This window comes from Accipiter gentilis, chromosome 20, assembly GCF_929443795.1.
Source record: "Accipiter gentilis chromosome 20, bAccGen1.1, whole genome shotgun sequence".
Classification (NCBI taxonomy): Eukaryota; Metazoa; Chordata; class Aves; order Accipitriformes; family Accipitridae; genus Astur; species Astur gentilis.
The window spans coordinates 16,417,860-16,562,038 of record NC_064899.1 but is presented as its reverse complement, the minus strand read 5'-3'; the positions used below and the strand labels follow the sequence as shown (position 1 = coordinate 16,562,038).

The 144,179-nt window shown below is 44.2% G+C and overlaps 2 protein-coding genes across 2 annotated transcripts; one reads left to right on the top strand and one right to left on the bottom strand.

Annotated features, from left to right (window-relative positions):
* Window positions 1–24,513: 24,513 nt before the first annotated feature.
* On the top strand, window positions 24,514–50,662 carry TXNDC5 (thioredoxin domain containing 5). The gene is made up of 10 exons (XM_049824096.1): window positions 24,514–24,791; window positions 29,729–29,878; window positions 32,641–32,746; window positions 34,028–34,124; window positions 36,477–36,592; window positions 38,855–38,941; window positions 41,922–42,062; window positions 44,941–45,023; window positions 48,288–48,417; window positions 49,011–50,662. The coding sequence occupies exons 1-10, from the start codon at window positions 24,580–24,582 to the stop codon at window positions 49,131–49,133; spliced, it is 1,245 nt and encodes a 414-aa protein (XP_049680053.1). The 5' UTR covers window positions 24,514–24,579; the 3' UTR covers window positions 49,134–50,662.
* A 13-nt stretch (window positions 50,663–50,675) lies between these two features.
* BMP6 (bone morphogenetic protein 6) lies at window positions 50,676–142,512 on the bottom strand. The gene is made up of 7 exons (XM_049824095.1): window positions 142,038–142,512; window positions 77,115–77,307; window positions 63,966–64,114; window positions 62,520–62,717; window positions 54,561–54,637; window positions 52,157–52,267; window positions 50,676–52,067 (listed from the first exon to the last, which is right to left on the bottom strand). The coding sequence occupies exons 1-7, from the start codon at window positions 142,462–142,464 to the stop codon at window positions 51,918–51,920; spliced, it is 1,305 nt and encodes a 434-aa protein (XP_049680052.1). The 5' UTR covers window positions 142,465–142,512; the 3' UTR covers window positions 50,676–51,917.
* Window positions 142,513–144,179: the final 1,667 nt, after the last annotated feature.

Below are 144,179 nucleotides of genomic sequence, written 5' to 3'. Positions count from 1 at the left end.
AGAGCTCACTTTAGGTATTTAAGAATCAAGCGGATGGAAAATACTTCTGAAAAAGTGTGTGTTTGGGTTCAAAGTGAGGAATTTTAGCAAGGTAGCACAGGGAACCTTGCACTATTAAATTTGCAAAGTCGTAGCAAGAAAACAGCAAATCGATGCACATCAAAAATCAAATCATTTTAAACCAGAAGCTCTTAATTGAACCTGCTCTCATGCTTGCTTCTGGATGAAGTTTGAAGAAAACACTCATAAATGGGAAATAAATAAATTCTATGTAATTGATGAAGAAAAGAGATAGTTCTGATTTAACGAGAAGATACGCGTGTCATGTAGGTTTTCTAAGAGGTGTTTTTCTTCTGTTAACTTCTTTGAGAGAACTTGACCGAGTGATCCTACCAGCTTCAGGGGTGACTGTGTAAGCACGTGCTGCACGCCAGCCGCAGTTGCAGAGCCTAGCTCCGTACTTAGCATCTTGAAGCAGATTCAGCATTTACAAGGGATCACTGGGCCAGAAAGACATAGACTCAGCAGAGAGCTTTGCATGTGTCCACAGTGTGTTCTGTTCATGCCAGGGAAAACAGGACAAAATCCTGCTCCTGTTGAAACCTTTAGCAAAATTCCAATTAACTTCACTGCAGCTAGAATATAGCTAGTGGTTTTGGAATTGGGCATGTCTCTTCAAGGACGAAAGCAAGTAGTCCCTTTTGTTAATAACAACACTGAACTATGGTAAAGAAATATGATTAATGTAATCACTGTTCTCGTACCACTTTCATGCCCATACTATTTAGATGTTTTTCAAATTGAATCTATTGTTGCGGGTTTGTAATTTATCTACTTCTTTCCGTTCTATGAAATAATGAAAACTGTAATCCTGTTTGCTGTACCAAGCCTTAATTAGTTCATCACAATTCAACACTAGCTTTTGCTAGGCATCTCATCAGTAATAAGGTCAAACACCTTGTGCATGACCAAGAGCATGTGTCATGGCTCTTGACATGCTTTGTGAACAGCAGACTGGTTGGTACTACCTGTAAAATGTAGATAGTAAGACTACCAAAATGTCACAGGGACTTTTATATGAAAAAATAATGAAGTTTAAATTTAGTTTATGATTAAATAGATCTTTCTCTTCCTACCTGCCAGCCCTGGAGGCATAAACAGAGATATATGAAGGTGAATTTCTTATTTTCATTGTTCTTTCTGTACTCTTGCTCATGGTAAAGAGGTGATGTGCTAATAGTTTCCACAGTTGTTTTGGTGGAGCCCAACAGGCTTCACCACCCATCCTTTTCAAATGGCCTCATAGTTGCGACTGATGATAGGATTCAAGCTTGCCGTAGGACTTGATGCTCTGCTTTTCACTGGTACTGTCCCTTCAGCTTCCTTTCAGCTCATTGCTTGAGCTGGTAATGTAATCTTAAGGGAATAAAAGGTAGTAAACTATTCCTATTACTAAAACACCTTCAGTGGCCATTAAGCTGGTAACAGATGTTTAACTGAGGGGTCAGATAATTTACAATGTGGAACATAATTTCAGTTACCACCTTTCACAATTACAAGTATGTAGCTTATGTACATAATACGCCAAGTGTTCGTGGCCCCATGCAATTAGATATGCATGAAGGATTATTAGCTAAAACCTGGGCTGAGAATCAGACCTTCACTTTGCTACAGAATCATAAAGAAGAAAGAGGAAAAAAGTAGACTCGTAGAGTTGAGAAAAGCAAATTAAGAGTAATTATTATGTCTTGGCATTCTATAATATCTATATTGATATTTTGCTAAGCCCTTTGATCAGAAGAAATTGGAGTGGTAAACGGCTGAGGATTAGAAGACTCAAGTGTCAGTTTGCTTGCTTGAAAACAAAGTATGTTGTAGGATGTATGGAAACAGCATGTATGGAAACATTAGGCAATATATTTTAAAAAAACAAACATGGAATTTATTAGAGTGGACTTTATTATCTGTTATTTTAATGTCTGTAGAAAACAGGATTGTCACCTTTTCTTACAGTGCAAATAATTGTCATGAAGGCTCAGATTTTATTTTCTGTAAAATTGAAAGGGAAAGAAAAGGTCTCAAATCACGCTTCTTTCCAACAGATAACTATACTGTGCATTCAGGGGTAATAGGGTTTTTGGGGGCATTTTTGGTTGTTTTTTTCCTGAATATCTTACTGAGTATCTGTGTTTTGTGATTAGTATAATATCTTGCCCCAAGGATCTGTATAACTTCTGTGTAAGTAAGGAAAAGGATAAAACCAAAGTTGTAGGGATAGTGGTACTACATAGATAGATAAGGCATTTGCAGTTAGATTCTCTTCCTGTACTTCTTGCTATTAAATGCTATAAACAGAGAAGTGATAAAAGCTAATACATATTCAGAAATAAAATTTGTTTTGCCTACCAAATGCATATTCATTTAATTTTTAGATCAGTGGTTGAGCCAGCATTTAAAATAATAATTTAAAAAAATTGAAATAAAAATTGACTTTCTGGGGGCTGTTGTGTTGTCAACTGGTGGCCGGATGCTAGGGCAGACTTTCCCCAATTAGCAGGTTGCATGCCCCATCTGGTTGGCCAACTTCACTGTTTATGCGTCCTACACATTACCGCAGTCGAGACTCAAAACAGTAAACGCCTCAGAACACCAAAAGTGCCAGAAGCCACCTTATTTTTGTTGTTATTTTCTGTAATTATACCTGGGAGGACTGGAGAGTTCTAGCACTTTTTTTTCTCACACTTTTTTTTTTTTCTTTTTTATGACTTAGTTTTTGCATTTCATAAACCCTTGGCAATGGGTACAACAGCTGCCTTTGCACTCGCAGGAGACGAGATCCTCTAGGACGCAGACGCTTCCAGCAATGATCAGTCCCCTCTTTCACCATGCAGCGTGTCAGTGGTATGACCGAGAAAGCGGGCATCAAGTGTATGGCCTCCTTGCGTGATGTGGGACTTGCCCTCAAGAGTTGTTTCCCAAGGGGCGCGCTTCCTCGTGAACAACGATGCCCTCTGAGCTGTAACATTCCTCTTTTACCCGCCTTGTCCCTGACTGTGCTTTTCCTCAACAAGCCTAAATCAGGGGTTGCACAGTTCCGATTGTTTTTCCCCCCTCTTTTTTTCTTTCTTTAACATGAAAAGGTCAGTTTGGTTTACTTTATGGTAGAAGGTCTAAGACTTTAGAATGGAAAAGGTGGATACAAGCTGTTTTTATAGAGTTTAAGTAAAGTTAAGCAGAGTTCCCCCAAGGTTTCTACTGGTGCTGGCACTGCCTGATGTTTGATTTGGAGGAAGGCACAAACAGTGGGGTGGTAAAGTCAACACACAACCAGAAAAAATTACTTAGTCACATTTAGAAAGGAAGAGAAGGAAATGTAGAAGGACCTAACAAAGAGCAGGCAATCTGACATGATGATGGAGCTGTGATTGCAGTGTAAGGTGATTTAAAGAATAATGTTGACTATTTATATATACACTAGATTTTAAATTTACTGAAACCAGCTGAGAAAAGATACACACGTTGCTTTGAAGAACTGAGTGAAAACATCTCTTCCATTGTGCAGTGTTGGCTGAAAAGCAAATAGATATATGGGAAATTAAGTAGTATTAAGAGAAGAAAACAATACTAAAAATAAAATAATGTAACACCATGACATATAGTATGTACTCATATAGAGTACTAAATACAGTCTGTTTCATCTCAGAAGGGATATGACTGAAAAAGAAAAGGACAGTGAAAATAAAATGAAGTTTGGAGCAGTGTGTATGTAGGGAAAAGCCTTTAGAGGTCTAACTTAGAGAGTAAAGTCTTTAATACAGTAAACAGTGCAGAGAAAGTAATATGACTGTTCACATTTGATTATTCAAGAGTAGAGGGAAAAATAGATTAAATCTATTTGACTTTTACAACTGATTAAAGAAATTGTTTTTTACATAAAACACAATTGATTTGTAGTCCACACTACAGGTTGCCATTGACCAACTGCTTTGTAGGTGAACTTTCTGGGAAAATTGCCCACGCTTCATTGAAGGACTCCACTTGGGAAACTTTTCATTGGCTTTTTTTAGGCAAATTTCATCATGACCTTTCCTAATTCTTGAGTACTATCCTTTGCACAACGCTTTCTAACACAGATGAGGACATCTCATCAGACAATTAGCTTTAGGTATGTGTTTTCCATGGGTTTTACATTTTTCGAACAATCCATTTCACACAGGTAGTAATTGCTATCTAATTCATAATTAGTTAGAGAACTCTGGGAATGCATTAACAACAACAAATTTACCAGAAGTATGCTGTTGTATTCTTTTTTCTTTGAGAATTCCCCCATCCTGTTCCAGCTTAATGTTTTTCTGGGTAGATCCAGATTCATGTGTATTTCACAAATTGCTTAATGAGGAGAATGCATATGGCTGGTCATCTTTGATTTATATCCAGAGTTAAACTTGTCAATGAATATTGGGCAGGAAGAACAACTAAGGCAGTACTGTTTGTTAGAAATACCTTGTGGGAGGTAGGGTGCCTTTGGATCCTGCACGGCTATGAAAGGTGGAACAGGGGGTAACTACATGGTATGGTGACATGCTGGGGAGAGAGAGCAAGCGAGCGTGCTTCTGTTAGGGAAGTACAAAGAATCCCATTTTTTCCTGTTAAGCAAATACATCCATGCCATTAGACAGACTTTCTGGGGCTTTGAAATAAATTTACCTTGCAAAGGTGCTGAAAGACAGGGTGGCTGCTGTCAGTGCCAGACTTGTAATACTTTGTTGCTCTTGCTTAATAAGAGTTCACTGTAAATAAGCTTTCTATCTAGCTGGCTTGGCTTTATATGAAACTTAATAGTCCAGCAGCCGATGTTTGCCTACAGCTGGTTTTGCTTCTGGTTTTTCTTCTAAAATGTAATATATCTATCTTGCTTTATTTTACCACCACTGGAGTAGCTGTGCACTTGTGTGGGGACTGACTGTTGAAGTGTCTCTTGGAGAGCAAGACTGGCTTCTGGTCATGAGAGAAGGGGATATGGCTGTGGACATCTCGCAGACGTTGTGAGTCTTTCCCAGTGTTGCCGCAGGAAAAGCGGTAGTGCTGTCCTTAGGGGTGGTATAAGGAGTGTCAAACGACCTGAGAAGAGCCAGGCTTTCTTTTTACCGCTATAATGGTATTGCTAGCTGAATACTACAGCCCAATCCAAATGAAATCTTCCCTGGCCAACAGTGAGCTATGGACAAGGCTGCTGTTGTAAGGTGAAACAAAAATCCTCTCCTTTTTAAAAAAAAAGAAAACAACCAACAAAACACAAAAACCTGCTAACCCCTCCACCAAAAAGCTGCAAACCCTGCCCTCCCCCACATCCCGTGTTCCTGAATCTGGTCACATACTTCTGCTTCAGCACAGAAGAGAATTTCATGAGAATTTAATACTTCAATCTTGAGCTTCCCACAGAGCAGCTGGCTTGCGCTCCTTCACAGAGACAGGGTAAGCAGTAGGTGATGGAAGGTTTTCCAGTTAGCACTGGCATACTTCACAAAGCAGAGAAGGTATAGAAACAGGGACACAGATATGTATTAATAACTAAAAATAACCCACCTTCACCAGTAACAACACAGAAAATACTTTCCATGCTATGTAAGTAATACATCAACATTTAAGCTGATTAAAATTTGATAAACTACTAACTTCCCCGTTTACTGATAGGAAGGCTGGGGCCCGAGATAAAGCAGTGTCATGCTGGGGAGGACAAACACCCTAGCATCCAATAAACTTTTTATGCATTTATTTTGTTAAGACTGATTCCCATTTCCTTTGTAACTTCTTTGTTTATTAATGAGTTGACTCATCCAGAGTCCAGCAGCTTGTTTCCACACCAGAGAGATGGATTTGCACCCCTGCCAAGTGGAGTCAGAGGCAGAGATAACAGCCAGCAACAACAATAGTCTTCCCCGGTCCATTTGCCAAGAACAATTGGCAGAAAGGAGTTGGGGAGTAACTTATCACCAGCACAGGGAGAGGCTGAAGCTCTGGAAGCACAGGGGTTGCTGCTTGCCTGCATCAGATAAACAGCAGGATGCGACCAAGAGCCAAGCTGGACATTGCAGGCTTTACCTAGCAGAGGAGGAGGCAGGCCCCCATCAGTTAACAGAACACCCTATGATAACCAGCCAGTTATTTTAGGTAGCCTACGGCACAGCAGACTAATGCAGCAGGCTTTTTTCAAGTGCCAAATCCATGCTGACAAAACCCTGAAGATAGTTTGGTCCTGCGGTAGGTATCATTCATGAAGACACGCATGTCCTTGAATTGGTTAAGCTCTTCTCGGATGAAGAGCTGTACTTTTAAAAGTGAGTCGTCAGATCCTGTATTATGGGTGATGTGAAATGAGCTTACAACAGGTTGCATTTGGTATTTCAACCTGCTTCTCTTGAGTCTTATTCTGCAAAATGGTGAGCACCTGTTTATATCAGCTCAGCTGTGTTTGATCCTGATGGCTCTTTTGCTTGAGGGTAAAAAAAACAGGAACACCTGAAGCAAATTCTCTTGCAAAAAGCAAATGCAAGTTTGACCTTGTGACTGCATCATGGTTCTCTCCGAGAGAAGGTCCCCAGGTAGCTAGTCAAATAAATTCAGACTTTACAAACGTGGTAACTCTGAGACAGTTACAGCTGTACAGCTGTTATTTGCATGGCTTCTTGGGCAAAGCAGACATCTTATTAAGTAGCATTTTGAATCTAATTGAAACACCCATGAAGATAAAGTTCTATGTGACACAAAACTCGTCATGATTAATGAAATATCACTCAATATGTTTAAGTTAACAAAAGAATACAGCAAGTTTAGGGGTTTAGAGTGGGAAGCAGCGTGAAATGGTATGTTGTGGATTGTCAACTACATCTGGCCTTCGTACCGCTAAACCCCCTTCAGATTAAGGAGAAATTGGAGCATGTTAATTTGTCCTGTGTTTCTTTATATGCCTTACCCAAATTTTCTCCTTGATCTGACTCAATGTCAGAAACCATCTTTCTAGTCTGGCTTGGTAGAGATTATTTTTTGTTATTCTTTCCTCTCCCCTGTCTATACAGCTAGATTGTATTGCGATCCTTCCACTTCTTTTTCTGCGGAACTGTCTTTTCTAAATCTCTCATCTGAGCTTTTATTGTACCATGTGTTGCTCTTCAGCTCTTGCAACATGTTCTTTGCAAGTGTCACAGAGACACATGCTTCCCCCCAAAACCAGGTGTTAAATTCAAACTCTGTTTTTCTTTGTTTGATCGTGCTACTTCTCACTTCAGATCTCAGAGCTGGCTTCCATGTAGCATCATACACTATTTAGGGCTCTAATTCCTTTAACACAAGGGCACAAAATTACTGTTGCTTTTTAAACTTTAAATTTCCTGGTATTTTGAATTCTAAAGTTACGCTTTACTAAACCATTAACTTTATTTTTGTTTCACAACAGAAAGGAGAGGGGTAAAAAACAACACAAAGATGGCTTGCAATAAAATTTTTCAGAACCACTAGACCAAGAGATGAGAAAGTTACTGATTTCCGAGGTATATCTGAGTTCAGGGTGGCAACGTAATGATTTCCTGTGAATCAACAATATTATTATAAAATTTGAACATCCAAAATGTACTTATACTGTAATCTTTGTCCATGAGCCCATCTCAACCTCCTGTCTTCTCACTCCCACTTTATCCCATCACATCTAAAGTTAGACTGTTAGCAGTAGAGGAAAAGACCACACCTTTCCCATATCTTCTTTTTTTTTTTTAAGAGCTTAGCCCATTTTTGCTTGCTCTATAAATAAATAATAGCCAGTGTGGTGCCAGGGAAGGAAAGGAAAAACTACATTAGATCACAAGGCAAAAGAAGAAATTGACAAACTTAAAAATAAATATTTTCCTTACAAAATGCAACCGCTCTTGCGAGAAATCAACGCGTTTGGTGTTCTGTGAATGAAATTCAGCTCTTTGCTGTAGCACCCCTGTTCCTGATTAAAGAGACTGCCGTGACGTGCAAGGACGTTTGGGGCACCTAAATGACGAGGCAGACTAGTGCTACGGGCTGTTCACTGGGCATCACTTTGCAAGGTGCCAGCAGGCAGTGGCTGCAGGTCCAAGGCTAGAGATGCTCCATGGGCTGCCAAAACTCCAGGTGGGGACCGGCAGTGACCCCCACCTGCAGCTACTTGTTGCTGTGGTGTCCTTCCCTCGTGTGGGGTATTTTCCATCAGGATTGATGCCCTGATGGGCTCTGCCAGGCGAGGGTATGCACAGCTGTTTCGGCACAAGAGGAAAGGGAGGAGCAGAGGAGAGAAGGAGCAGTGGGGCCAGGAGCTTCTTACACCAGCACGGCTTTCTAATGTCAGTGTGGTAAGTGGTGGCTGAGTGCGTGTTTGTCCCCAGTGTTGGCCCAGCGTCACCACGTCACCAATGTGGCTTTAAAAATCCATTAGTATTCGTTTCCCTTAAGGTATTGGGGTTTTCAGCCCATAATCTTACCTCGTGTGTTTCTAAGCGTTCAGCCATATAAGCATTAGCAGTGCTGAAACTTGTTTGGCATTTGATGTAAAACAACTACTTTTGTTTTAATGATGTGCTACTGAATCAATTTGCCTGTTGAGTTTTCACTGTGCCTCTTTCTTTCCCATCTAATATCTCCTTAAGCCTCCTTTTTGAGGCATCATACTCACCTTGCCTGAGATTCAGTTCTGCTTTTCATTCAGATTCTAGGTTTTTTACAAGGATTTGAGGAGGCTGGAACACGGTTCTCCATCCTGGATGGATATTACCTAATTCTTTAAAGTGTCGTAGATTCCTTGTTTTGTCAGCAACAAAATATAGGTAAGAAACATGAACTGCATTGGATTCCCAAGAGAAATGTTAAGGAGTGAGGAAGTTAAACACCTTCTCATAAGGTTAGAAGGAAGCGTTGTCATAAGTGTCCTTCTAAAAAGAGATCAAAATGTACGGCCACCTCAGGTGCAGCAGGACTCTGTGTAGGAGCGTGCTTGGAGCTCCGAAACCCTTTTGCTAGCTTTCTGACATATGGAAAAGCCAAGAAATGCCAGTTAGTGCTGAGTAACAGTAGGAAGGAGCCCACAAGAGAAGTTATGGTTCAGAATGGAGGAGATTTGGAAGTGCAGTGTCAAGACTGTCAGTTGTTTCCACTGCAGTCATGATTACCAGACATACTGGACTGTAGTTTATCATTCTCCATCTATATCCTCAGGATATGTTTGGCAGCTGATAGCACTTTTTATCCTCTCACAGATTACTGTGCTATATTCACACCACAGCTAACTTAAAAGAGCTTGACGGACTCTTCCTACCACTACTGGCACTGGCAGCATCCTGGTATTTCAGTTCGGGGTGGATACCATCAACAGATCTTCCACTTCCAGCTTCCACCCTCAGCTGCTTCTTTTAGAATTGCTTCTTCATGTACAGCAGTAACATTGGCTCAAAGAGGACTCTAAGCAGTCAGCTCATCTTTCTCCAAGCCCTTTCTCACCACAAATTAGTTAAGACCTCACCCGAAATGCGCACCTGGTAGCTATGCCAGGTAGTAGCCTTTCTTTTTTTACAGAGTAAAGGACTCTGGAAGTTGGGTAACACTTACAGCTGCCTTCCCACTTCCTTTCTACACAAGCAGATGCAGCTGTTGGTGGTTTTTTCTCCCCTGCCCGGTGGGTTAATCTGCTCACACGCAGCAAATGCACCTGGTAGGTGTTTCTGAGACAGGAGCAAACAGCCCTGAACATGCTCACTGCACTGGTTGAGAAAGAGCACCTGATGTTGCTTCAAAATAGCATTTGAAAGTGGCAAAGGCAAATAACCCTTCCTCCAACTACAGGTCGAGATCTCTAATTTAATCCAGCTCTGTAGGTTTTAGCAGAATCTGTCACCTAATGGATCCAAACAGATCAGAGACCTAGAGATCTATGAGATCTCTTAACTTTTCAACAAATACTGCTATTCTGAGCTGCCTGTGGACAATGCCTTCCTATTAATAATTGAATACACTTGTGAAAAAACAATTTTGTTTCTCGATGCAAACACTGAAGGTTTCCCAGAGTTTCAGACGTGGTGCATACACAGCACCAGGGCAGCCTCCAGCAAAGGAAAGCCATGTGTGGGATGGCAGCTTGATTTGGAGGGACGGTTCAGAAGGTGGTGGCTGGACCCTGCTGAAATATCAGCTTGAATTTGGCTTCATCTCACAGAGCTTTGCCTTTTGCTCAGGAAGGGCTCCTGTTTGTAAACTGTGCGTGGTCCAGCATTGGAAGGATACTGGTTTAGAGCATTAAAATATGTTTAGTTATTGCCATTGACTGTGCACACTTGGCTCAGCACAAGAATAACCTGTCTACATTGCTGTAATATTCCAAGAAATGTGCAATCAAGTGCCCCGATAAGATGGTGGGGAGGGCAGCGTTGTGGTTGCATTTCTGACGCTGGCCTTAAGCAGTTGCTGTGTTTCCCTAGTACGTGAGCACGCAAGGAGGAGAGATACAAACCTCAAACATCTCCCTCGCCTCTGAAGAGACGAGATCCTCAATGTCAGGACTGCATTTACAGGGTACTCTTGAAAACGCCCACTGTGGGTAGGTCAGGGCTGCGTGCTCCTCCCAGGCGGCCTCGTGGGGCAGAAGGGAATAAGGCTGTGAGAAGCAAGGGAGAAGATCCTACTTTGATTTTTCTGCAGGTGTTCTTCTGGGACACTGCTGCACAGTTCAGTGTCTGATAGAGCTTTTACTAGGTCGGCCTGGGACTCAACACACCAGCCTTAATCCTTCACCTCGCTTTCCCAGGGCATAAAGGGAAAGAATAATTCTTCCACCTCTTGAAGCAGCTTTCATTAATTAACATTTGAAAACATATTCAAGATTAAAAATAATCGCAAGAAAAATTTATAGTTAATATTTAGTTTTATCCTTTATGGAAATGAACTTTTGTGGCCAGCACTTTGCTCTCTTGAATATTAACACAATTGTGATATATCTGTCTATATTTATATATCTATATAAACAAATATTAAGAGATATATATCGATATACCTGAAGAAGTATTCTGCTGAAGTCCATTAAATGAGATATTCCAGGTGCCTGATAATTAAAAATATTCCATTAATTTAAATACATGCACTTGTCTGAAAAATTTTAATTTAACATATAACCTGCTGATTGAAGTTCCATGTGACCTTATCTACTCTTCACTGGTTTAAGGACTTTAGTGTCATTTGCAGATTTTGCGACCTTAGAATTCTTTTTTCCAGGCCCTTAACTTAAAAGTCCTGTCTGGAGGCTTTGCAATCTTAACTCATCCCAGCTATCCATGTTTTACCAGTAGTTTGTATGTAGTTTTTCTTTGCACTACAGTTTGTAATAGCATGTAAGGCTTTGGCTGTGGAGCACATCACGTCTGTGCCACGTGCCGAACGTATGGGGAAGCACAGGAGGACACCTCTGCCCGTTGACTGCTCCTCTCTGCAGACTGTTGTGGCTTTGAGGTTTTTTCCATCTCTTTGTTGGTTTCTGATTCAAGCTAACAACATTTTTTTTCTTCCTCTGTCAGTGGCTAGTGTCCTCCATAGTCCATTGGGAGCGCTTTCTGTCAAAGCCCTTTTCAAAGTCCAAATATATTTCATGGTATAACTCCTTCCTCCTTTTCCTCCATGTTTCTTTGACAAAGTTAGAAAATTGTTTCTCCATCTGACCTTTCTACCTACTATTTTAGTGATGGTCAGTGACTGGAAAAGCAATGTCTTAAGGTGCCTGGTGTATCAGAGAGGTGCCTTGCAAGAATGATTATAAACATGTAATATTGCACAGTATTACCGTGTAAAATTAGTAGTTTACACCCCAAGACCAGGTGCATTTGCTTCAGTGGGACTCCAGCCATGTCAGTATGAGGATTGTGGCATGTAAATCCCCACCCCCTTCTTTGCAGTGTCTCATTTTGGACAACTGCTGAAGATTTAAGCAGCTAGAGGCAGTGCGGTACCTCTAAAGATGGGAGTGACACAAAGCCGTGGATTTCAGTGTGACCTCCAGCTTTGCACAGGTTTGAATGCATCTCGAATTTATGACATGGGTTCCAGTCAGTAGTAATTATAATAACTGTAGTCCAACAGTAGTAATTGCTATATTAGAGTGCCCAAAATGGTAAGTCTTCTTTCACCGTCAGATGTTGAGCATGCGAAGGCTTGAAAGAGTGACTAATTGTAATAAAGCCAATTTCGTGTATTGACTTATGGAGCTCTATCAAGGAACTACACTTCCTTCTTCTGGTATCTGAACTTTATCAGCAGAGGTCCCAAGCCAGATGTCATTGTGACGACAGATGTAGCCTCACTGTAGTTTGAGTGAATGTGTTATAAGGAACAGGAAACAACAAACTTAAAGGAAGAATAAAGCAAAAGTTAATCATATGCTAGAAACCGTTCCTATATTTGCTAGCCAGAGTGCTCGGTAGAACATATTTACTATTTATAACATCTTTTTTCCAAAATAATTTGCAAGTATTCAAAAATTAATCCTCATATCGCTCATGTGGATTGACTATAAATCTCTTTTGAGTGAAGAAAAAGTACAGACTTGTCACTGTACAGTGACCCATCAGAAAGGTTTTGAGTTTATTGTGTCTCTCCAAACCTGGTAGCACTGGAGGCTTCAGTTGGGATACTTTGGCCGATGATGACGAAGGTATGCTCGTGCAGGCAGTGCCCGTCCACCGAGGGTGCGGGAGGCTCAAGTCAGCTGCCGATCGGCCATGTGCTGACAATAAAAGATCCACTTCAAAAGCAGGATCTTCCATTAAAAAACCCTTCCATTTCTAAACAAGCTCTATGTACACAGCCTTATCTGGAGAACCCTGTACTGCCTCCACTTTGAGATAACGAGAAAGAAACCGTAGCCAGGACCACATCTCAGCGGGTGAAACAAGCACCCTTGTCACAGGTGCTGCCCGCCCAAGGAGGATCCGCTGTGTCAAACAGGATCCACAGCCTGTACACCAGCGGGATGGATGGCTTGTGCATTCCCTGAGGTACAGCCGAAATGTCTTTCCATTCTTCTGGTACTTATACCAACCTGCTGATATTATGGTCAAAACGGTTATTTCAGGCAGCCTTCCTTCAGATCCATCTCATTCGCACGGGGAGGAAAAAGGTCGTTTCATTGATTGTTTTATGCCCTTTCATTTTAATGTGCTTAATTCAAAGTCTGAGATTCCTTTTTTGCTGAAAGCTTCTGCAGGTCCTAGAACCAGGTGTATATGTCCAAGCAAAGGAAGGCTGTCACATGGGTCTTTAAGCAGAAATATTCCTTGACACATAAGCCTGAATGGGGAATGTTTATCACTTCTTCCCGGTTGTTTTCCCCGCAATACATTGAAGCATCGGTACTCTCTAGGCAGGAGACCCACTTCTGTTCTTTGTTTGAGTTATTTCAAATTCACGCTAGAATTGGAATAAAATATATGCAGAATGGATTCTTTATATCTGAACTAAGTGTCACACTAACTAAATGTTGAGTGAACAAGTGCTGCATCTTAACCCTGGGTTTCCTCTCTCTCCTGCTCCTATCATCCAAAACATGCTTAGCCCTTGCCCATTATTGTCCTAATGTTTGTGGAGGGCAGTGTAAAACTCTGAGATACTTCTTCAAAGTTGAGTGAGTCTTCCCAAAGAATTTCATATTTCTTGAAGATAACATTGTAATTCAGACAGAAAGTCTGTCCACTTTGCAGGGCATCTTGCTGGTGTGAGAGAAAAGGTGCTTTTTTTTCTAGAGGGTGAGAAGCATTCCTGGTGTACACTGCCTCATGTGCCCTGTGCCAGTGGGAATGATTTTTAAATGCGTATGTTGTATTATTGATTTAGTGATATGACCTGCTTGGCATCACAGACTCCACGTAGTGCTTTGTACACATGAAAAGCAAGTAGTTATGTCTCAGTTTCTGTTGTTTGCAGAGGTTGAAAGTTCTTTAGTGTAAAAAAAAAAAAAAAAGTCAGACCCTGAGCCAGTTGCTGGTTTTGAGTACATGAACTCATCGATCAATATAAATAACACAAGTTCAGTAAACCGTATATGAGGATAAATAAATTTTTAATATTGTAAAACCAGAGTAAGATTCTCCCCCTTCCCCTTCTCAAGCAGGAGGATGAGTAGCAGAATATGTGGAATAAAAGGCAGTTTATTTACCTGGAAGTTTTGTAGAGAATGAAGCTTTAGAGAGGTGTTTGCTGGTGACTGACTGTCTTTAAGAGGAATGTTCTGACCCGCAACAGAGCATGAGGAACTGACAGTAGCCCCTGGTGAAGGGTTTTCAATTAAGACTGGGCTTGATAGAAACAGGAATTTTGGTGGGTTCTGCCACTGGCTAAATGTTCCCAGGCTACCCTGGGTACATTCCTTTTTCATGATCAAATGACATGTTCTTCGGCATGAGTTGGAGGAAGAAAATAGATTAAACTGTTGAAAGATTGGTGGTACAATGTTCTGAGCCACCAGTGACTGCCGCTGCTCCAACTTCTCTGCAAGCTACTGCTGTTTTCCTGCAGAATGCCACACTGGAGTCTATATGCCTCAGTGACAACTCCAGCATTATGCCCAGATAACTGACTGTCTACCCTTCATTTTCAGAATATTTTTCATCTCTCTTGAGGAAGAATTCATTGCAATAGATCCATCTGGGAAGAGGAAAAGAAGGTAACTGCAATTCTAGAGTAGCTGCCCCTGTGTGGATGGCTGCTTAAGAGTTTCTATAAAACGCAAGTTGTTCAAAATGTATTGAACCATAACTGCCTAAATATAAGATTTTTAGTTTTCTACATGCAGAGCTTTATAAATTGCATTTGAGCTCAAACTAAGGAAAATATTTGATTTACTACTTTCTAGTATTAAGCAGACACACGGTCTCTATATCTTAGCAAGATGGCAATCAAGGAAGCATTTGTTTTTTATCACAGAGACTGAGCCTTCACAGAAAAACTAGCATGTTTAGTTTTGTTAAACTGTTTGAGGTACCTGAGCTTTTCATTGAGAACATCAGCACGGAAAATTAATTTTTCCCTGGCTGACTGCCTAAAGCTACAGTCACTGATTTGGTCGTATTTATCCAAGGATTAGATCAGAAATATAGGTACCTAATACTTTTCTAGGACACTAAATGCACTAGAAACACACTCATGTTTCATGGGATAAGATTAAATTGTGTCTACAAAAGGAGCAACTTTTCTCACTGAGAATGATAATTCCAAAATCTCTGATAGCTGAAGTAGTTTAGAGCAAACTGAAAGGGCAAGGACACAGTTACTGCGCCTAAAACAGAAGTCTGTGCTTGGGAACCATTTGCACACATAAGGAGAACGACAGAAAAGCTGATGAAACCACACTGTCTACCAGCATCCAAAAACTCCAAAGGTCCTACCACAGCCCCTCTTCCTGTCTTGTGAAGGGGTAGTGGTAATAAATTTGTTGAACACAGTGCTTAACATGCATGATGTTTTGATGTGTTTCTCCATCAAGCAGGAGTTAAACAGATCACTCAGGGTGAGCTAGAAAAAGCTAATTAGGCTAAATCGTTGTCTAGCCAAATTAGTTATATTTAATCACTGTTATCTGCAGTCCTTTCATTTTTTGTCTCTCTTCAGAAGTATAGTTATACCCATTTCCAAAGAGTTCCTAGACAACTCCCTGTGTTCAGGGGAATGATGGCATGATTCTCTGCTAGCTTTGGCCTCCTTGATGACTTCATCTTGTCTGAAGATTTCTTTTCTTGGGTTTTGTGACATTATTATTTCCCGTTTCCTCTCTCTTTTCCTGCCTTCTTTGCCCACGAGTCCTCTCCCTTCCATCTCCTTGGTTTCTAGGGAAATGTCCCACCATATTCTGTCTTTGGCCTTCTCGCCATATAGCCAAATGCTTCCTGAGCACTTTGTGAAGCTCTTGCCTCCTGAACACCATTCTTTACTCTGTAGGTTATGGCGTGATCCCTTGTTTTAAAGTGCATGACTTTATTTGACTTTGATAAAATGTCCGGCTTCCCAAGGAATTAGCATCCTCTAAAATATTTGCCACTCTGATGACCTTTGCCTTATTCATCAGTATAGCTATCAACAAAAAGGTCTAAGTATTGACAGCTGCTTCTGAGAGCTCCTCTCGCTGCAGACCGGTTGCTCCCCAGCGAGTAACATTTTGCAGTGCGGAGCATGGTGTGCCCTGCCGTCCCCGATTCATGCAGCAGACTCAGGTGGGGTCTCCCAGCCCAGGTAATTTACAGCTGCTCTCATGCTCTTAAGTTATGTGGGTGAACACTTGGCCTCGAGTCGGCTGACAGATTAAGAACTAGAGACCCGGCCAGGCACCATCTCTCCTGCAATATATCCTAGGTCTCGCAGCAGGCACACACAGGTTGCTGGAGTCAGATCCCTTCTTTTAGATTGCTTCTCCCTTTGTCTGTATGGAGAGACACCCTGGCTCCCCCAAACCATGTGCCTGTCTTCATGCCTTTCTACTTTGGATATTCTCTTCCTCTCACAAATTCTTGTGTTCTACTGCAGACCATGCCTGGTTACCTTTCTTCTTGTCTTACCCTGCTGCTCGCGCCTTATCTATTTTACAAATTATTTTCCTTAAGATTCTCCAAACTTTCTTCCTACCAGTGCTGTGCTGTTCCTCTGGTGGTGTGCAGTAAAGTCCTGTCTGTAGACCTATTCCTTTTGTGAACCTACGGAAACCACGACCAGTAGGGTATTTTTCTGTGTGTCTTGGATGGGCTTGTCATGTACGTGAAATAGAAAGGGGGTTGAAAGTTAGCCTGATTTAGAAAGAAATGCAATGAGTATTTAACATGGTTTTTTTATATTTCTTTCATTTATCACATGATATCTAGAGAATTAATTTTATAAACCATAGAATGGTGTAATACAGCAATTTCTCAATTAATATGGTTCTGTAGCAAAAGAAGGAATATACTGAGAAGTATGGGTATAAAAGTTTAAGACAAAGCAGTAAGATGAAGAGCTAAAAATAAAGAAGGAAACTCTTGGCTTGGTGAGAGCTAGAAAGAAAAGAGTCCTTGTATCAGAAGTGCAAAATTTTAGATTGTAGGGACAGAAGAGCCAAGTTTGAAGGGAGTGAAGTGCACATAAGGAAGGCATTTGTGTTTAAATACTAACCAGCTAACTCCCATCTAAAAGGTTGGCTATTTGCTTTATTCTTGAATCTCTGTACATTCCTCTTTGCTTCTGTGAAACCGTAAATACTGCGTTTGACATCAGCTGCTACAGGGAAAAGAAGTTCATTAGTGCTCCAAAACATCCAAATTAGATTATGTGACATACTGAAAGTATAAAACAAACATTAAGTAATGGCAACCCTGTCAGTTAGAATTACACTCCTCCACAGTTTTGGGTCTTCTTTTCTAAAGAGAGGTGGTGTTGCAGTTCAGAAGAGAAAAACGAAGGGAAAAAAAACTGCTCTTATTGGTCCCCTAAATTGCAGCTGGCTTTGAAAGAGCAACATCAGAATCCAACTTTTCTTTGGGTGGATATTGGAGCATGCTGGTTATGAGCCACCAGAAGGGTACAGGGCAGATCAGGGAGAAAGTGCTGATTAAAAAATAATTAAAAACAGTTTTCTTGCTATACAGCATGTGGAGTTGGCCAGAAACTATGAGTGAGTAACTCTGTCTACACAAGTGGTTTTTGGTTTCTTTTTTCCTAATCTTCATTCACCTTCTGGATATCTCAGGACATTTTAAAATTCTACTCATGCCTGCAGCCCCTGTTGCTTAAGCTTCAGGTTGGTTTTATGTAGGGTATGTGGAGAAATCACAGGGGCTCTGTAATGTGTCAGATATCACAATGGGCCACCATTTGTCCTGGCAGATAAAAGCAGCTGCAGGTTACTTAAGAGGGTGTGTGCAGTGTAATGGAAGAGAATTCAACCATGGAAAAAAATAGCCTCCAGTATTCCATCATTAAGAGGAACACATTAAAGCAGCTGCAGAATTAATAGACAGGAAATTCTTTCTTTATGATCCATGAAATCTTCAGTCTATATTATCCTATTCTTCCTAACAACTTCTAATTGCGTAACTGAATTTCCCTGTTTATTAATTTTGCAGCATAGTGACTTACAATTGAGAGTAAATTGCCTGAAAGCAAAATTCTGATTCATTTGACTGAACCGTAAGAATCGGAGGACCGTGGAGTAAATAGCGTTTCCAGCAATTATATATTCCTTTCCTGGAGCCAGTGGAGAAAGCAACTATTGAAACCGGGGCTTGTGGCCACGGTGGTCAGAGTCCCACAGAGATAGTGGTCGGCCAACACAATGAGCATACGTTTCCTCCAGAAAGAAGAGCGCTCACTTGCCATGAGATTGCTCTTTCCTTACTGCTGTGCCATTTTCTAGGCTGTCAAATTTGTAACATTTTGTGGGTGGCAAAATGATGTCATTTTATTCAACAGCTTGTAGTAATTTCCACTCCTAACCCTTCATGAGAGGTACAAATTACCAAAGAAAAAGGGCTATAAGCTTACAGATGGTAGTATCGCTTTTCTTTTCCATTGAGATCACAATATCCTTCTTTCTAGCTGAATGACAATTGTGCTGTCACTAAAATTACATAATACTATGTCCCCTGAGGGTTTATCGTTTGGGATTCAAAGGACAGCTGTCATAATACAACTTGCTCTATTCTGAGCTTTAAAAGTCTCTTAGGGGGTGTACATATGAGTTTGTCTGGGTTGTTTGGGGTTTTTTTGTGGATTATAGGTGGAGTTAACAGTGGAATGTAAATGAGAAAACTACATTTACATGGCAAGTTAAGCGATACACCTGAGATACAAATGACACACTAAAATAACTAGTGTTTGTTGCAAATCATGGGGACCAAAATCAGGGCTGACACAAACGGCAGTGCCACGCTGACTCAGTGGAGTTTGGTAGCCTATGGTAAAACCAGCTTTTCCCTTTATTTTGTATATTATCACACCATACAACGTGTAGCAAAACCTGGCCTGATTTTCCAGGTTTTGTCTGATGTCTCCAAGTCAGCTGTGCTCTAATAGCCTCCACACTGGCTGCGAGTGCCTGCCAGTTACTGTGAACAGGCACTAAATCAAAGAGTCTCAGTGCAGTCTTTGAATGTGATTGGAAGGGAAAAAACTCCTGTAGTTTTAGCAGATTTTCCCAAACAAGAGCAAAAAAAAGAGGAAAAAGGTTGGGAAATATATCTTGGTTTGGTTAAGTGTCAGTGGGCAGCTGAGCCCCACACAGCTTCTTGCCCACTTCTCTCCCAGTGGGATGGGGGAGAAAATCAGAAGGGTAAAAGTGAGAAAACTCGTGGGTTGAGATAAAGACAGTTTAATAGGTAAAGCAAAAGATGTGTGCACAAGCACAGCAAAATAAGGAATTCATTCACTGCTTGCCATCAGCAGGAAGATGTTCAGCCCTCTCCAGGAAAATTGGGGTCCACCTTGCATCATGGTGACTTGAGAAGACAAACGCCATAACTCTGAACATCCCTTCTTCTTCTTTCCCCCAGCTTTTCTTGATGAGCGCAACGTCATATGGTATGTCACATCCCTTTGGTCAGTTGGGGTCAGCTGTCCCGGCTGTGTCCCCTCCCAACCTCTTGTGCACCCCTCATCTGCTCGCTGGCAGGGCAGTGTGAGAAGCAGAAAAGGCCTTGACGCTGTGTGAGCGCTGCTCAGGCATAGCGAAAAGATCCCTGTGTTATCAACACTGGTTTGGTCACAAATCCAAAACATAGCACGTAGCAGCTATTATGAAGAAAATTAACTCCATCTCGGCCAAACCCAGTACAACAAGTCAATTATGTAGCCACGTTTCTATTTGAAGGAATGGAACAGAATAGAGCAGTTTTTATGAGGGCCAGAGCGACTCCTGAAATGTTATTTTTATTCTGTCTAAAAACGAGCACTGCAAAGAAGTGTGTACACGCCGTTTTCACAAGATGAAAAAGATTTAGTTAAAACATTTCTAAGTGACAGAAGGCAGCAAAGCTCAACACAGCCAATGCAGGTCTTAAAACAGTAAACTTGAAGGCTCAGCTTTTCCTGCTCAACCAACCATCTTAGCTGGGCTGGATGACGCGTCTGGTATTTCTTCCCTGAGGGTCTTGGGCAGCTTCTTGTTTTCCCTCGCTGCTTCCAGATATTGGCATCCTCTGCTGACCCAACTCCAGCTGCTGTTGTAAAATACGTATCAGAAACAGGAAGCTCTTAAGAAAGCAAGCTTGGCTTTAGCAAAGTCCTTGAAACAGGGGAAAATATAAGTGAGGAATGGGAACCCGAGAAAAACAGAGCAACACAGTTGCTTCTGAGGGGTCATTTTCCCCACCTGCAAATAGTCCTGTATTACTTGAGTAGTACAGAAGAGAAAAAAGCGTGGCACAGAGGTGTGTGTAGATCAGGCTTTGGTTTGCAGAGCACCTGTTTCTGGACTCTTTCAAGCAGGGCAGTCACTTGCTGTAGGTTGCTTTGGTTGCCAGTAAGCAAATCACATTTTAAAAACCCCAGTCAAACTGAATGCATACATAATGTCACCTTTTCACATCAGGGCCACAGAAGGGAAGTAGTTGTCTGTGACATGAATGGAAGGGGAAATATCTTCAAAATAGCCAAACTCTTAGGTAAGACGCGAATCCCATTTTAGGGACGCATTTAATGTTGGGGATAAGGCAACTAAGACGTACAGGCATTAAAACACATTTGCTGCTCAGCTGTGTGTGAAAGGATGAGAGGATGTTTGATTGTTTTTATTTGCCAGTCTGGTTTGTGCACAAGATTTGTGGGACGGTACTTGTGAATGAATGGGAGCTGTTGGCTTGTTTAGTCTAGCAGAACAAAAGTCGAGAAAGGATGCCACTGCTACCTCTAAATACTGTCAGAGAGAAAAAGACTATTTTATCTGAAGGACAATGCTGGCACAGGAAGGCCCTGGTATGAATGAGTTATAAATAAATATAGGCTGACTATGAAAAAAGTTCATGATCCTAGGCAAGGAGCTAACTTTCGGCCTGGCGTAGGCCAAAAAAACCTGTTGCTTGTTTTAAAATAGAGCTGAGGCAGTTTACAAATAGGATTGTATGATGTTATTATCTGGCAGAACAAGGACTAAACTCCGTGATCCCTGAGGTCCTTTCCAGTCCTAGGCTCCCTTGGTCCTACAAAATGTTTACATCAGGCCTATGCAATGCACAGCCTCCCTGACCACACACTGCCCACCAAGGACTTTCTTTCGCCAAGCACAACATGCGGATAAATAACTTGTTTATACTGTTTTACCTCTGTAGGCCAAAGCAGCTGCCAGGAATGAGCTGGGGCCTCTTTGCCAGTGGGAACTGATTGCCTGGGAGTTAAGAGGCGATGGGCTGGGTTTGGGGTATCAGGATTATTCCTCTGCAAAGATTGTGAGATTAATTGTGCTTCCAGAACTGAGGTCAAAAGCATGGAGGACCTTGGGAGATGGCGTACATGTACAGCGGCTGTAGGATTCACTGGGAGTCATAATCAGCAGTGACTGTTGACATCCAAGGGTGAGCCCTTCTTGCTGATAAACAATGCAGGTTAATTGCTGTGTATTGGCAATTTTCTCTTGATTAGGTGGCTAGTTTAGATCAGCTGTTGCAAACATCAGCCACCACCTGTAGCTTGATGGGCTTTGATGCTTTTTTCCCCCAGATGTATGTTGTCACCCAGAATGAGCTGCTGTGAGCTACCTACCACTGAGAAGCGATTGCAGTAAGCATAAGCAGTTGCTGATGGTGACTCTTTACCTTTGGGACTATTTGCCCCAGGTCCTGCCTGCTCAGCTGCTCCGTGGTGGTGCTTGGGTGCTTACCCTGGGACAGGCATCTGCGAAGTTCAGCTCCTGGGTGTCAGTTGCTTGTGGCTGGGAGAAAACCTCTGCTGGCGAGCGGGGACTGATCATCCTTGGGAAAACATCTGGGGCACGGGAGGCAGAGGCTGGATGGCTGGAGAAGCAGGAGGCCAGGTGATGTTGGCATGCTGCACTGGGGGATAGTGTGGGTGCAGAAGAAGGGTAAGAGGATTACAAGGTGGAAAACGATAGCGAGTAAGGGAATGGGGACATGGGGGACTGGCCGAAGTCTTCTGCCTATTGCCCCTTATCTGATGTGCTTTCACTCACGGGACATGAGTTCGGCTTGGGCCGTGTGAAACCTTTGGGTGGTCTTCCAAGTAAACTTAGAGAGGCAGCAATTGCCACCAGGCTACCTGCAAAGCTCCTTTGACTGTTCTTCTCCCCATCCTTGCTGCGTTCTCAACGCAGCTAATAGAAATAGGAGGATGAGAGCTAAAAAGGAAGTTTTCAGCTCCAAAGGCAGAGGGAGCAGGAGTGAGGTGGTGGAGAGAGTAATTGAATTTTAATCAAGATCCAAATTGGTAAGCAAGAAACACTAATTTACATAAGCAATATTAATGTTATTAGCATTTTATGGAGAGGAAAGATGTATTCTCAGAGAAAGATTTATTCTTATTGGCAGTTCTGACCTAGCAGTACTTCTTGCTAATTGACAAGAGCTTAACTGTAATCTGTACCTGTTCATCTTGGGAATGTTGAACCATTATATTCATGTTTCTGCTGGAAGTGATGCTGTATTTCTGTCAAAGTGTTAGATGTACAGAGAAAAAGCAGACCAAAACCACACTTGTATAGAAAAGAAACCAGCTTGCTTAACGAGAGGAGGTACTTTCTGTGGTTAGACGACTCACCTGGTTGTATCGGGACGCTGCTCTTCAAAGTCAGAGAATTAGTCATTCTCACCCTCTCTGATACTGTCTTTTTTGTTTAAGGGGGTTTGTTGGTATTTTTTCATATGCTGAAGGGGGGAGATAATCTGCACCTGTCTCTCTTTTTTTTCCTTTTTGAATTCATGATTAGTCAATTACTTAATCTGAAGAGCACAGAAATAAATCTTCTTTAAAGAAAAGGCTACTGCTTTGTACTTAAGATTACTGATTTGTACTTAAATTCTGATTTTGGTGATTAGCTACTCCTCTAGACAATCCAGCTTTGTCTTTTTTTTTTTTTTTTTTCCCTAGTTTGGCAATGAATGTAGTATGAGTCTTTTGTAATTGTTTCACATGTACATAGTAAGGATTTTTGGAAGCCTAAGTTTGAGGCAGAGAGTAGCTTTCAAAAGTAATTTAAAATTTTTAAAGAACAGATATCTCTAATTTTTGTTTTTACTTTTTTTTTTTTAATAAATGATTCTTGTTGGCTCTAATGGCGGCCCTTGCAAAGACGCTGTACCATAAAAGCGAGCTGAGTGACCACAGCCAGGACTGGCTCTTAAGTGGAAACTGGCCCGGGCAGCGAGATGGGTGTTGCACGACACGTACGCGGGCGGTGTAGCAAGCTCCTTCCTGGCGTTAGTCCTACGGAAGAGCTAACGTTAGAGGGAAGCGTTCAGAGATGATGTGGGGAAGGAGGAGTCTGGAAGACACAGAATGAAGTGAACTCTACCTGTCTGGATGCATTAGTGCACTTGACTGCAAGCAGCGGCATGTCAGAGAGAGGAAGGGTGCCAGGCCGAGCCCATCTTGCTGGGCGTAAGCCCGATGTTACATGAGCACCGATCTCTGCAGAGGTGGATGTGTGAGTTACAAAGGCCAGCCTCGTGTGCGTGCCGACTTATTTAGTCGCCTGATGTTTTCACCAAAATGCACTTTCCTGTTAAACTAGGTGAGCCACTGATTTTTACCCACTTTGCTATCCCAAACCCAGGGACTTGCAGTTAAAACCTAAACTGAAATTAATTAAAATTGGAGCGATTATAGAAATACAAACCCCTCTCCAGTGCTATATCAGCTTGCAGCTATCGCGTCCTGGTTATCTTTCAGTATTATTTGCTACTACTACTATTAGTATTTACTGGTTATTGTTCTACTGCTGTGACTCGAGCATCCCCCAGTAGTGCCAGCGCCCGTCCCCTTCCCTCAGAAGCAGGTGAGAAGCGCAGGGCAGGAGAGCCGAGGGACGGAGACCTCCTCCCGGCTGGGCACGGGCGCTGGTGGGGAGGACCTGGGTGGGCAGCAGGGCTTTCTCCCTGAGGCACAGCACCGTTGTTAACCGGGCTGGTACCACCCTGCTTGCTTTTTTTTTTTTTTTTTTTTTCATAGAGGTACTTGAAGAAAAGCTTTATCACGGGGGGTGTGTGTGTATAGAAAAGTATAAAAATGATTACAATTTTGAATTTTAAATAGAAATTTATATATAATTAGTATATAATGTTAGATGTTGTGTACAAATGAGAGTATATATATAAAGTTAATTAAATTTTCTTTAAAAAAAAAATAATTATTTCCAGAAAGGCACGGTGTAGGGAGCGTGGGTGGTGGTGCGGGGGGGTTGTGCCCGTGTCTGTGTGTGTGTGCAGGGGTGCCCGAGGGCCCGCTGCCCGCCGGGGGGAGGCGGCCGGGGGCGGAGGGCGGGCGGGCGGGGCGGGGAGGGGCGGGAGGCGGCGGCAGCAGCAGCAGCAGCCGCCCGGGGCTTCGGCCGTTCGCTCTCTCGGCGCTGCCATGGCTGCGCTCCGCTCCGGCCCGGCCTGGTGGCGCCTCCTCTCCTTGGCCGCGCTCGGCCCCGTCCTCTGCGGCCGGCCGGGGCGGGCTGAGCCGGAGCCGGGCCCGGACGCGGCGGAGGCGGACCCGCACGGGCGGCACCTCTACAGCGCCGAGATGCTGCGGCACGGCGCCGCCGCCGCCCCCCACTTCGTCATGTTCTTCGCCCCGTGGTGGGTATCCGGAGCGGCGGAGCGCGGCCCGGCCCGGCGCGGGGGCCCTCCCGCCCGCCTTCTTCCACGTTGACGTGGCGGCGGGAGGCGGCCGGGCCGGGCCGGCCTGGGCGGCGGGGGAGGCCTTGGGGTCGCGCCGCCCTGAGCCCCAGCGGCGGGGGCCGGGCCGGCCGCCTTCCCCGGGGGCGGCGGCGGCGGGGGGACGGACGGACGACACGCGTTACACGGCATCTGGGGGTTGCGGAGCGCCGTGCCGGGGAAGCCGGAGCCACGCGTGTGCCTGGCCCGGGCCTCCGCGGCCGTGCCGGCCCTGTCGGGGGCTTCAGCCGCGCCGCCCCCTGCCCCGAGGGCCCGCGGCGGCCCCCGAAGCGGCCCCGTGGGCTCCCGGCGGTGCCCGCTCCCCGCCCCGCGTGGGGCCTGCGGGTGAAGTCGCCGCTCCGCCGGGCAGTGGGCAGGCAAAGCTGGGTCAGACCCGGTTCTGCTGGGCTGGAGCCGGCCCCCGGCCCTGGCGGCTCTCCCTGTCCCTCCCCGGACGCTGCTTCACCTCGTTCCTCAAAGAGACCCAGGAGCGCGTGGCCTCCGTGTGTGTGGCAGTGGGTGCGGTTTGGTGACCGTCACTTACCACGGGTCCCCCCCCCCCCCCCGGTCTCACAAATACTGTCCTTGCAGAAGTTACGTTCTCTCTGCAATCACGAAATCTAAAGGTAAATTGGCAGTGAAAGCGGTGTAACGACAGCACTGTGTCGCCGAGGCCGCAGGTAGCCGAGCTGGAGAGTTGTCAGATTTGCAAGAGACCTACTGGGCTTTTGTCCTGGACTGGTACGTTTGACACAAGAGTGGTTGAGAAGGATGGGAGAACAGGGCTTTGCTGGATGTTACAGCTGTCAGGAGGACAGTGCTGCTCATCTCCGGGCCTTTGTAGTGGTCGTTCATATTCTTCTCTTTCCTTCGTCTCTTCCCCTACCCTTCTTTATCTGACTGAATGATGTCCAGTAGAAGTTATTGGGAGTTTTGTTGTTAGGGTTGGTTGGGTGGCTTCATGTTTGTTTGGGTTTTTTCCTCCCGAGTTTTCTTAAATTTAGGTAAAACAAAGTTAAGGGAACAATATGCAGACATTATGTTTTGATCCTAGGTTATCCATTGGTACGTGATGCCATTTAGGCATATGTGAGTCATGACGCTCTTTGAAATCAACAGCAGAAAAGGATTTCCTTTCAAAACTGAGGAACTACAACTTTTTTTGTTATTAACATCAACTTGTTTATGCCATATGAAAATGTTAAGCAAAAGCTTGAAAGAGCAGATGCCTGCCTTTGTTCTCTGAAGATCACAAAAGCGGAGGACGCCTGACTTGCTGGTGAAGGACGTTTGCTTGAGAGAGCTGTAAGGCCTTAGAAATGCCCGTGCAGAGCAGGAGTGCTTCTGCTTCTGTACGTCCTCAGTGCGCAACAAAGAGAGCACTGGCCTTGCAAACTTGGACCACGCTCTGCCCTTGGGAGGGCTGAGAATCTTTGCCCAACTTGAGCACGAGGGAGCTGCACCGTTTCCCAGACTTGTTGCAGCTTCTCTGGACGTTCTCGCCCTTAGCAAGCCTCCTCCAGATCTCTGGGTCTTGGCTTCAGGGCCCTTGGTCTGGATTCCTGGCTACTGACAGGCCGCAACAGGGCCAGGCTTTGGGTCCAAGAGGAAGAGAAGGACAACGGGAATATCCAAGTGTTCGAGAGGGGTGCTTAGACATACCGGTGCTTTTATCGTCAGTGGGATCAGGCAGCAACGTGGCAGCCCTGGAATCTGTATTAGAGCCTCTTGCCCTATTCCTACGTGATGTTAATGTGCTAATATCCTAATGCCTCTCACAGAACAATGCGTTTTGGCACTGCTCCCTGAATTTACAAGGGAGAAGCCTAGCAAACAACCCCATGTTCAGCTAGGGTTGTCTTTCAGATTGCTATGGATGCTGCTAATGTTGTATTGTCAATGCTACCAGTAAGAGTTGGGCTAGACAGAGCTGCTGTAACTACTCTGGGTTCTTGAAACAAATGTTGCTGAGGGCCTCCCTCCCAAACAGCAGTGGTACACCAGGTCCACCTTTGTTTCAAATATTGCAGGCTATTCCAAAAAGAGAGCATTCCAAGTCATTTGCCACCAGATGTCTAAGGTTTTTGATCATCAGGCTGTCCCCCTTGGTAGCTACACTTGACCAGGAGCAGGTTACTCTCTTGGCGGCACTAGATAGTCTTAAGATGTTGGCCGTGCCAGCTGTGTGTCTACAGAGGAAAGAGGTTCCCCCTGGTTCCTTAATTGGAAGGAATCTCAAATGAGTAGTTTCATTGTGTTATTTTGACCATTACAGGACTTTTCAACATATGTGGTCTCTTGGTAAACCCCGGGAAGTCCACTGAGCTGAAGCAGACTTGATCACCAGAGTTCGCTGCTGTTGGATTGAACTCTGTTGACTGGATTTTACCTCAGCCAGATTCTTTTGTCTAGAGTGAGACTGGTCCTGTGCTGCTCGTACTGTTATACCTGTCTATCCCACAGTCTACCTATGTTTTTAATTGAGTAATGATTCGTGCTGTATCTTGCTGTGGTGCTGCCCTTGCTAGCTACAGAGCTCAAGCTCTACTGGTGGCCTCCAGAAATGTCCGCGTTCCTCAGTGACTGCACAGGGCTTATCAGTAACTGCAGTTTTGACATATATGGTTCTTATGTACCTTTACATCCCTTCTTGTCATGGCCCAGGAAGTCCACCATCCAGTTTTCCAGATGGGAAGCGCTGACACTATGGGAGGAGCACTGACCTGTCAGCTTGAGGTAGAGCAGCCTGGTAGACTATAGATACTGCCACAGCAAAATAATCTCCAGACACGAGTGCTTGTGGCACACGGTTGCTCAGAGTTAAAATGGGAAACCTATCTGGAAACTCTTACAAATAATGGCCTTTCACGCACAGCTCCTGATGTTAGTGGTGTATAAGAAGGAGGGTTTGGGTTTGTTTTTTTCAGAAAGGTGGATCTTTCCTATGGCCTTGTTAGTCTCTTTTGGATCTTTGTTTACATTTGTAAACAGAGATTATGAATGTTTGCACCACAGTAGCCCCTGTAGGGAAGGAAGAGCAGGACTCCTCACTGATGCCCAGGGCCCCACCATCCCCAGTGGTAGAACTGGCTGCTCCTCCAGCCCCACTGGTGTAATGTGGAGTGGTAGCAATGAACGACTGTGTAGGTACCGTGGGCTAAGGCAGCCATGTGATGTTGCATGGTCTTGTTCTCTTTATTTATGACTTCTCTGGTTTTATATATTCTGCAGCTACACCTTATGAATTTCAGAAAAAGTGTTTAGGGGGCTGTTTTGTCTTGTATCTCCTTCTATGTAACACTGATTATTTTTTTTAAAACCAGAACTAACTACTTGATTACCGATTCAGATATTGAGCATTTTTCCTGCTTTATTTTCAATTTTAGCTCATAATCTGAAGAAGGAAGGGAAAGGGTAACTTTGTATATAGCAGGGATCATGGTGTTAAATATGGACAAGGCAGCTCTGTTCTGCGCTTAAAAAACAGCAGGTCAATTACTTGAGCTTGCCTTACCTAGTTTTCCATGCTCTGTTCTTTAACACCAGTCAGTATTCATTTGGTGTTTAAAACCCCTGCAACTGCTAAGGGAAGGGACCAGGGAATCCAAAATCCTCCTCTTAATTCAAGCTCCATGAAAGAGTTGACTATGAAGGGACTTCAGTCTGAAGTTAAATATTTAAGAAATATTTGATTTTAGTAATAACACATTGTATCCCTTCACCATGACGATTCAGAATAAGATCATATGGGAGGTTGTATTCCCCCACATTATATGTGACCCACTGTGCCTAACAGGACCTTATTAAGGTCAGAAGACATTCTTTATCTTAAAGTAAATCTCAAGGTTATTGTATTTGCCTTAATGATACCAGGATACCCAGAAAGGTGTGCATCCATGCAGCTTTTCTACAAGTGGACTCAAAATCAGTTGTATAAGTGAAACTTTTAAATGGCAGCAACTTTCTGCAAAGTCCTAATGGTGTTTTAATTGTTACTTACAAAGTAGACTGTCTAGGTCATGCCTAGGGCAATAACAGCCTTCATGTTGTCAGGTTGAGAATATTTTCTGTTAATCCAATTATATATTTTTAGATGTCGTGGAGGGTTGGCAAAAGCAGCTATTAGAAATGAAAATCCATTCCTTAAAATTTTTCATCATAGTTACAGGAATATTGCTGTAATGACTTGAAAGACTAGGAAAACCGTGAGAAGAATATTAGCCATTTTCTGCTTCTGGGGAGCTGCTGTTATAGCAACTGTATGAGGCCAGTTTTCTGTGTATATGCAGATATAATTAGTTGATGGTGTGCTGCTGGGGCAAAGCGTGGTATGGGAGGATTTAGAGGAACCCTGTTCAGAAATCAGTCCTGATGTGTTTCATGACTTCTGAGTTACAATATCTGTGACACACACAAGCACAAGTGGCCTTAGAAAGAGGCTAGAAACTGTTATCTTCTTACTTCTGCTAAAATATATGGTATTTTGAAATGTTAGAGTGGAAAGCGAGCTAGGCAGCCTTGCAGGATTTTTCTAGAAAGCTGGAAGACTGAGAGTGCTTTTCTTACTATCCTCATGAAGTTCAGGGGGCGTTCAGTAGGCTTTGTAACGTAAAAGGATAGTAGCAAGAAGTGCTCATCTCTTGATGATTTTTACATGAGATATGTTTGCAGCATCCTACGGTTCTTAATAGTATTCACTGTTGCTTAGTGTAACAGTGCTCAGGTATGGAAGATTTCTGACTTAACTATTTTTAAATTTATCAAAATCTCTGACCACTCTGCATATGACTTTTCCATAGATTCATTCCCCTCTAAATGTGAGCAATTATTAAGCAAATATCTTGTGCCTTCTGTTGTAGGTGTGGACATTGTCAGCGTCTCCAGCCAACTTGGAATGATTTGGGAGATAAATACAACAACATGGAAAACCCACAGGTCTATGTCGTTAAAGTGGATTGTACTACAGATACTCCACTGTGCTCTGAATTTGGCGTCCGAGGATACCCTACGTAAGTATAAAAGGATGTCTGCTCCTATTTCTTTTTTAGTTTTCCGTGATCCTCTGCCAATTTGTTGAAGCTAACTTCTAAGCTATAATTTTTCATGGGTTTCTTTGTAGCCCTTTGGACCTCATATGTTCATTGTAAGCCTTTTTACCATGTTGCCAAGTGTCATGTGATACATACTACTCTTACTCTTTTACTGTTTTTAAAGAAACTGTTTTATGTCTTGGAAGATGGCTGTGTTTAAATGAAGTCCACAATTGTCCTTTACTTTTCTCTGAGAGTACCTCTTTCTCAAGCAACAGTACATTATACAGCTGTGATATGCATGATACAACTGGTCTCTGGTAACGGTATTTTTAAAAATAACTTGTCACAAGTTTGTCAGTACACTGCACCATTCATAATTAATGTATAGGTGATTTCTTAAATTTTTGAGTGAACTTGGTGCTCATAAAATGATAAATTAATAGTATCACTTAGCATAGCAATGCTGATGTTGTACAGACTTTTTCTAGGTAATTTTGCTTATATTGATCTAGGAGAAATGAATTTGTAGTTTAAGGTTGTTAAACTTAGCCTGTTATAAAGGATGTATGCCTTGCTACCTCAGCTTTAGTATGCAGACCATGATCTAGAGTATCTATGAGAGGTCAGCCTGGATCTGGCTTTTGGGTTAGAAAAAAAACACCAAAAAGGAGCAAAGGGATTTTTTTCCACTTGTGTCTTTTTTTTTAAAGCTTCTTGCAAAAATGGATGGGATCATTTCAACTGCTTTACTAATTACTCATCTTAGTGGGGATAAGTGGAGAATGTAATCATCTGTAGCCCTTCCACAGCATGTATTTTGTAGTTTCCTTCCTTTGCTCACTTTGCCTAGCGTTACTGCTGACCCCAGCAACAGCCTGAACTTGACATACGCTCCTGGCTGCACCCGCTTTGACGCAGATGAGTGTGACTGAGTAGAAGTTAAAAGTTATAAATAGCAAAGTCCTTGTTGAAATAGGAATTGTCCTTAAGGGCAGTTTGTGGCTTAGTTCAACTAGAAAGACCAAGAAACAATGAATATTACAATTCTATTTTAATATCTCCAAAAGTGAACATTGGTTGTCTTTGCATATTTGCTGTTCCTTGTAAAATAGAAAAGAGTGGCAGGGATTTTGAATAATTAAAAAATGAATGGATGTGTAATTGCTCCTTTTTCTTCCCCACTCCTCTTTAAGGTCATTGAATATCTAGGAATAGTTAGTGCTCCCTTTCATCCACTTGAAAAGTATAAATAAGGTGACAGTCATCTGCTAGTTATAGAAATATAGAGATAAAGGGGAATTCATGATATCAATTCTCTTCCTGTCTGAGTCAGTTTTTAACTAGCCTGTTTTTAAAAACCTCCAGCAAGGGAAATTTCACAGCTTCCTCAGGCAGAGAGGGATTGTTGCAAGTCCAGGATGTGCTGGTCCCTGCACTGCTTTTCCAAACACCTGTCAAAGGAAAGGCTGCATTCCCTTTCCATCCCCCTGAGGTTAATACTGGCTGAGCAGGTCCCTGTGCTTGTTAGTATAGTTGTCTTAGGATTATTTGGTGCTGCAAAATACTCTCTCAACTGAACTGGAGAAAACTTACCCTCATCTGAAGAAAATAAAGGTGTAGCTGGCTCTTTAAGCTATCTTCTTTTTTTTTTTCTAGTTACTCTTCAAAAGTATTGCCGTGAAGTGCATTTTAGATGTTGTTCTATTTCATTTTTGTTGTTTCCTTCTTATTATGAAGTTGCCTTCCCCCCCCCAAAAAAAAACCAAAAAGTTTTTACTATTATCATCACAAAGAACATTCAAGAATACCTTAAATAGCAAAGACAGTGGGAGCTTCTATCTCTTTTGAATGTATTTGCATTATGTGGTTTTTCAACGTTTTCATGTGTTCATTTTTTCAAACTGTGGAACAAGAAGAGAGAGAAAAACATTTCAAGAAAAAGAAAAAGCAGTACAGAGTGACAGCTCAGCAAGGGGAACTGAGGGCTAGGTGACAGTAGTAATTGAAACTATGATTTGCTTTAAAAAATAAGACTAGTTCAGAAGTTGATATTGCCCCTTTGCCAAATATGTTTCCAACTTTAACTTAAATATTTGAGAGTAGAAGCTTTAGGTAGCTTATGAAAAAGTTTTATAGCAATTACTAAATGTTATAATCATGAAGTCTTGAATCCCTATAAGCAGTCACTTATCTCCTTGTCCTATTGCCGTGTTTCAGCATGTTTTTAATCAGTTTAATACCACATGAAAAGTCCTACATTCCAAGAGCAGTAAGGGAACAAAATGTGAGAAAGAAATTCCTGGGAAAATAAGCATTGGATATTTTTCCTTTGGTTATGGAGAGGGGTGAACAAAACAAATTGATGCTTTTTGACAAACTGAAATAGGATTCATAGGCATAATGAATGATTAACTTGTGAACTGAACGCTGCAATGTTTTATTTGCTTTTGCTTATTGATCAAAGTAATATTAGGCTATGTTGATTTTTAACATGGTATTTCTTTTTGCTGTTTTTACAATCTCCTTTAAAAGCTTACATGGGAATGAAAAAGTGTCCTAAGTTCTAGCCATGACCCTTTAATTTGAGCGAGATGCCTGATGCTGATGTTGATAGTTGAGAGAGCTGTTACTGCAGCCCGAGCTGCATTGCTGTGGATTAGCAAAGCATGTTAGCTTTCTGAGAATGTTTCCTGTGTGAAAATTTTTGCCTCACTCTCTTCTACATTTTGATCCTTTAGCCTAAAGCTGCTTAAACCAGGACAAGAACCTCTGAAATACCAAGGCCCTAGGGACTTCCAAGCCCTGGAAAACTGGATGTTGGAGAAACTAAATGAGGAACCACCTGTAAGTGCAAAGGAAATACTCCCTTCTGCAGACTTGCTTATTTATCATTTCTGTAGGTTAGGCTTCATTTTCCAGGAGGAAATCTGCCCCTGAGAATAAAAGTCAGGAGTCAGGTAGCAGTGACAATATGGAACAGCTTCCATGTAAGTCAATAGTAATTAAAACTGTCATCCTGTGACCTGCCCTTTGTTTCCTCTATTTAAAAGGATAGTACATAATGCAGTTTTTAATGTTTAGCATTTTGACATTTTAAGATACAATTCTTAGTGTCAATTTGGTTGACAGCTTTAGGCCATAATGTTTCTACAATAAGAACAGCAAAATAGCTGTAATATGTTATAAATTGCATTTATGTTGGGCTTAATTACCTCTTAAAATGTGGATCCCAGCTTTAGCTCAGTTATTATCTGATAATGTTGCAGCCTAAAGGGAGGGTTTCAAATAATCGGTTAGGTAGGTTAAGCTAATACCATCACTAGGAAAACGCTTGAGTTTAGGGGTAGCACTTACGTATAGTAGCCAAGCCTTGCCTAAATTAAATTTGTGATTACTGTTTCTAATCATGATAAAGCTTTAGTGATTGCTGAACCACAGTTAGGATGTGATTATATTTAAACAAACATGGTATTTTTAATAATTAAACATTAAATGCTAAACTATTTTAAGAAATTTCCTTTGAGGTTCTTAAAAAATTCTTTCCAGCTCTGAGCCTAGGATCTAGAAAGTAGTCATTTGCTTTTGCTGAACTGCCAGTGGGTTTTCTGCAAGTTGTACCTATAAAGTGTTTGCTCTTTTCACCTTATTGCTGCCTTCATGGAGCCATTGGGTCCCTCTTTCCGGCATTAGGGGAGCAGAAAATAGCTTTTTCACTAGCTATTTTTAAATAGCCCAGAGACCACTGAAACTGGTGCAATGGCAGATGTGGCTGATGCGTGATGCTATGGAGGAACTGTTGTGTAATCTAAGTGTATTAATATATGGTGATGTGCCATAGCAGTTATGTTCTGTGACTATACTACAGCACGGTGAAAGACTCTATTATTCCAATGACTGTGATAGCTGTTTTCTGTGTGGTAGTCTTTTTCACATTTTGCTTTCAAGTAGTTTTTCGTTAGGAAACATTAGATACCCAAATCAAGCTAATTAAGGACATTGCTTTAGGAATTTAAAATTTCAGAGTACGGAGTTTACAACACTGCCACAGAATGGTGTGATGACAGGAATCCAATATTGTGTATTTACTGTGCAAGACAAATAAAAGTTAATTTTTCTCATGAATAGGATCCAGAATCTGATGTGGAACCACCAAAAACCCCTGAACCTAAGCAGGGAATGTATGAACTCTCAGCAGACAATTTCAAGATGCACATAGCAGAAGGTAACTGTTTTTTTCACAAGCAAGAGATACTTGCTTACAGAGACATCTGTAGTGGGAAGTCTGCAAAAGAAGTGTTAGATTTCAAGGTACCTCCTTCCCACTTTTATTTTGCAGTAACACCTAGTGAAAGAGGATGAAACTACAGACTGTGTAAAAATGCAGTAGTTTCTAATTACATATTGCATACCATGAGGAAGTTTAAGAACGGCACTCCACTTAGTAGGCAGTAACATTAAGGCCTGTAATCACATGGAAGAAGCTAGTGGGGCCTGCTCAACTAAACTCTCTCTTTCCTCGAGTTCCTTGTTCAATCATAGCCTTGCCACTTCGTGTTTTTGCAAGTCGCGTTTCCTTTTTCCCTAGGTGCTGGTTGTTCTTACTCCCAGACTGCTCTTCTGAATAAGTATAATCCACCTGCTTCCTCCTTACTGCCCCCGTCCCACTCCAGTCTGACCCCTTATTTGATATTGTTTAGCTTCCTTCCTCCAGAATTTAATGTGGGCAAAACAATTCACCTATTTGGCCATTTTAAAAAAATATTTTGTCTGGAAGCTTTAAAATTAATGCCAGGAGTGATACCTAACATGGGAAACTTCATACCCCACAGGGTGGGTTTTTTTTGAGAATGAGCAAAATCTTACAATAGAAGCTTGGCGTTGCCGTAACAACAAATGATCCTACCATCTCTGTCTGTTTTCCTAAAAACAAAGGCCAGATTAAATTAACTGTCTGTGCCCATGTGATACCACCAGTGAGGCAGATACTAGAGCTTCTTGAAGTAACCATTGACGAATTAGAAATATTTTCAGGTGGAAAAGCATTTTGTGCAGCTAACTTAAAACTTCCCAGCATGTGTGGCTTAACACAGAATTACATAAAAATTCTTCATGGATTCCTCTCTAAGCCATCAGGGAGATGCTAAGCATCAAACAACTCCACAGTCTGAGAAGGTAGTTAAGTTTAGTGTATGTGTAAATGTTTTAATATTTTTATTGTAATTTTTCATTATGTGCCCGTTGGCATTCATAGAGGAGACATTCTCCTGGTCATATCCAATGGTTGAGCAGGTTTATGATCATCTGTAAAGCTGTTGTCCTCTCTTGACTTCAGTTACAACAAGTTCAGTGCTTAAATTTAGAAGGAGGCTTAGCAGTTCCAGCTGGAAGGTTGACTTTTGTTCTTAAAACGTCTCCCTTTACCTTTTTGGTGCTCTAGGGCAAAAAGAATTTATTTATTTTTCTATCGGGGAGGAGAGTATATCAATATTTGGTATAGAATAGCTGATTTTGACTAGATGTTTTTATTCATTCATGAGAAATTTCAGTTTGCAGTTTACTTAACCAAAGCAAAGCATGTCAGTCAATTTGAAACTCTTCTACGTGCAGACCAGGCATGTTAGAGTATGCTACTACTGCTGTTTACATTTCCTAGTTATTTTGTGATGTCTTTCCTCTGACCTCCTTTTGTGAACAAGCCCTCAAACTAGAAATGAATTCTAGTAATATTAGCCCAAAAGCAGTCTTCAAAGGGTTATGAATAATTCTGTTAAAAAGAGCTTTTTTCCAGTTGCTGGCATTTCCTTCAAGTTAATTGGATTTTATTTTTTTACTTGTTTTAATTAAGTTCATTTTTATTTCATATTAACAGAGCCTTGCCTTGATGTGTGCAAAAGCATGCAGCATCTTGAATTAATAGTAATCTTAATTGAAGGAAATTGCATATTCTGGTACTCTGCAATTAAGATGATACTTTTAAACTAAACATTAGTAGGAGATAGTACAGAGACTCTCCTCTCTATAAAATACTGCAAAAATCTACTAAAGGCAGCTATTTCTGAATATTTCTGAATGAAAATACAAAGATCAGGGCAGGAAAAGGAGAATGGAAAGCTAAACAAAATTGTTTAGGTAGTGCATGGACTTAATGCAGTGGTGTTTTCTAAGAAATGTTTAAGTTGAAGTCTAATGCTTACTTTCATTTATGCTGTTATAAATGCACGTTCCTTGGTGGTTCTTTCTACTCTGTAATAGAGCAAGTGATTGACATGGTAGAATTAGACATTGTAGCAAATGGTGAGGTTAAAAATACCAGTTTTAATATCCCACTTGTTGGCTTGAGGTTGTGAAGCTGTTTGGATTTTCAGAGAAATTGGCAACACTGTGGGACTGCATGCAGTATTGAAAACCTAATTGTTGAAGTATTCTGTCCTGGGCTTTGATTCACAGTGTTTCCTATCTTTAACTCAGGAAATACCATGATAAATTTGCAGTCTGAGATTAGTACCTAGTCTTTAATTGCAGCCAAATTAATTCCAAATGAGTTAAACATTTTTTTTTCCTTTTGACTTAAAAGGTAATCACTTTATCAAATTCTTTGCCCCTTGGTGTGGTCATTGCAAGGCTTTGGCCCCAACCTGGGAACAGCTGGCTCAAGCCTTTGAGCATTCAGAAACTGTCAAGATTGGCAAGGTAGGTGAAATGCTCTTAGTCTGAAAATGTGTTTTGTGTGAATGGGTGTTTCAGCCAAGTATCATGCTTTTTGTGCTGTGATTTGCAAATAACAATTTTTTTGCTTGTCATCTCTTAAATCCTTTTATAGTCATAGTTTCTATTTTAATTTTGGGATTTTTTTTTTTTTCCCCTCACACATCCACAGTTGACAGGACTCCCTCATTTTAAGCAAGGACTTGTTAGAAACACAGGTAGCTTCCTGTGTTTCAGAGAGAGCTGGGAATAAGTCTAATACTTCAGATGCAGGGAATAATATTTTGAGATTTGTTTTTTACTATGCTTCCCCTTTGTCAGAAATTGATAGACTTTAGTATTTATTTTGAGTGGGAAAGTGACTTCTAATTTGCTCTTTGCAGCATTGGATTCCTTAGCAAGCTTTAGACCTACAGGGCTCCTTATGATGAATTATTTCTTGGTTCATTTGTTGTTGTTGTTGGGGGTTTTTTGTTGGGTTTTTTCCCCTCTTTACCCCCATAGAACTTTCTAAAGGTTTCAGGGGGTCTTCCACCTTAAAAACTGATATCTTGTCCTGCTTTACTATTTCCCTTAGGGTTGATAACCAGGTTCTGTGGTGTATTTACCATGGGAGCTTGTTACTTGTACGTGGAGTGACTTCTGTGCAGAGGTATGGAGGTGGTCTGGCAATTGCAGTTACTGGCTTTATTTGCTGACCCATACCTAAGTCCACAGGTGGCTCATGATGTGAATCCCTCTGTATTTGCCAACGGTGGAAAACTGACCAGGCTCAGCTTCCATGTCCTTGAGCTTTCAGAGTGGTTCCGCTGATCTGAAAGACTGCATAACAATTAGCAGTGTTGTCAGTCCTGCAGAGGGGCAAAACCCCAGCTATCTCCCCTGCCTCTGCCTTCATAGCACTTTCAGCTGTTACTAGGGGTGATGAGCTTAACTTCTTTTTTTTGTTTTTTTAATTACTTTTATTTTTAATGCTTTTTAAAATCTGCTTATTCAGGTATGCCATAGATGTACAGAGCAGGTCAGCATAGTTGAACTTTAGAGAAGACATATATATATATATATATATATAATTTTGAGAGCTGGTAGATATAAAAGTAGATTCCCTCTGAGAATAAAATATTGGAGGCTATTGCTTCTTCGATGCTGTCTATACCAAATGTTGCATCTGCTGTTTTACTTTTTGAGAACCTTGCTTGCTGTCTGATAAAATCTTTGGTTAGCTTAAGTGTCTTCTTGAAGTTACCATTCTCTGATACCCAGAGAAGAATAACGAAAAAATTTCCAAAATTTCTGTTTTATTCAGTTGTGTTCGCAGTTACTAATACTGATAGTTGCTATTTAATAAAGCCACTAAGATTTGTCTTGATGCCTAGGCAATTTTGTATAACTATATACCTTGTGAAACTATTTGAAACATGTCTCGCCTCAGATTGTAAGTCTAAGTAAACAGGAAACGCAACTGTTTCTAAGAAGGTTGAACCATGACCTTCATGTAATCTGGGGGAATAGCATCTTAACAGCAATGATACCTACTGGCAGGGTGCTGTTTAATCTTCAGAACTGATCTTCAGTGATCTGGAGCAAAGTGTTTCTAACGTAAAATTCAAAATCCAAGTGCTGTGTTGAGCAAATACTCCAATGCCTAAGTTATCTTTTTTCCTGCTTCAAAAAAAGATTATAAACTGATAACTTTAGATTGGTTTATGACATATTAGAATTGAATGGTGCTATGCACTGGGAACTTCCCTTGGAGTAAAGTTAACTTGCTAGCTGTTGACATGTCTTCTGAAGTCTTTAAAGAGTAGTCTTTTAAAAAAATGGATGAGCCAATATATCTTCACTTTAAAGTTCTCTCGTATTAGCATTTTGTGTCTTACTGTCCATGCAGTGATTTTATTCACTGAGAATACCAAGTACTTTTTAATTGGAATATTTAATTGTCTTCATTGTTCTTTGTAACTGTTACTACTTCCCTCTATCTCTACCTCCCTTCCCCCCCCCCCAAAAAAAAAAATAAATCAAAACACACACGTAGCCTCCCAATTATACAACCAAACCACTGTTTAGAAGGCAGACATAATTGCTCTCAAGATAGTAGTTGGTACCGAGTTTTACCAAGCCATGTATTGCTTGTTCCTGGATTTTCTGAGTTTTTAAACATAAGGGAGGCTATGATGCTTGTTGTATATTTATTTTATGCGCTGAATGGTTTGTTGTTTGGGTTTTTTTTTTTCCAAAATGTAGGTCGACTGTACCCAGCATTACGAAGTCTGCTCTGAAACCCAAGTTCGTGGCTATCCCACACTCCTCTGGTTTAGGAATGGTGAAAAGGTGAGTCTGCAAGCTCAGCAAAAGATCAGGCCATTTTTTTCTGAATAATATTTGGACTATGCTTACATCCTGGGAAAAAGAGATCAAGTGGGCATATACAAAAGTCTGCTTGTGAGAGAAAAGATGTTGGAGGTTCAGTCAGATACTAGAAGAGGTATACTTTGTCCACAGAGAAAAGTTAGAATTTTTTGCTGTTTGTGCTCTGCAAATAACTGGTATGATGTTCATAAATCTGTTAGCAGTATCTCCAATTATGCTACTGTGAGAGAATTCTGGCTTTAGTTTATCTTAATACTTTACCTCCTATGAAACACAAAAACATAGATGAAATAGTAATAATAAAGTATGTAATTTTCACAATGTGTATCACAAAGTTCCCATGTAAGTGGTGCCTATCTGCTGAGTGATGTCTGTGATGCACATTTTCCTTGTAAATCTGCACACTTCATATGACACTGTGAGAGAGAGTTCTGTGGGCCCAGCTGACATTTCTCCTCATAGCAATTCAAAGGATTACAATATTCTGAAGTTACGGGGAAGCAAAATATTTATAAATACCACCTACATGAACAGCAGCAAATAAACATAAATAGTAGTGTTACTTATCATATGTTTCACACTTTCAAGATAAATGTATTAAATGGATATTAAAAATAGGTCTGCAAGCAGAGAACCTAGGACTTCTCTTTCAGCTCTTACCCACTAAGTTTTGGGGGGTTTTGTTTTTTGTCCCATTCATCTTGCATTCCTTTTTGAACATCTACGGTATCAGAGATGAAAGTTTTGCTACTCAGTCCAGTTTAGCAGCTGTTGCTTGTGGCAGTTTGGTGCTGCTCTAAAGAGAAAGTGGCCATAAGTACATAGCAGTGCATGTGAAGTTTGGTATAAGCACCCCTATAAGATCAGACACTCCAGGGAATTTAAATGAAGCAGCATCTGCATTTTTGAATCCCAACCTGATTCACACAGGGAATACACGACATTGTTACTGCTCGAGCAGCAGTGCCTGGCACATGTCAGAAGCAGAACTGGAAGCTGAGGGAGTGCTCAAGTTAAACATGGTAGCATGTCCAAGGTTAGAGGTGTTTTCAGTTAAATAAACTTTTGCCTCTATATAGCGTGAGTCTGAAGAATGGGAAGTGTTCTGCTGTTTCTTCGGAATGGTTCCCTACCTGCTTTATTTTTATTTTTCAGATATCTACAGATGGCAAGATAACTTGCCACAACCATACCATCTTGATCTAGAAAAGTTAGCTGTGGTTTTTCTTGACAAACCAGATCAGTTGGGTTTTTTTGACCCTTTGTAATTATTGAAGTTTGAGGTGCTTGGAGTTATTTGAATCAAGAGTGTGGTGAAAGAAAAAGTCAGATCACTGCTGTTGCATTTAGTAAAGCTGAATCTCAGCCATTAGTCTGAACAATGTATTTCTGTTGACATCAAACTGGCTTTTCTCCATTGGCAGTGTGGTATTCCCTGGTGGCATACTGCCACCAGAATTGCATGTTACTTTGTGGGCTGGTACAATATATTTTACAAAAAAAAACACCACAATACAACCCCAACAACTTTCCAATAATCTGACCCAGAAATTCCTGAAAATCTCTTTGGTTGCTATTACATTGTTCAGTAAGGGGAGGGGAGGGAGAGGAGAACTGCTTCAGTCATCCAGCCTTGTTGTCCATAATGCCATCATCCCCTTTGTCATAACTGAAGTCTGGCATCACACCATCCCTCTTGGTTAGATGCAGCAGAAACCCTGGGAGGAATGAATGGGCACTGACCCTGCCCTGCTGAAATGGATACAAACAAGCAGGTACAGGCTTCTTGCATCATCTTAGATTAATTCCTTTGTGATTTAGACCCAGTGTGGGGAAAGTGGCTATAGTTACAAGGAACATTATCAATGACAAAAGAAGGGAAAATGTGTAGAAAGTGTTCCAGAGATATAGGAAATAGTTGAAGAGGTGTCTGTTCTTCCTTCCAACGTATGGAAGATTGTATGCTGTTTCTTGAAGAGTATTCCTCATCTGTGAGAGGAGATACATCTGGTAGCCCACACCTCATGGGACCGAAACTCAAGAATTCTATCCAAAATGGGTATGTAGTGTCTTGAAGAGATGATCTCTCTTTTGAACAGAGAAATTAGTACTAATTTTTGCAGAGAGCGCTGAGGGCAATCACGCAAGAGCCAGTTTGGAGGTGGCCAGCAGTGGATTTGAGACTAGAAACTGCTCAGAGGTGCTCTGATTTCTCATCCTCTAGAGTTGTGAAAGTACCCGAGATAGGGGGAAGCATCTAAGGCAAACTGGCTCTTGCAGATCTGGCTGGTTGATGGCTTTATGTGCAGGTTCAAAAATGTGACTTAACTTTGGTGAGAGTGGTGCCATTGGAAATACCTGCCCCACAGCAGGCAGCTGTTGTCTCTTGCTCCCAGGTGAACTTAGGTGCGTTGCCTTACTGTTTGGGTTTTCTGAGGATGTGTGACAAGTGTGTGGGCCAGAGGAGTGACTATGTAGTTACGTGACATGCAAGTCAAGCCTTTCAGCCCTGTCAAAGCACTGGAGAGAGCTCTCGTGGTAACAGAGACCACCACCAAAGAGCGATGGGTACTTTGTTGTTCCTTGCAGTAGCTTTAGGTTCAAAAAAATAAAACCTTGGAAAAGCTGACTAGAGTGAGAGATGAAGGTCAAAGTGGAAAAGTTTCTAAAGCTTACTTCTATGTTTCTAAAATACCTTTCATTTCAAGGAAATTTTAGATTGTTCCATTTTGGTACAGAACAATCTATGGCAAATCCTGAAGATGTGGAGTGAATGGAATGCCATGGAGAGGTTTAATGACTAGATAATATTTAGATAAATTAAATAAATAGATTTATTATGAATATGCTTACACTTGGCAATCTTATGCTTTTCTGGTAATTATTTATTTGCTAGATTAATTGCATATACACAGTTGCACAAACTATCTGATAATTGTAGGGTGACCAGTACAAAGGGAAGAGGGACTTTGATTCCTTAAAGGAATATGTGGATTCCCAACTACAGAGCTCTGGGAAAGAGCCACCATCAGATAAACCCACCGAAGCCCCACAGCCACCCACAGAACCCACCCGTGTTGAGGTAAGTGCTCCTGCATTCTGCAGTGATGCTGAAAGCATTAAAACTGTTTCAGCAGCCTGTCTGAGTCTTCCATGTGTTTCTCTCTGATAGCTTGACAATTTCTAGATGTAAACTGTACCAAATACTTTCCTGGTTATTTTTTTAGTAATTAATGAGTGGAATCAGACCATAAATCCTAGTGATACTTTTACTAACCTGATAAATTAGAGAAGGAAAAAAAAAAAAATTGGCTCCTTTTTTATGGTTTCAGTAAGTTGTTTAGCTAGAGTGGCATAAATGTGGTCTTTTTCGGTCTGCGGACCTGCTGGCACCTTGGTCTGTATGACAGCATATTTCACCACTATGGAGATGAATGTTTATTGCAAGATTCTCACTTGAACCCAGGAGGATGGCACACGCTGCTAAGCTCCTAAAAAAAGCCAGGGTCCTATACTGACATACTATCTGCAGAAACAACAAAGAAGCAAAGATTATGAAGACTGATCTAAATGTGGCAAGGTAACGTGTCCTGTGACAAGAAAACTCCTCGGGTTTGGAGGCTTATTCCAATCCTGGTTGTAGGAGCTGCATGGGTTATGAACATTGCCAAGGAACTGGCAGGAATAACTTTATCACCTTTGCATAGTTGTACTTCATGGCATTTAGTTTTCTGTCTTTTAAAATTATTTTGGCATTTCATCTGCCATTTTGCTTGTAGCTGAATGTAAAATTGGCGAGGTTGAGAAATTAGGGATGGTTTTCAAGCATACTTTTTCATGAAATGTGGAAAACAGACTTCTGCCTGGAAAATAAGGGATGGTGACTTATACTCCCTTGTGATGTAGAATGAACTTATGTGATCAAAAAGCATCAATATTATTAATATAAATACAGTTTATATGCAGCTTCTCACAGGAGAATATTACCTTTCCCAGTTGACTTTTCCAGCAGCATTACTTATCTTGCATAAACTGGCTTACCAAATGTTATAGACAACATAGATTTGCAATTGTCATACCCCTCAATTTATTTATTTTTTTTAAATTGACCTCGTATTTGGAAGATCCTAACAGGCTGTTGTTGGTACAATGCAGAAAGTAATTAGTTGTCTTTCTATTTTTATAGAAATAACAAAAACAACGCGTGATACAAATTCCCACTTAGGCCTTGCATGCACCAGTACACATACAAACAGGAAAGTATTGTGGGGGGAATTTTTTTGCCAATAGTAGACACAGTGTAGGACTCGACTTCTCTTTGCAACTTTACATCGCAGCTTTGGATGCTGCCATTTCTTGGTTGCTGATCTTCAGACACCTTGCTTCTGGTTTTGTTTTTATGAATTTTGAAGCAAGGAGCTAGCCCGTGTAGCCAGCAAACACCGACTGCATTTGCCATCAGCAGCCCACAGCTGGTACCGCAGGCAGCAAAAGCAGTGAGTTCCGACTCCAAATTTGTGTCCCAGTGTTGAGCCCCTACATGGATTCCCGCATGTCTTACATGGGCCAAGTACTTGCCAGCCCTTTCACAGAAGCTGTACTTTTATGTCTGTAAGACTTGTCTCCTGCCAGACATCGCTAAAATTACTCAATAAGGATCCAGATGGATTGAGATAGAGTCATCAGGAGATGCTTAGACTATGTGATTGCCTAAAATGTTTTTTCTGAAGAAACCAAGATATCTGATATTAAACTTATTTTTGTGGTTATATAGTTCACATTGTCATTCTGATAGTAATCTACAGATCTTTAAAATTTATTTTACTGTGTGGATTATGGGGAAGATGTTATTTACGGGGTTTTCAGATTTGATATCTTCGATTGTAAATGATGTTTGGGACATCTGGTTTAGGATACCCGTTTAGGAAATTCAGAATATGTATTTACTGCTCATTTTTTCTTCATTTAAGTATTTGTAATTATTTAATAATTAGAAAGTATAATTTCTAATTTCTAAATAATTCTTTAGCGGTAATAACTCTTCAACTTAATGAAATAACTTGATTTCATGAACTAACAATTATTTACAGAAACATTTAAAGGTACTGGATAATTTGTAATTTCAAGTTTCTTTTTGGCTTCTCTTCATAAAACTCTTACTGGGTTTAAAGTAGATTGGTAATACTGTCAGTTGCGCTCTTGTTTTTCTTTCATTTGAATTTGAAGCTTTTATGGGCATGAGAATTATTTATTTATTTTTAATCCCTCCCACCCTTAAGGGTCTCACACAAAAAATGAAGTTTGTTACGGTTCTGTAAGCAACGTGCTATACTCCCATTACTCCCATGCCATTGCTCCTGATGTTATCGGGAGTAAAAATTCTTCCTGGTGTCCATGCGAGTGTGGTGTGGTGATGTCCTCTCAACAGCCAAATACGTGTTTCTGGTAACAGTTTTTTCTGTGTGCACAATGCAGGGATATAGCAGAGGGAGCACAGCTGTCAAGACATCACTAGGATTCCTTGAATACCTCATTAAACTCTCGGATGGCCATTATGTGCTTTAAGCCAACTTCTCTCAGTTCCTTGCAACAACGTTCCTTGAAACATTTGCATGACAGTGTATTAAATGAAGGTGATTCCTTACGCCCCCCCCCCCCCCCCCCCAACTAAAAATTTGGATGCAGTTAAATCCCCTGAAAATAGAGATGTTTTGTTTCTTCACTTATGGATGAGATTCCGTGTGAAATACGCGCTCCTCTACATCTCTCTAAGGGGGGAAAGTAGCTGAGGGGTAAAAGTAGTGAGGTGTGCTGCTGCTACTCCTGTTTATATTATCAATAATATTATCTTCTCTAGTTTGAGTTTCCCTTTCAGGTAGGTAAAAGCTCATTTGGCTTATGTTATATATACAAAAAGTTTTGACTTTTTTTTTTTTTTCTTTTCTTTTTCCCCCGAACAGGCTGCAGTGCTCGCTCTCTCTGAAAAAGACTTTGATGCAACCATTGCTAGGGGGATCACCTTTATTAAATTCTACGCTCCATGGTAAGAAGTTCGCACCTGTTGTTCAGGATTATTGCTTGTCTAAGCCGTCAGTGCATTAGTTGCTGTAGGTCTTTGAGTTGTGTTAGTACTGTATTTGTTGTCTGGATCTAAAATATGAATTAACTGAAGACTGTATATGTCGGCAAGAGTTACAGCAAAAAAGCTCAATCTGTTTTAGCTTTCTTGGGGTGCCTCTCTGTGGAAAGTCTGACAGAGAAGCTTTACCGTGTCAGCCGCCACGTGATGCTGCAGAACAAGGAGAGTCAAGCTTTCTTTGCAGGCTTAGTGTGCTCCTATCCCTTGATTAGGGTAAGGTGAGGGGAGTGTATCACCAGTGTTGAGAAAGGAGAGTATGCTGGCCTTTGGGCCCTCTCTTGCCACAACCAACCTCACTTGGAAGCCTCATTTGAGCACCTGGGAATTGGTAGACTGTAGAGCTATGGGTAATTGGCTGTTACTCTTCAAATAACTGACAAAAAACTAATTTGCACAAGTGACAATTTTGACATGATCTTAAGAGTATGTTCCATGTAATATGTCCTTATGTTCACCCAAGGTAGAAATGTCCAATGCAGATGGTGTAGGTGTAGACACCCAATGGAAAGCATGGGGGGTGGCCAGGGAAGTAATGTCCTATCTGGCATCTGCCATTACTGGCATATCCAGCAGAACCTGGGACCCAAGCTGGGGTAAGACCTCAGTATTACAAACTCATAGAACAAGTATTTTCCCCCTTTTCTTACTGTTCGCTTTCTGAGACCAAAAGGAGGTTTTAAGTTTCTCTCTTTGGTTTATAGACTTCATCTTATTTGTGCCTGGATTGAATTTAATGAAACTTGCATGCCATCTTTCTCATCCAGTGCCCAGTCTCTTCGCCAATAGAAGGAAGCCTAGTGTAGGCGGAGAGATTAAAATTAAGCTGTATTTCACTGTGTGAAAGAGAACACATCTCTGATTTCATCACTAGCCATCCCATTAATGCAGTTTATAAAATATAAAAAGATCTTTTGTTTGGAGTGGTAAAAGGTCACCATTATAAAGCAACACAAGCAAAGGCAACCCATATTTAAATGTGCTCAGGAGCATCAAAGTATTGCAGCTTAACTTTGACAGTGGGCATGAATGTGTTTCTTACTGTAGGCAAGAAGTACCAGGGAAAGTTTCGTTTTACGTACTCTCAGTGATGCAGTATTTTCCAGTGTTGTCACCCTTTTTATTGCACTGTGGTTTGCTGCTTGAGAGACACTTCTACGCTCTCTTATGTCTGAAAGATCTGCTTTTGGATGTAGGCAAGTATCTGCCACCACTGTGTTAAGAAATACCCTGCCCATACACACACCCCTTCACGTTTACTGCTCTTTCTTTGCTCCCTTTATCCTCTTTGTACACTGTGAGGGACTGAGATTGAATCTGTGCCTGTGCTGCTACTGCACCACCAGAGCTGGCTGGTAAATTCAGTTTACACTTGTGCACAAAGCAGCTTCTAGTCTGATTTCTGAACCCAGGACTTGTTGGCATACATAGGAGTTCATTATCTAAGAAACTTCTGGAAAAAATTGAGATAAAGAAATGCTCCCTTTTTAATTAACTTTTCTTAGTAATACTGCACTTTAACCATCTCCTCATCTCTTGAGATTCTAATGGTGTGCTGCTGGATCTCACAGATATCAGTCTTGGGTGGCAGGCTAAGAAATTGTGATTCAGGATCCAGAGAGTCAAGTTCTTAAACCAGTGTGCGCTCCCTGGCTGCAATGTTCAGAAAGCCACCGTTTAGGAAAATACTTCCTATATTTATGTAGCGGGTATCCTAGTTTTATCTCTGAAAGTCAGGCTTATGTATACAGTTTTAGTGCTCTGCATATAAATGACCTTTTTCTCTTCCAAGTGGATTAATTTATGTAGGGCTCAGCAAACACTATTATGTTGCTTGCTAGTTCTGTCTTTCAGTTAGTTTTGGATAAATATTAATGTTAACTTGCATAGTAAGCATAAAATCATCCTCTTCTAGTAGTTTCTGTGCACGGTCAGAAATGCTTTTATACTGTCAATGTGTATTAACAAGGTGGTTTAAATATACACTGGCTTGCATTAAGAAAACTTTTGCTGAGACATCTTTCATTATTTTTGTAAATGCCCTGATCCAGCCTCGAGGCAATTACGGCGCTGTTTTAATAACCCAATTAAGGTGCAGCTGGGTTAGAATAGAATGAGCAATGCAGCTTGAAAGTCTAAAGTGCTTTGGGAATTCTTCTTGAAGGCAGTAAGAAGTTCAAGTTATGAACTTGGCTTAGCCACATTCAAAATAAAACCAAAATTAATACTTTACTGTAGTTCCTGCCATTTTACAGTATCATTTTCTCTCCTGATAGTAGTGTTTCATTGTGCGTACTCTGCGGACCACATGCTCATGTTACTGTAGAGACATAAGGGAATAAAATAGAAGTAGTCTTTTTGGTGTTTTTGATGATATAACTGGAAAGATTCTCTATTTAATGCAAATCGGAATAGGGCCTGATACAATTTTTTTTTCTTTTTTTTTTTTTCTCCCATCTGCTAAGTGAAGCTTATTGACTATCAAGCAATTCTATTATGGATCTACCTGAAAGTATAGTGGTAGTGGTCAAAAAACTTCTTCAAAGCACCTTCAGTGAAAAAGTGCATTAAACTACTGGAGTGTTTCATAAAAACAGAATCTGTGTTGACAAATGCCTCTATTAAAATGGAGTTTCCAGCATTGGGTGATGTACATTAGTCAAGGAGGCCATTAGGAACTGGAAGAAATTTAATAGGGGAATTAAAATCTCATTTAAATAATTAAACTCAGGCTATGTAGCTTTAGCATAATGGGCATATGCTACCTGAAAACTTAATTTGTACTACAGACATTCTGTGCCTTGCTTAAAACATGTTTGTTTCTAAGCAATCTTTTTTTTTTTTTTTTTTTTTTCCCATTTAAATGTTTTCTGTGCTCATCTTTATTTGGCTTCATATGCCTCTGTAGGGTAAAATGTTAATGCACCAACATCCACCATACCATTCCAGACAAGACTAATGAAGGCCAGAAACTACTTTAGTGCTTAACTTACATAAAATCACTTGTTTTCTTAGCTAATTTACTGACATAATAGTGCAAGGGAGTTGGAGGGCCAAATCATTAGGGGATAGGAAAGGCAGCTAGTTAAACTTACAGCTATTGCAGCAAGATAGTAGAGATAAACTGGAAGGTATATCTGCTAAACAAATCTCTCTCTTTTTTGTTTCGAGGTGTGGTCACTGTAAGAACTTGGCCCCAACTTGGGAGAACCTTGCCAAAGAGCAATTTCCAGGTTTGACTGATGTCAAAATAGCAGAAGTAGACTGCACTGTGGAACGTAACGTCTGCAACAGATTTTCTGTAAGTGTGAAAGATCTGAAATAAATGGGATAGTATTGTGTACCAAATGTTAAGAGGTTCTAGTGTGCAGCCAAGCCGGCTGCCACATTGTGGGTGCCTGGTGACAGTGCAGCTGTGTTCTTTGTTAGCCAAAAAAGAGGTAGTTCAGAACAGCTCCTGGTGACACCGTTTCTTTCTTGGACTGTTTGTTCAGACTCGGTCATTCTCATTATTGGATAAAGCTGAAGAATTCTCTAATATAAGAAGCCTCCCTCTGTGAAAGTACCAAAGCAGTCTTGTGCAAAGTTCTGTTCCCAGAAAAAAAAAAGTCTTTTGGTGCCAGTAGGCAGACAACCGAAGACAGAGCTGGAGCTGCCATTCCAAGAGCCTAGAGGAACATGTATTATCCCATTCACTTACAAATGTTCAGAAATTGCAGGTTGGCCATCTAGTGTGGTGTTTGGGTTTGTGTTTTGGTTTTTTTTAAATTAAAATGGCTTATTGTTTTAGAGGGGTGTGGTGGCTTTTCAGAGTCAGGTAGATAAAAGTGAAGGCTACTAGTGAGTCTGGACATTAGTAATGTGTTTCTTTGTGTGTGTGTGTGTCTTTTGAAGGTACGTGGTTATCCTACACTTCTGCTTTTCCGAGGTGGAAAGAAAATCAGCGAACACAATGGAACGAGAGACCTTGAATCACTGCATAGCTTTGTCTTGCGTCAGGCAAGGGATGAATTGTAATAAAAGTCTGGATGCTCCGTCCCTGGCTGTCTTTGTACAGTAGCTGGGGGATTTCAATTATTGCTAATTTTCAAATAGTGTATTTGGGGGTGGGAGTGGGGATTGGGGCATTTTGTTTGTTTGTTTGTTTGTTTTTAGGAAATGGAATGTACTAAACATTGGTATCTCCCCTCTGTGTGTGTGTTGAAGACATGCTACCCTGTGTGCAAAGGAAAACTTACAAGTAGTTACTGTGCAAATTGAGAATATTTTCAGCATTGGTAGCATTTCTGCATTCCCACAATGAAGTGTGAATGGTTTCCTTTGAGACTAAAATACATTAAGAAAACCAACTTAAGGGCACCAGTAGAGTATTTTTGTCTTCAGGTTAGATTTGGTTAAAAAGTAATCCTTACAAACTGGCCACCATTACTAGAAAGGTAAAAGCTACAGCTGTGTTGAGTCACTTTTGCCTCTACAACTGTACTTAAACCCTGTTTGTCTTAATATAGCTGCTGGTTAAGAAATGGAAAGTCATGGGAGGTTGAAAACACACACACCTTTGGAAGATACCAGGCCACCATGAGCTGGTTGTTTCCTGTTAATCCTCTCAGCATGGGAGGTCTAGCCATAATGAAGGTGATGGTACTGTAACATGTGCCTGAACGTTACCGATGCCATAGTGTGTGTCAGGTGGATTTTCATAGGCTGCTTCTGTCCAGCTCCAGAGGAGTAACTATGCTCTACTTATATAGAGCCAAAGTGAGTAGGCGTTATAACTAACTGCTCCGTTAATATTAAATGATCAGTTAGACTTCAGAGCTGATGACATGTGTTTCCTACTCTTGCCTAAATCCAGACCTTTGTGCTGACCTGCTCCTTATTCGGAGTACTTGGAGAACAAGTAGTACAATGTTTAATTTTTTTTTTTTGCCATTCAGCTGTTCTACAGTAGTGTAAAGTAGTTCCCCATTCTTCTTGAGCCTTAACCTTTTTCCAAGCTGTAAGCATTGGTAAGTTTGAATGCTAGGACCATGCACTCTGTGGTGCCTTGGATTATAATATGGATCTATTCTTTGGTGCATAAGATGTTCCATGTTAGACATAATTGAAAGCCAAAGAATTTACAATGCAGACTGTCACAATACAAAGACAACAGCAAACAAGGACTGAATTCTGCCATCTTGTGTGCACAGAAACTCATGGAATGAGGATGGCTACAAGCTAATTTGACTAATCTGTCAAGATGCTGATTTTTGTCCATCATATGGAGTAGGTTGGGGGTTTTTATAAAAAAAAAAAAAAAAAAAAAAGGCAAAACAGCAAAGAACTTTTAAATCAATGAATTTCTCCTGGTACTTCACTTCACTGTCTGTCCAGAACTTTTGATTCTGTTTAATCTAAAAATGTGTAAGGGTGAAAAAGCCACAGTGAAAGCTAAGTGTTGTACTGGCAGATGTATTAGATCAATGTATATACTTCTGCCTTAAAGGAAGCCTTTATTATCACGTTTTTAACAACTTTCTAGTGAAGCACAATCTCATGAGTTTCTTGTATAAAATCAAAGTGGTACAATTGTTTACACTGAGATTTTTCTAAATAAAAACTTTTTAAAAAAGCAGTCTTTCTATAAATGATACAGCACAATGAATATACAGTGACAAGTGCAATAAATTATAGCTTGTATTTACAAGAAGCCTTTTAAATGCAAGAATTAGAGGTAAGTGCATTTAATACAAGTTTAATATTGATCAAAACAATTTGCTATTAGCTTCTGCTAGACAAACCATGGCTCCACTGTGAATGTATCCTTTACACAAGTTTGTTAGTTGCGTGAGTTGAAGGGGAAAGGTTGGCCAAAGACTTGCATATGCTGTTGACATTCTGTCTTCCTGTAAATAAATTGTCCAGCTAGAGAATGAATGGCCCCTAAACTTCTACATCTCAATTACAGCTGTAGAAGTGTCCCAACTTGCTTCCTGGGCAAGCAGTAATAGATGAGGCAGCTCCACATGGGGAGTGGAAGGAAGTTGCATAAGAACAAGTGTATAAAGTTATATTGCTCAGTCAAACAGTGAACTTGAAAGACCAGCCAGGGTCTGCATTCATGCTAGTGTTTCTAATAGGTGCAGCCAAGCCATCTTACGCTTGCAGGATCAGACTTCCTTAAGGTGTGCTTGGAGAATAAGAGAACTGAAACACTTGCTTTGGCACAATTTAAGATACTTACTGTCACAACAGATTTCAGGAGGAGACAGTCTAGGTGTAGTAACTGGTCCTTCTAGACAAAAGGCAGTTTCTAATGTTAGGAATTTTTTATTATCTTGCACAAGATATATGCTCTAAGTCTTAAGTGCTAACACCACTTTCTTTTACTCTAGCTTTCCTGTCTCTCCCCTTGTCTTCCCACCCCTGCAAAAAAACCTCCCTTGTTTTGGGTAGTGGGTGCCCACCTGGTAAAACTGCAGCAGGCATCCAAGCAGCTGCTAAGGCCAAGCTGCTATGCGAGATTAAGACCATCCCAGCCAAATAAAGCGTGTGGGGGCAAATTGCTGCTTTGCGCACCCCGGCTCTGCAGAGCTGAGCAGCCACGGCAGCACAGGGTCAGTCTGTAAGAAGTCCAGCAGTTGGCTCACGTCCCAGCGTGTGGTCCCCTCACCCCTTCCTCCCACAAGGCACATACATGGTGTTCTGAAAGATGGTTCTTCAATTACTGTTTTCTCCAAGGTCGGGTAGTTCGTGAAAGCATGGAAGGTAGTACGGAAGTTCATGGTAGAATCACAGAGTCCGTGTGAAGACTGTTTGTCAGTGACATCCACAAGCTCTTACTACCATATTCCTGTATTTCTTCAAGATTACGTTAGAATTATCATCAAAGTAAAGAACAGATATGGCATTTAGTTTGGTAGGTGCACAGCATGGTTTGGGAACATAATCAGGATTCATAAGATGAACCTGTTGCCAAAAAGAAAACACAACTGAGACAATGGTAACTTGTTTACAATTCACCTATCTCTTTGGCATCAAGCTTTCTGGAGACTTACCAGAGTTTGTACAATGGCATGATTGGTTGCGTTCATATGGGCGTTGAGTGGGAATGAGCACTCTCCATCACAGTAGTTGGCTGCGTAGCCCTTTGGAGCGATTATCCAGTCCTTTTTAGGAAACAAATAGAACGTGATTCAAATTAAAATGTTGCCAACTGGTACAGACAACTGTATGCTATTAAGAGAAACTGAAAATTTTCCACTAACTTTTTTCTTGAGGGTGAAAATGTGTTTTTACTGAAACTGTTAGGGTTTGGTTTGGGTTTTTTTTTTTTTTTGTGAGCCATGACTTTTCCATGGACGCAGTGACTTTAATGTCCAAAGAATGGTACACGTCTATGCACAGCTTAACTGCCATGAACTAAAAGAGTTTTATTCCTAAAACTCTTGCTGGGTTGCCTTGTGGGGATTGTGGTTTGGATGCTTTTATGTTCCAACGTTTCCTGCAGGTTAGGCCCTCTGGCTGAACTACCGTTCCTAGGCTGAGTCACAGCCCCAGCTGGTGTCCCCTCCCAGAGAATCATGTATGTGCATGCGTGTGCGTGCGCACATGCACAATTCAACCAGGGAGCTCCAGAACAGGAACATAAACCACCGGTGTGATGCCTCACTGACACTCTACCTTATACACTCTTAGACAGGAACGCTTGTCTGCTGAGGCCACTGTGGGAACTTTTAGCTGTGAAACAGCTTCTCCACCTCTGCCAGACTGCAAAAGGAGGGGCAGGACAGCCAGCCTGAGCTGCACGTACAAGCAGGTGGCCTCAGTGGCAATCTGAGTGCCATGCTACTGAAGAAGGTAACTTCACCAAAGGGCTAATAAAAGAATTTACAGCTTCTCTGCTGCTTGCATGAAAGAGCTAAAGGTAAATTAAAAGCATCACCAATTAACAGGAGACATTTCCCCTCCCTTGGTGTCAAGGCTCTGCAGGTCACCCTGCAGGCAGACGGACTGGTACGCTTCACATGCGCAGAATTCTTAGACCATTTCCCCTTTGCCTGACAACACTTGCCTGGGGTTAGCTTGAATTTTGCTACAGCAGGCCTGAGCAGCCAGAGACTGTTGCTGCAGCTTTGCTAGCCAAGTTTGCTGTTTGATTGCTAACATGAGGATACCTGGGCATAGCAAAACCACCCCTTCATTTTACTGTACTAGCTCACCCATTATTTGCTCCCAGTAAACCAAGCTGCTTTTTGTAAGAAAGTCACACTCCTGCTACAGAAGCCAGTACAGACCGTGTAATTAAATCTGTGGTTTAATGCAGCGTATGAATAACAGAAGCGCTCTGCTAAAAAAATTGATGGATGTTCTGAAGGAGATAGCAATGCCCAACAACTGCAGGGGGCTGCTGCCCTGCCTCCGTCCTCTCCCTACAACAAGTAGGATCTGGATTCCAACTCCTGCACAGAGCCCTGCTGGCCTGTGGCCTTCCTTTGGCAGCATCTTATCTTTCTGCTCAAGCCTGCAACTAGAAAGGTGAAGGCAGTGCCTTAGAGACCATGAACTTCACAACTGGAATACGCTTCCTGCCTGGAAGCAGGGCAAGCGAGCTGAGGAGGAGCTGGAAAGACTGTGCACAAGTAAAAAGAAAACCCACTAACAAAGTAATGGGGAACGGAGTCAACACGCAGCCACAGTTGTGGCTAGTGGGCTGGAGTTGACATAAGCTACAAAAAATGCTACTGTCCCATTAGCTGGGAGAGGACTTTCATCTGTAGGGTATTACAGAAGCAGCATGGCAGCCCTGGCATCCTGAATAATAATCCAGTAAAAACATTAACTGATAGAAATGGGACCTCCCTCACAGAAGTGCTGAATGAAAGAATAAAATAAAAAAATCCAGAAAATTTTCAAAAGAGAACACGAGGGCATTCTTTGAAATGCAATGTTTGATGACACTACAGCCTGGTCCTACATAAATAACTTACTCTAAGCAGCTCTCTGTCTTCATGGTGTTGCAACTAAACTCAGTCTTTGGTCCACCTACTGCAGCTGGTGCTAATTGTGGGGCAGAGGTGGAAGACTTCAACACAATGGCCAAGGTTAAAATTACGTTGATCACTAGAAAACACTTGATTTGGTTAAAATCACTGCTTAACATCAGATTTTTTTTCTTATTATAAGAGGTACATGGATATGAGCCCTTGCCCGTACCGTGACTCCCATGAGTGACAGAATGACTGTATATTTGAATCTCATAATGTATCAAGCTCCCTCTGGATCTTATCAAATGTCACAACTATCAATATTTATTTGCCCCTCCCTGTGACTAGTTTTAGCGAGGAGGCACAAGGGACATTTTAAAGCATAATGGCAGCCTCGAGAGGAATTACTGTGACACTGTTTAGATAACATTTCATAACAAAATGTCTAGTTTACCCAGAGAGAAACATCACACACCTGCCATCCCAAGTCTTGGAAGCTAACGTAAAGCTCATGCTTTCTGCACGCTGTCTTTAAGTCACTGCTGTTGTAATCTGTTAAAAGAAAAAGAACAAAACAGGAATTTAGAAAGTAAAACAGGCAGAGCATCCCTGGAGGGCACAGCTGGCCAGATGTGTGCATGCTGTGGGCTCAGCAGTGAGAAATGGCAAGCTGCCTCAGCAGCCAAAAGGATAAGAGTGTTGAGGGACATCCAAAGCAGGGCTGAAGCTTTTAAGATGCCTATGGGAATGGAGGCACCCAAGTAACAGTGACTTGGTTATAATTCCGTCAGCTGCCTTTAATAACTTGACAAGCAGTGCTTGTAAAACACCTCCAGTAAAATGACTTCTTAAAAATAAATCTACTCCTCCAGCCCAGCACAGGCTACGTCCCTACTGGGTGCTCAAACTCACCCCGCTTCCTCGGCCGCGGTTTCTGACGTGGGCCACCCTAGGTGGTAAGGTCAAAACGCACACACTTACCAAGAGAATTACAACCCCGGGAAGGTTGATCATCGCCTTGTGCCCCCACACTGGTTAGCAGAAGTCCTTAAACAGCTAAAACGTCCCATAGGCAGCGAAGCCATGTCCCCATTCCTCTCTGTGCCTTACCCCCAGCCTGCCCCGGACATCACACACGGCTCCGTGCACCACCTCTGCTCTTGGACATTTTCAAGCCATGCTCTGAAAAACAAGTTTCTCCTTCCCATAACCCGCTTATCTGCAGATGACACAGGAATTGACACACTCTCAACATTCACTTGCTCCTTAGTACCAATACTGCACGGAAGAGTCGGGGCGCAGGGTGCAAAGCCCCGACCAGAGACCTTCCCCCTTGCCGTGGCGCAACGTACAAGGATGTTTCGACCATGCAGGAGCTGCTCCCGATGGCCCTACAAAATGCAGCTTTTGACAGCGAGTGGAATTTCCCATTTATATTTGGAAAGAGAGGCAGCTCTGCACGCGAACACCTGGAACCGCAGCGAGCGGAGGAGCTGAGCCGTGACAGAGGGGCCTTTCACCCCCGGGTGGCTGCACAAATCCAGCCTTGATGGGCGATGGCTGATGGCTGATTTCGTCACGCCTCGGGTTGCTGCCGGACCTCAGCGCAGCACCCACAGAAACCACCTTCGCAGCGGGGCGGCTTGGCCACCAGCTACGGCTGCTGAACCCACGCTTCGCGCCCGATGGGAAGCACGAGAGGAAGAGATGGCGGCAAGTTCGGCCGAGCGGCGTAGGAGTCCGGGTGCCCGTGTCCGTGCGGTGACACGTGTGTGCTCGTCCCAGAGCTGGACCCAGACTGGCCGTGTTTTCCTCCGGTGCCTTACCCACAGGGGCCTCCTCTCCTCTCACATGCCTCATTTGCAAGTAAAGGCGCGTCCGTCAGCAGGCAGATGCCACACGCTGATGCGCCTGCCTCCTGCTGCCCTGGGCCTTTCGGCTCACCAGCCCCCCCGGCGCCCCTAATGCGGCTTGAAAGGGCACCCTCCCAGCGTAGCTTTCCCCAAATGCAGCAGCTGGGATAGAAAAATATTTTTAGTGACTTTTTCCTTGGCTCTGAATAAGCCTTTCTTTTTTCTTCCCTCTACCCCCCCCCAAAGTTTGGGAACTACAAATGCAAATATTTATTCAAAAGAAAAACTATAATACTAAAAGCACATCCAAGTGACATTAAGGGCAGCACAGCATTACAGCTGGGTACAGTTAGCTCTGAGGTCTGAAAAAACCCCTACACCTCAAACCTAGCCTCCAAACCACCAAAGATTAGAGAGTTGTTTTTAGAAGCAGTTTGGGTTTTAAACTTTAAGGATTGCATTTCAGACTTTCAATAGCTTCGCTTCAATCACGGATTTAATCAGGTGAGCAGAGCTGGTTAACAGCCTGCTGCAGCATAAACATTCAGTCTTTCAGGAGCACTCAGTAGCAAGGACGGAGGCGAGTCTCTCTATTCAGGCTTTCCATTTTCAAACCAGACATACCCAGTAGAAACCAGGGTGTGGTGGTTTTTTTCAGATGAAGCTTTTCAGTCCCTGGCTCAGCCCAGGAGCAAATTTCTAGCATGAGATGTTTCTAAATGATCTGGTCATAACAAGGGAAAAAAATGAGCAGAAAATACTTTTAGTGGTCAAAGGCTTTCATTTAAGTACCTGAAAACACAACTTCATTGTTCTTCAATGGGAAATATGTTGTTTGCTTAGGGGAAAACCATCTGTATTTGATAGGGAGTTACAGTGGAGTTGTTCTATTCATAACCGAGTGGGCAGAACGATGCTACGTTCCAAATCCAGCTACAACTTACCCAAATCAGCTATGGGAAAGGGGAGAAGGCAAGGGAGACAGAGAAAACAGGAGTGGGAAGGAAGGCTGCGAGCAATCACAAGTTTAAGAAAACACAGGGGGAAGAAAGAAAAAAAAAAAAAAAAAAGAAAAAATAAAGAGCTGCTTAACAAGCTACACGAAGCAGAACATGTTATGAACATGTCCTCTCTCACGCTGCCTGAAACTGGCCCCCAAAAATGCGCCTCAGCTCACTGGTTGGAGTCACCTGATTCACACTCTGCATCGAGGGCTGGCTACTCTCCACCCAAGGTAGATGCAGACAGCTCTACCTCCTTGCTTGCCCAAACTTGGCCTTTGCTTTCATAAATGTCAACATACTAAACATTTGCACTCTCCCCTGTTTAACTCTCACCCCAAGCTCCCCTGCCCTCTCTTCCTGTTACATGTTTGCCTACTTTATAGAATCTACTTTAGCCCGAATTTAGGGATGCTACAACCTTTAATCAACCCTTAGCAGCGGCTTTCTGAATTGGGGAAAAAAATGCAGCAATACAGATGTACATAATAATGATCCATTCCCTATGGTTTGGGGCTCGACATACGCCCTAGAGCCATGTACATTGGACGTACATCCAATTATGGCCCTGAAAAAAGAGGAACCCATAGAGTAAAGGGGTTTTGGCAGTGAGCTAGAGCTCACTGAGCTACCGAAGTTGGCCGCCACGATACATTTTCTCCAAAGCCTGGAAAGCAGTATCAGCTACCCAAGTCCAGCATGCTCAGCTGTGTTAGCCCAAATTACCATCTGAGGTGGTTCGCAGTGCAACATCCAACTGCCGAGCAGCAACAGGGTACGTATCCCTTCCCGCCAGCCCGGCAGCAGGGAGCCAGGAGGGCCGAGAGGCGCCAGCCTGCAGCGGGGCGACGCTGCAAACCGCCGCCGCGGGGCCGGCTTACGCTGCCACGACACAATTTGCAAGGATTGTTTGCCAGAGACCTTCAAAATCTCTGCGAGTTTAGGGAGGTGCTTTGGGAGCTCCTATAGGCTCGCTGTGGGTTTAGCAAAGTCAACTCTTTTTTTATCCCTGCATGTACCAATTCAGAAACACTAGCTTGGCACTGCATTTAATCACACTGCAAACTATTTTGTCTAAAACAGAGATTTAAAAAAATCCCAAACCCCTAGTTCTGCACTTAAAAATAACTTCCACGGCAGCACAGTTAAAACAGCACAGTTAAGATGGCTTGTCTCTGTCGCTTGTCTGCATTGAACATTTTCTGGCCTTCACCAGAATCCAAATCTGACTTTCTGCGAGCACAGATGTTTCTCTTAAGGTTGGACACTGGCATTTGCGTTGCTGAAAGGGGAGAGAGAATAGCCTGACCCTAATGGTCTTCCTCCTACGGATACTTATGCATCCACCTTAGATTTCCTATAGCCTCTCCCACGTTAAGTGCTGGCAAAGAATATATAAATATTTACTGAGGTCGATCCATCTGAGAACACCCTTGCCGCTCCCAAGGTGCCAGCTTACCAAATTCCACATGGTAATTAATTACTTCTGTGATTCAAAATAGCTTTGACAGAGGTCTCCAAGGCCAGCCCCTTCTTCTTGGTGTTTGACTTTGGTGATTCGTCCAGATAAAGCTGGTGTAAACTGATCACCCAGTTAATAACAGCCCACTTCACATGAAAGGGATCTGCTTGGGTGGGAAGAAGGGGAGATAGCGGGCTGACATGGACTTGCATGTGAAGGCACATACAGAAACACCAGCCGTGCCGCTCCAGTCTGTAACTGAGCACTCTACTAAAGAGAAGATTGGCTGGGAGATAATGATATTTATTAACAAGACTCTTGCCACCACGAAAGCATTTGGCCTTATTCGCCTTCAGCGTTTGTGCATGCTGCCCTTTGCAGTATTTGGTTCCCATACATGTGGGGAAATCTGCCTGGTGCCATGTATGTCTACTGCAAGGAAAGGCCAGTCGGAGGGCCCCTCCGTTTCTCATGGAGCACCTCACACCAGTCCCGGAGGCCCTAGGGTGGCTAAAGGGAAGGACCCGAAAAGGGGCATTGCATGAGTTTTACTCAGAGCAGCAAGTGAAGCCCGAAGTCAGATGTTTAAATGCAACTTTCTCCGTAAGGAGGGGCTGATGGGAAGGGATGGGCCTGAAGGCTGACTTGCAGAAGAGCAGGGTTATCGCCACTGGACAAGGAGAGAGCCCTCTACAGAACCCATAACTCATGAAGGAGCGGGCTATATGGCAGGAAAGTCCTTAGGCTCGAGGGTCACCATCTATTACGTTGAGAAGAGTCCTCATCTCTTCAGGTTAACTAGAGGGTCAGCCTAGAGTCCGAGAGCATGAGCTAAACCCATCGCAAGACACGGCCAAGCGAGGGCCTCCAGATCTTGCAGACAACAGCAGAAAAACACCTGTGTGCTCCTCCAACCCACCTCACTCCTCCATGTCCTGGGCCAGAGCTGCCATACGATTTTCTGCCTCAATAGACAAAAATACTTCCTTTTCTTCCTGTTCACCCTGCTTCTGCAGAAGAGCAGAGCTTGGCTCCAGGAATGCATTGACGCAGGACTCTATGTCAAAGCAGTTTATAACTATGGGGGTTACTCAGTTCTGCTTTATATAAGCCAGTCATAATTATGTGTTTATAATACAGGGAAATGAGCATTCTTGGCGAAAAAATACAGACCATTGAGATTCTTATGCCACAGCCATAACCTTAGCATCTGAGCACTTGGTACTGACTGCAGGACAACAACTGCACAAAGGGAGCACAGCGGGGTCCCAAACCCGCACGTAGCAGCACGCCTTCATGTAATTCCCCAGCTCACCAGATCCAGTACCAGCCCAGCAGCACGCTTTGTGCGCTCCAAACTGAAGGCTTGAAATGTTTTCCGTATTTAGACAGTAAATGGGGCTTTTTTAAACACACTGCCCCAACCCAACTCATGGCATCTTTTGGTAAAGTGGTTCATTTTTGGACTGAAGGAAGAAAACCCCGTGTATTCGCTAACATAGAGGAAGGAAGATTCAATCTTCAAAACCCATCAACACCAGCCAGCTGCCTTGCTCTCCAAGAGAGAACCTGCCCTCAAGCCCTGACAGGCAGAAGCAACCCTGGCTTGCGGGAGAGCACAGACCAAAAATCTGACAAGAGGTAAGATACAGCAAGAGAGGAAGACGTGCAGGTGGGGACATGCACAGGAGGGGACCGCAGTATCCCAGTTATGCACCCACTTTGGGTCCAAATGCATCAGGGCACCCTCAGAAGAGCAAGGCAGCCTTCAGGTAACCCCCGGGCTCGCCTCCTGCTTCATCCTGGGGTGAACACTTCCCCAGTTCCAACATGCATCATCAGGGCATGGACGTAAGTACCCACACAACTAAAAAAGAAAAAAATCCCTGTGATCTCTTTAACACTAAAAACACGTATCAGTCATCGGTGCCTCTTGGGCTATTAAATCAACCACTTCTTAAGAAGAACAGAGTCTAAGAGTATCACACTTAGAAAGGAAAATAAGCTGATGCAGTCTCTCCTTTCTAAACACAGAAACCAACCAAACATACATCTTAACTTTAAATTCCCCTCCTTTCCCCCGCCTTAAATCCACAGAGGCTCAACTATACCTTGTTGACTACTGAACTGCCAAATTCCAGGTTTTAAATTAAAGCTGGCTTTGAGCTAGAAGAGCTCAAAAAAGCCCTTGAGACCACAAAACGACCAGCTATTTTTTCTCTTTTTGTCATTTTATAATTTTACAACCTGATGTGTGGTGTAGTCAAGAAAGCAGTGATGTAAAAATGGCCCTTTTTGCCCAATATATCTGCTCCCTCTGGAGCTTTGAGTCACATAGGCTGATTTAATAGTAGTTGTTTTAGCACTGCAAAGCTTGTGGAGCTGGGGAGAGAAAGTTGGAGCCTATCCTGAGTCCTCTACCAGCACCACAAAAGAGCAACGCAGCGAGTAACTTTCCCAAAGCGCTGTGAATGCCTTAAAAAATTAGCTCCCATGATGAAGAGAGCGTGGCAACCAAGCCCACCTGAGTGGGAGAATTGCATGCCACCTGTGTAAAAGCTGGGCTTATTGCTTATAATGCCCAGACAAATAAACTACCTATGCCCTTGGCAAGCCCATCATATGGGAAAGTAACCCAATGAGCAGCCGTGATGCCCAGCTTTAAAACTGCAGCTTGGAGGCCCCCAAGGAAAGCCAGGACCAAAGCGGGCCCCAGCAATTGGGATCAAGGGACAGCTCTACCTGTGGGGGTGGCAGAGGGCTCTCATACCGGATTAGATGGTAACTCCTCTGGCAATGCCATGCTGGCACTGGCTGGCCTCCCTCAGGAAGGTCAGGCTGCAGGACTGAGTCACTTCTCCTGCCCTTAAAATCCACAAAGCGGTATTTCCCACTCAGCTGAGTCCGAGTCCGGCACTTGCACAGCGTAGCATGGGAACTCAGAGAGCCGCTCTGCGGCATGCACCACGAGGACGTGCAACAGCCGCTAGTGGCTAACTGCTGCTGGCACTAACCCAAAGGACGAGCCCATCACCATGCTGGGCTGGAGCAACAGGGCTGCATCGGCACAGAGCCATGCCCGAAGCCTGGCCGCCAGCCCTGGAGGAGCTCCCAAACCTGGCTCTGGTTCCCTGTAGGCTCCCAGCGCCATGGCCAGCACGGGGCCACCTCAGGTGCAGCGTGGCTCACCCACAACCCGAGCATGCAAGAGCAGGGGACAGCCTACAGATTCACACCGGGTGTTTCAGCAGTGCTAGCTCACCTCCCCGTGCTGTGTCTAGACATAAACTAAAAAATACAGCTGCCTCTCTTCCTTGGGGTATAGTCATTTCTAGACACAGAAAAAGCAGGGATCCTATTGGAAATGAAGGGGGCAGCATAAGCAAATTAATCAAGTGACTTGGAGCGGGCTGAAATGTTTGAGAGGAAAGAAGGTACTCAATGAATGAAGGACTTGTAGCACTGCGATGCAGGGCAGAGTGGCTGGAAAACAGACACGACTTAGAAGATAGGACACTCAGTTTTTGTTAAAATTTCAGAGTTATCATATTTTCCCACCAGCCCGCAAGAGTACTCACAAGGCTGCTGTACGACACCTGCAACCTTTCCACAGCAAACAGGCAAGCCTCTTTGCCTGCCTGGAAATGCACTTCACCATGTATACACTGCTGTTCTCACAAGTCAAAAAAAAAAAAAAAAAAAAAAAAAAATTAAAAGATCTCATGCTGTTCTACCAGGGTTTTTCCAAAGAAAACTGAAAGAGGACTCTGGTGGAAATACATATGTGCAACACCAGAAATCTCAGTGTACACAGAGATGGAATCTTTTAAATATTGTATTTCACATAGCACAATTCTAGGCAAATACTGTGCAGCAAGCAACCTACAGGCACAAGAGTCGAGGTTAAAAAAATCTCACCCCCCTGAATTCAATGGCCATGACTTCACATGGGGGTCTGGACTCTACCCTGACTCCCGCAAGTCTTGTTACGCGAGACCCCCTCTTCCATCCCCTTGCAGATGTAACCTGTTCCCCCAAGGAAGAGCATCCCACCTCACATCCCCCTTCTTGCTTTTGCACCCCCAAAGCAAGTTGTCCCAGCTTGTGTTGCGTGATACCTGTGACACCAGACACCCTGGAAACATCCTGAGCCTGGGTGGAGCGGTTTCGACTCTGTTGCCTGCGCCTGCTCGTTGCTGACCTGGTGGTCCGTACGTGAACTTCGCTCACTTTGAAGAAGGCCACCATGAAAGGCTGTTTGTCGTAAGGGCCATCTCGGCCTATAAGGCCTGCTTCTCTAGGATTTACACTGAAACCTTCAAACCAAGCAGAAAAGTGAGTGTTAGAGGAAACAGTGCAGTTGGGTTGCTTCTTCCAGCTTCGGAAGCATTCCACCCCCATAAGCAGTGTTTCCTTTATTCTTGCTCGCACTCTTCTTCTTTAACCATTAAACATTCCCCTCCTGCCACCATGACTTATGGACATTTTTATGACAGCACCCCATCCATCCTGGACAAGAGGCTCCACTGCAGCACCTGGCTCTTTGGTAGTAGCCCTATGGCATCTCTACCCTGGTTTAGGCATCAGAGAGGTATACAAATAGATATACCAAACACAAAGCCCAGGCGTGTTATGAAATTAGTTCTGCTGCCTGTGAAACAAGTAGCAGAGATGGGATTAGGAGGCCTCTAAGGAAAGCAGAGGGCAAAGAGATGGGGTGCTTTTCTCAGTAGCACAGGGACGGGCTCTCAGCCCGTTTGGGGAGGTGGAGGTTGGCACTAACGTTTCCTCAGGGAGAACAATGGACCGCCCCTCCGGTCTCACTTGACCCCACAGGTGTACCAAACTCCAGCATTAAGCAATAGGAAGAAAACTTAAGGTTGGAGACTTGGTTCCTATAGAGGACAGATGTCACTGTCACCTTTTTGGTCACCTTCTGCTCAACTTCCTCCTTCCCCACTGCTTATCTACCAACACTCAATTTCATGCTCTTTTGCAGTTTCTTCTCTCCTTTTCCACCTTTTGAAGTTTCTGTGGGCTGTGAAATGCTATCATTGCAGCTGCCCTCAGAGGGACCAGCCCCACACAGTGACCACATCGCTTCTGCAGCGCAGGGCTCCCACCTCGGGTTTGATGAGATCCGAGCAGCAACGGCAGCTGCAGCAGCCAGGAGGGCTGCCATAAGCCCGCATGGGGAGGCGGATACCCACGTACCTGCTGTCTTCTCTTCCGTTCACCCCTAAACCTCACCCTCCCTGGGAACCCAGCCCCATGCCCCCTTCCACCTCCAACCCAGGAACTGGGACCTTACCCCAGCCTGCCTCCACCAGCTCATCCTGGTACTTTTCAGAGACACCTGACCTCACTCATGGGGAAAAGACATGTCCATCATGGGACAACCCTCAATCTGTGCCCTCAGACGCCTTGCTCACGGTGTTGGCTACAACCGCCTACAAAGGCAGGGTGCTCACCCCCCACACCACAACTGGACTCCGTTAGCACCACCTCTAGACAGCATCCAAGAGACCCGCGAGGTGACTCACATTAACTGGCCCGTAACCTACCATCCCGGGTCACCACGCTCAGCTGCAGTCCCATGTTGTGCCGAGGGTTCATCACCCACATGTTACTGGTGGCAGTGACATCAAACTCCAGCCAGCCCTCCTCCGAGGCCCACACTGCCCGCGTGTCCAGCAGAAACAGGTCAGAGGCCCTGCAGAGGAGAAGTGTAACAACAAGATTGTGACGTCTGGGATTTCCTCCCTGGCTTTCGCTGTTGCAGAAACAAAACCTGAAATCGTTAAAAGTGACGTTAATAGCTAGGAAAAACCCAATGCCCAAAATCTGCCTGCTTATATCCAGAGTTTTGCCACGAGATGCACGTGCTTCCACATGTGAAATTCAGGATTACAAAGGTTTTTCACTATTTTCTAAGCTAGAGGAAAGCAATCATACCCCTCAGGTCTGTCCACTTCTCCACCGGCAAGGGATTAGCAAGGCACTCTTCTTCCTGAAGAGTGTAATGCTAGCCCTGACAGGACACTAGTCAAACTACCAGCATTTCCAGGTATTCAATGGCTTTTGTCAAAGCAGTTTCACAGCTTCAGCTCACCTTCCACAACACAGACCTACCACAGTGGGCCAAAATAAAAAATAAAAATCAACTAACAGGCCAAACATCAAACAGTGAAGGAAAATGAACCTCTAAAGGCCTCTAAAGACATTTTTCTGAGGCTTATCAACAGGGATTAGAGCGCCTTGTTCCAAGGCTGTTGGTACTGGGTCTCCTTCATGGGCTTCAGCTTCAAATGCTATCAAGTCTATACCTTTTTTGCTGTATCAAATGCCCCCAAAACTCAGCAATGAAATCAGCTGGAGAAGCACCCAGAGAAATCCCGTGTACATTTTCTCACTGTATTATAGGCACAACTTTCCTGGGCAAGAGAGCTACAGTTCCTATCCTTAACCTGTGGCCATCATGACAAAATGGATACCAGGTGTCAATCCCACCTTCATCTGTCTTTTCCCTCTGATTTTTTTTTTTTCTAACAATAACTTAATGGAAATGGGAAAACAGGGTACCTGTCCCTTCCACCCATCAAAGGTTAACTTCAGAAAAAAACCATTTTGATTGAGTTACATTTTATTTTTGGCCAACTGCTATGTCATACTGCCCAGCAGCTTGGTTTGCATGAGATCACACATGGAAAAATAAGCACTTAAGTATATTAGGGCTCCTAGTGCAGCTATTTTTACAGCGTGGAGGCTTTCCTCCGCCTCACTGGTAGCCACACGCTCTGTGGTTGACTCAGCAGCCTTTCCCACAGGAGTCTTTGCCACCACTCCTCCAACGGGAAGAGGGTTCAGGAACAACTCTGACCTTCACCTCCAACTGCAGCGAGTGGCTGGGGCTGGCCAGCTGCTACATGTTTTGGAAACCTTAAGGTTGAAAGATTTGGGCTTTCCCAGGCACGGTATATAAACTGAAGTGTTGCTTAAAGGAGACTGCAAACAACAGCTGCAGCTGAGACCACTCTTTCCCTCTCCAGGTTTAAGAGAGGAATGAACTGCTAAATCATTCCCGCCTCTGAATATGACTTACACATTGGTCCTCTCCAATGCTTGAAATGGCCTATATCTGAAAAGGGGTTTTCCTGGCACCTGTTCTGACACCCCCCCCCCCCCCCAATTACTTTTTGATCTCCTCTCCCATCTCCTCTCTTCTAAGTGCCATACCCTCCCCAGCACTCGCCCACTCCAGACAATGTCCCACTGGAGCCTCCAGACTAGAGCTACTTTGGTGTTACGTGCCCCCAAACCAAACATGTCTGGCTGCAGAGCCACTGGGAACTCTGTAAGAGCAAAGCCCCATGAACACTCAACCACACAGGATTAGTCAGGTCTACAAAAACATGAAGAGAAGGCTCAGAGCTTATGTTCCCATTTCCTTGAGCTTTGGGAAAACACTTGGACATCACAGAGCTGTAAAGCCTGGAAGGACCACATGGCATCATCTAGCTCATTCCCCTGAACTCCGGGCAGGATCAACTACATCCACATCACTCCCGAGAGATGTTTGCCTGACCTGATCTTATAGATTTCCAGCCTCAGGAACTCCACCATCTTTCCAGGAAATTCAGTGGGTTTCACCTGAAGCACATTTTTTTTTGTTCGCCTTTCCCCATAATACCTAACTTAAATGCCACAACAATCTCCCTTTCTTATTAAAATAACATCTTTAGTCTTTCCTTGCAAGCCACATTTTATAGACTGTGACTATTTGCATTGCTCTTTATAGATCCAACTCAGATCAAGATCTCGCTGATGCCGAGTACAGTGAAAGGATAATCCTGTTCTGTCTCACAGACTATGCCTCTACTTATACATCTCAGAATATGATTTTTGGCTTCTTTGCAAAACTCACACTGTTAACGCATGTTCACCTTGTGATTCACTATAATCCTTAGATTCATCCTACTGGGCCGCAAGGGACCCAGACACTTCCTTGGGTGTATTTACATCACCGATTTTTCACGTCCAAATGCAATTATTCTTTCCATCAAATCACACTTTTTTTCCCCCAGATTGAACCTCCATCATTATTAGATTACTTAAAATACAGACTTGCCTTCCTTTGGGTCTCCCCCATCTTAGTGTCCTCCACAAATGTGATAAGCAAACTGCCTGACCAAGGTACAATTCTATCAAACCAGAATGCTCCACTTTATCCCAGTATGTCACACTCGCATTGAAAGATTTCAAATCCTTTGTAAAATGCAGAAAAATGGACAACTGGGCCTTCCAATCCAGTTAACTCTTTGCAAAAAGTTTCATACAGGACTGGTTTTCAATCAAATCTGCTATTCAGCTGACTTTTGCATCATTCGACCGGATGAAGCTAGCACTGAAGGTTTACCCCACACGTATTGTAGGTCACAGTAGTAATGCTAGCAGGTAACACATCCTAATATTTTCTGCTTAAGCGTCTTTTCAATTAATGTTTGTCACCCAAACCTCACCAGGCTGCACAGAATTGCATATAATTTTTCCTTTTTTTTTTTTTTTTTTTTTTGCATGAAGGTTTTAAAAAAATATTCAGTCACCTATTTCCAAAGACAAAATTAAGGGGTGGGAAAAAAAAAAAAAAAAAAATTTACTCACATAAAAATGTATCCCAACTATTTAACTGAGAGTCTTTAAGCACTCCTTTATTTTTGCAGAATAAAAACGTTGTATGTCCTTCCTCCTTTAAGAAAATCACCTCAAATTTGGCCAAGCAGTAAGTACTTGAAAATTGCTGCCCACACAGGCTCAACAGACATTCAGAGCTTAGCAACAAAATCCTCTGGACTTTTTGTATGCAGGGAACATACCTTCCCCTCGGTAAACCAAATACCATGTATCGCCTGAGGGGAATCTGCTCTTCCTTACAGCCACATGGCCGAGAAGAAATGTCCTTGCTACTCCTGCAAAAAAGCCATACGATGTCTGATCTTGCAACGGAGACCACGAGATGTCCCAGGCTGGCCCCAGGTAGAAGGGAAAGAATAGTGAAGAAGGTAGCAGTGACCTGCTACACCACTTAGACCCACACAAGTCTATGGGGCCGGATGGGATCCACCCAAGGGTACTAAGGGAGCTGGTGGAAGTGCTTACCAAGCCACTTGCAATCATTTATCAGCAGTCCCGGCTAACCAGGGAGGTCCCAGTTGACTGGAAGTTAGCAAATGTGACACCCATCTACAAGAAGGGCTGGAAGGAGCATCTGGGCAACTACAGGCCTGTCAGCCTGACATTGGTGACAGGGAAGGTTATGGAGCAGATCATCTTGAGTGCCATCATGCGGCACATACAGGACAACCAGGTGATCAGGCCCAGTCAGCATGGTTTTATGAAAGGCAGGTCCCGCTTGACTATTGTGATCTCCTTCTATGACAAGGTGACCCGCTTAGTGGATGAGGGAAAGTCTGTGGATGTTGTCTACCCGGACTTTAGTAAAGCCTTTGACACCATTTCCCACAGCATTCTCCTGGAGAAACTGGCTGCTTATGGCTTGGACAAGTGTACTGTTCGCTGGGTGAAAAACTGGCTGGCTGGCTGAGCCCAGAGAGTTGTGGTGAAGGGAGTTAAATGCACTTGGCAGCCGGTCACAAGTGCTGTTCCCCAGGGCTCAGTATGGGGGCCAGTTCTGTTTAATATTTTTATCAATGATCTGGATGAGGGGATAGAGTGCACCCTCAGTAAATCTGCGGACTTGTTGGCCAGAAGTGTTGATCTGCTGGAGGGCAGGGAGGCTCTACAGAGGGATCTGCACAGGCTGGATCGATGGGCTGAGGCCAACTGTATGAGGTTCAACAAGGCCAAGTGCCGGGTCCTGCACTTGGGTCACAGCAACCCCATGCAGCGCTACAGGCTTGGGGAAGAGGGGCTGGAAAGCTGCCTGGCACAGAAAGACCTGGGGGTGCTGGTCGACAGCCGGCTGAATATGAGCCGGCAGTGTGCCCAGGTGGCCAAGAAGGCCAACGGCGTCCTGGCCTGCATCAGAACTAGTGTGGCCAGCAGGAGCAGGGAGGTGACTGGCCTCCCATACTCAGCACTGGTGAGGCTGCACCTCGAGTCCTGTGTTCAGTTTTGGGCCTCTTGCTACAGGAAAGACATTGAGGTGCTGGAGTGTGTCCAGAGAAGGGCAAAAAAGCCGGTGAAGGGTCTAGAGAACAAGTCTTATGAGGAGCGGCTGAGGGAACTGGGGTTATGCAGAGAGGAACAAGTATCTGCTCTCAGCACACGCTGAAGAAAGCAGAGTCAGTCCAGAGGTTTCACGCCCAAGCAACCCTGCATGTCAAGGACATCACAGCACCTCTGGCACATGCACAGCAGGGCTTTCAAATTCAGCATACAGAAGATAAATTTCATCACTGAAACAGGCAGTTTCTTAACATCCTCTCTTCCTAAACCTGCCTCTGGGTGCTCCTACAGCTACTGTCATCTCATTGTCACTATGGTGCCCGACAGTCTCATCTTTATTTTCAGTGTGCTTAACCATCTGGATGCATTCAGTTAATGATTTCCATAATAAGGGTGCTGCAGGCATAATATGTATTAAACTTAGATTATTAAAGGGAAGCAAGTGAATGGGAGAAACTGAGGCAATAGGCTGAAACAACTTTCTTGAGAGAAGAGAGGACATTAAACGGGAAGATGCAAGTTAGAGATTCCCAACTCAAAACAGAAGCTCTTTGTTCTGGATCAAGGCCCTAAAGTACGGTCCCAAGTCCCAGGAAATAAATGGGACTGTTTCCATGGCCTTCAGGAGACTCTGGAGGAGGATGGAGAAGCAAAGGTCAACAGAGCAATCACAAGTGGCTGCAATAAACAGAAAGAAGTACACAGTTTACCAGAGAAATACGACCTGTGTAATTCAGAGGGCAGGATTTAGCTCCAGTGTCCTCAGAGCAAGCTGGTTTGTCAGATATAAATATCAAATATAACTACTATTCTTAATGCCGGCATCCCAACCATGTACTCAGGGCATTTATAGGAGAAACAGCTTGCATTTAACTTCAGTGCCTTTCCCCCTGTAAGATAAATATTTTGTTAACTGAAACCCCTGTGTAAACCTCTCAACGAAATGTCTCTGGGTGTTAATTCTCTTTAATTGAACACTAATTAGATTAGAATTTAGTCAAATTAGTAACCAGGTCAAGTGGTTAATCTTAGTTACTATACTTAGTGAAATGCCCACATTAAAATAATTTCTCTATTCTGAGTACACATTACAACATGGAACTTTGCTACAGGAAAAACACCAAAGCTATAAAAAGCTAAATTTAAAGAAGCATCTGTTGAACTAGGTCTTTTACTTTCCCACCCTCCCTGGCTTTCTCTCCTCCACCAGGCAGAAGTTTTACCAGGGAGACAGTGAGAACAAACAGAAATCTCACCTTCAAAATGACCAAGTTAAAGGTCTCTTATTTTAATTACAGATCGCGGAACAACATTTTTGGCCCAACTTCAAAGCTTGCAATTACCCAGGTGTTTAAAGGATTGTTACGCATCAACAGCCATTTACCAAAGCATTAATTACTGTAAGTCTCTAAAACTTTCCTCAGCTGAACCTTTTTGTTTACTTTTCTTCAAAGACAAGTTGACATAATAGTCTAGACTGCCTAGCAGCATTTTCTCAAAAGGGAATTTTGCACAGGAGTGTGTGGGATTTACATTTTAATTAATGCACTTTCTAAATAATCTCTTCTGTGTCCCTCAGGATCCGAGTCTTTAGCTTGCACTGACATCAACCTTCTGTAAAAATTATCCTGCATATAGCAAACTAGCACGATTATTTGCTCTTATCCACTAACGATGGACTAATAACTGCACTCACAACTGACTCAGTCTTACAGAGTTGAACAGAGCTCCACATAGACAGAATTTTGAAATCACAGCCTTTTCAAACCTGTAGATCCACCATCTTGCAGTAGATGTAAGCACTACTTTGAATTTAAACGTGTTTATTACTTCTAGAACAGACTGTATGCAGAGCCTGCACAGCATGAGGTACTGCCAACAGATGCAATACAAAACCTTAACAACTTCATATGTCTAAATGACCATTACTCCAAAGATTTAAAAGCACCGTACAAAATTTAATCAATCAGCACTCGCTCATACAGAGAGCCTCAGGCAGGGGAATGCCAGCACCTGGAATAAGCTGCCACAGAAAGCAAAGGCAGTCTCTATCATTTTGCGAGAAGTAAGGCTCAGGTTAACTGTCCTGAAGAAGCTATACTATCTTTGGGCCAGAGGACCAGGAGAGACACACACGTCCTGTTAAGACCTCCTTAGAAACAAAGAAGAAAATATCAAGAGCTGTCAACCTACAAATGAAGTTATTTCCAAGGTGAAATAGACCACCAGCAACTGGGCACTAACTTGCAGGGATTGACAGCCAGCGGAGGAAAAAGTACAGAATGGAGATGCTGGGACACTCTGGAGGAGGTCTGCAATTCAGCACAGGGAGGGGAGACCCATCTGGGATGCATCCAGACATGGGGACACACAAGAAGGAACAGGTAAGCTCAGCCTCGCGTCACCACCGCTCTGTCTGATAAGAGCTCCCCTGTGCTGAAAAGGACGTTCCGCTGCGGGCATCGCCCGTGGTGGTAAAGTCTGCAAGGGCAGGGGGTTAAATCTTGTAGACTCACTGGAAGAGCAGCAGGGTGAAGCGCTGGCTTCAAGGCTGCATCTGGCAAAGAGTGGAAGATCAGAGCCTAGAGCTAGAGAATGTGGTCTCCCCAGACCAAGACTGTGGGAAGCTCAGCCCACAGGTCGGTGTTAATCCCCAGCAAATCCAACACTGATGTTTGAGCGCAAAGGTGTGTCCCCCCATCCAGCTCAAGGTCTTGAGCTTCACAGCTCTGCGGAATGAACATTTTACCAATAGGAACAGTGAAAAAAGAAAAAAAGTCATCCCAACTTACCGGGATAGGAGATGTATTTCTCATTTCCTTGACTATGACTTAATGAGACTAAGGGGTGTTCTAACTGTAATGATGGCCACAGTGTAACACCTCAGAGTTTAAATGCAGTTTGAGGCATGAAGATGGGGGAAAGGGCAAAGGAGTAGTATTTCTTTTCGTCCTTTAAGAAAAGAAATACGGCACTGATATGGTATTCTTTACTTTTGGTAGAAAAAGCCAGCTGGTTATGGAACCAGTAAGTTTCATCCAGAATAACTTTGACTTTTAAACTACTAAAAACCAACCACCCTAAAACACAACAAATCACATACCCACAGCGGGAGTTGAACTGAAATGCGGACAGGCGCTTCTCTATAGCATCATGGAAACAGCTCTATCATATACAAATATATGCACACTATATACAAATCTGACCCTAAATTGAAACAGATTGATGCTAGCTTTGTCATTGGTATTACACAACCCATTCCAAAAACCCAGTTGAGGACAGTTATTTATTTTCTAAGCTATAAACACTGCCGGCAAATCAATTTGCCCTTTAGATTAGAAGCTCGGATCACATTTGTATAAATATCCTGTTGCAAAGAGTAAGACTTTATTACCACTGTAACTGGCAGCTAAAAACCAAGGAAGTGCTTTAACCCTTAAGGAATTGTGTTCAGCAGAAGAATATACTCCCCAGGCAGCCGCCCAGGAGGGCACACCTACGTCCACACGTGTCTTATCATACAGGAGGAATCTTTCTGCACATCAAGTCCTCCTATTTCATTCTGGGTGCAAACGAAACTGTTTAATAAACTTTGACCGTTAAGGTACCATATCTTCCTTTGATCACTAACACAGGCCACTGTGTTTTTCATAGATCAATTGTTTGGACAGTGTGGGAGTGTTCTGAGGTCTGCATTAGCAGGATATTTACACTTGAAAACATACTGCTGATCCAAACCAAGGACTAACATCTTTGATCAACCATAAACCGCCTTCCCTAGCCCTGACCTGACACCTCTCCGGGTGAGAGCAAGGAAGTTTTGAGAAAGAAAAAGAAATTAATGAGCTGTTTCCAGGGACAAACTCATTTCTTCCCTTCCCTTGGGAGTGGATTGCCATCTAAGTGAGACCTTCACAAGAGGTATCCAAAGTCACAGAGGGCTTTGCTGGTCCTTCCACAAAATCAGCACTACACCTCAGAAGCAAGCTCACGTGCAGGGCTTAGCTATGCATCGGAACCACCAACGGGAGAAGACTCGAGGCTGTGCAGCTCCTGCCTGCTGAAACTAAACGCCCCCTCAGACATGGCCAAGGTGGGACAGGCACCTGGAAGCTGATGCCACTTGTCTTCCTAAACTGGTGCTTTGGAAAATCTCTCCACTTTCTGCACATACCAAAGGAAAAAAAAAAGAAGGAAAAAAATCCCACCCTAGCCTTCAAACAACACAGCTTCTTAAACTCCAGAGGATCAGAAGCTGAAGGGCAGGAGCATCCAGCAGACGTATGGCCCATTCCCTTTCCCAACGTCAGCCATTACATCCCACAGCCTGTTTCAAAACCCAGAGTCATCCTCCTCAGAGCAAACTCGACGTCACCTCAGCCCTGTTTGGTAAAGCCTCTTCTCCACACAATCCAAAATACATACCACTGACAGCTGGCCACAAGCTTGACCCTGCCTGAGGATTTCATTAATCTGTTCACAGCGTCCCACTGACAACTCCAGCAGTTTGTGCTATGACAAAATGTGGCCGTTAACCGCGGTTTGGTTAGAAAACAAAAGCCTAGTTTCTAGGCACTATTTTTTTTACCTTATGAAAGGGTGGAAGGAATGGGGAGATGAAAATATTACTGACACAAGTGAGTCAGTATTAAAAATGTTTTCTTTTTTAAGAGAGAACGTACTTAGACCACACTGTCCTCAACATGCATTTCACTGCCTGAAGCTTCCACGAGGAGAGGGTCAAATTTCTCCCCGAAGGTTTCATACTATTACAATCAGCATTGATCTCTGATCGTTCACACTCTCTCTGCAGACACCCCTATCTAGGAGACACTCTCAAATGGGCCCATATAATCCTTGCTTTTAGCCTTGTCTACAGTGGCAAAAATCAGTTTGATAATTCAGTAAACGGTAGAAATTTTAGCCTCAGGCTTGGTTTTGTTTTTAGCCATCAGGGAACGGCCAGCAATGTCTTGCAATTCCATGCAGCAGCGCACACATCTGGGCTGGAGTCACACGCTCATGCTGTTTCTGTCCAGATGAGCTTTTTTTTTTTCTTTGCTCAAGTAATACTGAATTAAGCCACTTCATTACACTTAATTGGAGCCAAGGGATACTTCCAGGCTCTGAGCTTTGGTGAAGATTTGTATTTACTGAAGCTTTCTCTTATCTCCTGCCCTCCCAAACTCATTTCTTTGAGGAGCGAGAAAGTTTCTTTTTCTTTGTATTTTTTCCCTCAGAGGTGCACACTGCCTTTCTCTTGCAGGCTGCTGGTTTAAATCCATACATGCCAGCTGCCCAGTTAAGAATTATTTGCGCCCGAAAGTATTTTATTAGCTACCAATAATCACCTCAGACAACTGTTAACCTCATAAAAGCCAAGATTAACATGGTGTGATTGAACTTTCAGTGGAGACTGCCAATGTTGACTGAACAGGCACCTTCTGTGGCCTTTAGAGACAAATTTTCCTAACCAGAAGGAATATTTGTCAGCAGAACAAGATGAAAAAAGGTGCTATGTCAACTCCTTCTGTTTCACCTGCTAGTTCACCAGCTAGACTTCAAGATCTGTACAGACTCCTCCTTATGCAATAAAATGTCACAAAATGTCAGGAAATATCAGGCTGTTATTCAAACTGTCGGTCTAAAGGAAGTGTGACACAACTTTTTTTAGTTGTGTTGTTTTTGGGGTTTTTTTTTAAGTCAAAGGCAGCTGTTATTTTCTGGCTCATAAGATGTCTGCTAAAATGCAACAGAAGCTTTACAAATATTTAGCAAGTTCCTTCAAAAAATAGTGCATTTTTTCTTGTAATTTAACCTTCTAGCGTTCTCAATAGGAGAAGAAAACACTATATTCCAAATTAATACACTGAGATAAAAGGGGGAGAAAAAGAGCACTTCGGATTCCTTCTCCCCCCATAAAAGTAAGTGAATTGATCATCAAAAACCAAAACCACTCGAAGAATACAGCTCCTTAAGGCATACCAGAAGAATCTGAGGCATTTTTCCCCTCCATGCAAGGATATTGGTGAAGAGCTAAATACAACTTTTTAGTATTTGTTTCCAAGATTGTTTGCAGGCCAAAGTCCACCTGGATCACCAATGTGCCTGCATGCTTCAATCTGTAGCAGCAGTAGCCTATGGAGTCAGAACCTCAGCTGAAGGTAACACTGAGAAGTGGTAAGCAGCTTCTAATATCTTATTTTAACTGTCTTTTAACATCTGCATATTTTTAATATACAGAGGATAATTAATATAGATGACAATTAATATACATACACTTTTATATACAGATACATGGAGAGAATACATACATATGCATGTATTTATACACAAGCACACATGTTTTCATATGTGCTTTTATATTTTACATGTAAATGAAAGAGTCCTTTATGCTGAAAGGGAAAAGGGTGGAAAAGGGCATGTCCTTTTTACAGCTGCAAGAATCTGTGAGCCACATCTTGCCCACCTCTGTACAGATGGTGTGACAAGTCCCACAGACTCATCCGAAGTACAAGTTTCTTTAGCCAAACGTCTCCCTCCTTCCCACCAGTAAAAATAAATAAATAAAGAAGAAAAAGAAACAAAAAGGGAGCCTTGAGGGACTGGATGAGTCAGAGGTTAGTAATGAACTACAGACACTCATCCCTGGGTCAGCGGTTCACGCCTAGCCCATGTCAGGAGGGACGGCGAATTGCTGGCAGTCTGGACCCGGAGGAAGCCGCTTTATGATTCCCAGTCCCAACGGCGGGATCCTCTTGGCATGGCCACCAGCAGCGGCAGAGAAACCCGATGGAAGGGAACTGAAAGACCCGAAATACTCGCCAGCTCTGGAGAGAGACCACCCTGGTGATCCCCACCCGAGCTGCTGCCTCTGCTCTGTCCGTAAGGAGGTTCCCAGCACCCAGTGATGCCCAGCACGTGCAGATGCCAAAGTGCCCGGTGCCAAAGGACCGCAGCTTCACAGCGCAGTCCGATTTTGGCATGTTTCTGGCATGGTATTTGAAACAAAGATACGAGGTGCCAGCATCATTGCTGCAACGCAGCCACTTTGAGAACGAAGAGTTTGCAATTTTCTTGGGAACAAGGTACTTCAGGGGCTGTATCCTGTACTTTATTCTCTTTCCCGCAATACTCTACTTGCTTGCCCAGTTTACTCTGAAAAAAACGTTACATACACATCAAAGTTGACAGTTGTCCTACTCTGTGCCCTGCTTCGGTGACCATCACCGAGCAGTGTATTGATTGCTTCCATAGACAGAAACTTGGCAGAGGTTTTCCTCCAGCTCCAGAGGTGGGATCTCTACTTATGAAATCTAAAACAGGCCAACACTCACCATTTTTTATTCATTGTGGCTTTAAATGAACAATACAGCTAACATGTATGAAATCTGCATGACCGTCTGGACTTCCATCAGCTCTTCAAGTGGGCATTGATGTAACATCCTAACCAGCAAGCACGTTACCCCAGGAGGCACTCCAGCAACCCGCAACTCAAAGCGCAAAGGGAACGCTGATCTTTTAAACTAACACCTTCCTCCCCATCACCTATATACCCAAGTATTTCTCTCCATTTCCCCAGAGGCCACACTCCCCACAGAACAGCCACTAGCTATTTGATGTTGCCCTCACAACAGCAAATCATGAAAGGCAGATCACCCCAAATGGTCTCAATGGAAAGGCTGGAGAAAGAAGGACCAGAAAGGAAAACATTCAAGAAACCTTCACAGAGAGAAGAAACAGAGCTTATTTTAAACACCGCTGTTTCTGATTTCTTTTTCTCTGCCTGCAGCAGAGGAACAGTTACAGTCCTGACACGTTTCAGCAGAAGTAATGAAACACTTTTGTACCACAGCATTACTCTGACATTTAATTGACCATGTATTTCCATCTTTTAGCCTTACGTGATTCCCCCATCTGAAACATTACCCTTTTAAAATTAATCCCTCCATTTACACTTGTTTGGATTTTTGTGTCACAGTTTCTACCCTACATCTCTCTCTTTTGCCTATCTCATTGCCACTGAAAGCCCAGGAGTTGATTTTGTACCTGTGGTTAGCATGCTAAATTTTCTTCTGCTTTATTTACTTTAATGTAAGTCCAGCTGAGACCCAGTCAAGTCTGCACTAATTACCAGTATTTTTCAAACAGGCTATGCTTTTTATGCTGGTAGTATTAAGTTGAAAGGGGATATATTTATTTCAGTACACAAGAGCAATGCCAGCATAACAACTCTGGTTTAAAAATCTACTGCCTCAAATCAGATTCCTGCTCTATTTAAAATAGACAACACAAAGGCTGCAGCTAAGTGACACCCTGGGCTACAATACCATGGACTTTCTCCGGCTGAGGTCCATTTTGCACTCTACCATGCTCATTTCCCACAAGGAAAGGACCATGCAATAACAGAACCCCATTAATGTGAACAAAACCAATATTTACTTAGCAGTCCTCCCAACATGAATGCACGAGCTCAGGCTTCCGCAGGACAGCAGCTGATGGCATAGTTCGAGCCCCCTCTTGCGTACCTGTTCTGATGTTCCTGCAGCACTTGGTAGATGCTGATAAGGAAGGTTTGGTTTTTAAAGCTCCCCGCAACGCAGTCCTTGTAGATCCGAAACTCAGCGGCTGTAACGGCCTCACCCTCAGGAATCTGAGACAAATTAAATTTGAACTCCTTGTGGTGCCGCTGGTGAGGCGTGAACTCCTTGTCATACTCAACTGCAGATGGGAAAAGGAAAGAAAAGTTAAAAAGGAACCATGACTAAAATTTAACAACAAAAGGCTTCCACATGCCACCACCTGTTCCTTCAAAACAAACCAAGAATCCTATTTTTCTCCAATGACAGCCTTGGCAAGTGCCAGGAAAGCTTATGCAGCTAAAGCCTTTCAAACACAGTACTAAGAAAAGATGAATGTTCCTCTTCTCTAGCCAATGCCTTTGAGATTTCCTATTTCTTAAAGAAAAGCCAGCTTGGGCAGGTGAAATATGACCATGCATTTTGCTCCTGTGTAAAACTCTGAAGCTGTGACCGCCCCAGCATTCTCCACCTGTGGACTTCCATGTTCTTTACAGCATTTCCTCAAGACTCACATCCCTCTTCCAACAGAGGAGACAATTAGTTCCATTTTGCTTTAGCACATAAAGGCACAGACAGAACTAAGTGTTAGCACCAGGTCAACCAATTCCCTAACCGTCCTAAAACCTGCTGTTTTCTGGCTCCCGGGTTTGTGCGTTAGCCATCGGACTGCCTTGTGAGCAGAGTGAGATTAACCTGACATTTACTTCAAGGGTTAAAATTAACCAGAGCTCCCCTTCCTTTTGCAGAATCTTATTTGAGAATGAGAGAGCTGAGAAGGAGTGACCCCTTCTGCTTTCTGGTCTTAGCTCTCCGCAGGTACGCTATCAGGTACAGGGTTTAAGACAGACGCAAACCAGAACCCCCTTCCTTCTTCAGGCCGCAGGATTTGCATTTTCTTTGTTTGAGGCTCCCTTTGCAAACTCTACTTCTAGGCCCACTCTTGTGTTACTTCATTACATCTTGGTTTGGTCTGACTTTGATTTATTGTTCATTATTTCTTCTAATTTGCTATTAGAAATTGTTTGAAACATTAACATATTATATAAACATACAAAACCGCATCTTTAAAACCCTGAGGGGGAAAAAAAACCAAACCAAAAACTACTCCCACCAGTGCAAGTGAAGGAGTCAATGATGAATAAGTCACCATGATATTATCATTAGGGACATAATTACATTCAGAGAAGGTGGCGAGGGAAGTCCAGATCCCTTTTCACATTTGTCTTTGTGCTCGCTTTTTGTTGCTCCCCTCCACTTAATACATCAAACTGCAAAGGCGTCCACGAGCCTACCCTCACAACATCCCATGAGGTAAGCAGCAGTCCCTGTTTTACAGCTGGGATACTGAGTCACCAGGAGAGTGACTTGTCCAAGGACAGGCAGTGGCAGAGCCAGGAACGACAGCCAGCATGCTTGAGGTTCGTTGCTTTACCCACGGGTTACCTCCCCGGAGAGCAGAGACATCTCCCGGCCGCTGGAAACAGCCCACAGAGATTTCCCCCTCTACCTTTCCCGACTGCCTGTTCCTTCTCATCCCCCAGTCCCAGTTTCAACCGTGTCCTCTCCCTTTCCTTTGGCAGCCCTTTCATGTGAGCTGCCTCATCTGGCTGGGTCCACGTCCTGGCTCCCTGCGAGACAGTTAGTCACATCCTTCTCTCTGAAGCTCGCCTGGAAATCTTTTCACCTCCGCATGACTGCTGCCGAGCATTTTGTGGGACACCGCACTGGGAGATGCCACGGTGTGAACAGGCAAACTCGCAAACTGCTGTCAAGAGTCGGACGCCGCTGCCAATTTTGGCAGTCTCACATTGCATCTGCCTGAGCAGTTTAGATGTCAAATGACTGACAAACATGAGTGACCGGACATTATGGCTTCCAGAAATGAGGTGGTGACACCCAGCACCTCCGTCAGAGATTCCATCAAGGCAAACGATGGTACCGCTCACTTCCAGTGCCACCCAGGAATTACCTCACTGGCCATCAGTTATCAGCAATCTGAGCTTCCCTTTGAAGCACCTTCCCCTGCTTTCAATTGGGAACGACTCTGGCAATACTGGACCGGTTGGCATCACTTGCATGTACACCCCGAGAAGGCGCCTGAGCTGCCCAGTTACTCCCCATCCCGAGGCGAGCCACGCAGGATGCACCTCCCAAAACAGAGTGGCCACGTACTTTCAGAAACTTGCAAGCACCCAGTGAACCAGAAACCGCGTTCGGCTGCTTGCAGCAGGACGACATGCCCAACTTGGCCTTTTTACTTGCTGCTACAAGACGAGAGGATGTAATTAATGGTGAGGGAATGTCTAAATCCACGGGTTTGGAGAGACGTGTATGAAGCAACGATTCTCGATTTAGAACTTAAGTCCTTGCTCAAGGGTGCAAAGACCAGCCGAAACCCACGCCCCCTCCCATGCTGTTGCAGGGGACGAGCTGACCTGCGGGCGAGATGCAGCGGGGTGGCTTTCCCTGGGCTCACAGCTAAGGACGATAAAGGAGAATCAGGAAGAGCAACGGGAAGGACACAACCAGGATGAGCAGCAGAACTGCATCAGGGCGCCGGAAAACTAAAATTACACCAGAGAGAAACAGCAAAGGGAATATTCAATGCTTCCTGCCAGCTATGGCCCCACATCAAGATGTGACATGGCCTCTCCGAGTGTACGAGGGAGAGCACAGAGCTGTCCCACCTGGCACAGGGCTCAAAATGAGCCCAAATGTCACTTTTTGTTGTTCCTTTCTGACCTCAAGTCAGCTACGGTGGCCTGACCTCCACTCACTTCCACTAAAATATATGCAGTTTAAAAGTGATATAGCCAGGCTCTAGTCCCTTAAATCAGTGTTTTCCCATACCCCTCTTCTAAAAAGTCAAACACAAGCCACAGGAGGAAGTAAAACCCACCAAAACATCTACCCCAAAGCTTCAAAAGTAGCAGCAGGTATGATGCTTGACTCCAAATACCCTTTCCCAGTTTATAACTTGCCCAATATATTTACAATAGTATTTTCCTGTTTTTTAAAACTTTCTTCCTTTATCCTTGTCCTTGTCCGAATACCCCACGCAATCACAGAAGCTGACTAAACTGATTACAGGGGAAACATCAGACTGATTTCATTATCAGGCTTGGCAGAATAAACAACCTGAAACACACAAACAAGGAAACCTTTTTTTTAATCCTTCAGGTTAAGTAATTTATCTTTTGTGTTATAAGAAAGGCATGTTCAGATATAAATACTGTTGATGGTGTCCTCCTCAGCTGTGTTCAGAAGCGTCTCTACAACATCACAGGATGGAAAAAAGCCCACATTAAGCTTGTATGAAGCAAGTATAAAAGTTTAACGAGTTGGAAAGTTTTTCTGGCTATGTATCTTCCCATGATACAATGGAGGGTGTTTTTTTTTTTTTTCTTTGTGGGAGTGGTGAGATATTTAAGTTCTATATAGTCATTGTCACCCCATCAAGTTAATAATCAACTGTTTTCATTCAGCAAGACAGCTTAAAAATATAAAATGCCAACAGTCCTTCTCTGGGGGCTTTTTACCCCCTGGAAACTGTTCATTTTTAACAAAGAAGTCAAGTTTTAGAACAGTAAAATGTGGAAAGGCAAGATCCGAGCTGCCGGTTCCCAGGATTACCCAGTCTGTACTGCTATCGCGTTACAATGCATCAGATGACCTCGTATTCAAAATGCAGACAGCGCACGCCTAAATACAAGGCAACAGCAAAAAGGAGAAATAATTTCTCAAGTTGCTTTCCAGTTATTATTTTTTCCACACAAATTCGTTCAGGTCGGTCTGATCAGTGACATGGGAAATCCAAAGCTAATTTCCGTCCGAAGACGGACACGTGCATGTCCCAACTGTGCAAAGCCTTTGCAGGGAAAAATCAGGCAGCTCACAGCCGCGGCAGGTTGAAATCAAGCAGCCCCGAGTGGTGCTGGCCTTCCATAACCTCTCCCCAGTGCTGGCCGGAACGTCAGGACCGAGCCAGGCAAAACCAGGGATTGTAGGGTCACGACACGAACTGTAGCTGTATAAAATTCATCCTCGTAGTCAGATTGTATTATCCTGAACATTATTACTCATTTGCCAGCGTAGCGCCTTGGAGACTACAGATGCAGGCATGCACGTACCAGGGCAAGTTGGGAAGGGAGATGGCAAAGCGGGGTTTTAGCCCATCATGGGTGTACGTCCTCTGAGCCAAAGGGACTGTCTGCTCCACCATGCAGGTCTCTGCCCCCATCCTGGCTGGGGCTTCGGCTGCTCCTTCGCTTGCAATGCAAAGGAGGGTCTGAGCTGTGGACACCAGGAGTACTCGCCCCTGAGTTTTCATTACAGCTCATTTCTCAGCGGAATGGCTGAGCATGCACAGTTAACAGAAAAGCCTGCCAGTAGCTCTCTACGTTCCCCTTGACAAATATTTTTAAATACTATACAAACACAACACTATTGTTAAGCAGTTAAAAAGGCAAGAATGGCAAAATTAGGGTTACTGTGGTTCTGAATTTTGTGTATTCTAATTCTAACCCAGCGTTGCAATAGCCAATTTCAGCACAAAATGTGCTTGGTTTAAAAATAACATACTGCTTACAATACTTGTTAGTTTAAAAACACTGCACACACACAAAAAAAAGAAAAAAAAAAAAAGAAGAAATTAACACAATGCATCTATTTTGGTAACTATACCATCCTACTTGCATTTCAATTGTGTTGCATACACCTTGGACCAAAGGAAATGTAACCCTAATCACAGTCATGGAAATAAACTTTCTTCATATGTAGGAATTTTCAGCATTTCTTTTTGGATCTAAAGTAACTGGTATGCAGCAATAATGGGACAACAGTCTTTCCCGAGGAAACAGAATTTTCACTCAGAACAGCAGCACCAAGTGTCCTGATACTTGGTTGTTTTCTCCAGTTCTCAGCTACTGGGAAAAGTGTTAGGTCGGGTGCTCTCTTCAGGGTGAGAATCTCAACGGTGGCTTAAGAAAGTCTCTAGCTCATACTGTAGGAGCTAAAGGCAAAAATACTAACATGTATACTCATAACCTAGAGCTCCAAAAGGAAATTTTTTTTAAATAAATTGTCTATACAAATAGTTACAATTTCCATGACAGCTTGGCTTCTTGGAGGGGGCAGAGAAGAAGTGGGGTCGCAAATGAATAAGATAGGATTATTTGGATGAGACATTCTGCATCCATCCTGTCCCCAGCAAGGCTGAAACTTCTGAAGAATCTTTTGCACCCCAAGATCTTCAACGATGACTTGGTTTTGCTGGACCACTGCTAACACACTCCAGCAAAAGCAACCAGTATTCGTAGCCTGCTTATGCAAAGTGCGTGTTTTGCACAAGTGTTCATGAATTCAGTTTGAGTACAAATATAAGCCATTCTTACTCATTTCTTCTCAGCCTTCTTACATGACCCCCTCCCTAATAAAATGAGAAAGCCCCTGAAAACTGGAGTTGTTAACAGGAGATTCGCCACCACAGCTACATAATAAGCACAGAGGCAATTTCTCCATTTTACGTCACCAATTTCTACATTAAGTCAACAGCATTTATCACATCTGGAGCAATGAAGCAGTGGATTAGGCCTCAAATACTTTAAGCATTACCACAGCTCCAACAGTCCCCTCTAATAAAAGGACCATGTACATATATGACTGATCTACTGCTGCAACCTTACAGCTGCATCACCAGAATTTCTTCAATAATTGCTGTCAATAGTTTGCACAGGACAAAATTTATATAAGCTTAAAAAACCCCCTCAACCTTGGTCACAGATGCTGTGAAAAGCAGCAAAAGGCAGTAAGAATCAAAGTATAGGGGAGGATCAATATAGAAGTTAGTAGTACTTTTACACGACTGACACACCATGGGGGAGGGCAAAAGACGAGCTTTCAGGCGTGCAAGCCTTTCATACATCCAGGCTGAGGGATATCCAACTTCAGTGCAAGACTGAGTCTTCAGTCAGGTCTTACAATTTGCCTCCTATTTCACAAAAAGTGCTTATCTAGACCATCAGACACAGGGGTCTATGTGGATGGGACCTGCAGTACATCCTTTTTACTCTGAAGAGATGCCCAGGATATGCCTGAAGACTTGTCTGTCTTTTCCAAATCTATCAGGTCAATCCGAAAAAAAGACACCAAGTCTCCCAAAGAAGTCCTGCCTCACTGGCAGACATCACGACTGTGGAAGCAGTGTTACTATTAAAGATTAAAGCTGACCTTTATTACTAAAATAAGCAGGATTTCCTAAATACTGTGTAGGAAAGGGCAAAGAGTACAACCCAAAGAGAACAAAGTACCAGTTTAACATCTTAAAATGGGAAGAACAGAAGTCTAAAAGGCTTCACAGCTACTTTCTGCTGTTTAACAAGGAAACAGAAGTTGTACTGAGTGGACCCGCAGAAGCAACAGCAGGCCAGCAGCAAAATCAGATGGCTTCTGGAAGTGGTGAGGATGCATCAGGAAAAGGATCGCTGCTGTCTGATTTTCACACTCATGTATAGTACGTGCCACCATCAGCTGGATACCAGGCTAAAGAGATGTGTGGTCTAACCCACTGCAGCCACATCCTAAATACACTACCGCTTAGAGATACAACTGACCGCTTTCTCTTTACAGTAAGGACCCAAAAGAAAGCAAAACCTTCCCATTCTCCAAACTAGTATTTATTAGCACGCCATTTCACAAGTAACGAGCAAGAAAATTCTTTAAAATAGAAGAAATTCAGGTGAGACATTAAAATAAAAGATCTGAAAGCAAATCCTTCCCCGCCCAACATGCAGAAGGGTGGGGGAGATCCTTTCTTTCCACCTTGCTCTCAACCCAGCGACTTCAAATACCTTCCATGGTCACAGCAACTCTACACAGCCCCTCAGGATCTCTAAGAAAAGACTGTTTCTATCACCCCAATCGCGATGACAGATCTGTCCCCTACATCAAGCATGTTGCCTACTGCTCCTGCTGCCAGTCTCCTATGTGCCAGGTGTCCCCAGATGCCTCCCTCTCCATCCCCTTCTGAAAAGCAGAATGAGCAAAAATAACCAATTTCAAAAAAGGAGCAGTCCCTCTGCTTCCCAGACGTCTCCCCTGGATTTGCAGTACAGCATCCCCAACGAAGAGACCAAGGTTTGTTCTTATAGATCAGAGTATGTAAAAGGTCACTGGACATCAGTAATGAACTTTTCCCACTGGCACTCTTGGTGATAAAAAGCAGTTTTTAAGCAGAAAAAAGTCAAGATACTTATGATTGAAACTGGCACTGCACCTTTGGTTGATCCCTCTGGGTCCAGCTGAAGTGATCTAGAGACAAAAGCTAGCTGTGCTACTATAAATATACTGCAATTGGAAGTTAAGGCCTAGACAGCTTAAAAATAATAAGAAGATTCAAGGCCAACAAACACCAAAAGGGTGCTTCTTCGAAACAGCTATAATATCACATCTGGGCCACCACAATATAAAGTGGAATTATTCCACTAACTTCAGTGGAGCGATGCCAGTTTACATCCGATGAAGACCTGGCTTTATGCACAATAGCTGTGAGTGCCAGAAAATAATGACTCAGAAAAATAACCCGTCATTAATCCAATCCCACTGTAATTATGGAGATTAAATTTAAACAATAGCAAATCACTCTCTAAACATAACACTCTACAGAAGATCTTCAAAGGAGGAGGGCCTTTTACTTTTGGATGAAAAATACAATTGAGCTCTTCTTTGTTTCTTTGTGCTGGGAATCAAGCTGGAATCGGCTTATAAAATCAGATTAAAACAGTTGCACAACAGCTTCCTTTCAGGATTCTTGAACCAAAGGCAGTCTAAAAATCAAAATAATGCACTAACCAAATATATAATACCCACGGGACACCAGAAAGTACTGAAAGGCATTTTCACAGTATCCACAAAGATGCCTACTGTATGGCCAGTAAAGCTTTTCCACTCTGCACTGGGAGGCAGGCAGCAGTGGGGATCAGTCTTGCTCTTGCACATGATGGGAAGAGCAAAAGCGAAGGTGAGGAGGAGGAGAACCCTTGGCAGAGTGCTCTGGGGGGAGCTAAGCCCAGGAGGCTGACTGCTGGCCACCAACATCTCCACCACTGGCACTCACTTTTGGGCTTCTTGTGTTGTCCCCCTAGCAATAACAGAGATTGCTTTGCAACCGCAAAGGCAGCCGCCTCCTTCGTCCCTGCCTCACGGCTTCCGAACACAAATGTTAACAAAACCGGTATTTTCTCTCCATATGCTGGCACATACGGCAGGTCCCCGTACTGAAAACTGTGTTGTATCTTAGGAAAACAAAACATCCTTCTGCTTAAGATATGCCAAATTGCTTTATCAAAGGCACTACTGTTTGCATTTTTGTGGCAATATTAATGCAGTTCCCACTGCGAAGCTGATAAAGACCCTGACTGCAAAAACACCCCTCTGGAAGAAGTGATCTGAAGCCATTTCTGTATTGCGTTTCCAAATAATTTATGATTAAAATAATATTATGCTTTCCAAAAACCATTTCTACTTCACAGCCAGGTTTCATGCACACAGACCCAGAGTTCGGGGAAGGCGGCGATGCTGTCAGCCTGGTGTGCAGGGACACACAATAAGAAGCGCTTCGCAGCTACGCACGTGGAGGGAAAAGGACGGTCCTGCCGCTCCTGTTTGCTCCCTTGGCTTTATGTTTGCTCCTGCGTCCATGCCCACACAGTAACTCCCTGGGACACTTACAGCCACCCGTGGAAATCTTCTGCTCACAGCGTTTCCCACCCTCCAGGCTCGCCACAGGTCACGCTGCATTTCCTGCTGGCATGGCCACCAGCGCGCAGCTCCCTGGAAGCGCGCAGCTGCCCCGGGTGCACCGACTGGGTCTGGAAACGTTTTCAGGATTTTTTTAAATGGTGTAGCAGTTGCCTGGCTTATCTTGCATCATCTCTCAAAATTATCTGCCCTTCCGCAGGAATTTAAGGCAGTCCAAACCAATTCACTTGCACGTTTGAGCTACATTTCAAAATCGAGGTTGTGCAAAGTGGGGAAGTTTTTTTAATTTATGGGTGTTTCCCTCTCTGCTTTTTTCACAGGGGAGGTTTTCTGTTTATCAGTAAGAGTCTGAATCAACCAGCAGCAAGTAGGAAGGCAGGCAACATAAAAACGTTTGCAAGTTAAGTTGCACGCTTTCATTTTGTTGAGCGCTCATCTCTTAGCATCACAGGCAGGTTTCAGCTTTTCATTTAATAGCCCAGCTGAGAAAGATATCTCCTGAACACAATGCGATCACTCCCTGTAAAAATACTGCCCAGAGTGCTTAAGGTTTTATAAATTATTGAAAAGGTCTAATCTAGCACTGGAGACACTGACATACAGAAAAAAATCAGTCGTACTTCAGAACTCGTAATGCTGTCCGGAAGCCTACACCACCACACTATAACGGTAGCAGCGCTGACATGACTTGTGACTCCGGCAGACACCATGAAACACTGTTGTGTCACTTATTATTTAGTGTTTAGTATTTTACACAGGGCCCCAATGTCAAATGACTGCATTAAGCAGTGTCCAGCCAAAGGACCACTGAAGAGCGTGGGCTTTGGGAACTGGCAGGGTGCTCTGTGAGAGAGCATGAAGGACACCAGACTTGGTATCAGCCAGAGAAAAGAGAGGACATGAGAGAGGAGAAAGGCCTGCACCTAAGGGGCAGCAGAAAGTGACGGCAGGGATATAAAAGTAAAATCGTGGTCTGGAGATGCCACAGGTTCCCAATGTTCAACGCGACTACAGAGCAAACGCCCTCCGGAAGAGTCAAGCCGAGAAGATGCCACAGCTCTGAAGACTGAGGAGAGCAAATGCATGAAGTTCTTGAAGAAACACGAAGCTTTTTAAAGATTATTACTCCTGGCCATCTATATTTGTCTAAGGAGCAGCATGGTTTGGAAGTGAACTCCCCCTCGCTGCCTCCATTTACTGCATGCTGGTTTGGCACACCAATATGGAGGTGGCAGCTCCAACGTGTCACCGGAATGGGAGGCTCCCAACCACCACTGGGGTTGGGCACCACCACGGAACCAGGACAACCCCCTGTGCCGCCGACTGGAAGAGCCAGAGCCTTGGAAGACATTGACCTAACAGAGAAACACCAGAGCACCCTTGTTAAACCCACTATTTCCCTTGCCGCCCTTCTTATTTATCGCTCCTTTCTCCCTGTCCTTCTGCCCTGGCCATCCTGCTAGGCTCCCTGAAGGCTCAGGAGAGGCCCATGGTGAGGAGGAGGAGCACACCAAGGGCTTGTGCCGCAGCCACGACTCGTTTCGGTTCCTGCTCGTTAGTACATGATGAGGCCTCACGGGGGGGCGGCGGCAGAGCCCCCGGCAGACACTCGCCGCCATCACGTGAGGTGGCCCAACGTGTGGTGTGGCACCCCACGGAGGAGCCCTGGCGGGCCTGCAGTCCCTGCAGCATGGTTTCACGTCTGAAACTCTTCTTTCAGAAAGCTCCGACCAACACCTGCGTGGCATCACGGCCGGCCCTAGGGACCGGAGGAGACACAAGACAAAGCAAACCCTCTTTAACGGAGAGGTAAGGAGCCCCGGTGCTGGCCACCCCGACTCCTCCCGCTCTGCTGAATCACCTGTGAAGGCAGACATGGCCTCCGTCCCCCAGGGGTAACAAGGAGCCTGACGGCCTGCAGCACGTGCATAACCCTGCTCCCCGGCACGCTCTTCTCACAGGGCCAAATTAAAGAGCTGGGAAGGAGAGCGAAGGACGAGAGAAGAGGGATGGAAGAAGGAAAAGGAGAAGTCTCACCACTTCCACAGCCTTCTCCAGCAAAGCCAGATGGGCCGCGAAGCCCCTTGGAGCTCTCACTGTGCAACCCTAACGCATTTGGGAAGCGCTCAAGAGCTGCCAGCATGAAAACCGAAGAAAACTTAGTAAGCGACAGAAATCCCAGAATATTTTACAGCAATTACAGCAATGTGAGGTAACTCTTTCTGAGGCAGTAACGCCTTGCAAAGCGCTCTCCCCACACGTGCCCTATGTCCCGTTTCGGCCCCACCATGCACGCTTCCCCCCCTGCCGCCAAGGCAGGTCATGGCCTTGCTCCATGCCCGGCACAGCTCCAAGTTCACACTCCTCCACGACAGCCATGTTAACCTGGGATGGGCCATGCCTGCTCCAACCAAAGCTCCCTGCCGCCTGTCTCACACCCGCCGGGAGCAGATGCCTGTGGAAAAGCAGAAGAAGGGGGGCAAGCCTAACCGATATGTTCCCAGAGCCTTCTCCTAGCAAGTGCTATGGTGTAAGCTCAGCACCACATAGACCTCTGTTTAGACAAGATGAGCTCTGGGTACATTCACCCTCCATGCAACCCGCAGGAGGAATGCAGCCGGAGTCAACCAGAGGGAGCTTCTGGCATGCCTCGGTCATAAAAGCGGAGGTCTCCTGCCGTACCAAACCACTGAAATCCCATTTTTTAATCTGCCCACTGGCCATGCCAGCTGGGTGCGATTTGGGAGGTGACTTTTTTACCTCTGAAATCTCATCTGCTGTCGACCAACATAACGATGCTGCGGAAAGCCAAGCAGCCGTCAGACATTTAAAAATTTGCAGCCGCTGTGGGCGGTTGGAGCAGAGGTCACAAAATGGTCATTAATAGTTTTACCTAACCTGCAGCCTTTCAGCTTCTCAAAACACGGCTTTAAAAAGAAAAGAAAATGACATCACACAGCTTTAACGATCTGTGTAGGGGTAAAGAATTTCACCCTTTAAAAAAAAATCAGAATAAGGAAAAAAAAACTTGACAAAAAGCCCCAGTTTGCCTAACAGCTTTTCTCTAAGCCTTCCTTTTTCATTATTTTTTTTATATTCACATATCCCCCAGTGACCAGAAGCATACTTGGAATGTCTCTGTCCATCTGATAAAGCCATCAGCGGCTGCAGCCCCGCGCCGGGCCCGTGGGGGACACAGCTCCTCTTCCCGGCTGCGGAGCACAGTGCCCAGCCCAGTCAAAAGCCAGGGAAATGCAATGCTTTGGGAAAGATGGGAGAGTCCCGGTCAGGGTGGGAAATCCTAGGGAAAAAGTAAGACTTGAGGAAAAACACCATTAAAAGAACTATTAAAAGAGGATTTGTGGAATAACCCTTAGTTCCACATAGTTGGCCTGACTTGAATACAGTAGCATAGCTGGGTAGTTCACCTGAAAAACATCCAGCAGGAAAAGGGACAGCCTCTGCCAAGTTCTACTTTTTTTTTTTTTTTTTCCCTTCTCCCCCCCACCCCCGGCCCTCCCTGCTCCAACTCTTTCACCAAATACACAAAGCAATCCTTGGGCTCTAGGCATTTAAAAATCAAAGTTACATACAAATGGTCTTAAAGTAACAGCACATAAATTGACTCCAAAAGTCCTCAGCTTAACAAATAGGAAATTAATAAACCAACCCGGTATGTAGGCATTTCTGGCTTTCAGTTTGTCTTGACCCTTTTCCTTAAATTATCAAAGTTCCTGGAGACAGAATTTAAAATGAACAAAAGAGAAGGTGTTAAAATTCTCAGTAGAGTCGCTTGCCCACAAATTAATTTTTAGACATTTGGCTTCTATATCTTCACTCTTTGCGATTCATGCCCTGGCTGTTTGGCTATCCCAGCATTTCTCTGCCCCACCCAATCCAGACTTGTCATCACTGATTTTATTTTTCCGCTCCTTCTGTCTTAGTAATGCCCTCCTCTCTTGCCTTGACTGGTCACATGCCATCCTTGGAGAAAAACATCAAGACTCTTCCAACTTTTAGTAAAAATAAATATATAGAGAGAGATCGATTTAAATAAATACCCACAACCAATTTCAAATTTTGGTCTTAAAATAAGTCTTTTATCTTCTGTTGTGCTTGAAGTGTTTTTAATGTTGTCAACAGTTGAATTGCCCAGACACAGATTTTAGTTTATGACTCAGTGGCAAGCACATTGGTTATAAAAAAAAATTTGCCTTTTTTTTTTTTTTTTTTAAGTCTTTAAAAAAAATTTTTTTTTTTTTTTTTTTTAGTTATTGCGGGATGGTAATGCTATAGATCTGACAGTGTTAGCAAGACTCCAGGGAGACAGCTGTCATACCTAGTCTTTTTTTGTTTGTGTTTTAGTAAGAAAACCATCAACCATTAGAAAGTTTGGATCAGGCTGGCACCTCGATGCACTCTTTTTACAAACATATAGATAGTAGGGCAATCTGAGAAGCAACCCCCTTTTTAATGCACATTTACTAAGTCATTTTTAAGCCTGCACGCTAAACCACCCTAACAAGTGGGGTTGTGGCTTGCGCGAGTGAATGTTCTTACTGCCGTTCTCGCGCTGAGACGGCAAGGCTAAAGCTTTATGTAATGTTTGCATGCAGAAAAAAGGCAATTAATTAAATGGCATGTCGTAGTAACGAACTTCCTCCAGTCAAAACAGGAGAACAGGAACCTAAATGTTGAATAATTGATGTTATTAGCTGCAGCTGCTATCATACTTGGAGAAATCTCCAACTCAGAAACAGCAGTGATGAAGTGCTCCAAGATGAGTAATAATATGCTTGATATTAAGGGAGGGGGATAAAAAGGATTCTAAAAAATGTGCTCTCTGGTATAATAACAGTGTCTCAGAGAATTGCCAGGCAGAAAACACTGTGGGATACCAAAAGAAAAACACACCACATTTAAAGTGTTGTCTCCGTTAAACTGAAATTGAGGTGGGGGGAGAAGCGGGTAGAGAGGAAACCCCTTGTGTTTACCTAACCTACGTGAATGCTAATGCTCACATGTGTGTTGTAACGAGATTGGGGACTTTGAAAGCTCTAATCAGTAGGTACATGAGCAAATATTTATTCTGATCCATTCCAGCTCTCTGTGGTTTGTAAATCCCCAAGAAAAAAAAAAAAAAATCTGCAGAACAAACCAGTCTAGACCACAGATTTTGGCTACTTTACACTAGTTAGAAAATTACAGGAAATAGGCCAACTCCAAGGAGGGTTTTTTTGGTGGACGTTTTTGTTTGCTTTCTGAAGACCTGTGACTACCTGATGTACGTGCACTTGTTTGGGTAGCCGAGGAGAATTCTTTCGGGCATTCTTTAAAGCATAATCACTGCAATATAGAATTCCACATGCTTGATGTCTTGGTGAGGTGTTGATGTATATAACCTCGCAGACTCTTTCTGACCCATGCTTTTCATCTGAAGACATTAAAAAAAAACACCAAAAACCAAACCAACAAGAATAATAATGCCTTTGTATTTCAAGATCCTGAAGAGTTTCTAGCAACATTATTTCTCACCCTGTTACTCAAACGCATGGAAAGAATCACTCGATATGTTTCCATCAGAGGAAAATCTGAGCTGGAAAATATTTTAGATAGGAGGTTTATCTTATTGGGGATAGCATCCATTCAGAGTGTTAGAAGATCTTTCCATCCAGCGTTAAAAAACCTTTTCTACAGGACGAAGACAAAGCTTCTGCCTTTACCATGTGGAAAATATCAGCAGCTTGAGCAACTCTGCTTTAGGCTGAGCCAGAAAGAGTCTGGGTGAAACAGAACTCTCAGCTTCTACTGTAGGCACTGAGATAAGGCCAGGGATGTAAAAAAATACTGGTAAACACAATATATTTTCTAATAAGTATTTCCATTAGAAATGCTTTTCTCATAATTATGCTCCTAGTGGTTTGGATTTGGGGTTGGGGTTTTTTTTCGTTTAGGGAAAACAAAAAACCCACAATGAGAATTTAGTGGGAAGAAATATTTACGTTCAAAGACAAGATTTTATTATGAATACAAAAAAAGCTGATGCTCAAGAACAGCAAAGCTGATACAAACCTTCCTGAGTACATATTTTAACCTCATATTTCTGGCTCAATTTTATGAAAACCTTTTTTCCTCTGCCATCACTTCTCTGGTGTTTCTTCACAGCTGTTCATGGTGGCAAGAGCAGTACTGATGCAGCAACAGCAGCTAGGATAGCTACCCTGCCTCCAATGCATCGTTTGCCATAGGACCTACCCGAGTTGCATCTCACCCAAAAAGGCACTGGGCACGGGCAGTGGTCTGATAACTGACAGCCTGACTGACCCAAGATAAGGTTATTACCACCTGTGATTACCACAGTCATGTATTTGATTTGGCTTGGTGTGTCACGAATAAATTCTGTTTGGGTACCACGGGATTACCAAGTGTAAACATCAAGGTCTTTAGACAGGTATCTGAAGCAGTATGACTATTTAGTTTAAAAAAAAGTCAACTGTCCTCTGCACACAGAAGAAAGCAAACAAATTTGGTTACATTGCTAACAGCAAAATGTGCATTGATAAACTTTTTAAACTAATACATATATAAGGGTGGAATCAAGTACAAGTTGATTCACTTTGAATGAAAAATAGTTTTGCTATTGTAAAATAAAATATCTCTATAGACTGTCTCTGTGTGAGCAACTTTACCCACATTACAGCAGGACTTCAGGAGTCCTACAAAAACAGAAGCAGAACAGGTAAATGAATGCAAAATAAAAACTGAGAAAAATTAACGTAATAGTTAAATGCCTTAACATTTACTATCTGCTGATATATACAAATAGCCAGTTCTCAAGTGAACATTCTGGGCTCCATATTTGTGGTGTCCTACATGTAGAACAAGAGAAGAGGCTAAAGTTGCATTTCCATATGGCTCAGGTAAGGCTGTGGGGTGTATTTTCACTATATCCATTGTCAAAGACTTGTCTTTCTTGTACATACAGCTTTAATGTTGTATTTTCTGATATGGATTAGTTTTCTTTTTAAAACTGAATGTTCTTGAAAGGCTGCATACTCTTAAATAACCAATATGGGCAGAATCAAAAGTCTCTTGGACAGATATGTTATATTCAGAACACAGCAAATCTTATGGATACACTCAAAAAAGTGTTTTTCAGGCACACAGGTGGGATTTCTCCAGCAATTTTAAGGCCAGCTTTAGGCAAACCCTGGGTGATAACAGGGGCGGATCACAGCACTTGCATCATGTTGCATGAAACTACCCATAAGAGAGGTCAGAGCATGCAAAGAGAAAGAGCTCAAGGAAACCTGTCTGGTGTCACCAAAGGCTGCTGCTTTATCAGGTAGAATCCAAAAGTACACTTAAGCCATTTCAGATAATTCACAGAGAGCTCACCTGAGCTGAAAACAGGTATCAGAAACACAGAAGGTCTTGCCTCTGCTTGGGCAAGAAGGCTCATCCAAAACCATACCTGACACTTTTGAGTTATTTGAATACTGCAGTCAAAACAGTCCCACAACTAAAAGCTCTCTGTAGGACAAGTTATTTAACTGATGAAATAGCCACACCTTTCACAAACCTGCAATAGGTAGGTTAACAGCCTCATGAAAAACCCTTTCCACTCTTGTCATTGTTAAGAGTCTCATGAAAACCCCTTTCCACAAAGCAACCCCTCTTCAAGTTATTTGACCAATTGCAGGTTATTTGCTTCTGACATAAAAACAAACACAAGTCTATTTGCTTTTGGTTTTTTAAAAAAATACCTTGGAAAGACCTTGGCAAACTAGAACGTAAATTATTTTGCAGCTTCCCTCACAATGCTTTTCTCTCTACAAGATGAAATATTTTGCTGGCATCTGTAACAAAACTATATTTTTAATACCAGTAGCATCCTGGACAAGCAAGGCAATTTAAAGCTGGAAAATATTCTACTTGATTTTCCTCATTTCCCAATAAAATTGGCTGAACTTTATTTGGCTGTTCACCTCCACCAACTAAAGACTGACATCTGCTTTTTGGTCTATGTAGGTAATAGAAAGTTTCCATTTATTTAGTATTCATTTTGCATTCCTATAGATAGCAGAAAACTGTAACAAAATTTTGCATTTGTAGGAAATAGCATTCATATCATAAGGTACAGGAGTAGACATTCAGAAAGACCAGAAAATACATGATCAAATACTGCATAATCTATTCAGTTCAAAATCTCTTTAACCTCTTAAATATCTACTCTCCACGGCTCATTTAGTATACATACATGCACTTGCTACACTTTTACCTACATTACAAACGTGGCAGTGTAAAGAATGTGGTTTTAGACCATTTCCTCATCTTTACCATAGAGGCGACTGTGTTTTATAACCAGGAAAGAGTTCAGAAGCAGATGGTACCATCAAGTATCAGCGTAGGTGCATTAATAAAGGAATGAAACCCTCCCTCTCATTCGATCACCATGTCCCATAGCATAACCACAGATGAACGAACCGCAGCTCTTACATTTCTTTCTCCTGCCTACCTGGCTGCATCTTTGCCACAATTCGAAACATGGTATACGCCAAGTGACTGCCTTCCCTCACGTAACCCGCCTGGAGTTAGAGCTCTCCCTGCTGCCCCTGGGGCACAGATGAACCAGCATGTGGCTTAATTCCACTGTGGGAAATGCCATGAGTACTTGTAGGTCCCTTGCAAGCACCACCAGTATCATCCCCAGCAAAATGAGGTGTTGAAGCACAATTAAAGTGTCTTCAACACTTCCCAGAAAATCCTTGCCTTGCCACTTCCCTTCTTTTGGACAGTACCCATGACCATCTTTGCATAAGCAGACTTTCATGCTCCTGCCTGTAAATTCTTATCTCAGAGGACCTTTGTGCATGTGGTTCTTGCAGCCTCCAACTGAGTTGTTTCTTTCCAAGTGTACTATCCCTTGGTCTCTCAAACACACTCAATAAACCAACAATAGTGGGAGAGGCCTACATTCATTTTGGGGATGGGAGCCTGGTAATAGGTATGTCTACACAGATGTTCAAATTCACTGTTTTCTTGCACGTCGAGTTTGCATCCACATCATAAAGCTCTTGGGTCCCCCATACCACCAGTTACTACCTAGGGATGTGGCTTTGTATCCAGGTGACACAAAGAGTGCCGTACTAACTCCAGGCAATAGACACTTGCCTCCATCAGGAAGCAAGAAGCGTCTCCATGACAGATATACCCCATCCACTTCTCTTACCTCTTCAAATAAGAGATTAAGACAATTGTTTAAAAATTAAATGTACATGAAGTTAAATTGTCCCTTCCTTCTTGTTACATGCATCAGATCATTTGTATGCTGCCTTGGCAGAGACCACTGGTGAGATACTGAGAGGAGATTATATGTGCCTCTCTCTCTAGCACCCTGAAAAGTCAGAGAAGGAAACAAGTTACTGGTTCCCTAGTCACATTCACCTGTAGCACCAGGAGAGCGGTGGCAAAGTCCTGGCTTTTTCTTACCAAGCACAGAGGTTCATCAATGGAATGAGAGTTTTGGAAACATGAACTCCTTCTGCATGTCAAATTTAGCTTTGAACAGTTGGATGAGGAGAAAAGGGGTCTTACGTTATATATAAAGCCAGTTGAAAAGCACATCAAACAGAATCAACAGATCTGTGAAAAGCAGATCTCAGATCTGCTGAGAGTGAAAATGGGCATTTTGGCCTCTTTTACACGTGGGCAAGGCTAATGAGAGGACCGATGGAAGAGTCTGTTTCAGAAACTTGACCGGCTGCACCAGTGTTCATGCAAGCTCAGGTGCTCAGTCTGCCAACTTTGTGCAACCCCGTGGCATGCCGTGAGTGCCAGGACATGGGCTGGGAGCACTGGCCCAGTTCCCAGGGAGGCAGAGCTCAACCTCTGAATGCAAGTTTTAAGCGAGTTAAACACACACTTCTACGTATGACGTGTTGTAGTTGAATAGGGTTAAGCCACTTGCCTAGACATAGCCAACTACACTTTGAAATAAAGACTTTTAAGACTGAGACTAATCAGTACAGTATTTTTAAAACTTTATGCTACTGTACTCAAAGAGCTGGGGGTGGAGTGAAAACAGAGAAGACGAAAACCCTTCCATAAGGGCAGCTGAATCTGAGATTTAGGTCTACAAATAGTTTAAATCCCCAAGAAGAGCTTGCAAATGCCCAGCATAAATTCCCCATTCTTTGTCTACTGAACCTTTTCCTACTATTCCCACCCCCTCCCAGCCCAAATGAAGACTCAAGTTCAGATGTAAACCCAACTCACCAGCTGCAAAAGCTTAAAAGAGATACAATAAATCGCCCCTCAGGAAAAAAAAATAAAGATAAAAATCTCTTGCCATTGGCTTGCTTGTGGATTCTGAAAATCCCTAATGGGTGGTGAGTGGGATGTGGTCACTGGTCAGCAGTGTCTCCTGCACATACATGCTTTCTGTGCAGTCCTCCGAGGAGAACTGCAGTTGTCTGCATTTGATTTCCGAACCACATTTTCGTCCTTTTCTGCCTGCACCCAACCACAAAGAAAAACAACATCCATGCTGTGCATTCTTTTCCCAACTCAAAAGCTGCTCTTCCACTTCTCCTCAGGACAGCTCATCTGCTACAAAGTGCTTCATCTCACAGCCTAGCAAGATAAGCTGGGATGCAAACGTCAGGACAGCCAGCCTTTTTTGGGGGGCTGCCAGCCAATTCAGTGCTTGTGGGGACACCAATCTATTTCTGTCTGCGAAGGGTTATACACTGAAACCACTTCTGACAGCCCAAGTTAAACTGCAAAGAGGAGGAGGGTGGGGATGGGGTAGGGGGTGAAGCCCTTCCCAATGTATGGATCAAAGACAACAGCGTATATATCCTGTCATTGTTTGAAAGCACTGGAATTTTTGCCAGATTCTGTGTGGTTTTGAAAAGAAATGACTCTACGCTTTCTTTACGGTCTCAAGATTTCAGAATTTTAAGGAAGCATCAGAAATAATGAGAAGCGGGTGACACTGGTTACTGTGGTTCAGCCAATTGTCCAATTCTCCCTGTCTCTCAAAGTAAATAAAAATAGACAACTCTAGTGCTGGCGGTGAGGGGGAAATATCAACATCTTTCTTAGCCTTTCTGTTTCCTAAGAACAAATGTTCAACTAAAAAAAATCAAAAAAAATCCAAACCCAGAATCTCAACTGAGCTATTTAGTTGCATTTAGTTCAGAGTAACAGATTGTGACACGCTGGCTTCAGCTTTAAGACACTGAAAAGGTCTCCAAAATAAAGATTTACGAGATTCATAATCCCATTTTGGAAACATCCCTCTATTAGGCCTTGTTGATCAGAATACTTCCTCTGGCACGCAGCATAAGAACAACAAAAGCCAGGAGAGGACCTCGACAAATGATACATCTAGAAGAAGAACGTTAATCTTAAATTTTAAGACATTTAATTAATTGTGCTTCCTTTTACTAAGCCATACAAAAAGTAAGCCACAAATCAATATACATTAATTTAACTCATCATCCCACTGTTTTATACAGCCACAGAACTCAACGCTGACATTATCTATGTCTTTCTGAAATAAATGTGCCAGTACTCTAGGTTAAAAAAAAAAAAAAGGCCTGAATGAAGAATGTTACCGCCATAAAAATTTGTTCCTCTTAGATTTTATACTGCAGAGACTACTGCATTCCTTTAAAATAATGACTAACACGAATTGTCCTCATGCCACTCCAAAAAAGGCAGTATATTAAGCAGTTTCTTAGCCAGTCTTTTCTGAATTATTAATACTCAACAAGGCATGATAAACCACCACAAAAGTAACATTGCTGACAAGATACACGGAAACACTGCTTTCTTACCAGTTATTCATTTTAGACATCCATCACTACAGTTACAGTGTCAAAAGTCACCAGAGATACTGTGTGGTATGTCGGAAAACCTAATCAAGTGGTTTTGACCTGTGGATATTAGGAGTGCATTCTGCCTGCTAATTCTTGCCACAAAAATTGCAAGAATATGGGGTAGAAAACTCTGCCCTTCCGGATAAGGGCTTTTGGGTGCTTTGGTTTCATTTGGTTTGGTGGGTTTTTTTGTTTGGTTGGGTTTTGGGGGTTTTGTTCTTTTTTAAAAGTTCAGTATGGGATATGAGGAATGTGAAAAGTAAAGTCAGAAATGGGAAACTCTTGGGGGAAAAATAGCAGCACTTTCTTGCTTGGCCTAGATGGGACACTTGCTCTCCTCTCAGAGTCCAAGACTGACATGTTTGTGTAACATAATTCGTCCTGGCAATCTTTGAGGATGCAAGAGCCCAGATTGCCAGGACCACTCTGTGAAGAACAATAGGGTTTGAGAAAAGTATGTTCTTCTGGTTTTGTTTTAGCTCTCCACTGCCAGCAGTAATGGCACACTGTATTCCTTGAAACGGGTGAATATCAGAAAGTCCCAATCGCAGACGTTCACAGGGTTAATTTTGTATTCTCAAGGACTTAAGTTTAAAATGTATTAAACATTAATCGTTTGCAATGCTTTGAGCCATAGCGCTGACCTGACCCATTAAAACAGAGCAATCCCTATGGGTGAAAAGCATGTAGTCTTTTTAACCTGACACTTCACACTTCAGCAGTAATGAGACTAAAACTCAAATGAAGTCATGTGTCCTTTGACTGGAGATAAACAGAGCTAACTCTGCTTTACTTGATGACCTCCCATAGTGTGGGAAGGCTCAGCCCGAAGTTTTTCACATACATATCTAAGGCATTGAAGCTTTTGTGACATTTTTCATTGTACAGTATTTTATGCTCTCATTTGAGCTCTTTGATGATCTTCTCTGGGATTTTATTTTGCCTTAAATGGTTCTGCAAGTTCCTTTTTGAAACAAAGACTGCTAAACCCACTGTTGATGCCATGCTTGTTTTCTTTCATAATAATGAAGTATCAAGTAATTGATTCATAGTCATTTTTGTTACATGAAAACTTCAGCATGACCCTCACTGGGAAAGATCTGGTTTCATTCCAGAGTATCTGATGCATCTGCAGAATTAAAATGCCTTCTATTTTGAACCATTTAAAACAGAGATAAGCTATGAGAAGAAAAGGAACCTGCGTAACGCAAAAAATATTAGCATCTCAGTGTCTGAACTGTACAAAGTTATCATAGGCAACCAGTAAAATCCAGCCTCCTGTTCAAGCTAATTACTGCCCAGATAACAATCTCACCTGCGCTGAAGAGATGCAGAGCCTTTCTCATACCTGTATATCAGTATATGATTTCATAATCCAAAAAACACGAGGCATGAACTATGCATTGTTAGAGCCATTTACAATGAACTCACTTGTAGCAGTTCAGCACACCAAGGCCAAGAGAGTCAGCATCTGACAAAGGCGGGTTTGTTGTAAAGGAAAATATACATTTCTCCCTTCCTGATTGCAAAGCAGGAAAACAATAGGGCATTAAATGCCACAGATGTTTTAACAAACATGAATTTTTTACAATCATCACAGAAAGAAAAAGATAAGAAACCCTCAGTGATGGCTTCCGCTATAGCAACCACTCTAACATCTACGTTGACCTTCACAGAAGTGATGGAAGAAGCAAAACCCAGTTCAAGCAAAGCTGGTTACCACATTTCTGATCAATTAATGGAAAACTGCAAAGATTTTTCAAAAACAAAGCTTTTGAATGATACAAAGAGGTGCATGTGGTATAGTACAGACTACGTGTGAAATGCTTTCCATTGTATTTTTGTTTATTTCAAATGAAGCGAGCAAGGCGGACAATCTGCTCTCCTCCTGGTACAGAGAGGAGTATCAGGATGCTCAGTGGGTGATAACAGGCTCCCCTGTGCTGAACACCACAAGTTTTCCCAGGGTGCAAGAAAACAATACCAATCCTCCCTCCATTACTCCAAAATGTTTTATTCCTTACATGATGTTAGCTAAGCAGGCTTTGAATTGTCACTCACTCAGACTTTAGACCAGCAAGACAGACACAAAAAAATGAGGAAGGCAAAAACTTTGTTGTGACAGAAACAAGATAAATCTTTCAGATGAATGAATGAATCTTCCCCCATTGTTCTGCAAAATGCTCCTAAGACAGAGCAGCCAGCTCCCTAACCCAACGGCAAACAAGAATGGTTTCCAGGAGTTGAACAGGAAAGCCAGAAGAGGGATGAGCCAAGAACCACAGGTTCAAAGGGCAAGGCCCCTTATGTTTCTTGGGGGAGATTATATGATTTACATAAGGTCAGGAGGGAGCCAAGGTTCGAGCTGCGATCCAAATTCAGATGTTTTTGGAAGCCTCATTTTTTGACACAGTTTAGAGTGTTTCATCTTATCAGAAGAGAGCCTGGGAGCCTGCCTTCACGTTCCCAAATTAAAAAGTGCTCAACTAACCACATGCCCTGCAATTCCTCTTGTCCTCCTCCCTTCAGGGCTTTCAGGGACAAGTTTTTCCCAGGACCCTCAATCTCAGCCATAAACAAAGCAGGAGTGGTACCAATCTACTGCACCCTGGGAAAGCACAGAGTAACCAGCTGTGGGGGGAGTCTGTAGCCCACATCATGTCCCTAAGCTTTCCCCAGCACCAGCCCAGTATTAGCACACTCAGGCTCTGCCATAAGCCCACCAGCTCGGCTCTTCATGCTAAAATGGGAAGACAGGTTCCTACCACAGCCACTCACAGCTGCAGCAGCACAGGGGACACCTCAGCATCTGACATCAGCACTGAAAACATGGTGAGGAAGAAGTCCTCCTTCATCTGAAATGCCATCTTTGCCTGTCCAGGCAAACCTATTTGCTATAGCTCTGCAGAGCAATGAAGATCCAGTCCTGGGGAGCATAAACTTTACCCATGTGCTGAGGGCTAGTTGCATTTTTACAACCCTGATGTATTGAACATTGGAAAGATTTCTTTTTTTCCTTGGGACTTTTTTGGGTGGGAGGAGGAAAGAGTGCTGCCTCTTAGGAAAAAATCTGTAAGAGATTTTTGATGTAAAAGACTCTTGAGCATTTAATAAAGTGGAAAGTTAGCCTTTTTTGGGAAAAAAACCCAAACATTTATAGCCTTCACATTGTCTATGCCAAAGCTAGACCTCTTCAGAAGTAAACTCCATCTCCATCAGGCGAGGTTTAGTAGCTTATAGGGAGGAGCAGGGCAGAGATTATTCATGACATCTGTTGATTACTATGCAGCTAGTACAATTCAGTGTTTACTAACAGTATTTTCACAGGTCATGCCTGACTATAGCAGTAGACATGAGTGCCCTCCCCAGCGTGGGGCCAGTACAGCAGGCCAACGCGGTGGTCTGCAGCATGCTCTTCTCCTCAGCCTGCAGAATATAATCTGCAAATTAAGGGAAGGACTTTACCCCTCTGTTTAGTCTGCATTCTGCCCCAGGTCTGAAAAATCCCACCTCGTCAGAGGAGAAGGTCCCTGGGCAGTGCTATTAGCCATCACTAGGGAAGGGGAAGGGACGGGAGGTGCCCGAGGAGGGTACCACACAGTGTACGAGGAGATACCATACCAGAAGCCCAGAGACAAGACCCAATATTCTTGTCTCAAAACGCTCTGTACAACACACATAAACACACTAAAAGCCGCTTCAGCTCTCAGCTAGATCAAAAGCAAGACAAACTTTTTGGCACAATAAAAGAGAAAGCAAGCAAGGCTTTATCATATGATTCCAATCACAGACAAGAGGCCTTTCAGCCCTCCAGAGATTAGCTTGAATGAGCAGCGTAGGTTTGGGGTAGAATAACTCTCCATTTCTTGGGAAGTTAATCTGTCTAATTTTGGAGGGGGTTGGCGAGGGGACTCCCCTCCTCAGGAGATAAGCTGCTTTTATAGTCTTGGAAATTCTTACAGCTGCCAGGGGTATTAGCAGGCCTCATACACGCAGCATGATCTTCTCCGCTTTCAGTAAGAGCAAACCTAGGGCTGCTGGCAGCCCTCTTTACAGCCATCTCCCGACAGGCAACGATTGGGTCACGCCACTGACAAACAGGTTCCCGAAGCATTACCAGATTGTTTGCATTAGTTTACAGGAGACTTCCATGTGTGGGTTTGTATTTTTTTTTTAATAGGAGGCAAGGAAAGTTTCAGCATTTCCCTCAAGCATAACTACGTTTCTGACATGTTAATTGCTACTCAGAAAGCCTGCAATTAGCCAAGCCTAACATCGTTGCTCTCCATGTCTATCACCGAAATCATCATTTCAGACCAATTAAAGAAGCCCCTCACCCACCTGATGAATCGGGTCAGGCTCCTTTGACACAAAAAACCTTTTGTGGTGGATACAATTACTTGAAGGTCAATGCTGGGCCTTTTACCAGTTGGAACAAAGCTCCTTCTCAAATAAAAGTTTACTGACAGAGAAGATCTGCTTCCTGCCCCTAACAGGAAGAATATAAAACTACTTTGGGACCATCTTTGAATGCCGTCCATCCCACTTTCTGACTGGCTATGCCTTACCGCTCTGCTTACCAACAAAATCCATCAGTTTGCACTAGCAGCTGAAGGGCTACTCGCATTCGAAGCTCCCCACAATTTGTGTCTTGTCACGCTCCGCGTAATCATCTTTCATTTGCTGATGACCTACCATCTTGGCCACATCCTCACAGACCAATCTCTGAAGCGTGGGGGTTAGAGACAGCAGCAACATGCAGGTCTCCAAGTCCTCCACCTCCCTGTACCTCCTCTGAACGAGACCAGTACCTTCTCTCGTAACTCCATCCCCAGGTGCTGCTTCCCTGGTGTTTCTATCACCATTTTCCTTCCTAAGGTGCATGACCGAGTGCTCCCAGGATGACCACCAGACAGAAGAGCGACCCTGTTAGCAACGACCATTTGTATCAGAGGACTGGGTACGTAGTCCAAACACAGCATCTGCACTTACTCGTTTTGGATACTCTCTGTAACTAGACTATCAGCGGAATTTGTCCGTGACCTTTCTTTAGCTGCCTGCAGTAAACAAAGCCACCCCAAATGCTTTTTCCTCCTGCAAATTCTCAGCAGTATCTCTTGACCCAGATTAAGATAATCCTCTGACTAGATAGGGGTTTTCTGAAGCTGCTGTCAAAATACACAGGGATTATTTTCAGCGACATATTACCATTCTGTAACTCCATTGCGGTATCTGCCACAGAGAAAATAAGTTTCCTGAACAAGCCACCCCCATAAATTCTGTTTGCACATTGGAAGCCAGGCCAGGGAGGTGACTACCTCTAAGTTTTATTCCTTCATTTCTGCTGGTGATATGCAGAGCAACTCCAGAAGGGAAGTGAGGGACAAAGTCCCAATATTTATTTTGGCTCTTCCAAAATACACGTAGTATTTCACTCTAAATTGCCTGAACAACAGCAGCATAACAATTAGCTTACATTCTGGCTTTGTGCTAGACCTTTTTAGCCATTTTTTAAAACTACTGGAGAGTATGTTAGGAAAATAAATATGTAGGCAACACGTGACTTGGCAAAATCCATTTCTACCCTGTCTCAGTATTTAATCGTAGTAGATCACAGCATCAGAGCCCAAATTCTGTCCCCCTTTGCCACAGGGGTAGTTGTACAGGTGATTCTGAAGGTGAAATTTACTCCTAAAACATTGACGAAGGGGAAACAATTTTCCCCTCACCTGGATTTCCTTCCCCTTAAGAAGCACTCAGACCTAACCAGGCAAAAAACAACTTTACAGTGTGAGTTCTCACAGGTATCTCTCTATCATGTTTCAACATATCAAAAACCCATGACAAAGAGCTCAGCTTAGGTCTAGCAACATAACAATGAAAAAATAAAACTTTTAAAGGATTTAAGAACACAAAACCAAAGTGTTCCATAGCAATTGCAACCTAGGTTTGAAAAGCACAGATGTCTGGCCATTCTGATATAGAGAAACATAAGAAGGATGCCAAGGTGCAGCCTTACTCAAGGTATGCACCTTCCCTCCGCAAGGGCTGGCAGTCTGACCTATGAGCAAAACTGCTTCTAAAACAAGAGCCTGTTACGGTCAAGGCAAAGAAATAATGACCCCAGTAACCACAGCATCACTCTGGAAACCCAGGTTTGGCTGCTGTCCCACTAAGACAGCCAGGAACAAATATGGCACGGGAGGCACAGGTACAGGAGGGCAGCGGGAGGAGCAGACCTTCCCACCGCTCTGGCTGGTGCCAACAGCAGCAAGCCCAAACTTCTCCTCTTCCCCTCACACCACCTTCCTCGGTCAGGGGTAGCCAGACGCCCACCCATCATAGGGGTGGGAGTGGCAAAACTCAGCAAAAAAAGCAAACCCGACAGTTTCATGGGGAAAGACATAAAGAGCCTTTAGCTAAAGGATGACAAAAGAATTACCACTTCACTATATTTGCTGTGAATTGAAGAAGTCATTTTTTTTTCCTCCTCCTCCTCTGAAGGCTCATAAGCAGAAAGGAGGAAACCTCCCACGGGTTAGTTAAAGGCAGCATGCTTCCGTGCAAACGCAGCTGGTAGCCCACCAGGTGTTAGCCCGGGGGTATTCCTTTCCCTGAGCCTTGCAAGCTGAACCGCGGGGGATGTTGTGCCGAGGATGACTCCTTCAGTTCACTGGAGAAGCCTAAGCAGAAAAGACCACTGTTTAATCACACTCTTTCTTATACGTGACACACCTGCTTCCTCCCGTGACTAATCCCCTTTTCTGTGGCGGAAATACCTGGTTATGAGGACAGCGTGGGCACGGAGAGGCGGCTAACAGGCTACGGCACTCGCCACCAGTCCACAAACGCAGCTAGTAATGGGAAGACCAGTAAGAACAAATACCTTGTTCTTCAGTGCCAGCATGACTAAGTACCAGCTGCAAAACACAGGGCCTGACCCAAAGGCCAACAAAACGCACGGAAGCTTTTCTGGCCAAAGATGCCGACGGCAGCCTTAGCAAGGGCTTTCTTACAAACACCTGGAGCATCTCTCCACCAGCCATGCCGCTTGCAAGCCCCACTGCCACCAAGGATGGTCACAGGAGCACAGGACCTCCTCAAGTCAAGCCACACGGGCTCAGTTTCTGGTTCTCTTAAATCTCACTTTACACAGAGTCTCATTTGGAGTTTGGGCAAGTGGAGCAAAGCAAAGGAGCACCCATCTGCCTGCAAGCTTGCCACAGTCACAGAGAGCCTGGGACTGAAACAGCTTCATGACAAATCACTCCGCTTTCGAGATTTCTGTTACACGCAGAGGGAAGAGGCATTTTGCAGGATTATTTATGGGTGGGATTCTTAAGAGTGCCCGAAGCCTTTTCAAGCAGGCCCCTGCGATCCCAGCTGCCAGGGGCATTCATTAGTCCTCATCTGTTCATGTTCCACGTCAAGTATCTTAAATCAAATCCTAACTTACTCATGGTCCAAGTCAAGATACTGACTTCAACGTTCATGAAAGCACATGTGAACATGTCCCACACAGTGCAACACAAAGACAGAGGCTAAAAAAAGTTATACTCCAACTTGCTCTGCCTAATGAATGCGTGTATAAAAAGCTCTCTGACCAGACAGTCAGGATGATAAAAAAAGCACACTTAACATGCCAAGGAAAAAAAAGCAGTCACAAAAGAAACACCATGATTTTTGCCTTTGGTTTCTTTTAGTATTGTTAAAATGTGCTTACGCTGGTCTTTAAATATTTTTCTGATCTCCAATTACTGCCTGGAGGCATCTCTCTGAAGAGGAGAGTTCTTTCCTCCCTGTCTCCAGTAATATGCTATGTTAAAAAGTGGGGTTTTTAAGAAGCCAAGACTGAATATAAGACTTAGTTTATACATCCAGAGTTGCAAGAAATTTCTTCCTTTTCCTAACGACAGTAAGTCCGTTATGACGCAGGTGTGCTGTTGAAACAGTGACATTTCCAGCAGTTTCCACAAAGATTTCTCCTTACTGCACTGCTGTGCTGAAGTGTGCCCTGAACGAATAAACTCCCATTGAAATGTTTGTAACCATTCACAAGGGGGACAGTGATGGGAAGGGAAGTGGTTGTTCCCAGTCCAGGTTCTAGAAGAAATGTCGACATCTGGAAGCCATCTCAGATGGAGTCCTTCCTGCCAACCCCTGTGGAAAGGCTCCTTAATGGACAACAGGGACACAGCCACCATCTCCCCAGGTGGAGGAGAGAGGACACCAGTGGAACAGCACGGCAAAGCATGTATTGCTGCTGCCCATCCCAAATCTGCCTCACAGCACTGCTAAGAAGGACCAGGCAGTGGTTCAACGTTCCTGCTTTACAAGGCAGTATCTTCATTTTTCCAACCCAGCTCACTCCTGCCAGTGCCGTGAGTTGCAACTTGCTTTTCGTCAAAGGCAGAGGGAGGACCAGTAGCAACCTGGAATCATCAACAGGTCAAGGCTTATATTTAACGCCTGGTCAAGGATGGCCCCTGGGAGTGTTACTAATGCAGAGACTTTTATTAGTGCTCTGCCTGTGTTTCTTTGCAGACTGAGCTGATGACAGCTGAGGCTGCAGCATTTAAGGTCCAAGACTCCAGCAGAGGTGCCTCCATTAGCTTTGCACTTGTCCAGGCTCTCGCCAGGAGATGCTTCTACCATTGTAACCTTCATCTGAACATAGCTGTATAAATCCAACTGTGAAAAAATACAAAGTGTACCAGCAAAACAACGAGTCTCATAGCTTAAAATACCACTTTCACGCTTTTGCTATGAATTTTATTTTTTTCAGTGCGAATCTGGAAGCAACAAAAACCACCATGCCTTACCATTTCACTCGTCCCATTCCCTTTTGGCTTTTAGGTAAAGCTACTTATTGCATCTAGTTTTAATTAGACTGTAAACTCTCCCGGACAATGATTGATCCTTACGTAGAGTACCTTGCACAACAGGAGAGGACCAGTTCGGATCAAGGCTTTCAGATGTCACCGTAACACAAAAAACCCAGTATGTTCATAACTGTCAATGCTTGCCCTGGTATGCAATAGCTCTTAAGGGGTACAAAGTCATTTGCGTATGCACTTTCTTCACATATTTAGCCAGCAAAACTGCACTTTCAGTAGTAAGCCCCATAAAAGCAAAGGTAGTCCCTGAGAATTGTTTGAACACTCAGGAGTGGCAAGATACACATTCATAATTTTACAGCTGTCAATTGATGTTTTCCTAGCTAATTAGGATGCATAGAAACAACATAAATCAAAGATACTAGAGCATACATCAAATTTTAATAAGCTTTTGGAACCAAGCTGTTTGGAAACATAGCTTCCAAGTTCATATTTAATATACTATAATGTTTCCAAGAGGGAATAATATTTTCTGTTCTAATTCTATTATGTAAAAATATGTTTTCTCTGCCAGTAAAACATATGGGACAGTTTTTCTGTTGTTAATAACTGAAGTCATGCAGTACAGATTTTCACATTTAGTATTCTGAAACTAAGCCCTTTTTGGTAAAAAAACTTGTCCAGAAATAATCCTAAACAGAATTGAAATTAATTGCTTTCCCATCATCTTCTCTAAGGGTGAGCTTACATACAGTATTTTTTTAATAGTCTTTGAAACGCAACAACCATGGGCAACAAACTTTCTTAGTGCAGATCTGAAGTCAGCCAGTAACAACTGTAAGAGGAGGGGTTGCAGAAAGAGGCTCTCGGGAAAATGCATGGCTATTCTTCTCAAGCTAAACAGAACAAAGCAGTGCTCTTATTCAGTTGAGCCTAAATGCAAATTTTTGCTTCATCAGTCCGTGAACACCTCAGTCCTCCAAAATGCTATTCATGTGCATGATTTTTCGAGTTGTATAAATTCCGTACAAACTTTAAGGAGTCTCCTCTGAGTACACAAGTTTAAGCATCAGCGTAAGCTTTTGTGGAATTTAAACCTAAATCAGAAGCAAGTAAGTTTTAAAGAGAAAGAGGAGCTCCTTATCTAAGCTAGAAACTGGGGAAGACCAGTAGGTCTACATGAATTGGAAAAAAAAAAAAAAAAAAAGAAATCGGATCTCTTATTTATTAGGAATAAAGGTACCTTGCTTTAGGATATAAAGAATCCTGACTCTCACTGCTTAATAAACCTTAGCAAGTGGTTTTGTCCTAAAGAACAGCTTTACAAATATGAAAGCCAAATACACCTTTCTAGCCTTATCACGGTTTTCATAGTACATTTCCTAATACTGCAAATGCCATAAAAGTGAAGAAATTACAGGAAAAACTTGCTGCATAATTTCTTTGCTGTTGCCAAACTGCTTCTCACCACACTAACTCTGAAGAGTTTACTTCAACAGCAGATAAGCTCTGAAACAAACCAACTGCTGTAGCTTTTGCTTGACAATACAAGAGAAACAAAAAGAGTTCAAAGCTACTGCCAAATACCCAAACTATGGAAGCGAGTTAACCAGCAAGTACGATCCCTCGTTTTGTCCCTCCTGACTCAGCAGGCAAAGAAATTGCATTTTATGTTGCACACCACCATGCAATTCTGGCATGTTGAGCTTGAACCTACTTAATACAGCATGGGAGATGCAGATCACTCCGACAGTGATGCAGAAAGGGGAGTCCTAACAGAAGCGATGCATCTCAAATGCCAACAAAAAGCAAGATGCAGAAGCAAAGAATAATTAAACCCAAGAGCTCATCAAGACTACATATATCTTCTGTAACGCATTTACGATGTCAAAGCAAGCTAATGATTTCTCAGCTCCACAACGTACTTCGCACAAGGCTTTGGAAACTGCTCAGATCTTGCTGGCATACAACAAAGACCTAAAAGCATTGCCCTTTCAGAGGCTTTTGCCCTACAACACTGTACCCCCTCAATATTTGCTAGATATCTCACTGTGTAACCCACAGCAAACACAGATAGCCAATGTCTGTGGTCAGAAGCAGGCACTACCTGACATACTCCATTTTCAGGACATCTAAAATGGCCAGTACTGGTTTTATTTCTTTATCTGGAAGGTTAAGAAGTTGATGTTTTGACCCTCCCAGCTCCAACCAGACCCATCTATGGTTATTACAGTCTGTTTATACGCTTCACTTTCAAAAGCTAAGCTGAAAGATGTTTCAGATGGGAATTCACCACCATCCACTGTAAAACTTGGGGACCCCCCCAACCACTTGCAAAGCCACAGACTGCTCAACAAGTGGGAGAGGGAACGGTCCACCTCTGATCCAACCGTGTGAGGAAACCAGGCAACGGGCTCTCCTCCGTGGAGGAATGGTGTGGGGCTGTCTCCGCAGTGATTCCCTACACATCCTTCTCTTTCATGGGCGCTTTGAGCCCAGACCAGCGGGTGGGTGCCACCCCACTCCTGCCTTGACCCTCCTAGCAGGGATCCCTGCAACCCTCTGCCTCCCCTGCCGCACAAGCGCGCCCACACGTTTGACAGCAACCCACCCCACCGCAGGCGTTTCTCCCCTGCCCCCAGACAGGCAGGACCCCTGGCAAGGGTGCTGCCCTCCAGCCCTGCTGCTCCTCTGCCGCAGGCAATCTCCGCCACAGCCTCTGCTGAGGATCTCCAGAAATAAGTTAAAGATGAAGACTGGCCTTCAGGCTCCCTGTCGTTCCTCTCCAGGTCGTGGAGCTCCCTGCCAGCTTGCATAACGTTTATTCTATTCAAATTCAGTTTCTCTGTGCTTTTTCCTTCCACGCCAGTGCTGCCCCCACTCCGCGTGCTCTGCTAGAAGCCAGAGCATGGTGGCCATTTATTAAAAGAGAATTGCGTCTTGCACTCAAGTTTTGCAAGACCACACGGTTAATTTAACTCAGCATGAGGGGCGACCAGCTGAGCCCTTCTACAAAAGAATTGCACAAAATGCAAAATCATCTTATCACTCATTTCTTTATCCAGCAAACCCTTTGGTTTGGCATCCAACCTTCCAGCTGCCAACTCTGAGAATCCGCAGTGAAAAAATTAACCTTATTTCGCAGAGTCGCAAAGTTGTCACAAGTAATTATCTGCCCAGCCCAGACTTGACAACGCGATGACGGAAGAGCTGACAGGCCCTCTGAGTTAACAAAGCCGGACCTGACCCTCACCCAACCAACTCCCCGAGCATCCTCCAACTCCAGGCAGCTTTTGAAACCTGCCATTATAAAACTTGAAACCTCATGAAAAAAAAAAAAAAAAAAAAAAAAAAAAAAAAAAAAAGGCAGCCCCGGGTTTATTGGCCTCACACAACAGAAGCAAACAGGGCTGCGACAACCCCAGAGCCCCCCAGCAGCATTCATTCGCTTGCCCTGCGCTCCTTCAAAGCAAGGAACTGCCATAAAGAAAATTTAAAAGGAGAAGCAGCAGATGGAGCATATTCATGATTTTGCAAACAAGTTAAGAAACAAACAACTTTGCTAGAGAGCGGGTGGAGAAAGGATTCATCTTTGGACTTCCCCCCCCTTAAACAATCTGCAGAAATCTGTCTGCTGAAAGGGAATATGAATGGGAAAAAATCCGGCTCATGAGCCAAGGATTGAGTCGCAAACGCCTGGGGATTTTTGTCAAGTGGCCAAATAGGGCGCTCTGGCTTGTTTTCATTCTTCCTGCTTCCCATTACCTGCGATCGAAACGTTTTCTATCAGTACAGGACAAATGTCGGCACATCAGGGAACACCGGGGGTGATGGCAGCAGCAGGCGAGCAAGCATACGGCTCCTCCAGGATGACAGACAGGGGACGTGCCTTGGTATTTTAATCCACGGAGCTCATTTAATCACCAGAAGTGGGGCAAAACCTAGTCGAACGGCGTGCCCTCGAGGCAGAGCGTGGCTCTGGCCCCCACAGAGTGGCCGCAGCAAGTCCAACCCTCACCTCAAGCACTTTTCCCTGTTTTTCCCAGGTCATTCTAGGAAAAGCTGTAGGTATGTCGGCTTGTCCAGCCAGGGCCCCTGTGGCCGGGCTCGCTGCAACCTGCTGGCGCAAGCCCCCCTCTGCAGTAGCAGGTGCTGCCCGGGGGTCTGCCCGGGGCCCCGTGCGAGGGCTTTCACGAGGGAGCCCCTGCCAGGGTTGTGAGCCGTCAGCCTTCCTCGGGGACTTGATAAATAAAGGAAAAACAGACGAAAGAAGGGAAAAGCAGCTGTTTGGAAATGAACTGTAAAAACATCTGTAGCGCACCACCGACCGCCTCTGGCTGCGGCTGCGGAGGGTTTTAAAGGGCCACGATGTTGCAGCAGAGGACTAGGACTTTGCAGCCGCCCCGACTAGATGCACGCTGGCACCAAACGGCACCCCAAAGCAAAACAAATAAACAAAAATAGAGGAAAACGGAGTTGTGCCACCACAGCGAGCCCTCTGCTTTTGGGGCCATGCGAAAGAAAGAAAGAGGAATTAAACTATAAGTAAGGAAAGGTCCTTAATAACACTGTACTACACCTCCGACAGCCCCTCACAGGTGATGCTCTTTTTGGCGAGTGACATCCAGGGGAGGTTTAAAGAGGGCTTCACGATGTTTTAATTTACTGCTGGAAGGCCGGCGGCTGCACTACTGGAAGTGGTTAGTTCACACACAGACGAACTCCGTCGCTGCCTGCACTTGACTAGCTGACAACATACCAAAGAAACATTAAAATCAATCTATTTGGCTTTGGTGCGTATCATTCCAACACAATTTTATGCATTTGCTTCAGACTTAGCGGGACCGGGGAAAAAAAAAAGAAGGTTCAAGGGTCTAAGTAGCTCAATTTATTTTTCAGTAACTAAGTTACCAGAGACTTGTAGGGAGATTGTATTTATTTTCTGAAGGACGCTCCAAGTTGGCAGAGAGGTCCTTGGAAGTACATATTTCTTCACGTTCTCTTGATCTCAGTGTGTGGAGATTCACTTAACAGCTGTTTTATGTGCAAATGTTTTTTCAGGCATGTCCTCCCCAACCATAAACAGATTTTTAAAGGAAACACTCTTAAAAGAAGTTAAAAGACAACAAACCTCTGAGCCTCTTCTCACCCAGACCTGGAGATGAGAGGTGAGCAAAGCCCAGAGGGTCTTCACACCACAGAAGGTTGGGGGGGGTGGGTTTGGGTTTTTTTTCTTTTTTCTAATGTATCAATACTGTACTGGCCCTTCCAACAGAAAAAAAGCAATGCTATGCCCTCTGCACAACTGTACTTCATTCCTTTTTTTACATAGACGTGCATTCGTATGCACTTGTATGTGCAAGATGTATATTAGGTCTACCTACATTTAATCTTAAAATGACAAAAACAGCAAGGTTTTTTGGCAATGCAGAAAGCAAGAGACAGTCATCTTACAAGAGCTGCAATGAAATCATGTAACCATTTGGCTACCACACAAAGTAGACGTATCCATAGGTGTGTATATGTGCATGTATACAGGCAGGGATGGGGATTTCTGAAGGTGGGAGGAGGTCATCACTTCCTACCATTTTCTGGGGCACAGATTTAATAGTGAACACTTGGGGTTACTGTTTAGGAACCCATCCCAGAACCAAGGTCTTACAAAAACCACTTAAAGGTTCTACATCATACTACTAAATAATTTGTTAACTTCTTCAGGTTCATTAGAACAAGAGAGGACCCATAGACTGGGCTTCAAAACAAATAGGTATATTGTACCTCTAATGATAAACTGTCAAGAATTCCAGCAAGAAGTAAAACACGCAAAACTGTTTTGAAGCACCAAAAGGAAAAATCCCAAGCAAGTCTGAGAAGGCAGTCCCACGTCCTGCATCCTTTGGTGGCAGAGACAGTTTAGAGGTTACTGTCGGCCTTTCTGCTTCCAGGACGCCATTCTAGACATCTCCTCATCCCCAATGGCTGTTGTTGGCCCTTCATTGTGCTGAGTGAAGTGGCTGTGGAGCCAAGCTCCAGGTCAGATCTGCAAAACGATCTGGCTAATAAAACAGAGGGAAAGGGGTTGAAAATCAGTATTAATGCTGATGCTGTGGTTTGCTGGTGCGGTCAATCCAGCTTTAAAACTCCTACTACCAAATCAAAAACACGTGATAAAGAACCAAGATACGGTAAAAATTCCCTCTGGTGGTTTAAGCTTGTTCCACTCTTTGCTACCTATTTGACTTTGCATTGGCAGGCTCCTGGCCAAGTCATCTGTCAGTCTGTGCCTCCCACAGGCAACATAAAGCAAATATAAAAGCACCGAGGTAGCACTAAATCCCATGTCATGTGTTCACAGTTGATCCAGATCACATCCGTACTGCAGAGTGATCGGGTCCGAGGCAGAGACCTGGGGCCGGACCACGGATCCATGGCTGAGTCATTGCCTCACATGAATGAGTAGGCAGGACAGTTGACAAAGCACTGATGAAATCTGCTTCCTGCATTTAACAGTGCCATTACCTCTTCTGTCCCGAGCTGTCAGCCAGTAATTGGGATCTTGCAGGTTGTTTCCATTAGGAGATGAAATCGGAGCCAGGTATAGAGCTGGCGGTAAAACAGGATTTCCAGTTGTCAGAAAATTTTCGTTTCTTTTGAGTATGGTTTTGGACTAAATTGCATGTACTTTCTCTGCAGCTGGGGACCATGGTTAAGATCCTCCAGTTATACCTGCGCTGGGATTGTGGACCCCAAAACTCGCAGCACCTCCTGCCACAGCGGAGGGCTGCCACACGCAACATCTTTCTTTCTCCTGGACTATGGATTCAGCAGCAGCTCAGCAGCCCAAGATATTTCAAGTGAAACCATCTAGGCTCAGCTACTGGCATTTCCTCCTTGCTCTTGACAAGTATTTCCTCAAGCTAATACACCTGATTTACAGAGGATTTATCCATATACAAAGTCCTACACTCCCCTGAATACAGCACAGGGCTCTGCTGAGTTCTCCAAAGTGCCTTTCGCATCCCCTAAACTGCAAACCGAACTTGTATCATCTATGTTCTGAACACACAGAAGTCATAAATGGTCACAACAAAATTCAAGGTCTAAGATAAATTGTCAGAAGCACCTAAGAGAAGCGTATGGAAGAAGCAAATCCTGCCTCTTGGAAACTCATTGGCCCAGAGAGTAAAGAGGAACGATGTGCGTTTGGCTGCAGATACCGCCCAGGTGAAGCAGGGAGGGTGAGGGTGATTAATACCGCACTCGCTTTTCCTGAAAGTTGCTATGAAAGGTGTCTTTCTGAACTTTAACTTATGAAAGAAAAAAAATAATCTCTTGAACTAATGCTCTTTATTTAGTTTGAAGTGCTCCCCCCAACCACACGCTGCTGTACCAAGTTACTAACCCTACAAGGATTCAACCAGCCAAAAGAAGTTATTCCTTTTGCCAGTCTCCACTTGCCAGTTGTCAATGAGTAGTTTGTGAACATCCTAGAGCTGTTAGGTGGAATAATCCACTCCACTGTTTTCTACAATTAATTTCCAGGGACTGTCGGCTGCAAACAAGCAATTCACAGCAGTAGTTCACTGTCTGACCTACCGGCTTGTTCAGTGGACATTAAATCTGTAGCTTCTTTTCATTCACATATACAACCCTACTAAAATCTTGAGCTCTTATGCTTACCATCAGTAACATGGACATTTTTGCAGGCTTCTGGATAAGGATGTTTCTCTCTTGTTTTGGTCTAACAGTTTTCCAATACAAACACTTTCTAATTCAAAATTTCCTTTTTATTATCCCATGCTCGGCCAAGTTTTAACCCCTTCACCAACCCCCCTGCCAATGCATTCACTTGTTTGCAGACAACAACGTAGAAGGAGGCACAAATACAGTTAAACACATTTAATTTGCAAGAATGAGTATCTGTGAAACTTTTTCTTCTTTTACCCAATTCCATGTCCTTCTATTTAATTGTTGTCAACATAATTAAAAGGCACTCCTACCAGTAATAGCTGGCATCAACACGATTCACATTTTCCATCATAAATATTTAGAATCCAGGTCCCAGCAATGCAACTATCAGTATCTGTCTCTCATGTAGCTAGATTCCCAACTGCCCACTCACTTGACCCCCAAAAAACCCCTGACAAAACAAGTAAATTCTTGCAGGATCCAAAAGACACACAAAAACACAGCATTGCCCCCAAAACAAAATGCACAGCGCACAGACTGGGGCCAGTCAAAACAGCCCGTTCCAGGACCGCCGCTCGGCAAAGGTGGCAGGACCATGCAGCATGGCCAGGGGCTCAGCTCCCCCATACGCCCCATATCCGTGGGTCAGCAGTGTCAGTGGGTACCATTACAGCTTGTGCTGGCACTCACTTTCTGAGTCATTTCAGGACTTTCTAAGCCAGTTCTAAGATCTCCCTCTGGCCTTGAACCAGAATTTGGCATAAAAAACCACCCTGAACCAGGACTGGATACTTTTAGTCAAAACAAAACCAAACCATGAAACAGCTGTTTGCACTTTTTTTTCTAATTGTAGGTATGTCCAAACCAAACAACCTTGCCTCAAAAGGTTACCACATGCGTGTGTTCTCATAACATAAAGCTCATATTAATAGTGGTTTTACTTTTTTTATAGGTCTATAGTCTACCATTGGGTATACACTCAAGGACCTTTAATGAACAGGTCTAGAACTGAAATAGTGGTTACTGGTACGTATTTCTCACCTGCGTAACACACCTCGCCTGGTGCAAAACCTGTCCAGCAGACCAACACAAAGGGGTTTCCTGCAGCCACAAAACAGCTGATGCCCTTGTAGCATCAGTATTGCACTTCATCTCATTCCCAAATGAAGGAGTTTTACCGTGAGTCTTAATACACTTATATTTGTTTTCACATATTCAAAATCCTTGAGTCAGCCACTAAACTAAAGCCAACTCCTTTTAGTATTAAATTATACCTATAATGGTATCTTTCTAGGCTTCTACAGAAGAAAAAGGCTTCTCAGAAGCCTTCTTCTAGGCTTTCTCAGAAGAAAAAACAAATCCCAAAAGCAAAGAACAAAAATATTAAACATCATCTTCTTTTCAGCCAAATCAACCACCTGAGGAGTTTGATCTTTATTGCTCATTTCTGCTCTAGAAATACGCACAAGAGAAAGGCTGGCAATCGCACTCCCTACAGTTTTCAAGTGGGAAAAGGCTGGTGGGGGTGAAATCACAAAAAGCTGTGGTTGTGTGCCCATGGCAGGAGCTCACAAGCTCCTGTCCTGACAGCAGGCTGCTCTAAGGCAATGCTCGAGCAAAGCCTCCTAGGAAAGACGACCAGCAACAGGCGAGCAAAGGGACAATTTCCAGTAAAGTCTCCCGATGCTGCTCTCTGACAAGCTCAAAAGCTGAAGGATCTGCCTCCATTTCAATTGCTTAATCAAAATACACAGTCACCAAAGGCTGCTGCAGGGCTGAGGCTGATCCTTCGGTCTGTGACGTGACACGCTTATTTACTCACATGCCTCAGCTTAGCCCTGTGCAGAGTGAACAGCCACCTCGTGGGCCTTCTTGGTCTCCGGTGATCTGTAAAGTGCTTTGGAGAGAAGCTACAGCCACAAACGATTAATCACCTCTGTCGAGCACTGAAATGGTTCATCATACAAACAGGTAAGACACAAGAGCTAGATGCTTCCCTCATGTGCACGATGAATTCACTTAGGAGCTCATCCAGGACACAAGTAAACGTCCTTTTAGGTGTAATCTCAGAGCCTACGCTAGGTTGAAAACCGTCATTCTTTTCACCTGGTGGTTACTTCTCTTCTTCGGCTTTTAAAAGTACAAACTCCGCAGTCACAAAGCCAAGGGATAGGTAGCGTTTCCCCATGGGTTTCTACAATGCTGTGGCTGATGACCTACATGCTGCTTGCACCAGAAACCAGAGAGCCCTAACCAGACAAGGTCAGATCCATGAGATCATAGAAACAGCCTTAACAGACCAGACCAAAGACTCAGGCAGCCCAGCATCTTGTCTCCAAGGGTGGCCAGTAAGAAATGTTTAGGGGCAACCACAAGATGAGAGAAGGATCTGTATCCTGGCACACAGTCTTCCAGCCATCAGAACTTTAGCAGCTTCCTGGGAAATGAAGATCATCACATTTATCAGTTACCAACAGCTGTATTATCTCCATCCTTTTTCAAACCATTCATACTTCTGGCCTCCACAACATCCTTTGGCAACAGCTTCCATAATGTAACACTGGTGCACTACAAAGGGAGCCTTTTGGAGGGCGGGGGAAGAAATGGCGCTTATAGGACAAACTGAACAGGGACTGATAATAAGATACATGCAGCCCGCAGATAGACTGTAAGCCAACCAAAAGTTGGTAAAACAATGAATGCTTAAGAACTAAATTAATGACAAAAACACATGTTCTGAGATAAAATCTGAGAAAGACAGCAAAGGAATTTTTGAAGTACTGTGCAAGAAAAAGTTATGAAAAGGCAAGATCAACACTGTGAAATAAATACTTAAGCATGACTGTATGAAAAGAACTGATTTTTCAATTATTTTTAATGGGAAGCAAAAAATTTGCTCTGAAGTATAGCGACCTGGTTATTTTCTTTGCACTCTACAAGCGAGTCTTCAAAAGATGATACTTTTTCCCCCTGGTGTTTTTCACAGTGCACGAGATGCACATTTTCTGCATAATTTGTCTGGACTAAACAGTTTAATCTTTGCCCACTCAGTATCTTTTGGCTGGTTCTCTCATTATAATCTTACTCTTGCAAAAAAGAAGACAGCTGTTATGCAGAGATCCACTGGCAAAAATGGATTCAGGAGACCAACTAGGTAGCTCCAATTGGTAAACTGAGCTTATAGCAAGAAAAACCCTCCCAAATGAAGGTTTTCCATATTTAAAATATTTTCTCCAAGAAAAAATGGCTAGGGGCTCTTAAAAAAAATGAAAGAAACTTTTACAAATATCCACCACATATGCCAGTAAAAGGATGGAAAAAAGAATCTTTCTTAATGGAAAAGACATTCTAATTTTTTCATTTTCTTCCCCTTCCCTTTTTCATTTCCATTTCAACAGAAAAATGAATAATGTCCTCAAAAAAAGCCCAAACCATAACACTTTAGCTCTTTTGTTAAAAAAAGCTAAAATGTTAATTTTTCAAAAAAATTGACTAACAATAATGCTGAAATCCAGCAGTGCAACTCATGACAAGTCATACTTATCCAATACCAAAACCAGTATTTACCAGAACCAATCAGAAAGACACCTCTCACCTCTGAAGGTGACAAGTAGGAGGGTTACTTTCAAGCCAAATTGTATCTTCTCACTGCTGGTAGGTACTGCCAACTCAGATCCCCAAATCACTACAAGCTGGTGGCTCCCAGCACTTGCAGGAGAAGAGGGGGCAGGGAAAGGCCATGCCCAGCCCGACCCCTCCATCAGGTATGCTGCAGAAGGGTTCGAAATAATGTTATACCTGCGGCAGGGAAGCTCAGGCTGGTGCTGGGAAGTGGAGGGGACCAGGCTGGCACCCAACTCATCCCTCAAGGAGGACCGGCCAAGAACAGGGCGAAAGATGACCTGCAGCAGGAACCCTGGCACCCAGAGCCCAAGAGCCTTTTCCCCCTTCCTGCAGGTGTGGTTGAGATTTAGGCTGGAGCACCACTGAAAGTCAACGGCAGCAAAATTACAGCAACCTGCTTTGCGAACTTGTCTGCTCCCATAAAACATTGCTCGTGGGGTAATTCAGCATCTTGCAACTCTTAAGAATGCTGTTTCAATTTATTTAACACCACCATTTACCATCCCTTCCACAAAAAGCACTGCAGAAATGCAGTCCCAGCCACCACCAGAAGCACAGCAGCACCCCTGCACGCAGCCTCGAAACCCAAGCTGCTCGCACAGCGCACCGGTAAGCCACCTCGCTTGCTCCCACGCTCGCTCACTCATCTGCGCAGGGATCCGTGCAGAAACGTTCTTGCCTCCAACTTGCCAACTCACCCGTTTTACAAGCCCCACGTGTCTCTCTCCTCCGTCCTTGACCAAAGCAGGCGCCTCTCCCCAAGCCTCTGGCCACTTTTTTCCACCCCAGTCTGGCTTACTGCTGGTCTCTTCTCCCCGCCACCAACCAGGGGCCTGATTTACCGTCCAAATTCCTCACTGCCATGAGGAGCCCATAAGCATCCACACTCACCCCGGCACCCACTGTCTCTCACCCACGAGGGCCAGCAGTTCATCAGTGCAAACCACAGGGCGTACGAAGCCAGCCTAGAAGGCACGTCGTGAACTCTGGCTGGACTGCGGTGGAGGTGGATGCTTTCTTTGGAGTGAAGAACAGGAAGCCCCAGAAACAAAGCCCTAGGAATGAAACCTCAGCCTTTACGTAATCAGCAAACAGGAGGCTTAAATGGTAAAACCTGAGACAGTAAGTGTGCGACGTGGCACACAGCCTCCCACACTCATCCACAAAAATGTGACCACCTCAGAATTACTTGATCAAATTATGAGCTGTTGCATAGCTGAACAGACAATGTTCCTCCACCAGGACACGGCCTGTCTTCAATTGCTGCAGAGAGCCCACAACAAAGAAACTCGGAGCTGAGGCAAACAGCAGCTTTACTGTAAGAAATGGGAACACATTTTCATTTCCCATCTCCTCGGGCAACTTCTGTCCACTGTTCACCCCACCTGGTCTCAGTGATTTCACAGTGTGGACATCAACATGACTACTCGTAGGAGGAAGGTCAGAAAGTCCGTCTAGCAAACAGAGAAAGAACGTGCTCCTCACCTCCGGGGAGCCCGTAAGCTCCCCTGCAGAACATACCACCAAATGCAAAGCCATCCCTGTGACCTCTGAAGATGCCCACAGCAAACAGTGCGGGAAGGCAACGGCAGGTTACCTTTAGCTCAGTGACTCCTCCACATCACAGACCCCACATGAACTCCTGCCATCCTCCCGAAAACCTAAGTTTTAGGGAAAAGGTTCTTTTCTGTCCGTGTTTGGGCTTTGCACTGAAATAGAGATTTTTCCGCTCTCCTCCTGTTCAGTTGACCGACCCGAGTACCTACATCCATGTGCTCCAAAAAGCAGGGTGATTCTGTATATTCTGCTGAGACCAACCATCAATACAGGCCCATCATTTCACAACAGAATTGATACTTCTGCTCTCCACCAAGCAGAGAGTTCAAAACATCCCTTCGTGATCAGACACCCGAGTTCTAAACCCAGACATCACCAATACCTCATTTTCTGTTTCAGTTTCACCAGCCTAAAAATGATTTCCGTGTACACATGCCTCCCAGGGACAGGGAAGCAAGATTAAGTACAGAAGACTACTCTGCGTATACACAAATAAATTTTGTCCGATCCTTACTTTTCCTTAAAGAGAAAAAAACATGTAATCTCCAAATGTGATATGAAATACTGTAAAACGCATGTTCCCACGTAGTTGATACGTAACACACTGTATTTCAAATAATTTGTTTAATGTGGGTAGCTACATATTTATCTGTTAATCTCCGTGCATTTTGTTACTCTGTCCTCCACCCCTTTTGTTACTCCTATCATCCCGTCATGTCCTCTTAGCAGTCAAGGGCAGAGCTGCCTTCTCTGTTATGTATTGGTACAACGCCCAGCACAGACTTCTCATTACGAACTCCAAGCCCCGCTTAAAAAGAAATAGCAATTAAACCCATGAATCAATAGATAAATTTCTGAAGAGAATGTACAATTTACATAATGACACAAATTCAAAAAAATGCTGCTTTCGTGTCGGTCAGCACTGCAAACACCAACTCCCTTGAGAACCTCCATATTTTATAGGGCTTTTTATGGTGCATTGGGACAGAAGTGAGAAGATGACAGCTTAAAGGCAGCTCTTAATCAAATGCAGATTTACCTATGGAGCGCAGGCCAATTATTAGTGAGTTACATTAGAAAACAGCTGGGGAACCAAAATGAGTCTTGGTGCTAACTAAACCTCAGCTCACCTGAATTTAAAATAAAACCCGTGAAGAAAAGACTCTTCAGTTAGCCATCATTTTTTATGACCGGTATGTGGGACACTCCCAGCTACAAATTCCTGCTCCTCTGGGTGGAGACTGATCGCTTCTGAGCCATTTCTTCACTGAGTCTGAACCACCCACATCTACCAGGAAAATTTATTGTGATGAATAGACCTATTAATACCAGCTTCACCCCACCCTATACTGCTTCAGAGTATGGAAACTCGATGGATGTATCTGGTTTTGGTTAATATGCCATGACTCTCAAGTTTTACAATGGGAAAGCAGAGGAAACACATTATGTATTTTATTGTAGTATTTTGGCACATTCTTCATAAAATGGAAACTTCAACCTATCAGGGATCCAATTTGCAGTCTTTGCTTACCAAACCTTACATCCTTCTTTGCCTTTTTTTCCTGAAAATTATTTTTTCCTTCATTCCTCGCCTTCTTGCCAGGAGGAGCCAAGAGCAAGCCTTAGGTCCTCCCAAGCTCAGGTAGAAACCACATCCAAAAGGACAAGGAGGGGACAACAGCACGCCAGGCTTTGTATGGAAAAATCTTTCAGGAACAGTTTTGAACGTGGCACAGACTTGCTCTCACCTTGCCGTTAAAAGCCTGGCCACTGCTAACAGCTATCAACTTCAGAAATTAAATGCCAATTTAAAAATCAAGGTTACTGCAATCTGAGGAAGACCCTACGCAGGTGTCATTCAGAGAAAGACACCCGCAACGGCTTAGATTGCTGCAAGCTATCCTGCAATTACAGGTCTCAAATGATGGAGCAAAGAAAATAATAATAAGTGAGACAGGACAACTGTGGTAATAACGGAGCCGAGTCCAGGCAGTGGGAGGGGGGGGGAGACACTGAACTGCTTTGGGTATGAGGAAAAGGGCAGGCCCACCAAGCCCAAGAGAAGAGAAAGAAAACGCAACAGGCTTTCAAACCATATACACCTTGTTTAAAGTCCAACTCCTCGGCAAAACCAAAGAGTGAATTTCCTCCTCCATGGGTCCGCCGAGGCTGCTACAAGACAGGAGTCCAACACCACTTCCAGAACTTCACCAACGTGGCTTCTGGACAGGGATGCCCAAAGTGCAGGACCTCGGGCGGGCTCTGTACGGAAGTCCTCTCATCAAAGTGATTTGTCTACCTCCAAACTGCTAGAAAAAAAAAAAGTCTTACTTTTCTGTGTTTTCTGGCACTGCAGGAGATGGTTGAAGGCCGCCTCCTCAGGGCACAGGGACTTCTTGGCAAGGCATTCCAGAACAGCTTCATTTTCACCATTACCAGTGTGACTGGGTCCCACGCCTCTCTCCCAGCGAAGCAACTTCCTAATGCTTTGACAACTCTTGCTCCTCCAGGTAGGAAGCAGCAAACACCGAACGCAGAGAAGGGCAGCAGGAGCGAGCAGTGCTCCATCTTGCGTTTCAGAGCCACGGAGACCAGCCGGGACCCCGGCGGGGGGAGAAGCAGCAGCATTGCGATGCCTCCGCTTTCTCTAGCTCATCTGACAGTGCCATTAGCACAACTGGCTCCCAGCCACCAAAGTGAGAAAAAGAGCTCGTGAGGAATGATCAAATAAAAATTCAACATCTGCATAAACAGAACAAAACATCTGGCAGGACGACTGCGCTCCAGCCGCACGTACCAATGGCACCAGCAAGAGCTGCGGAGCTGCTCAGCGCCGCTGCAGCGGGGAGAAGCCTCGAGCTCAGGCTGGTTCCAGTGCAGACCCTGTAAACAGTTTTGGGCCGCTTCTTGGCAGAGCTCTTCAATTTATTTTAGACCGCCGGCACTCGCCGGAGGGAACTATTGGGAGGCCCATAAAAATGGAGTTTCCTTTCCTAGTGTCAACTGAAGACGTAGTCTTCGCTTCCTGACCTCAGTCATTGTATAGTGCTACCGCCTGCTGTTACAGAAAGTTGCTGTGTGACAGTAAGCAAGCTGACACCTAATTGTTAAATTTGACCAAGTGTTTTAATTAAGGGAAGAGTGTCTTTAAAATAAACTCTTAGAAGGCTTTGGCCCACGTTCAGGAAAGCACTTAAGTACAAGCCTTAGACTGTCCCTACTCAGGAAAGCACGTGCTTAAGTGCTTTCCTGAATGCAGATATATTCCTGTCCTGGGGCCTTAAAAAGTGCACTAAATAATAAAATTTATTGCAATTTGACTTCACTCTTTTCTTGAAATATTTATTTAGCTGCTTCTTTATTAAGACTAGAGTCACTTAAATTTTGTATCTATTTAACAACCCTTACTGCTCACTGATTGCATTCCAAGAGACAAACAATCTGTTAATGCTGTTTCAGCTAAACTCTTGTTTCTTCCCCCATTATCAGGAAACTGACTCATTTTCTTGAAAAATATCCCAATTAAACCAGTTACCCTGATACAGGGTACCTACTGGCCACGTACAACTTGAAATAATTTTGCATGGAGTTAGAGATATTTTGAGTTCATTCTCTGTCATACACATAGTAAGGATATAATGTCAAACTTTATCTAAACCAACACTCGTGTCTGGGGCATTCATTGAAGGATGACGTTCAGTCGCTACTTCGACAAATATTAATGCACATGTTATTACACCAGTATAGATATCACGAGTTAGACCAAAAAGCCACATTTCAGAAAAAGCAGAGCCTCCCCCCCAGCCAATACACAGTACCTGTGTTTTACATCTCTCACGAGCTACCTCCAACACCTTCACGCTGCAAATTTTAGATTTTCCTAAGATAAGGCTGACGGTGTTGAGCAGGAGGTGAAGAGAGCACGAGCGCAGCATACACACATCCACGTGAAAAACCGGGAGAAGAGTTGGGCTGGGCTTTGTCCTACTTAACCACTGCTCCTGTAGCTCCTGAAATGGGAACCTGAAACTTGGGAAATGAGGCCAGAGGTGTCAAATGTGTCAGTACTGCCAGAGCACAATGAAGTGGGAGGTGATCATCATTTTTCCCATGTTCATTTGGCCTGTAGTTATACCGTATTAGTCCCACGTTTCATGACTTACATTGGCGGTCTGAGCCTTTTTTCCTGTGGTCCTGTGAAGCACCAGATATTGACCCCAGCTAGAGAAAGAGCCTCAGCGCCTCTCATGGGGCGAGAGCCTGCTGGGACACAATTACTGGGTTACTGACAATCTACCACCTGCAAAGATAACACCTGCAAAGGCTAAGACCAGCGAGGGCATTCTTCTCAAATCAAAGTAGCAGGGAGAGTTTGCAAGTTAGGTGTTTCCTCTTCCCTCTATAGCACCGAGGACAGTCCATGTCCCACCTGGGAACATCACCTAACAACTGCTGCACTGCTGATCTCTCCGGCTCCTGGGTACATCTCCCCTGGCAGCTTACAGCTGCAGGCACAGCTCTTTACTTCTTTGCTCTTAATTTTTTTCCAGGGCAGCTAGCAGGGGTCCTGTGATCTGAGACATGGGGGAAAACTGGGAAGGATTTCTGTGCAGCTTGCTAGACAAAATGCCTACAACTTTGTTGTCTGCAATGGTCCTGAGGGTCCTTGCTAGTCCCAATGTCGATTTACTTGCTTAGATTTGGGCTTTTCGTGTGCACCACCACTGCTAATGAAAGTACCAGCTGTAGTACCTTAGCTTACTACCTCGGCACTCCAAGCACACACAGAAATGCCAAAGCAATGGAAAAACAGGACGTTTAAGTGTATTCACATGATCAGCACAATACCCCCAAAAAGTTTTCAAAAACTGGAAAAAAATCTGCAAGATAAATTGTCCTCTAGCAACATAGAGATGCAGGTAAAAGTATAGGTGTCCCAACTGTGACCAGCAGGTACATAATTAAAAGAACAGCACATGACAACAGGCGCTTAATTTGTTCAGGTGGCAAGGTTAACAAAATAAGCTCAGGGAATGAACGCGGCACAAGCAGAATGACTTAAAAATGAAGAAAAAGCCAGTCAAGATGAATCACGCGTCTCAATCAAATAAAGGAAAGTCTGCTTGCTTTAAACTCCATTGTAATTGGTTTCCTCTCACCTTCCAAAAATGTGTTTAAAAAGGAAAACAGTGTTTATGGCGCAAGCTAGACCACAACCGTTTTATTCATCTGTTGTTTCAGTTTTTCCTTAAGGCTTGCATTTAAAGACAACCCAGGGCAGCCCACTCTCAGCAGCCTTTTAACACACACCGCATTTAACGAGAAAGAATAAAGAACATTACGATCAGGTTTCCTAGGAGAGGACATCGCAAGAAAAGCAGAACAGTATCATTTCCTCAGACTTCCCTCCCAGGCACTGCCAGGCAAAGCTGGCTCACCCCTCGCTCCGGCAGCCGCCCGAGGAGCTCCATGGGACACCACCCGGGGATGCTGATGGGATCTCATGGACAAAAAGCCTTTTAGGACAGAGAGCATGCCTGTTTTCTCAACTCCACTGGCTGATCTAATAAAGATGGTAATAAAGATGGTAAACCTCTTGCCCCTGTCAGCCTTGCCTCTTCCACGCGGCTCTGCTCTCACAGCAACGAGGCACCATTAGTAGTGTTTACACAGGTCTGAATCATCCAAACTATGAAAGATGGAATAAGAGGTAAAATAATCAAAAGCTGCATCAGCAAGAGCAGTGGTTTAATCCAGCTGAAAACTTTATTTTTAGAAAACTAGCATCTCTTAGGCGCCATCCCTCAAATTCACTTGCCTGCACGGACGAGAACGAGGACCCACGCATGTACCCCCTCTCCAGTCCCGTTCACTCCTACTGCCCCCGTGTCTCTCCTCTCCTCTGTGCCCGTGAAGTCAGGCGTACGTAGCCAGCCCAAGTGATCGGCTAGACGTGACCAACTGCAGTGTTTGCTCCAACACTGGTGGGATTGTCCAAATTTTGCTTGAGATTGTATCTGACATTTTAAGCGGGGAGGGTAGGGGAGGGTGTCAGGGGTTTTTCCCGGTTGTGCTTCACATTAACTTCAGCCTCAGATAACCAAGGCAGCTTTCACAGCCCATCTGCCTCAGAAAGCACTCCGACTTTTTGCCTCCTCGAGTGCAGCTTGGGTTTATTCAACCAGAAAGAGCAGAAGTAGCGGTGTGCCCTTCACGGCACACAGAGCGGCAAGCAAATACCCCACAACCCAGCCAAAGATGGTTTGAATTGCTGGATAATTGACTTAAAAACCTCGAACTGAAATCCGGGTTGGCAGATCGCATGCGATTCTGCTGAGGATTCCCCTCTTCCTCTACCTTGCTTCTTTGCATCCCAGTCAGCCCGAACGCAGCCACGCGCTCGGGTGAGCTCTGCCTGCAGCAGAGGACAAGGCAAAACCCACGGACAGCTCTGCACCCCGGCTCTGACACTGAGCACGTGGCAGGTAGCGGTAAGGCAGCAATGAGGTGAATCCCACCGGGAGACTGTGGCAGAGCACTGGCAAGGTATTCTTCAGGTTCAGGAATAAGCTCTTGTCTGAATGAATTTCTGAAGTGGCTTTTCCCACCTTATCTTTGGGAACTGATACCGACCTCGGGTAACCTCCCGCAGGCAGGAGGGCGGTGGGGCAAGAAAACGCGTGACGTGGAGACAAGCCGTGAATCCCAGGAAAGAGAGCGAGCATCTCCTTCCAGACCGCTACGACCCGGGCTTAGTGCACAATCCCTAACCTCAGCTTCGCTTTTGTCTGTACTTGCTAAGGGCAGGTTTTGCTGTCCTTACTCCTCAAACAGCATCAGTGAAATCTACGGGACTCTTTGCAGGCTACAGCCCGTTCTGTATGTAAGTGCTGCCTCTGAATCTGGCACGAGGCTGTACTTTCGGCAGGAGAAACACATTAGAAAGCCACTGTTTGATATGAAAGCCTTCAAGGTTTCTTAATAGACCTTCATCTTTTTCTGTAGCTTTGTAGAATTTTAGAAAAGTTTGCTAATGTAAAAATAATGTGTTTATTTAACCATGATATCTCTCTCTCTTTTTAATTACTGAGAGGATCTGTAGTACAAATCCAAGTTTTCTTCCACCTCATACTGGTACAGTCCAAAGCCAAGAATACATATGTTGCTAGCTGGAAAATAAAGCGCCCTTGATTCCTAACTTTATTTTGGACAGTCCACTCCAAGTTATTAAAAAGCCAAATTCAGTAGTGAGAAAATATATATAGCTTCAGCTGTTTTGTGTGGGTTTAAAGTAGTATTTGCTTTATGAGTAAGAGATTCAATAATGCATATATTTACATAAAAATAGTTTTGACATTTAAGTTAACTTTTCGCCAAGCTGGTGCAAAAATGGAAATGTAAAAAGCATAAGCACAGAAATAAGCCCCTATGCTGTAAGTCTGCTATTTACAGGTAATTTTTTTCTTCTTGGCAATAAGACCTGAACGGTATGTTTTATAGCACTAGACCTAGCCACTCTGAGTCAATTTAGTGTTTATGGAAAGTGCCAGACTGACAGTTCGAGATTTAAACTCTCCATGCCAGTGCGTAGTTGAGCTGGGGTAGCAGCAAGGAGAGTTTCCAGAACCTGGGCCACTGAGGGACCCCGGACAGGTTCTGCAGACATGACAAAATTCACGATAGCACAGTCCAGTACGCATCAACGCGAACACCCAATTACTTCTCAAGGCCCAAGAGGCTTCTGAAGAGGGTGGCACCACCACGTGCCCCAGGAGAGCACGGGGTGAAGCACCCAGCACAATTCGAAGCCCCAGATGGCTACGAAACATCCAAAACTTTCAAACCGAAGCTGTTCAAAAGACCAAGTCCATCTCACAGAAAATTTTAATATGACAAAAAGCAGATGCAGATTTGCAGCAGGAGATAACCTGCCACTCTCGGGGCTTCTAGGCAACTTGTCAAGGGCCGTGGGACAGGACGGCCTTGCCACTGCAGAGCCCAAAGCAAACCACGGAGGAGCCAGGACACCCGTCTCGGCTTCACAACCTCCCAGCAACACACGTGCAACCAAGCTGGCCAAGGACCGGGCAGATCGCCTGGCAAAAAGCCTTCACAGGCACCGCCACAGCGTCGTCAGGAGTGAAGCCTCACAGAGAACACGTGGGCCTTGGTACCTCAGCCACCCTCAACACACAACGTTCGTACTGTTGTGTTGCATTGGAGGATTCCCTGACAACTCCTCCTCTCATCAATCACACGTGGTGATTAATATTCCGTCTCATCTACTCTTCACTGCTTTCCACCTGAACTATCTAGCTCCTTTAGCCTTCTCTTTTCTCAAAGCCAAGGAGGAAAAAAAACCCCAACTCTTTAATGCTCAGTTAGGATAGGCGACGCACAATACGACGTCAAGCGCGTTACCTAATTGCATTGTGGCAAACCATAGGAGCCCTACTCTGCTAGATCTGGGGATGACCATGCAGCAATCACTAAATAATTGATGCGACGGACAGAAGAGGTTGGAAGCTCTCTTTTCTACAGCAACCAAGACCGTTCCTTATTTCTTTTTTTCCCCAGAGCAATTAGTCAGCTCAGGGACGTCAAAACATATAACTGGGCCACAAGACAAACTACAGCGTAAGTGCTGCTGCTTTGCCAATGACCTAGCAGGCTTGGCCCCGAGGTTTCCGATGTTTGAAGCCTCATGTCCCTTGTTCAGTACTGCAGTACTTCTAAAGATACTTTAATAAAGATGAAATGACAGGCAAACCTACCTGCATGGGTCCTTCATGTATATAAACAAATAACAACAAAGCCCAGATAACCAAACCAGTGACATATTGGTAAGAAAAAGAGAATTATAAAATACATGCATATACATTTATTAAGCCTTTGGTCACTGATTCAGGCCCTTTTGCAAAAGTTCGTGACAACTGGCTCATCAATACTTAATACTCTGCCTGTTTCAGCTGAATGGTCTGGCAATTAAAAAGCCATCTTTACATTCTAGTTACCCTACAGCATCATAAATAGATGAAAATATATAAACAGAAACAATTAATCAGAGCTGAGGATAGTCTTGATCCTTACTGCAGCCTCATATGTTACATATTTTTTCTGCCGTGATCTCACTAGCAATGCATCACTGTTTTTAACCACTCTGAGCACTGATTCTACACTCAGCAGCTGTGTTTGTTTACAGGGCTAGAAATTAGCACAGGACAAATGGACTTCATCCAACTGAAATTTTTTTTTGGCATTTTCCACTACACTTCACAATATATTGGTCCTCATAGTCCAATTATGTATTTGCCACTGACGCTGGCCAAGGAGAGCGCGTAAGCAAAGATGGTGCTCGCTAATACTGCACAGGGATGCTTTTTATTGCTCCAAACACGAGCTCCCTAATTACTAAGCACGGTTCAGACACTTGTAGCCAGGAAAGTCCACTACTGTATTGTCTATACTTTTTTCACTAGGAACGTAAAGAATGTCATCATAATCCATCCTGCGCTTTGCACACTGCCAGTTCAGTAAGAGCGATGAAATGCAATGATATTTTATACTTAAAGGGACCTGCCAGTGCCCTTCACGCTTGTAACCGAGCTCCCAAAGCCAAATTCAGAGAAGTCAGCCCTAAAATCATTTTCCGTTTCAATCTCCATATGCTTTTTCATGGATGGTTATTTAAAAACAAACAAAAGAGCAGCACTATGCCCCTACGTACTTTTCATCTCCTTGACTATTTTCTCAGCACAGAGTTGGGGGGTGCTTTGTTCTTCCCCATCCCATTCTAGAATAAACAACTAAAGAGGAGCTACTGAATTCACTGGGACATGGCAGCGAACACTCCTGCCCTAGTTCTCACACACCTGAAGGTAAATATAATCTTTAATGTTTGCCCTAATTATTCAGAATATTTTTGTAAGCAACCCCTATTTATACTAGAACTCCCACAACAGATAAACACAGCATGCATTAAGCTGTAGTTTACAGACTGTTTATGTCTTCCATGCGGCTAAAAATACTTTGGTTCCATCTTATAAACTGTATTATACAGAAACTACCAAACAGCCTCCTGGGCAGCTGCTGAATCCCAGTATTGAAACAATTTCTCCATGCAAATATCCACAACTGTCCGTAAATTCACCAATAAACCCTAATAAGGCACCTCTCTGGAGAGAACAAGGTTAAAAGCACTATGCAACTTCTTGAAATACATGCTCTCTTGGGGACAGGAAAAAAAACATTTCCAGGAACATATGCAGGGCACTGCGTTTCTGAGGGACTGCCTCTCACTATTTTTAACTTTGTTTCGTGCAACAAAGTCCATATTTCTCTGATAATTTCAAATAATAGCAATGATGATGTTCTGACATCACAAGATGCATGAAGAACCCTGTCAAAGTAATATATTGCACTTCGCTGTGTAATTATGTTATGTTGGAGCAGAGTGTTGGAAAACTTAGTACAATCATTAGCTGAGCACTGAATGTTTTGATTGTCAGACAGGTTGTATATGATGCAAATATATGACTCAGAAATGATTTCACATAAACATTTTGGTAACAGTAATCTGACTCATAACCTCCAACATAGAAAATAACAAGCTGCACAAAACATCTGTGCGCTCCGAGCAACCCCAGCTTGTAGTAACCTTTACAAGTCTCGCAGCACAGAGAAACCAGAGGGTCCCATCCCCGAGGACCTAAAGACGAGAGGTGCTGAAATCTACCTTCCCAAAAAGAGTTAAAGCAGGAGTAAAAAAGGCCGTTGTTCCCACCCGGGATTCCTGCCGAAGAGCTATGATAGTTTACGCCATCTCATAGTCTGCCCGGTGGGCATTGCTTGGTTTAGGTCCACGTTTAACAGGGATAAGATGGGAGGCAAGGTTTGCTGTTATTCCACCCCGAAGCTTCGCCATGTCAAGTATGACACAATGCACAATTCTTCTTCTATTTATTTTCTCATTTATTAGGAGATGGACAGCTTCTTTCATGGTCCCTTTCTGAAGACAAATGTGCAGTCTTGAGTGACAAGGAGGATTTACCGTCTGTTATTTCAGAGGAGGTTTGCCATGTTTATTCTGGAAAGTGCCATGAATTAATGAACTATCTCTTCAAGCCTCAGTGAGTCGGAGCTGCCAGCTCTCTGACTGCCAGAAGCAACAGACTGTTTTGGGACCCCATAAAATTGTTTTTACTGAGACTAGCGATAGCAAAAGTATCAGGCAGACCCAATCCCAATAGCTCCTGAGACATAAAGGACTCATTATACCGACTTCAGCTGTTACACTGTATTTTTATTCGGAGTCTCTCAACAAAACTATCAGTTAACTCAGAAGAACACCTACTATTAGCTTCCCTGCCGTGTGGACATCACCAAAAGACATTACGACTCTGCAGCATGGGCATTACCAAAAGACATTACCCCCCTGCAGCATGGACTTTATCATTGTCATAGATGTTACCAAAAGTCAAGCAAACTTTTACTAGGCTCTCCAATAGTTTCAAGTGAAAAATGTGCTAGCCTGCCACAGCTTTCATCTTTCCTATTCAGCTCCTCACGGATGTCAGCTTACACCCACGTAAAAGAGCTACACTTCAACACAGGCATAAAACCAGAGCCTGTCCACACGCTCGTGCTACCACTGATGGCACCCAGGTGTCTTCTGCGCTGTTCGGTCAGAGACCCAGAAGGAATAGCTGCTCTCTTGCAAAAGCCATCACTTAGGGCAAATAGTAGACAGCATATTTAAATGGACGTCTGGTGGGGTGTTCGTGTTCAGGTAGCAGCGACAGAGACCGGAGGCGTTACCGATGTTGAGCTGTTCGCAAGCACGTTTGAGGACCCACGTCCCTACTGGAGCGTGGCTGCAGAAGGCACGGATTGTGCAACACGGATGAGAAAGGTTCACAAGCGGGAAGGACTAAAGCCTAAGCCAAGAGATAACCTGCGGTCTCCAGATGACTGACGCTGCAACCTGAAGAAGGACGGGTTTCACCAAATAAGACCCTACTGTTCCGCCGACTCCACAAGCCATTTGGGGACCTGCCAGGATGGTAACGCAGTGCGCAGTTTCACGGTTAGATCGCAGGACTGGAAGCAAGAATTTCAGAGACCTTATCGCAACCCTGGTCCAGTCATGCCCTCTGAACCTCAGCTTAGCCATTTGGAAAATGAGTATAATAACGATTTACGTTTGTCAGAGCACTCTGTGAGACTTCAACGCTTATGAAGTGTTTTGAGGTCCTGAATAAGAGACAGAGCAGTATCCTTACGTTGTCTAGTAAGTAACGAGCACTACACATCCTGCAGAATGGAACATTTTTGGACAGGACAGCTGCTACAATCATTAAAGTGTAAAAACTATCACAGGCAAGAAACAAGACACAGACATCTCAAAGTGAAAAGCTCTATTGTAGTGCGCTAAACAAATGTATTTTCTCTCCAGCTATCTTCCATAGCATAAGTTGGAACTTCCTTAAATATGAGAACTTTTTTTCACATCTCCCTTTTTTCTTCAATCCCTTCCCCCTCTGCCTTTTTCTCTTTGTGCATTAAAAAAAAAAAAAAAAAAAAAAAAAAAAAGAGAGATTGAAAGGGCAAGCCAAGAGATTCACAGTCACCAAAGCCTGCAGAACATACAGTGAATTTTGGCAGGACATGCATGTTTATCCTTTTCATATGCTGTTTAAATTATTTTTATAAACAAGTCATTATCTTGCATAGCCACTGCTTGGTCCCTTTCATGTCAAAGACGTTTGATGTTACAATAATTAAGCAAAAGGGTCTGCATGCTTGAAATGCGGTCTCAGGATGACAGTTTGTGGGCAAGAGAGACTGCTGCTTTTCTAAAATAGTTTCTTCTCCTCCAAGCTTTGTTGCTGAAGTCAAGCACCTGGATTCTGTACTTGCAGATCAAATCTTTGTGTAGATATTCAAATACCAATTTCGTACCAGACTTAAATTTTAGAACTATGCTCCTACTATTTTGCACCAAAATCGTGCACACAGGACAAGGCTCGCGGAAAAGCCCCTCATTGCTTGCACGCAAACGTCTTGAGAAACCAGGCTTGGCATCATGATGAAGACACAGGTATATTAAAAGCTTACAAGGCCTCTTCCCGCACCAAGAAGGGCGTTTATCGTGGCTGAGCTGGACCACGCCACCAGCGCGGGCATAAGAGGAGAAGAAACACGAATGGGAAGCCCACGGTAAGTGACAGAGGAAATGCTTCCTCCTTTTTTCCTGCAGAGCTCTGGCGACTAAAGACTGCCACTTCAACCTCTGCTCATCTGGATTCAGCCAGAGGGAGCTTGCGCCTCTGCGACACGAGGAATTAAAGGTCTGACCACTTCTTTATACCCCAAAACAGAGCGTTAATCCGGATAGTTTTAACGCCGTTTGAAAAATATGGAAGTTAGGCTGCAGCAAGTGTTCATGTCCGAACACCTTTCGCTACAGAGTTTACAGAGGCAGAGGCAGACAAGTCTTTTGCATCTTGTACGTGCTTGTTACAGTTCAACATTTCTTCCAACTCATTTGGACAATTTTATTCCTTGTAAAAGGACCAGGATTGACTGCTTACGGCTTTACTCTCCTGCATTTCTCTTTAAATGGTCTGGAAAGCCCAGGAGACACAAGGATGCAAGAAGGCACCTCTGTTTCACACTGACACTGCAGACCCTTTCCTCCCTCCAACACCTCTTGGCTTACGGGTGCGACTATCACAACCTGTCCACAAGCTCTAATCTGTTCTCATTTTTTAAGTGTTCCTTGTTGCCTGGTGTGGAGCTAAACGCCTGTGCTTCAATAGACATTATGTCACCCCTTAGCCCTTGTACAAACAGAGTGTCTAATACCTTGACCGTATACGCCACGCGAACACGATGCAGTGACAAGATAAGAACGCTGCATCTGCGCCTGCACACAGTAGTACACCTCACCATGAACATTTGTGTGCATGTTTTAAACGGGGCATATTTTACAGCCTGCACTTGATAAAAGAAATTGCGGCTTTCCATTTGCTACCAGTAAGATTTTGGGTTGATCAAATACATCTTCTTTAAAAGGGGGCTTCAAATAGCCAATTCATACATCTCTGAGACTGCAAACGACCATTAAAATACATGGAATAACACATCTTTGGAATACTGTTTGAAAAACACTTTCTCATTTATTATCGGGAAATTTGACTTGTTCGGAACAAGTGTTAACACTGTCTTGATTAATTTGTAAAGCTATTCAAGCCATGAAGTACATCTGCACGCTGAGTATATTTCAAATACTGTGCTTCTGTTTTCATTTTCAAAATGTTTTTATTTATACACTAATATTTGACCTATGAATATTCCAAGTTTATATGGAGCCAGCTGTTCTAAATTCTGGTTATACTGAGCATTCGTGCAAAACATCAGGTGATATCATTGGATATTTTTAAAGGGGAAAGTTCATAGGAAAGCAGTTATGTATTCTTGTGATTAACACCACATTGGATCAAAACAGTCATGTCTAGCTCTCTGAAAATACAGCTACTGTTTTAGTTAGCAGAACACTTCGGCTCTGTCTACATTATCCTTTTTTGCCAAAAATTCCCACTGTTGCTACCACTGATTCAATTCTGTCATTGTGCTATGATGAGCACTGCAACGTAAAATAAAAAGAGCTGCAGGCAGCGCTGACAAAATCTTTGTGCCCTTCACAACAAAACAAAAAATATCTCATGCCATCACCAAAAAAAGAACCCAAAAAAACAAACGAACAAAAAAAACCAAAAAACCACCACCCCCAAAATCTACCCAACCCTATAAGGCTGTTTCTTAGCCTGGGAGCCTAAGTAACTGAAAGTTCAGGAAATACCAGCCCTGATCCATAGCAGGTTTTAGGAATCAAAGTCCACTACGATGTACTAAACACCCCTGCGATCCCACAGGGGCTCGGTTTCTTTAATTAAGCTTTCTTCTCCTGCCACAGCCCAGCTGCAACCCCGTGCCCTTCCCAAAGCCACCGCCTTGAGAACCTGCTCCGGGTGCAAAGCGCGGGGCCGCAGGGCTCCCCGGGGAGCGGACGCCTCTTCGGGGTGCTGGTGCCGGCCACCCCTCCTGCAAGCGCTGCGGCCACGCAGGAGGCACCACTCCTCACCCTCTGCCAGCCGTGACCCGAAAAAAGGTGGAAAGAAACAAGCCGCTGAATGGTTTTCATGCACGTCCCCTCGCCCTCGGGGTGTCACGGCTGGAGAACCCCAGTCGCAAATGCCCTCTCCAGACTTAGAATCACAGGTGGTTTGGGCTGGAAGGGACGCTCAAAAATCACGTAGTTCAACCCCTCTGCCATGGGCAGGGACATCGTTCACTAGACCAGGTTGCTCAAAGCCCCATCCAACCCGACTTTGGACGCTTCCAAGGATGGGGCATCCACAGCTTCTCTGGGCAACCTGTTCCAGCGTCTCACCACTCTCACTGCAAAATTTTCTTCCTTATATCCAATCTAAACCCACCCTCCTTCAGTTTAAAACCATTGCCCCATCAAACGGGGAACCTAGGTGTGACTCAATACCAGCCTCCAAGAATCAGGTGCACAGAAAATGACTTTCTGGTCCTTAACCTCAGTCTCCCAGGCTCTGGGGTCTGATGCCTGCTAAAACAAACAGGAATCTCTCAGGCATGAGCCATTTTTCCATTCAGGCGAGAGCGTTTGCTCTCTGTTTCACACCGCTATATAAATGGTCAAACAGAAACGCTGAATGATTAGTAGGTGGACCGTACTTAACGGCATTACTGTGTATCTGCTGGGACACAGCAGAAACACACGACAGGACTGTTTACATCCCAAGTAACTTGTGCCTTCCTCTAACCCCTCACAAGTTAGCAATGAGGCAAGACGACGCAAGAAGAATCATGCCTCCACGGCAGGGAAAGTCTAAACACCACCTTCCTTCCTCCTAAATCACAAACACCACTTGAAAGTTTATATTTAAAACTACGAGAGAGAGCATCACCGCCACGATGCGCCAGGCTAGACCCAGCAAGGACCGCAGCTCCTCGGTACAAGCCTGCGGCAAGAAGTGCCTGCAGAGCTCAGCACAAGACCTCCACGACAGAGCTGCCCAAGTGATTTTCTGACGAAGCCATGTTTCGCTGGAAGAAAACTGCCAAAAGAAAACCTTTTTAGAAGGAGCGGTTTAGTTTCAACTTTGTTTGAGGAAAAGAACTAGGAAGTGCTGCTTCTATTTTTACCAAAAATTCCGAACAAACCAACCCCGCACCTGGGTTTGTGTTTCAAAATGCAACTTTTTATACATATTGTTATTTATACATACAAACTTTGACTCGAATCAATCGAGATTGCTTTGCAAATACTAACTTCTTCCAATTACAATCACTTTTTGTTGTTGCTGTTTTAAGTAAGACTTCAACATTTCACCCAAATTTAAGACAGTGTAAATTTTCAAGCTTTGTAAAGCTTTCACAAGAGAGAGAATAATCCTGCTAATGCCACATGGTCTGGTTCCAGTAGCTTAGTCCAGATGACACTTAGACCTGGATAAACTGCTTACACAGACGTGACCCTCCACTCATTTCAACAGCGCAGGTTTCGAACGGCAGCTTCTCGGGGAGCCGCACATCTTCCAGGGCTCCTGGCCAAATGCAGAAGGATGACTGCAGTCCCTCAAATTCAGAGGGTGGAGGAGCTGAGGACTTCTAAAAGACCATTTGCCCTTTCTTTAATCGTGACTTCAGGCAGCTGCATGCTTGCAGGCAGCTCACGAGCAACAGCTACTTCAAGGAGATGACACGAAGGAGGACCTTGAGCTGCATCAGTTGAACAGCAAATGTACGGCTGCTCTCCGACACTTGGGATCTGTCTTGGCACCAAAGCCCGGTATACAAGGCTTGGCAGAAGTCGGTAAACTCATTCCCATCGTCAGCTTCATGATTTCTAATACTGGCCTGGTCTGGACACACGTGGAGGACGCTGCTCGCACGCCGAGAGCGCGAGGCTGTACACAGCCAGCTGGCAGCACAGCCAGATCCGCAGCATCACACACTCCAGTTACTCCCTGTGAGTAGATGTCTTGACCTTTACAACATGTGGCCAAGAATATAAACAGATGGGATGACAGTATGAACGGTACAGTCCCGTCAATATAATCATGCAACGTCCCTGATACATCTTGGTTGCCTAATTTCATATCCCCTGACAGCGAGCATGATACCAGTAAAAAGGCGGGTGGGCTGATCAAATCCTTCAGATGAAAAAATTCACCTGCTTTAGAAATGCACGTAAGGATGCTGGAGCACCGCTTCCCTCCTGTGAAAAGCCATGCAGAGGGAAGGCATATTGCTCGCACCTAAGCGCTTGCCATGGATTTGTGCAAGATCATTCCTAGAAGGAAATCTGGTAGGTGACAGCTGCCAAAAAGATGAAAAGCCTGTTTGGAAGACGTCGCATCCATAAGTTGCTGCTCTATAGGCAAGGGGAGAGAGGGTATTTGTACAGCGAGCCCTACGCTGAACCTCCAAGCGGCTCCCTTGCACTGAAAGGGAGAACCCTTGCCCCAGCAGATACTTGAAGTCTTGCAGGAAAGACGGGGATTGCCTGGGGTTTGGGGATTCGAAGATGAAAGAGGCTTTTCACCATGGTCGCAAATGGAATCGAGTGGAAAAGCTTCAGGGCTGCCTGCAGGACTGCCTGGCAAACAGCTAGGTCTCCCCTCAGCCTTCTGCCTGAAGTCCTCCCAAGAGACCTGTGGGTCTTGTGATAAAGGGGAAAACCCTCTCCCCAGAAGTACAGAGATACAGTGAGTCCACGCTGTTAGTCTGCTACAAAAAGGCACGACACTGTGGATAACCAGGCACCACGCCCCAAAAGCACACTTTTTACAGCCCTTATCTCTGGAGGGTTTGATGGGTTCAGACTTTCCCTGCACAGCTACCCAGCTGTCAACAGCCCCAAGACTTTGGTCATAGCAGAGACTATGACCTGCAAAGACTGTCATTGGGTTCCTTGGTTTTTCCTGGGGGAAGCACACGGCTTTTTTCCCTTGGTGTGGATGCCGGGACAGGAAGGCATGGGTGAGGACCAGAAGAGCTTCTTCCCCATTTTGACACAGGATTGCTCCGCAGCACCTCTCATTATACAGGGAATAATTCTGGCCACAGTTAAAGTAGCAAAGTCTTTCTGTTTCTGCTGCTACGCCTGGCACGTACTACTCTCTGAAGACATCAGCCAGTGAAACAGGGGCTGGAGAGCAGCTCCCCTTCACGTCAGCGCTGATGAAGCAGAGGAGACCAGGGAGACTTTGGATCTGCCACAGCCCCCAGCCCTAGTCTGCAGTTTGGTCTGAGCTGTGACCCCTCGCTCCTCATCTCCCTGGACTGAGGGAGAAGGGGTTTGTTGTGAGGAACTCAACACGTCTCTTGCTAAAACAGTCTTGGCAACAAAATACAGGGATGCTTGCCTGAGTCCGGCTGTCAATCCAATGTCACTGCCTCAAAGAGGGATCTCCACACCAACCCCGGGTTGTTTTGCAAGGAGAAAGAGGAAATAACCCTACCTGGTGCCAGGAGGAAGGTACATTAGTCAAATAGGAAATGTTAATAGATGTTATTTTCCCAACACTGCTGTGTCAAGACACGCCAGTGCTACATTTATATCAAGGATGTTCCTACAAGAAGAGCTGAACAGTTTCACGAGAACATCCATTAGCCCACAACGCCCCCCCTCCCAGCACCGCAACCCTGCTGTACAGCCATTCCCCTGGCACAGAAGTTCAGTACCCTGCTTGGTCTGATAAATCCCAAACAGAGAGATCCAAAATGCAGATGTTTCCATCTACGCTAGGTACCCAGACTTCCTGTGTGGGAAACAGAAAGAAACAGGCACTTTTTGGGTGCCTCATCCTAGGGAAAACGCCTTAAATGGACACTTTGAGGATCACCTTCCTAAAATAAGGACCAGGTTTACCAAGGGTAGATGATACTTTCTGTCAAATTAGTTTTTGGTATCTAACCTGATAAAAGAAATTTATTATCTAAATTATCTGGTTTATATCTTATGCATGTTTTTACTTGTAATGGGAAGAAACACTTATGTCTACTCTCCAGGTGCTTTATAAAACAAAGTGCTAAGCATCTCCTGGAAACCCTGGACACTCAAAGTTCCCCTATCGCCTTTGGGAATCATTGTCCACAACTTGCAAGTCCATAGTACAGTGCAGACATCACCAGGCAGGCAAGATAAATCCCAGACTCTATACTTTGAAGACCGATGTTTCTTGTCCACCCTGTAAGACAGCAACTGTCCACATCTGGAGAACCGTCACACCTGTGTCCTGCTTTTTTCACTTCCCCTCTCTCCGCCCAAAAGAAACCACCTCCTAGGACATCGCCTTCGAGCCTGGGACAAGCCTGCACTGCTTGAAGTCCCTCAGCTTTGCAAGACCCAGACAAGGAGGACTTGTACCCTGAGCACACATGGAAACATAGCCTTCCCCAGACAGAAAACCCATCTGCTGTATCCCCAGACTGAAGGAATATGTATGTTGGTCAGGAAGGGCTGGAGCACTGCACATTTAAAATCAGCAGTGACTGCAAGCTACTGACTCTTTTTGGGCTACAGGGCTGGAAAAATTAGATGCGCTTCTTTTAAAAGAACATCAACACCTGCAAACTTTCAGGACAAAGTAGGGCTTTTCCGCACAGCTGACACAGATGATGGCTTTCCAGCACAAGGAGATGCATCATCAAATGCTTGCCTGGTTCTGGGCTGCAGCAGAAGCAGTATCAGCACCTGAAGCCACCCCGGCCACCTGCACCGACTTCACACCCACGCAGCCGCAGGTATCTTCAGGGCAACCTGCACCAGGTATACCCACGTAACGCCGTACGCTCCTGATCCCGAGAGAACGGCAAGGGCTCCTCACATCTCTTTGGTAACTGCCCCTTCAGTCATGGCAAGGGAATTCTTTACAGTTGAACATAAAGCTCTTCAGAAGCCAATTTGAACCAAGCAGAAGTCATTATAGGTCTGATCGCATGCAGAAAATCCTAAATAAAGTAATTCTGGCAGTGTCTGCTTAGGAGGAGACTCCAGCTGTGGGTTTTCAGGGTTGCTTGGCATATGTTTCATTGGAACAGTCAGTGTCCCTGAGGTCAGGAAGCCTTCCCTTTCTGCTGCGATCCCACCATCTTTTGCTGCATTTTCTAGACTACGTCTGATAAACCACTTTGATACATCACAGGCTGGCTTTCTCCCGTCACACCTTCGGTTTCTATACCGCAATTTAACCTTAGGCTTCCTCTAGTTCTCTGGCATGAGTTATTGTTTAGTGGAAAAGCGTCAATACGCATGTAAAAGACCCCCAAAAATCCCTGACATGTCAGAGGAGCTACAGAAAACAGCCGAACAGCTGTTTGGTCTCAGCCCGTTGATTTGCCAACACTTTGGTAACAAACAATCACGTTAAATGACATTATGGTTTATGACTCGGAACTTGGAAGTTGATGAAGAAATTTCTGCAGTTGATTCATACTTCCTGAGACTCATAACTAGCATTTCAATCGTGCTATTTTACTTCATTACATGAACAATTTTCCTCGTTGTTACTTAAGTGTCTAGATCCAAATTATCAGAACTGATTTGAATCATATGAATTTTTTTTGTTTGTTTTCAAAAGAAACATACACTTTCAGGTCTACCGCGTAATACTGCTCTCCTGGTGCTTTATGAAGCAGGCAGCTAAATACCTTCTAAAACACCACGTGCTCGCACTTCTCCCCGAAAACAGCTCCTCTGGGAACCACCCAGCCCCGTGCAAGCACCTTGTTCCGCATCCTTTAAATAAAACGCGTTATAGGGACTGCTTACAGACAGCTACAGCTGACACCACGCTGCTTAAATTCATAGCTCCAAGTATAGGTCCTGAGAGTTCCCACAGCAAACAAGAGAGATGGCAGCAGCAGCTCTGTATATTCAAAGGACAGAGAGGTTTAGGGAGGCTGGGAAGGGAGAAGCCCAGAAGCAGCTGCCCTTTGGACCCAAAACCCGTACAGCATTCCCAGGTCTCAGGGTCCGTGCTAGACACAGACCACGCTGGCTTCATTGACGGATGATTTCAGGATGTCTCAATCAAAAGCAGCAGAGTTCCGAGTTGGCCGCACCACCTAAACGTCCCTGAGCTAATTTTAAGTGAGAAGGCTGAGACCCTGACCGATAAACCCACAGTATGTGGAGCCCACGGGGCTCTGCGCTGCTGGAAGGGCTGAGCACCCCGGGGCAGCTCCGCTGCGCCTGCGGGCGTTGCAGTCACCTCAATCTCAACACAGCCGAGTCCTTCGACAACCATTTGCGGCGCAAGGGGGGCACTTCCAACCTACTACGGGCTTTTCATCGGGTACAAAAATTACCCGGCTCTTGTTCTAAATACATACACCGTGGTACAAAGCTATTGAACGCATCTACCGGTGCTGGGAGCTCAGAGAAATTTCACGCTGCGGTAATATATCGCTGTTCCAGATGAGGAAATGCACAACAATTCGTACTTTTTTTTTTTTTTTTTTTTTTAAGACAAGACAAGCTGTTCACAGGTGGTGTCGTTCTGGCGCGCAGCTCTGGCAGCACCGGTGAAAAGACAGAGTTTTCAGCCGCCCGGCTAAGACACTTGAGCTTCACAGGAATTCCCTAAAAAAAGGAACTGCAATTTGCCAACTGAAATATTTTCATTCTCCACATTAGGCTGAATCTAATTACGCTGTTTCCTCACAATTGCAGTCTAGTATTCAGGGCTCCTTCAAGAAACAAGCTTAATGGCTTTCCCACCGAAATGCCCACCTCGGAGCCCTTCGCATCAGTGACACGCTGACAGCGTGATTTATTTGAAGAGCAGGTTGAGGTCTAACAGAACTTATTTCAAGATTTCCACGTGATGCGGACTTTTATCGCGTTCCCAGGCTCCGTCACCAGAATCCCCTGGACGGAGTCACGTATTCCTCACCTACGCTAGCTCGGACCCCCTCAAAGGAGGGGACGGGGACACCGTGGAGTAGCAGGGGACGTTTTTTCCTCCCCAAAGCGCCCGTGCCCTGCTGGACCTCGGACGGAGCGAGTGCCGCTTGCGCTCCGGCGCGGCCCCGACGCTGCCGCCCGGGCACCGGAGCAGGGCGGGTTTAATCCTGAACGCCGGGCTGTCGGACCGCTGTCCCCGTAACGGGGACAAAACAACTACTAAAAGAAACGCGAAGACACCCTTCTCCCTCCCGTCGCCCTCGGGTTTTGCGTCCCGGGGGTGTTTTCCTTTTTTTTTTTTTTTTTAAAGCCGTTTGCGAGAGGGATGGGAGGTTCAGCCCTTCACCGAAGCCAGCCGCCCCCCTGGCCGAAACCACGGTGGGTCCCCTCCGGCAGACCCCCAGCCGCGCTCCCCGGGCAGCAGCAGCAGCCACCCCCCGCTCCCTCTCCCCGGTAGACGGGCGTTCGCCTGCCCGCCCCCCCCCCCCCCCCCCCCTCCGGCACTCACCCAGGTTGACGAAGCTCATGACCATGTCGGCGTCGTTGAGGAAGGCGCTGTCCTGCGAGCTGGGCGGCGGCGGCGGGGCGGGGGGCGGCGGGCGGCCGCTCCGCTCCGCGCTGCCCTCCGCGCCCTCGGCCAGGGCGTGGTAGAGGTCCAGCATGAAGCGCGGCGCCGCCGTCAACCGACCCGGCGGCGGGGCCGGCGGTTGCAGCGGCCGGGGGCGGTGGGGCAGCCCCAGCACCGAGAGGATCTCCCGCTGCATCTCCCGCTTCTCGTGCGACTTTAACCGCCGGTAGAGGAAGCCCGAAGCGGTGGTGGCGGCGGCGGCGGCGGGCGGCGGCGGCGGCTCCCCGCCCTCGGCGGGCTCCGCGGGGCGGCAGGCTCCGCTCAGCAGCGCCCAGCAGCAGCACAGCCAGGCCAGCCGCCGCGGCATGGCGCTCGGCCGGGCGGAGGCAGGCGAGGTCCCCGCTTCCCCCTCTCCCCGGGGGTTCCCCCGCCGCCCTCCAGCCCTGCCCCCCCGCGGCGGCGGCGGCGGCGGCGGCGGCGGCTAGCGCCCGGGCCGGCGGGGGGCGGCCAGGCCAGAGGGGCTCAGCGCTGGCGTCGTCCCCCCCCACCGCCGCCGCGCATGGCCGCCCGGGGCAGCCCCCCCCCGCCGCTCAGGTGCGGCGGGGCCGCCCCCGGCCCGGCCGCTCAGTTCGCCATGCCCCCTGCCCCGGGGGGGGGGGGGGGGGTGTCAGCGTATGGGGCAGGAGAAGGAAGAAGAAGAAGAGCAGCGAACTTTTCCCCCCCCCCTGCCCGGGAGCGAGCGAGCGGCTGCTGCTGCGGCGGCAGCCCCGGTCCCCGCGGGCTGGCCGGAGCGGGGCTGCTGGCGGCGAAGGCAAATCACCAGCGCGCCCGCCTCTCGGCGGGGCGGGCGGCCGCTCCTCCGGGGCGGGGAGCGGGCGAGGGCGCAGGTAGCGCGGCCCCGCGGGGGCGGGCGGGCGGGCGGCGGAGCAGGTTATAGAAGCGCCGGCCCCGTCGGTTGTCAGCGGTTTAGCTGCGCTCCGCCGAAGAGCGGCGCCGGCCGCCTCTGCCTTGCCTGGCTGCTGGCTTGGTTCTTCTTAAAAGAAGGATTTCGGCCGCCCCTCTTCTCCTGCTCCCAGCCCTCAAAGGGTGGAGGGTGGTTGGCCTGAGAATAGGTGGAGCGCTACCTAGCCTACATCTGAACGAGCCTTCCCGTTCGTTTTGACGGGTTATGGCTCCCTACAGCTTTCTCTGGAAGACCTTGCAAAACCGGGCACGGAGCGCTGGTCGAGGGCTAGGTGCAGGTACGCCCCGCCGGCCCCGATCCACCAAGTACGAGCCTGCGTCTGCGTACTGTGAAACAGGCTATGCTGCCATAAAACAACGTATCCCTTCCTACGCTAAAGGTCGGAGGTTGCAGCTCTGATTTCAGCCCCTTCATCAAAAAGAGGAAAAAAACCCCACCGTCCAACGCTCCGGCAACAGCAGTCAGGCTGAGCGAGGAGCAGCTCTTCCATATGCTGATCTCTGACTTCATGGATCTCGCTCGGGTTAGATGAGTAATTCCAGGCTAGCCCTGCTGAAATCGGTGCAATTGCTCTAGGTTTGAACTGGGATAATTTCATAGGAGTTGGCCCTGAGAATAATATCTGGACCATTTGAAGTCACTGGCAAAATTTCCATCAACTTTATTAGAATCAGAATCTGGCAATAAGCTCATATTCAGTTTCCCAGAGACACAGCTGAGAATATTCAAGACAGAATATGTTCTTTTCAGAAGCGGAGGTTACACCGAGCTTTCACTTATGGGGAAGTAAGGTTGCAGATGGGTGTTTTAACCACACCAGTCCAGGAACATCGTAATACTGGGCATTTAAAAGCTTGTTTTGGAAGGGAAAAAAAAGCATCTTTAAGCAGATTAGAGCATAGATATCATGGGGGTGGGAGGCAAGAATACGGAAGTTGCTTTTGCAACTGTCCCTTTTGTGAAGATACTCAGAATTTGAAAGCGAGGGTGCATGTGACAGCATGGACCCGACGCGCTCCTTTTGCTATACTGGACCCCATTACCTTCATGAAAGAGGTCTGCGTCATCCCTTAAGGACTGGGGAAGGCAATGTCCAGGGCAACTTTTGTACTGCTGAT

Coding starts and splice junctions, on each gene's coding strand:
- TXNDC5 (XM_049824096.1), top strand. CDS start 24,580: ATGGCTGCGCTCCGCTCCGGCCCGGCCTGGTGGCGCCTCCTCTCCTTG. Junction 42,063..44,940: donor CAGAACCCACCCGTGTTGAG/GTAAGTGCTCCT, acceptor TCCCCCGAACAG/GCTGCAGTGCTCGCTCTCTC. Junction 48,418..49,010: donor ACGTCTGCAACAGATTTTCT/GTAAGTGTGAAA, acceptor TGTCTTTTGAAG/GTACGTGGTTATCCTACACT.
- BMP6 (XM_049824095.1), bottom strand. CDS start 142,464: ATGCCGCGGCGGCTGGCCTGGCTGTGCTGCTGCTGGGCGCTGCTGAGC. Junction 64,115..77,114: donor CTGCAGGAACATCAGAACAG/GTACGCAAGAGG, acceptor TCTCCTCTGCAG/GGCCTCTGACCTGTTTCTGC. Junction 62,718..63,965: donor GAGCGTGGTGACCCGGGATG/GTAGGTTACGGG, acceptor CTTGGTTTGAAG/GTTTCAGTGTAAATCCTAGA.